The following is a 144179-nucleotide window of genomic DNA, read 5'->3' as shown; positions in this document are numbered from 1 at the left end:
ATAATATTTCTCTTCTTGTATATGCAATAATCATTTGTCATTTTTTTCTAGAAATCCTGTTATATATTAACAAAAGTCTATTAGGCATACAAATAGTCAAAAATATAGAGAAAACTTGTAAGCATATCCATGTTGTACAGAAATAATATCAAAAGTCTCTGAGAGAATATTGCTTAATGCTCAGTGAAAATTTTAAATGAGTTTATGAGACAAATAAAGTAACTACAGGATATAAAGCAGCCTCTATAATCTAAAAAATATATAACCACATGATATGTTTTCTTTGGCACTTCAGCTTCATCTATCAGATATTTAATCAGGGCTAACTGTATTATTGTGGTGGATGACTATGCATTTGTTGTAGTTATCTCCTGTCTCCAACTCACCTCATTTCTATGTTCTGTGTCCAAGTTCCCTTACCTTTATGCTTGGAACATTTGAATAAATATTACCTTTATAATAAGGTTAGGTTAACAACAGATCTTTTTGCTAGGTCAATCAAAGGTAATAATACCTGTGAAATGAAACATCAGCTCACTACCACAAGACATAATCAACTAAAGGATAAAAAAATTGGATTTATACTTAAAAATGGTTTTATGTATAGTCTTGTCTAAGTAAACGCCCTATGTGATAAAATTCTGTATACACTTTGCATTGAAATTTTTAAATCTGAGCTTTCAGTAATAAAAGTACTTCATAAATGAAAATATTTCTTACTCTATGATTTAGTCTTCCAGTGGGATAAGACTCTAGTCACCATGAATGTGCTTGAAAGGTAAATAAAAAAAGCACATAAATTTTCCTGAGTAATCTACTTCCAGTTTCAACAGCAAGTAAGGTGGAGGAAGTCATTTCTTCTGGCCACATACCCTGGGTTTATCCTGGTGCTGCTGCTTACTATCTGTGTGATCTAAAACAAATTATTATTACTTAGTTTTCTTATATCCAAAATAGAAACATTCCCTCTGAAATATCCTATCTAATAATAGACAAACAGGGTAATTGACCATACCTTCGCTACACCTCCCATTGGCTAATCAGTGTGATATGCAAATTAACCACCAACGAAGATGGCAGTTAATTTGCATACATAGGCTCCAAGCGGTGGAGTGAAGACTGAAGGCGAGCTGGAGCAGTGAAGACGGAGGACGGAAAGCAGCTCCAGCCGGGCCGCCAAGATGGAAGACGGAAGGCGGCTCTGGCCAGAGCGAAGGCCTGGGTCCCGGGTGCCGGAGGATAACAGGTGCCCACAGCCAAGAGAAGGGAAGGCCTATTGCATGAATCTCTTCATGCAACAGGCCTCTAGTCTATATAAATAAAGAGGTATTATGCAAATTAGGCTGGGACGTTGTAACAGGTCATGACCAGACAGGAGGAGGTTGCGCATGCAGGTGAGGCCTGAAGCAGAGACGGAGATGGAGACAGACACAGGGGGGCCTGCTTGAACCGGCACAGTGGCTCCAGCGGCCTGGAGTGGACACAGGCAGGGGTGGAGGGGGGGGCCTGGGGCGGAAGTCAGACGCGGTTCCTGGTCACCCGTGGTGCGGGTCTGGCTTGACTCCTTCGGTGACTCGCAGGGTGCCTCCTTGCATGGCGGGAGGCAGGGCACCTCCTCACGTGATTTCAATTGTGCGCTGGGCCTCTAGTTATCTAATATTTACCTCACCATCTGAAGAGCTAAGAAAAAACAGAACCCAAGCAAAAGAATTAGAAAGAGATTGGCACATAGAAACTTTTCTATAAATTCTAGGTGTTATTATTTTGTCATTATTGTTATCATTACCAATTATTTTTCAAGTAATACATTTTGGTTGTTGATAATTAGCTAACCAGCATTTTGTGAGTTTTCCTATCTGAAGTTAATGGATCCTTTCTACCTACTCTTGGAAATTAGAATTAGTAAGTAGTATTTGACCAATGCTCCTTAGACTGGCACTCAAGAGAGGGAGTTGAAAGCACAGGATGAAAGACAAAAGAAAATAGGGCACAATCTAGTTGGATTTGAGTATCAAACCCCAATCTTAGGGATAATGTAGATATGGACTAGAGCACTGGACTAAATAGGGGATTTAAGGAACTTCTCTCCCTTTTCAGCCTTGAACTAAACTTTTGAAATTTACCAGGATCTTGTTAGTAACTCTGAAGAAGAGAGTAGAAGGTAAGTAAGATGGCCAAGGATTGTCCTATGTGGAAACAGCCTGGACACTTTATCACAAAAGAAAGCTCCACACCTTTGAGCATGACCTAGTTGAGCAGCTCCACCAACTTGCAATCACGGCCTAATCAGAGGCTTCTAATCTGAACAATTTGTAAAAACTTCTCGGTGGTTAGCAGAAGGGCTTTGAATTGGGTAGAGCAAATACACTCCCTCATCTGCTACAGAAGACTACATAGAAATAAAAGAATTGTAATACATTGCCCTTTCCCTTCACAGTGTATTATATAATTTAAAATTGTTCTAATTACTGGTGTTGTTTAACAAAGTACCTCAAAATTTAGTTATTTAAAAAAATTTTATTCTCATAGAGTCTATGGATGAGGAATTTGTACAGGGCACAGCAATTGTGGCTTGTTTCTGCTGGGAAGCCGGGGGCTGGAATCAACCGAAGGCTTATATACTCTTATGCCTAGTAGTTGATTCTGGCTCTCTGGAGGGACCTCAGCTGAGACATGCAAAGGGCTCTTTTAAAAAAATTGAATTTATTTGGGTTACATTGGTTAATAAAATTATATAGTTTTTAAGTGTACAATTCTATAATGCATTATCTATATACTGTGTGTTCATCATCCAACATCTAGTCTGTTTCCATCACCATTTATTCCCATTTACCTTCTTCTACCCGCCCACCCCCAACTCCTCTTTTCCTTTGGTAATCACCATACTGTTGTCTGTGTCTATGAGGTTTTCCCCCTATGCTTAATCCTTTCACCTACTTCTCTCAGCCCACAACCTCCCCCGCCTCCCCTCTGACAGCTGTCAGTCTATTCTCGGGATCCATGACTCTGTTTCTATTTCATTTGTTTATTTTGTTCATTGGATTCCACATAAAAGTGAAATTATATGTTATTTGTCTTTCTCTGTTTGGGTTATTTCACTTAGCATAATACCCTCTAGGTCCATCCATGCTGTCGCAAAAGGTAAGATTTCCTTTTTTATGGCTGAGTTGTATTTAATTGTGTGAATGTAACACAGCTTTTTTACCCATTAATCTACTGATAGGCACTTAGGCTGCTTCCAAATCTTGGTTATTGTAAATAATGCTAAAATAAACATAGTGGTGAATATATTCTTTTGAATTAGTGTTTCAGGTTTTTTTGTACATATTCCCAGAAGTGGAATCACTTGGTCATAGAGCAGTTTCATTTTTAATATTCTGAGGTGACTCCATACTGTTTTCCACAGTGGCTGTACCAGTCTGCATTCCCACCAACAGTGCACAAGGGTTCCCTTTTCTCCACATCCTTGCTAGCACTTGTTTGTGGATTTAATGATAGACATTCTGACAGTTGTGAAGTGCTATCTCATTTGGCTTTTAATTTGCAGCTCTCTGATGATTAGTGCTGTTGACCATGTTTTCATATATCTATTGGCCATCAGTATATCCTCTCTGCAGAAGTGTCTACTCAGGTTCTTTGCCCATTTTTTTTTACTACGATTGTTTGTTTTTTGTTGTTGAGTTTTATAAGTTCTTTATAAATTTTGGATATTAACCCCTTACCAGATATATTGGCAAATAAGTTCTCTCATTCAGTGGGTTGTCTTTTCATTTTGTTGATGGTTTCCTTTGATGTGCAGAAGCTTTTTAGTTTGATGTAGTCCAATTTGTTTATTTTTCCTGTTGTTTCCCTTGCCTCAGGAGGTATATCAGAATAAAATATGGCATCTTCATGAGGCCTCAACATCCTCACAAGTTGGCTGCCTCAGAATGATCAAACTTCTTAAATATTATTTCAGTGCTCCAAAAGCAAGTGTCCCAGTGTTGAGTTCACCACCTCTTCTGATGTAGACTTTGTAGTCATGCAGCATTACTTCCACTGCATTCTATTGGTTGGAATTGACGCATAAGCCTACCCGGAATGCAAGAGGAGGAAATAAGTAGAGTACCAAAGACACATTGTCATAAAACATATGGAACAAAAAATATTACTGTAGCCATCATGGTAAAATATAATCTGCCACAAACATATGACATTAAAATCTACATATATAAAAGCCAAGCAACCTGAACAGCAGAACAACCAGAATGACTGGAATGACCGGTCACTATGATGTGCACTGCAGTGCCCAACCAGCCCGATGGGGTCCCTGATTGACACTCCCCAACCACCCAGGGCCCCTCCCCCAGGATGGCCAAATGTCTGAAGCCCCTCCCCCAACTGACCCCAACCCCAATTGACCTTCCCACCCTGATGGAGGGTTGGGCCGACCGGCCAACCTCCCACGTTCCCTCAGCCCCGCCGGCTCACCTGATCGGCCCCCATCAGGGCAGCCTACTGGACCTCACCCATGCACAATTTTGTGCACCGGGCCTCTAGTGTAACAATAATAGGGATCATATTAAAAAACAAACAAATTAATTGTCAAATTTTGGTGAATATACTCTGTGCATAAATAAATGTCAGGAATTAAAGATATCAGTGAAAGCTACTCTAGCAATAAATAACCTTATGGAAGAGACTGGACATGAATTGACCCTTAAAATATATGTAATATTCTTTAACAATCCCTATATCCTTAAGAAAAAAATCATATTGATGCCTAGCTAATCTCCATTTCCCATTTAGAACCAATTATGGTCTGCCAATTTCTTATTAGAGTTAATGTTTAAAAGCAGAAGAAACTTTGATAATATTGGCAGTGACAAATATAAAAGTAAAAACTTTTAAAATAGGCTGGGACATAGCTATTAAATTAATAGCCATTTTTCCTAATATAGCTAATGAAAATTAATGATGAAAAGAAAGAAAATTATAGGTAGTTACAAAATTCTAGGTTAAAAAAAAGATGGAAATTATAAAGATGCCTCATTGAAAAAATCAATGAATGAATTTTTATATTTTTATATTAAATACATTTTGAACAATACCTTTGAGCATCTTTAAATTTCTTGGAAAGTAAGAGAAAACTATCCTGCCTACCTAGCATGATTTTTTAAAAAATTCACTTAAAAAGGTATTTTCTGGATATTAGTTGCTAGAAATAGCATTCTTTCTCTGAAAAACTAATTTTACTTTCAAAGATTATGTTACTTTTAAAAACCAATTTATAATAAACTACTGTGAAAAATTATGCATATACTTAGTTCAGTGGCTAAATGTATTATTAATTAGTAGATTAGTAGCAATATACATATAAAAATTGAAATTATAGCCCTAGCCGGTTTGGATGAGGGGATAGAACATTGGCCTGTGGACTGAAGGGTCCCAGGCTCGATTCTAGTCAAGGGCACATACCCAGGTTGCAGGCTCGATCCTCAATAGGGAGCATGCAGGAGGCAGCCAATCAATGATTATCTCTCCCTTTCTCTTCCTCTCTGAAATCAATAAAAATATATTTTTTAAAAATTGAAGTTATATATAATATAAAATTGAAGTTATATTAAACCTTTTACAAATAAGAATGCCTTGCATTAAAAATTGATATTTGTGTACTGAATAGTTTTGTTGCTTGCTGGACATATCTAGGCCACAGATATGATAATTTTGGCAATAGGTCATTTTTGAAACATTGAATCTTCAACAGTGGGGCTTCATCCATCAAGATCTAATATAATTTTCTCTTAACCATTACAGCCTTTTTTATATGGTCAGTCTTGATTTGCTTCTAACCTTCTTGCTTCCTTGTGCAATTATATCTTGCATTCTTCTACCTGGCATAGTCTTGTCAAAATGTTACCCAAATAATAGAACCCCATTTATTACCTCTGGACTACCCACATCTGCAAACTCTCCTTATATTTCTCACTAAGCAACCATTTCTTATTTCCTTCCTTGCCTGGCAAATACAACAAAGTGTTAAAACACACAGTGACTTTTCAATTTCCATTCCAACATTCTATATAAACTTTCTGGAAGCTATTTCTTGATTTTTAATAATCCTATATGAAATGTAGTCTATTCCAGTTTCACTTAATCATTTAAAGCATGACAATATTATTTTGAATAGATAATAAAATACTTCAATGTTGATAGTTTGCATTCCTTTAAAGACATTACATAGAGAGAATCATTATTTTGACAGCACACAAAAATATGGAAGAAATATACAAAATGTACATTCTAAAAATTCATTAGAAAGCTTCTAGTTTTAGCTCTGACATATAAAGATCTTAAAAGTCTTATTCCTATCTTTACAATGGAAAAAAAGTTGGACAAACTGAAAATCCATGACTTTGGTTAGACTCATCATAGAATTGAGGTCAGAGGGAAATTGCCACCCCAAAATCTGAAGAGAGAGGCACATCTAGAGAGACACAACAACCAAGATTTGTTTACCTAGAGTAGAAGCCTATCCTAATATATAAAAACCCTGGGTCCATCACATCCACAACAACCACAGCAGGCTCTGGTGGGTGGGGACTTGTGGCAGTGGAGACAGGCACTGGGGAGGCGAGGCAGGCACTCACACTCACTCACAACCACACACACGCACAGACACACACAGCGCCCACCAGCTCACAGCCTTTTCTCTCTTTTTTTCGCTTCCTTCCTGCTCACTCTTGGAGCCTCTCTCAGAATGAGGAAACAAAACAGACTGGGCCTGAAGAGGCCTGGATGGAAGGGAGGGTGGGCAGAGGGTGGAGAGACCCCCACTGTCCCCAACCCCTCCCAGCCGGGAAAGAGGAAGAGGGAGACAGGGAGGCAGGGAGGCCTGGAAGACTGCTGAGAAAAAAACAAAGAAAGACAGAGCCTGGGCAAGATCAGGCAGCAGGGGAGGGCATTTGGGGGCAACCAGGCCAGCAGGGAAGGACAATTAGGGGTGATCAGACAGGCAGAGACAATTGGGGGTGAGATCAGTCTGGCAGGGGAGAGCAGTTAGGGGCAATCAGGCAGGTAGGCAGAGGCAGTTAGGGGTGATCAGGAAGGGGGGCAGGTGAGTGGTTAGGAGCCACAGGTCCCAGATTGCAAGAGGAAAATGTCAAACATTTCCCAAGGGGTCCCTGATTGGAGAGGGTGCAGGCTGAGCTGAGGGAACCTCTCCCTCCCCCCATGCACAAATTTTGTGCGCTGAGCCACTAGTAGAACCACAAAGTTGAAAAGAACTATATAGTAGTTTTGATGAATTTTTAGAAACTGGGGATGGACGAGCATGAGAGTAGGTGTATAGTCTTACAGGAACTTATATATTCATGGGCTTCCTCTCCGAAGAATCCTATCAGGAATTTGTTATGAGGACCCAGGAAAGATCCCCTTGTGGCTCTGTCTGGGTGAGAGGAAGAGTAACCACTGTGAAATACCACTCCTAAACCTTTTTCCATACAAAAGCCAGCTAATGGTGGGGGGTGGAGGGGCGGGAGAACTCTGGCTGAGCACAATTCTGAAACCTGTCTCATCTGGGAGAAAGGGATTCCTGCCCACTCCAGCCTCTTCTACCTTCCTGTCTCACCTACAGAGGAAAACTGCAGCATTCAGGACTTTAAGTATACAAGTTAGAAATACTTCAGACAGAGAAGTGAGTGGGGGACAAGGAAAAAACAAAACAAAACAAAGGTTATAAACTGAAAGAAGGTTGTGAAGGCCACAGCCTGAGGCAAAATCCCACTAAAAGACTGAGATTTAATCAAAACATAATAGAAGTTTTTCCCTCTCCTACAGTTTACCACCACAGCAAATGGGCTCCAGTATAATAATAGTGTTACAATTGAAAGAGCTGCAAGGCACAGAAACAATACCTGGAGATGCCTTTAGGACCAGAAAAAAAAGACATAAACAAGGGCAATAAGCAATTTGAAGCCTCTAGTACTTACAGGTACAATAAACACTAAAGACAGTCCAACTTCAAGGCAAGAGAACATAAATCCTCACACTAAAGGCTGATTAATTTCCTATTACCTAATATATCATGCACAGCTTTCAACAACCAACCACAGGTATTCAAAAAGGCAAAAAAACAAACAAACAAAAAAAACAGTTGACAAAGACAACATAATTATCTGAACTAGATTCAAATGTGACACCCATGTTGGAGTTATCAGAAAGGGAATATCAAATAATTATGATTAATAGGTTAAGGGCATGTGACAGTGTCCCCTTGACCATCCACAGGCTCAATGATTCACCAGGACTCACAGACCTCAGAAAAAGCTGTTGTACTCATGATGAAGGTTTACTACAGTGAAAGAACACAGGCTAAATCAGCAAGAAGAAGTACATGAGGTAAGTTCAGGGAAAATACAAACATGCTTCTAGGTGTACGTCCCAAGGGAGTCACACAGAAATGATACGTGAGAGCACATGACTGTATTGCCAACCAGGAATCTCACCTGAGCCTTAATGTCTAGAGTTTTAATTGGAGATCAATCACATACCCACATGACCTACCTACTCAGACTTCAGATCCCCCTTCCCCAAAACGAACCACTATATATAGATTGGATAGGAATGTAAAATGGTACAGCCATTTTGAGAGACAGTTTAGCAATTTCTTACAAAGCTAAACAAAGTAATACCATGATCCACCAATGACATTCCTAGGTACTTACATAACTGATTTGAAAACTCATGGTCACATAAAACCAGCACATAGAGATTTATAGCAGCTTTATTCATAATCACCAAATACTAGAAGCAACCAAGATGCCTTTTTATAAGAAAATGAATAAGCAAGTTGTAAAACATTCATACAACTGAATAATATCCATAATAATAAAAGTGTAATATGCTTATTAGACCAGACAGCCAAATGACCTTCAGATGTCCTTCTGGACAAAGCCACCACGGCAGGGGCTGAGACAGAGGAAGTTAGGGGTGATCAGGCAGGCAGGGTAATTAGGGGTGATCACGCAGGCAGGTGAGTGGTTAAGGGGACCAGTCAGGCAGACAGAGTGGTTAGAGGCAATGAGGCAGGCAAGCGAGTGGTTGGGGCGATCAGACAGATAGGTGAGCAGTTATGGGCAATCAGGCAGGCATGGAGAGTGGTTAGGGCTAATCAGGAAGGCAGGCAAGTGGTTAAGGGAGATGAGGCAGGCAGGCAGAGGTAGTTAGGGGGGATCAGGCAGGCAGGCAGGCGAGCAGTTAGGAGCCAGCGGTCCTGGATTGCGAGAAGGATTACTGACTGCTGGTTTAGGCTTGATCCGGCAGTCAGACATCCCCTGAGGGGTCCCAGATTATGAGAGGGTGAAGGCTGGGCTGAGGGACCACCCCCCACACACACACACGAATTTTGTGCACCGGGCCTCTAGTTCAATGATAAAAAGGAATAAGCTATAAAGCCCTACAAAATCATGAATGAGTGTAAATGCATATTGCTTAATGAAAAAGTCAGTCAGAAACTGTCCTGGATTTCAATTGCTGTGATATTCTGGAAAAAGTAAATTATAGAGGTGGTAAAAAGATCAAGGGTTGCTAGGGTTTTGTGGAAGGGGGATATTTTTATAGTGGTTAAGCTCTTACATATGATACATAAAGCTGAACCTATGGCACTTTGCATTTGTCAAAACCTGTGATAATTTACAGCCTTAGTGTACATAAGATTAAATTTAAAAATCATTTACAAGGTTGGGAGGATCCCAGAATGGAATACAGGCTGTGACAAAAAGAAATCTAACTATATTAAAAATATATTAAATAGCCTCATTTATGAGGGTAGAAGAGAACATTCCGAGCCACGTAACTTTGGAAATGATTGGTGATTGTACGTTTAAAAGCAAAAGGAACTACATGTAAGCACTGTACTCTAATTGGTACATTTTATCATGGCTAAAATCTCATGTATAATGGAATCAAACAGTTGAGTAAATTTGTGGCAGATGGTGAGATCCTGTTTTATCACAGTTGGAATGGAACATTATAAATGAGCAAAGAGAAAGCTAGAAAGACCTATGTAGTATTAGAGTTAAAGACATGAATATTAACACATGCTAAGCCTAATAGAGAGTAAGGTGGCTACACATAAAAATATTTGCAAATGTGGGTATTTACACAGGCTAGAATATACATATGCTTTCTTGTTCTTTTCTTTGAGAGGTTCTAGAAGCAAGAAGAGCTCAATAGCAATGAGAATACTTAGAGTCCAGATTTTGGGTTCTAATACCACTCTCCAATAAAAGACAACAAGGCTCCTTGGATAAATGTCCGATTCTTGAGCTGGCGCAGGAAATACATTAGATGAAGATGAGGCTAGAGTATCTTATAGTGCTAGAAAGTGCCGGGAGCCGGTCCATCCTTGCTGTTTCAAGGGACCTGGCGTATATGGCATACTGTTCCTAATATGTTTGCTCACCTTCTTGGCACTATGTGTTTTAACCAAGGTCACCTCTCAGAGAAAGGTTGTTTCCCCAGGTAAGGATTTCCCCCCAAAGTTAGGGAGGGAATAAAACTCCTTAACTGCCAGGCGGGTAATTAATCACTTTAACTATGAACAATCATGCTTAAGCTACATAATCTTTACTCCCTGGAATGGAGATAAGAAACGCCCTAACCTTTGGAATAGAGATTGATAGGATTGGAATCAACTGGTATAAATACAGATGTAACAAGACAACAGGAGACAGAACTTAGAAGACAGAACCAAGAGAGACAGAACCTACACAGAACCTACACAGAACCTAGAGACAGAAGAACTTCACTGGAGAGAACATGGCAAAAGATCCTGGACAGAAACTGGCCACAGAACCTAGAGACAGAACCTAGCGAGAGAACATGGCAAAAGATCCTGGACAGAAACTGGCCACAGAACCTAGAGACAGAATCTAGCGAGAGAACCTGGCTGAAGAACCTGGATAGAACATGGCAAGAGAACCTGACTAGAACCTGGTGACTGAACCTGGCAAAAGATCCCGGACAGAACCTGGCTACAGAACCTGAATGGAGAACCTACAGAACCTGGCAATAGAACCAGGCAAGAGAACCCAACCATACTGATCAACTGAACGCTGCCTCCGAGTCTTTCCCTCTTTGCCGACTCCATCCATACCTTTGGGGACCCCTGGACCTGCTGGGGTTGGACCCCAGCAAGAAAGTAAAAAACAAAAACAAAACAAAATGTTAAAAATAACTCAACACTGGAAAGTTGTCAAAGGGACACAGAAGCCAACTGGAAGAACTCCCAAGGGCTGATGCTGGAATAATTTGAGTAAGAAGAAAAGAATAAAGTAGTATTTATTATATAAAAAACCTGTGGTCATCACGACAACATGCCATAACGACCGATCAGCAGGAGGCTGTGTGTGCGGGGTGGGCGGGGCTGCGTGTGTGGCAAGGCACTCACGGGTGGGTGGGAACTTGACTCTGGAGGACTTGACCAGAAGCGTGGGTGGGTTTCTGGGTCCTGCCTCCTGTGGTGGCGGTGGCAGCAATGGCAGCAGCGGTGGCCACTGGGCTCTTTCTGGGTCCTGCCTAGCCACGGGACTCTGGGTCCTGGGTCTTGCATGATTTCACACGTTGGGCCCCTAGTTTATATATATAAAAACCTAAGTGACCATTATGATAGACTGACTGAACAATCAGTCGACCGGTCGCGATGACATGCACTGACCATCACGGGCAGATGCTCAATGCAGGATCTGCCCTCTGGTGGTCAGTGTGCCTCCCACAGCTAACCTCCCATGGCTGGCCAGCCCTGATCAGCCCTGAATGGGACTGGGCAAGATGGCCCCGATTGGCCCTGATCACCAGCTAGGCCGAGGTACCCCACCTGTGCACAAATTCATGCACCGGGCCTCTAGTTAAATTATAACTCAAAGTACAAAATAAATATCCCTGAGTCTATACTGATATAAATAAATGAGTAACTTTAAAGATTTTAAATTTGACAAACAGTTCCTTAATCAAATGATCAAGGCCAACATCAACAGTGTTAAGTCATATTGATAGCTTGTACCTTGAGATTATGTGATGAGAAAAGCACTTCATTTCTGTGGTCTTTTCCCCCAAAATACATAACTTCAGTGTAACCATAACAGAAGTATCCAATAAACCCTATTGGATACATCCAATATGGGAAGTATGCAGTAGGGTTTATTGCATTTATAAATGCTATTTTATAAAAAAAAAAACCTGATCAGTAGCTCTCAAAACCATAAAGGGGTCATTAAAATAAATAAATAAATAAATAAAAAAGCAAAGTCTGAAAACCTGTTACAGCCTAGAGAAGCCTAAATAATATAATTAAATGTATTATGGTAGCCTGGATGGCATTCTGGAACAGGAAAATGACATTAGGTAAAAACTAAGGAGACAAATAAAATATATACTTTAGTTTATAATAATGTGTCAATACTGCTTGATTAGTTTTGATAAATGTATCATTCTTACGTAAGATTCTAACAGGAGGAAAAGTGGTTACGAAATACATGTGAAAACTCTATATTATCTTTACAAATTTCCACCTAATTTAAAACTATTCTAGAAAAAAATATTATTTTTAAATCATTACAATCATAAATTGATTACACTCATATGGAAAACTAGGTAAATTATTAAATTTTGAACAAAGATATTTTTCTAGAGAATGTCCTAAGAATAATCAGTATTTACATTGATTACCAATATAGTTATTGCCAACTGTATTTATTGCCAAATGTACATTCTTCATATCTTCCTATGCTTACCTATAGATGTAGATAAATTTAGGTACTAAAACTTCATCTTTCTACAGAGGCAGAGCTGCCTCAAACAGATTGTCAAACTGCAGCGGGAAGGCCGGGGAGGGTTGGGGGGCAGGAGGTAGGGGGGTAAGAGATCAACTAAAGGACTTGTATGCATGCATATAAGCATAACCAATGGACATAAGACACTGGGGGATAGGGGAGGCTAGGGGACTGTCTAGGGCGGGGGGATAAAATGGATACATATGTAATACCCTTTGTAATACTTTAAGCAATAAAAAAAAATAAATAAAACTTCATCTTTCTTTCAATAATTCGGTGCATGTCATTGATCCCATTATTAATTCACTAGAGGCCTGGTGCATGAAATTTGGGCGGGGGGGGGGGGTGTCCCTCAGCCCAGCCTGCACCCTCTCTAATCTGGGACACCTAAACTGGCAGTCGGACATCCCTCTTGCATTCCAAAACCCCTGGCTCCTAACTGCTCATCTGCCTGCCTGATCACCCCTAACTGCCTCTGATTGCTGGCCTGGCCGCCCCTTAACTGCCCCCTTGCTGGCCTGGCCACCCCCTAACTGTCTAGAGGAAGTCAGATGTCTGGTTGACCTGGTCTAATTAGCATGTTACCCTTTTATTAGTATAGATTTTACCTCTGTTCATGATGAGTGGTAGAGTATTTATATACAAGGGGCCCAGTGCATGAAATCGTGCACCTTGAAAGGAACTGTGGGCCACAAGGCTGTGGTGGACACAGGGGCAGGTCTCAGCCCATCCTGCACCCCCGCCCCATCTGGCCCATCCTGCCTCCCCCTGCCTGGCCCCTCCTGCTGTGGCCCCCAGCCCCCTGACTGCCTGCAGCCCCGCTCTCACCACTGCCGCCACTCCCATACACTGACAGTGCCCACCCCACAGGCACCCTCTGATGGAGCAGAGCAATTGGGGCCAGCACCAGTAGCAGGTGCAAGCGGGACTGGCGCTGGCACCGTTAGCAGGTGTGAGTGGCGGCTGCTGCCCGATTGCCCCTCAGGAGCAGGGGGAGGTGGAGAAGCCTTGAGGGGCGATTGGGGCCAGTGGCCACTGCTCGCACCCGCTGATGACGCCGAGAGATTGGGACCGGTGCTGGGCACCAGCAGCAGGTGCGAGTGGCAGCTCTGGCTCTGGCAGTGGGTGCGAGCAGGGCCGGTGCCAGCAGCAGCTGTGAGAGCTGGGTGGGACTGTAGTGCTCAGGAGCAAAGAATTTTCAATAACCACCAGAGGCTTGCCCCGATGACAGCAACCAGTGCCCCGCCTTTGTCTGGCGACCCCACTCACCAGCTCCACTATACCGTCGCAGCCAATTCCTGCCATGTTCTGTGCTCTGCTGCCTACTGCTGACACCCACCATGTTTTATGCACGCCCCTTGGTGGTCAGTGCACATCATAGCAACTGGTTGTCCAGTTGTTCAGCCATTAGTTCTATTTGCATATTAGCCTTTTATTATATAGGATTACTCAGACTATCTATATTTAAAACTAAAACAAATGATATTACAGCATGCAACATCACTTAAAGTTACATACATATGAATAAAATTACATCAAATTAAAATTGCATAAACTTATACTTAATTTGGTTAGGAACACATTTCTGTTCTATAAAAATATAGTACTAATCCTTACAAATTTGGGTTTCATATAAACTGATAGTGGTATCAGCATTAATAGAATGTATCTTCTGCATTTGCAATTTCTAATGTTTTTGAGCCAATCACTAGATTGTAACAAGAAAGTGAAAGAGAAGTCATAGAAATTTATGAGAGGAAAATAGAATAGGTGAACAGGTAGCAACCAATTGTTGAAAAATAAAATGTACCTAAACCTAAGATTCAGTCTACAGCAGATTATTTTTTAAATCCATTTTCCACTCTTTCTCATCTTTTATACCTATATTAAGTGAAGACTATATAATATTGAGTCCTAAATATATGTCCAACATGATATTTATGTGATATAAATATAGTATCACCTCTAACCCAACAATCCTAAAGAGTAGGTAATAGTAATAGCTCCTTTATACAAATTAAGAAATTTAAGCAAAAAGAGATGGAGTGATTTACCCAGAGGTATACAACTAATAAATAAGAATATCAAAATATAACTGAGGAAGATTATATTGAAGACTTTGCATCTCTAAACAACTGTGGGAAAATTTCTACTGCTTGTTATCTCTGTCTTCTTCAAAGTTTTTTTTTTTTTAATCTGTTCCCTACACCCTGTCTCCAACACTCTCTAACCACTGCCATTTACTGAATTCAGTGTCCAACACCTTGTATCCAGATTCATAGGAGGTTGTCATCAGCCCTTCCCCACTTATCTCAGCCTTATTAAAATGATTTATTTATAAATATGATTAAAAATTGCATGAATTATTTCTTTTTAACTATTAAATATAATATCCCTCAAAATGTATTTTATTGCAACAATAATTATTTAAAAAATAAACTATAGCTTTCAATCTTTTAATAACTTAATGCTCAGTTAACTTGGTTACTGGCTCACTTATTAAAAATTTTAGTGAGTTAACATAGCACAAAAAGGACTTAAAGTTAATTGACATATTACTTAAATAAAAATAATGATTTTTTCTATAAAATGTCTAAACTCTAAACTATATTTCTGCTTCATAAATTGTAGCTCTATCTGAGGCTCCTTCCTTTTGAAATAAATAAGTGCAATATAAGCGAATATCACTGTCATTTCATTAGGCAATTTGACAATAATCATTCTGTGGGTTTTTTGTTTGTTTGTTTGTTTGTTATTGAGGTTGAATGTAGCTATTGTCCTGGTTTACCACAGCTTTCCACAAAAGCCGAATAGTCATTAAATAACACCTCTCTCAAATCAAGTAGCTCATAAAGAATCAATTATAGCCGGAACCGGTTTGGCTCAGTGGATAGAGCGTTGGCTTGCGGACTGAAGGGTCCCAGGTTCGATTCCGGTCAAGGGTATGTGCCTGGGTTGCGGGCACATCCCCAGTAGGAGATGTACAGGAGGCAGCTGATCGGTGTTCTCTCTCATCGATGTTTCTAGCTCTCTATCTCTCTCCCTTCCTCTCTGTAAAAAATCAATAAAATATATTAAAAAAAAAGAATCAATTATATGATAAAGTAAATAGAAAATGCCCTGAATATAAGACATTATTATTGTTGTTGTTTTCATTTATCTTTACTGTTGAAAGCAGCTCTCATATTATTCATTTCTAAGTCTTGGTCTCAAGCTTTTCTATTAATGTTGTGAACCCAATAGGCTTCTAAAATAAACATATAAAGCAAAGCAAAACAAAACAACAAACCTTGCTTAAGTTAGCAAGAATTGATTTTGTTGTAACAAAAGAATCTAAATCAATTTGATAAAAAACCAAGTACTCATGCAAGGGGATCTACCTGGGAAACGGAAGCTTTCCCCACAATGTTACCTGCCCTGTCCCATACTAGTTCCACAGACAGTTTCAAACTGCTTCACCTGCCAAAGCATTTAAAAAAGTAATTACACTTAAGTCAAGATAAATATTCTCACCACAGAATAATCCTGGAAGATGTATCTGAATTAATCAGAATAAAAGGCCACCTTAAATAAGACATGATGAATAGTATCATTTTATAGGGGAAAACAAGCCCGAAGCCATTTTGTCTATTTAAAAAATATTAATTAATGAAGGTTATGCATCACTGAGAATATGTTTATAATTTTTCAGTTTACTCTTTAAAGCAAAATGTGAGCCGTGTATTGTTTAATTGCAGTGGGTAAAATAGAAATTACCTTACAAAGACGTACTTTTAATCCTGAAAAAAGCAGAGCGGGGTTAACTTTAATGTATAGATAACTGATTACACTTTAAAACTAATTGCTTCATCAATTGTTACAGTTAAAAGGATTTGGTGTTGAATCGGCTAAAGAATTGTACTCAATTCAAAGGTGTCAACCTGTAACTGAGATTTTTAAAGTAAATAAGTGGATTGAGCAGCCGTCTTGCTCAGGCTTAAAAAAAAAAAAAATTCCCTAGTTGCTCAGATGCTTTTCTGTTGTCCTAGTCACGCATGTTATTTCCTCCATCATAAATTTCTTGCTCCAAAATAACAACAGACCCCACAGAAATACAAAGGATTGTAAAATAAATAAAAAATAAAAATTCTGAAAACAACTCTATTCCAACAAACTGGTCAACATAGAAAAAACGGACATATTCCTAAAAAAAAAATATGACCTTCCAAAACTCAATCAAGAAGAATAAAAAAATCTGAATAGGATGATAACTGTGGAGAAAATAGAAACAGTAATAAAAAAAACTTCCAGCAAACAAAAGCCCTGGGCCAGATGGCTTCACAGGGGAGCTTTGCCAAACATTCAAAGAAGAACTAAAACCTATTCTCCTGAGACTATTCCAAAGAATTCAAGAGGAAGGCACACTTCCAAACTCTTTCTATGAAACCAGCATAACCCTGATCCCAAAACTAGATAAAGACACTACAAAGAAAGGTAATTACAGGCCAATATCTCTGATGAACACAGATGCTAAAATCTTCGACAAAATTCTAGCAAATTGGATCCAGCATTACATTAGAAGATCATACACCATGACCAAGTGGGATTTATGCTGGGGATGCAAGGATGGTACAATATTTGCAAATCAATAAATGTGATACATCACATAAACAAATTAAGAGATGAAAATCACATTCTCATATCAATTGATACAGAAAAAGCATTTAACAAAATCCAACAACCTTTCCTGATAAAAACTCTCAGCAAAGTGGGAATAGAGGGATTATACCTCAACATAATAAAAGCCTTATATGACAAACCTACAACCAACATCATACTCAATGGGAAAAAACTAAAATCATTTCACCTAAGAACAGAAACAAGGCAGGGATGCCCACTATTACCACTCCTATTTGACATAGTACTGGAAATGCTAGCCATTGCGATCAAACAAAAAGAAGAAATAAAAGGCATCCAAATTGGAAAAGAAGAAGTAAAACTGCCATTATTCACAGATGACATGATATTGTACATAGAAAACTCTAAAAACTCCATAAAATAACTACTAGATTTAATAAATGAATTAGGCAATGTAGCAGGATATAAAATTAACACCCAGAAATCTATGGCTTTTTTATACACTAATAATGAACTCACAGAAAGAGAAACAACAAAAACAAACTCATTTACCGTTGCACCAAAAAAAGTAAGATACCTAGAAATAAACTTAACTTAAGGTGGTAAAAGACCTGTACTAGGAAAAGTACAGGACATTGAAGAAAGCAATAGAGGAAGACATAAACAAATGAAGGCATATACCATGTTCATGGATTGGTAGAATCAATATCATTAAACTGTCCATACTACTCAAAGCAATATATAGATTTAATGAAATCCCCATTAAAATACCAATGGCATATTTCAAAACATAGAACAAACTCTCCAAAAATTTATATGGAATAAAAAAAGACCCTGAATAGCTGCAGCAATCTTGAGAAAGAAGAACAAAGTTGGAGGGATCACAATGCCGGATATCAAGCTGTATTACAAAGCCACTGTTCTCAAAACCACCTGGTACTAGCACAAGAAAAGACATATAAACCAATGGAACAGAATAGAGAACCCAGAAATTGACTGAAGACATTATGCTCAGTTAATATTTGACAAAGGAGGCAAGAGCATACAATGGACTCAACACAGTCTCTTCAATAAATGGTGTTGGGAAATTTGGACAAATACATGCAAAAAAAAAAAAATGAAACTAGACCACCAACTTACACCATACACAAAATTAAACTCAAAATGGCTAAAGAACTGAAATGTAAGATGGGAAGCCATAAAAATCTTAGAAGAATCCATAGGCAGCAAAATATCAGACATATATCATAGCAATATCTTTACTGATACAGCTCCTAGGAGGCACTAGAAACTAAGGAGAAAATAAACAAATAGGACTACATCAAAATAAAAAGCTCCTACACAGCAAAAGAAATCATCAACAAAACAACAAGAAAGCCCACTGCATGGGAGAACATATTTGCCAATGTTATCTCCAATAAGGGCCTAATATCCAAAATTTCTAAGGAACTCATACATCTTAACAAAAGGAAGGTAAAAAATCCAATTAAAAAAAAAATGGGCAAAGGACTTAAATAGACTCTTTTTGTAAGTGGAAATACAGAAGACCAAGAGACATATGAAAACATGCTCAAAGTCACTAATTATCTTAGAGATGCAAATCAAAATGACAATGAGATACCATCTCACATCTGTCAGAATGGCTAACATCAATAAATCGACAAACAAGTGTTGGTAAGGATGTAGAGAAAAAAGGAACCCTCTTGCACTGCTAGTGAGAATGCAGACTGGTGCAGCCATTGTGAAAAACAGTATGGAGTTTCCTGAAAAAATTAAAAATGAAACTCCCATTTGACCCAGTGATCTCACTTCTAGGAATATATCTCATGAAATCAGAAACACCAATCAAAAAGGATATATGTACCCCTATATTCATAGCAGCACAGTTTATAATAGCTAAGGTTTGGAAACAACCTAAGTGCCCATCAGCAGATGAGTGAATTTAAAAACCATGGTACATCTATACAATGGAATACTATGCTGCTGTAAAAAAGAAAGAACTCTTACCATTCGGACATGGAGATGCACATGGAGATCATTATGCTAAGTGAAATAAGCCAGTCAGAGAAAGATAAATATCACATGATCTCACTCATTTGTGGAATATAATGAACAACATAAACTTATGAACAAAAATAGATCCAGAGATAGAGAAGCATCGAACAGACTGTCAGACTTCAGAGGGAAGTCAGGGGACGGGGTGGGAGGTGGATAAGAGATTAACCAAACTTGTATGCATTCATATAAGCATAATCAATGGACACAGACACTGGGGAGGTGAGAGCATGTGCTGGGGGTGGGGGTGGCTGGAGAGAGGTCAATGGGGGGGAAAGGAGACATATTTAATACTATATGTAATACTTCAAATAATAACAAATTAAAAAAATTATTTCTCCCAATGTCCAAAGTTAAATGTATGGTTGCTGAAGCCAGACTGCTGAGTTTGGATTCTTCTTCATCCACTTAAATAGCTATGGGTTATGTCACTGTCACCTAACCTCTTTTATCCTGAATTTCTCATCCTATCTAATAAAAGAGAAACATGGTAACTAACGTACGACTGCTACCCTTCCCATTGGCTAATCAGGGCGATATGCAAATTAGCTGCCAGCCAAGATGGTGGCTGGCAGCCAGGCAGCTTGAAACTAACATGAGGCTTGCTTGCTTCAGTGATGGAGGAAACCAATGTTCCCCGCCTGCCTTGGCGGCCTCTGAGCCTGCAGTTTGAAACATTGTAATAAATATAGAAGCTAAACAAAACCCCAGAAACCTGCTTTTAGCAAGCCAGGATCTTAGAGCTGGAGTTATACATTGTTTTGATTATAGAACCCAAACAAACAGATACCTGCTTTCAGCAGCAGAGAGAGGCCTCAGAGCTGGAGCCAGAGCTAAAGCAGGCCCAGAATAAAAAAAGAAAAAAGAAAAAAAGGAGCAGTTGGGAGCTTCAGTAACCCGTGAGCCTGAAAACAGCCCTCAGCCCCTCACCCAGACTGGCCAGGCACCCCAGTGGGGACCCCCACCCTGAAGGGTGTGTGACCAGCTGCAAACAGCCATCATCCACTCACCCAGACTGGCCAGGCACCCCAGTGGGGACCCCCACCCTGGTCCAGGATACCCTTCAGGGCAAACCAGCCAGCCCCACCCATGCACCAGGCCTCTATTCTATATAGTAAAAGGGTAATATGCCTCCCAGCACCGGGATCAGCGTGACAGGGGGCAGCGTCCAAACCCCCTGATCGCCCTGCAGCTCTATGTGTGACAGGTGGTGGGGCCACAACCTCCCTATCCGCCCTGCTCTGTTCATGACAGGGGAAGGCGCCCCAACCCCCTGATCGCCCTGCGGCTCTGTGTGTGACAGGGTGCGGCACCCCAACACTCCCCCCCCCCCACGGTCCCTGCTCTGTGTGTGACGGGGTAGAGCCATAACCTCCCCATCGGCCCTGCCCTGAGTATGAGAGTGGCGGCGCCCCAACCCACTGATTGGCCCTGTCCTGAGTGTGACAGGGGGCGGTGCCCCAACTCCGCTGATGGGCCCTGCTCTGTGCGTGACAGGGGGGAGCGCCCCAACCCCCTGATTGGCCCTGCTCTGTGTGTGACAGGGGGTGGTGAGCAACCTCCCCATCGACCCTGCCTTGAGTGTGACAGGGGGCGGTGCCCCAACCCCCCAATCGGCCCTACCCTGAGCGTGACTGAGGGTGGCATCACAACCTCCCGATCCGCCCTGCTCTGTGCATGACAGGGGGTGGCGCCCCAACTCCCCAATTGGCCCTGCTCTGAGCCTGACCAGGGGCTGCACCTAGGAATTGGGCCTGCTCTCTGCCACCTGGGAGCAGGCCTAAGCCAGCAGGTCGTTATCTCCTGAGGGGTCCCAGACTGCGAGAGGGCACAGGCCGGGCTGAGGGACTCCCCCCCCCCCCCCCCGAGTGCACAAATATTTGTGCACCGGGCCTCTAGTTTTAAAATAATGATAACAGACATACCTAACTCATAAGGTTGTTATGATGATAATTAGTAAATAAATGTAAAGCCTTGGAATAGTATTTGACATACAGTAACTACTTCATGAATGCCACAATGTGTAATAAACCAAAATGCACCCTAACCGGTTTGGCTCAGTGGATAGAGTGTCGGCCTGCGGACTCAAGAGTCCCAGGTTCGATTCCGATCAAGGGCATGTACCTTGGTTGTGGGCATATACCCAGTAGGGGTTGTGCAGGAGGCAGCTGATCGATGTTTCTCTCTCATCAATGTTTCTAACTCTCTATCCCTCTCCCTTCCTATCAGTGGAAAATCAATAAAAAATATATATTTAAAAAAACAAAATGCTCATGAGTTTCCACTTCCCTGACTCCTATTGAGATCTCTCTTGGCATATAATATATTTGGCCTTTTAATATTATACTAAAGGCCCAGTGTTTGTGCACGGCTGGTCCCTCAGCCTGGCCTCTGGCTCTCTGACATCCCCAGAGGGGTCCCGGATTGCGAGGATGCAGGCCAGGCTGAGAGATTCCACTGGTGCATGATCCGGGCTGGGGAGGGACCACGGGAGGACTCCAGGGCATGTCCCAATCAGCCGGACCCCAGCAGCAAGGTAATCTATTGGTTGGAGCATCTGCTCCCTTGTGGACAGTGCGCATTGTAGCTACCAGTAGAACTGTCGAACAGTTGAACACTCGCTTAGGCTTTTATATATATAGATTTCTAACACAGTGCCACACAGTGCAGATGGTCAAAAATATATATATCATAAAAATGAATTCATTGTGTATTTGTTGATACAGTATTTAATTTTTACTTTCTTTAAGGAAAGAGTCTGTGTAATATGCATAATTATTTTCAATAATACTGTTAAATTTAATATTATTCATTTTATACAGTGCTGTATATTGCTCTGGTGTTAGCCATTAATATTTTGTATCCTTGTAAACAGAAAGGATTTTGTCATTTTTACAAAAATCTGGGAGTAGATTGCTTATATCATTTAGTCCATTCTAGGCCTGAAAATTTTGGCTCTCATAATCAGGTAGAGTTCACTCAGTTCAATATCTGAAAGATGTCTTTTATGGAGAGGATTAAAATTAGCATAATATTTGTTGAAAATGTTTGTTGAAAGTGTTTGAGTTATACAGTTTCTTATGTGTGTATAAAAAATTATTATGAGCCCTAACCGGTTTGGCTCAGTGGATAGAGCATCGGCCTGCGGACTGAAGGGGCCCAGGTTCGTTTCCAGTCAAGGGCACGTATCTTGGGTGCGGGCACATCCCCAGTAAGGGGTGTGCAGGAGGCAGCTGATCGATGTTTCTCTCTCATTGACGTTTCTAACTTTCTATCCCTCTCCCTTCCTCTCTTTAAAAAATCAACAAAATATATTTTAAAAAATTATTATGAGTGGATTCTTACATATCCTTTTTCTAGTCCCACAAACAGATAGTAATCCATTGCCAACATGTCCTATTGTTTCTATATGTAATCAATATAAAATTAGCAAGGAGATATTTTTATTTACTCTCTCATAGTAAGTGTTTGAAGTCTGGTGTGTATTTTGCACTTACTGCACATTTCAAGGACTCACCAGCCACGTGTGAGTAGTGGTTACTATGTTGAACAATGCAGATTTGTGTCCTAATATTTGCTTAACCTCTTGCTCAAAATTAAGCAAGTACTGTTTTCATTTGTTTGCTTGTTCTACCCATTTATATCTACTGAATTTTGCTTTAAGCTAAGAAACTCTTTAATTCAAGATGGCAATTAATGAAATGAAGTTCTCTGCCTATCTATATCTGAGAGTTCCGTCTTATATACGCCCTACTCTTCAGTGGATGTGGTATTCTATGTAATTTGTGTGTGTGTGTTTTACCTACATGTTTTGGAAAGAAATGACAATTTTTAGTGGGAAAAACAATGGCCCAATCCTACAATGATCCCAAGAAGCACTTCTAAATAACAATATTTATTCTCCTAGAAGAAAGAGTTAATTAGTATCATCTTGTAATAATTTCCTAGGATGAATAATGTAATCCGGTTTGAGCTCATGTAACTTCAACTTTATAATTTAGCTTTGTAGTGTATTCAGACCAATTAATGTGTACTTCTGACCCGTGGGTTTTGTTATTTACTCAACACAATCAGTACAGTCTCTTACTGGAATTGCTCATCATGACTTCTCTCATTTGAGACTACCAGGTCCTCTTGAGCAGTTGTTTTTAAACTTTTTAATGATGATTTTTCTTTAAATAAAATCTCTAAACATTAAATATGATTTTATTGAAGAGAGAAAATAAAACCTCAATTGAGTTTCTCCTACTTTTGTCCCCTGAGACTTCAAAGAAGTTCTCTATGGCATCCCTATGGTGGTTGGAAATCACACTGAGAAAACAAATGGAGCAATTAAGAATGTAATTACAGTCAAATTATGAGTTAAGTTTCTCTCTTCATCAACTGTAGACATTCATGTACACAAAGGGAGAATATCCATCTTATCCCAAATCCCCCAACAGAAAGGTAACTTACATAAGGTACCCAAACTCAGAACCTAGCCAATTAAACATAAGTATAATCTGTAATGCTATACTTATAGTTTATCATGTAAGATAGCCACAAATATTCACACTGAAAATCCTGAGTCTTTACAGGAATAGAGGAAGTCCACATGGCATTACCACAAGTTTCTTTCTCCTTGCTATCTTGCTTTTTGTGGTATAGCCCTGGTTATATTTCTTTTCTGTGGTGTGCTTCTGAAAACTAATGAGAAAATGCCTCTCCACTATAAACAAGCTATGTTCAGACTCTTTGGTGGCTACTAACTACAATGGGAGCCATCATACACAAATGGTTTGTAAAATACTGTACAAAATGGGGAGATAAAGTTGACTATAACTAATGCCAAGGAAAACATGCATTCTGAGATTGTAGACTCTAGTTCCAAGGACATTGATTACTATTTCTTTCCTCCACTATTTGACAGATGACTCTCTTCAGCACAGCTATTGTAGCAAGTTAGCAGAAATATGACTTTGTTCAAAATATTATTTCCAATTCCATGGATCAAAAGTATCTTTACAGAATTATCAGATTTTTAAAAAGTCATTGGAATTAGTAAAATATTTTAAATATCCAGTTCATTTTCCTAAGAAAATATAGAAGACTATTTCTTTTTATTCACATTACTAGAGGCCCAATGCACGAATTCGTGCAAGGGTGGGTTCCCTCGGCCTGGTAGACAATCAAGGCCTATTGGGGCCGATCAGGGAGGGTGGCCAGATGAGGTGGGGAGGGTCCGAGGGCTGGCTGGTTGGGGGAAAGGGTCGCGTGAGGTTGGCTGTGGGAGCGCACTGACCACCAGGGGGCAGCTGCTGTGTTTAACTTCTGCCTCCTGGTGGTCAGTGCACATCATAGTGACTGGTCGACCAATTGTTCTGGTCATTCCAGTTGTTTGGTCATAATGGTCACTTAGGCTTTTATATATATACTAGGGGCCTGGTGCACGAAATTCGTGCACTGGGTGTGTGTGTGGGGGGTAGTGTCCCTCAGCCCAGTCTGCCCCCTCTCACATACTGGGAGCCCTCAGGCGTTGACCCCCATCACCCTCCAATCGCAGGATCGGCCCCGTGCCCAGGCCTGACACCTCTGACAGAGGCGTCAGGCCTGGGCAGGGGACCCTCATTTCCCCCCATCACTGGTTCTGCCCCCAGCCCAGGCCTGATGCCTCTGGCCCAGGCGTCAGGCCTGGGCAGGGGACCCCCAGACCCCTCCGATTGCTGGCTCAGCCCCTTGCCCAGGCCTGACGCCTCCGCCAGAGGTGTCAGGCTTGGACAGGGGACCCCCATCTCCCCCTGATCACTGGCTCTGGCCCCCGCCCAGGCCTGAGGCCTCTGGCCCAGGAATCATGCCTGGGCAGGGGACCCCCATCTCCCTCTGATCGCTTGCTCCACCCCCCGCCCAAGCCTGCCGCCTCTGACCCAGGCTTCAGGCCTGGGCAAGGGGACCATCATATCTCCCCAATCCCCGGCTCCGCCCCCCACCCAGGCCTGATGCCTCCGCCAGAGGAGTTGACCCTCATCACCCTCCGATCACCAATCACCGGATCGGCCCCTTGACCAGGCCTGAGGCCTCCGGCAGAGGTGTCAGGCCTGGGCAGGGGACCCCCAGCTCCCCGCGGTTGCAGGCTCCGCCCCTGCCCAGGCCTAACGCCTCTGGCTGAGGCGTCCGGCCCGGGCAGCGGGGACCCGCAGCTGCAGCGGCCCTGCGATCGTGGGCTTCGCTTTAGGCCCAGGCAAGGGACCCCTAGCTCCTGGGACTGCCAGCTTCAACCGTGTCCAGCTCCCATTGCTGGCTCCACCCCTACTTCCTGCTATCACTGGCCAGGGCGGAAAAGGCGCCTGATTCTCCGATCATGGCTGGGGGGCAGGGCAAAGGCGGCCCCAGGGCCGCCTTTGCCCTGCCCCCCAGCTCTTAGCTCCCCCCTGGGTTTCCGATCACTGTCAGTGGCAGGGGGCTTCTTCCTGCTTTCCCTTTCGCCTCCCTGCATTGTGCCTACATATGCAAATTAGCCGCCATCTTGTTGGCAGTTAACTGCCAATCTTAGTTGGCAGTTAATTTGCATATAGCCCTGATTAGCCAATGAAAAGGGTATCGTCGTACGCCAATTACCATTTTTCTCTTTTATTAGATAGGATAGAACATAGGTGGTATGAATTTAAACATACAAAATACATTTTAAATACATTTTTTCATGTACTGTTTGTTGTGCTTTGGAAAAAAATTAGACTACAAGTTCTCTATGTATAAATAGTTGTTTATATGTACAAGTTTCTTTGAAATTGTTAATCTCTCATAAAAAAGAAAAGCAAAATTAAAGGGATATACATTATATGAGAACAAAATTTATATGGGGTAGCAGAGGCTTAACAAACAAGTTTTTAAATGATAAAACATAGAATGATGTTTTGATATGCTGGTCTCTGCAATTAATTGAATGTTTAGCTCTTACATTGTACACTGTATATTGCGCACATTCCCTGCTGAAGAGGCTTAAAAATAGTACAAAGCTTAGTCTCTGCCCTCTAGAATATTATCAGCATATTCTCAATTTTATATTTTACATTTCATAATAATCATACAAGTTTATAAATAGAAATAGGTCTTATCCAACAAAAAATCAACTTTATATTAGAATTCATCATTTATAATACTGGCAGCTAAAAACAATACAACAGTATCTACACACATTTATTCAGTAGTACAGCCATCTTTTTAATTCCTATCACTTCTCAATATAGTAAGTGGCTGTTTCCATTGCCCATTCCAAATTTTAATTTTACACTATTTTGGGGGGGGGGGGGTTAGATGTGTGTTTTTCAGGGCATTGTTTCATTGCACCTGACATAAAATAGGTTCCTTGATCAAATGCTATGTAAGCAAAAGGTCCAAACTGAGCTATTTTCTGCTTTAGGCATTAAACAGTGTTAGAGGTATTTTTTCAGTTACTGGGTAAATAAATCCAAATATAGAATAAGTGTCTAACCTGATCAAGGCTTTTGGTATCCATCCAAAGACATGGGTAATAAGCCAATGTGATCTATAAGCTATGGGTCTGCCCGTATCTGCTCAATATTCAGCCCATGGGTTCTTTCAGCTTCTGATGTTCCTGTTGACAAATAAGCAAATGCTGTAAGATTCACACTGTTCCTCATGTTGCATGTTCTTGAATATGCCATTTCCACTCACTGGGGAAAGTCTCTTAGTGAAAGGAGTTTTTAGGGATAAAATAGGCAGGTTTAGGGAGTTTTAGGAATTAGGGGGCTCATAGGGGAGAAAGGCATACTTGGTTGGGGCCTTGGAGCTGCCAAAAGGCATACATTCACAGAGAACAAAAGGTGCCACAGGATAAGGGGAGAGGAAGACATCCGTTCACAGAAGATAGGGAAAAGCCGCAGGGTATGGGGAGAAAGAGGAAACAAATTTCCACAGGGAATAGAGAAATGCTGACAAATGGGAGAAAGGAAAAACAGATTTTCATAGGAGATAGAGAGTTCTACCATTGAAAGGGGAGAAAGAGATGGGGCACCATGTGGGTTCTGAGCTTTGAAGTTAATATTCTACCAATTGAAAGGCAGCATCAAGGAACAAAGAACTGCAGCTTTTATAAACCTTAGGAAAAAAAGGAGCTTAGTAGGCTAGCCCCTGTGGGACCCCCTCCCTACGTGGGAGTCTGTACTTGTTTCCAATAAATTTCTATCTTTTCATCTACCACTTTTTGTCCATGGCTTCATTCTTTGAATCCACCTGGACAAGGACCCGGGAAAGAAATCACCCTTGCATCCTGCTCAGGGAAAAACCATCGGACTCATTAGGACTTCCTTCCCTGTCCCAATGATGAGCTGATATAACACAGACCATAACAGGTATTTAATTGTATGACATTCAACAGTAAAAGTTTCAATTAAAGCCCAATAACTAGTCAGCAATTGTTAACTAAATATGAAAGTACATTCAGTACCGGTGCCCAGAAATACTAATAAAGTTTCTTCACAACTCCCAAGCCATTTTACCTACTCAACCATAAATGACTTGTAACTCCTGGTGACTTAATTGCTCCATGTCTAAGGAATTTAGATTAAGTGATCTCTACCGTCCCTCAAAATAAGAGACTTCTGAATATCTTAAGATAGTTTTTTCCTCCTTTAATTTTATTTCCTTAGCCATCCAAGGGAATTATTTATGTAGATGAAGCAATCAACCAGTTTCTTTCTAAGACCATGGAGAACAATCAGTTCTACAAAAATTTGTCTGAAGAGTTAGTTCTACAAATGAATTGCATTGTTTTATGTTTACTTTATGAGATTTCAGAAACACAGTTTTAGTGACAGTTGAGCAGATACAATTTTTTTTCTTTTTAAAAAATTTATTTATTGATTTGAGAAAAAGATCTATTTGTTGTTCCACTCATCCATGCACTCATTGGTTGATTCTTTTTTTTAAGTTGTTTTATTGCTTAAAGTATTACAAAGAGTATTACATATGTCACCATTTTTTCCCACCCTTGACAATCCCCTGGCCTCCCCTATCCCCCAGAGCAGATACATTTTTATTGCCAAATAACAAATCATGTAATCAAAAAGAGCAGTGGTAAATCATCGCAAAGGCTAGGATAAGAACTTTTCCATTTTAAGAATGATTTACTCAGGTCGCCACCCTCCCCCAAAATATTAGTCCTGGTCTCGCTAACACAATAAGACAGAAAAATATCAATAAGTCTATTAATCTAGTATTTCCAGAAAAATAAGTTTAAATCTCTGGATAAAGATTAATATCTGCTGAGTAGAATGCAAGACCTCAGGTTGAATTAAAATCTGCCATGTAGAGTGGAAATTATAAGCACAATCTCCTAAGGTTAGAAAAAAAAATCCGTAGCCCCACTTTTCACACCTCTACTGGGATTCAGGAGGAAGGCAAAAACAGAGAGTAAATATGGTCTTCTGCTACCCCAGCATTTTCATAGTCCTGCCAGTTTCCAACAATGGGTGTGTGTTGGGGGGGGGGGGGGTAGAGAGGAAGAGAGAGAGAGAGAGAGATATCAATTGGCTGCATCCTGCGTGGCCCCTACTGGGATCAAGCTCCCTACCAGGGCATGTGCCCCGCCTGGGAATCAAACTGGTGACCTCTGGGTGCATGGGAATAGCAATCAACCAACTGAGCCACAAAGGCCTAGAAAAAATTTTCCATTTTTTAAGAAAAGTTGACAGAATCCAGTGAGTACAGCATCCTTCCACTCAGTCACACACTCCATTTTTCTCTTTTCTTCCCTATTTTACTATTCATACTTGCTTGAACGTCAAAAATGCTAATAGACTGTGGCTGTAGGACAGTGACGGCGAACCTATGACACACGTGTCAGAGGTGACAAGTGAACTCATTTTTTTTGGTTGATTTTTCTTTGTTAAATGGCATTTAAATATATAAAATAAATATCAAAAATACAAGTCTTTGTTTTACTATGGTTGCAAATATCAAAAAATTTCTATATGTGACACGGCACCAGAGTTAAGTTAGGGTTTTTCAAAATGCTGACACGCCGAGCTCAAAAGGTTCGTCATCACTGCTCTAGGAGAACAGGATTCATATCGGACTGTTTCATTGCCACATTCTTAGTACTTGGTACAGCTCCTGGAAAGAAGTATACTCAAGTCATACCTGAGGAATGACTGAAACAATGCATGAACAATGACTACCCTCACTACTACCCTGGAATACAGAGAGAAAGGCAGATCTAGAAGGAAAAGCATGACCTGCGTTCCTCTTTTCTTCTGAAAGAAAAGATCTCTTTAAGCCCCTTGCATTGTAACCACTTCAATTTCATAATTACCATTTATTTTTTGTCATATCATCTCCACCCACATGTAAATCCAAGGAAAACAGAATCACAGACTTATGATACTCTCTATGGATAAGTAAAGCAACAGTGTAAACTGAATGAATTTCTACACAACCAAGTAATTTTACAACTTAAAACATTTGATCAAAATATACATAATTACCAAACCACCACAATGATCCATTTTATAATATTTTTATTTATTTTAATGTATTTTTTAAATTGATTTCAGGGGGGAGGGAGAGGGATAGAGAGATAGAAACATTAATGATATAAGAAAATCATTGATAGATTCACTGCCTCCTGCACACCCCACACTGGGGATTGAGTCCACAACCCAGAAATGTGCCCTGACTGGGAATTGAACCATGACCTCCTGGTTCATAGGTTGACACTCAACTACTGAGCCATGCCAGTTGGGCAATCCATTTTATAATTTTAACTAGTGGCCCGGTGCACAAAATTCATGCACATTAAAAGGTGATTAATTAGAGGAAAATTTTAATATTGCTATTTGCCTTTTCTCTATAATAGAAGTGTCAGAGATAAAAGAAAATTAGTAAAATATATATGAAAATCTTCCTCCTATCAGAGTCTGGAGCACGCCATAGGACCCAGAGTCAATTCCTCACCCACCCACAGTGCCTCAAAATCACCCGAGACCCAGACCCAGACAGACCCACCCCCATTGGGTGAGATCCAGACCCAGCCGGCCCCATCCTTGTCAAACCCCACTGGGTGCGCTGCACAGCCTCAGGTCCCCTGTCAAGCCCCGTCAGGCAGGGGGCAAAGCCTCAGGTCCCCCAGTGCACCCTCAGGTCCCCCGGCCTGGCGCTGGGGCAGGGGGGCATGACCTGAGGTCCCCTGTTAAGCCCCATTGGGAGAGAGACACAGCCTCTGGTCCCCCAGCCCTGCACGGAGGGGGAGGGCACAGCCTCAGGGCCTCCATCAAGCCTCGCCTGGTGGGGGAGCACCGCCTCAGGTCCCCTGTCAAGCCCTGCTGGGCAAGGGACACAGCCTCAGGTCCCCTGGCCAGGCACCAGGCGGGGGTCATGGCCTGAGGTCCCCTGTCAAGGCCCCCTGGGCAGGGGGTGCAGCCTCAGGTCCCCTGCCCAGGCCCAGAGCCACGCAGCCTCAGGTCCCTGCTGATTGTTCATTAAGGCTGGTTACGGGAACTCGGCCTCTGCGGTGGGTGCAGTCAACTTATGTTACAAAAACCCCGCCTCTTCTCTGGATACAGTCATCTTTGTGATGATGTGACAGTCAATTTGCATATTCCATCTATTAGATAAGATAAATGCTGTACCATACAAAGAAATTTTTAAAAATTCATGATTTGATTAGGGAAGAAAGAGGCTTTCATTTGTAACTCAAGTAATTTCTAGATGATAAATTGGCAGAAAGAAGTAATTTGCCTTTAAAATTTGTTTAATTTAGAATTAGTAAGCAGGAAATATGAAATCTCTGTTAAAATCTCTTATCATTTATCATATATTTTCACAGGCCTCTTTGGGCAATAATAACCTTTGATAATTATCACTTTCAGCATGCATTTACCTTGAAGCAGGGTTTTGTCAATGTAATTATCAGGTTGCCTCAAACTTATTTCTATACACTACTGTTTTCATCATAAAAAATACAAAATGGAAAACATTAGTCATGACCAGTCACCCTATGTCCATTTGTGCCATATCATTGCAGGATTTTTAAAGAACATGTTCTGAACTGGGAAATTAAACAATACAGAATAGTCACAAATTAGAAGGCACCTCTGTTTGAAGTAAAGCAAACTCCCTCAGATTCATTTTACCTGAAAACATTTAGATGAAAACACAACACAATAACAAGAGGGAAACAGCTAATACTCACTCAGGTCTCCATCTCGCCTAGTGTTGTTGAAGGAATCTGTTGGAACCACTCATCCTTATAATTACTCTGTAAAATATATATATATATATATATTTTCATTTTCATTTTCAAATGAGAAAACTGAGGTTGAAAGATTCCAAGTGTTTTCAGGAGATTGCTAAATGATGTTTAACAGAAATCCCTGCACACATACCCCAAGAAACTAGTAAAAGAGAGCATAGCCTCTGGAACACACGGATACATTGTCTATAAAATCTATCTAATCACAGACTATTTTCTCCAGCTCGCATTCCACAGTGCACTCCAGCTCACCGGCTCCAGCCAAAGCTCAGAAGTCAGGCCTGCCCACCTGCCCAGGAAACTAAGGATATTGCTGTTCATCTTCATCACTGTGTCCTCACCGTCAGGCCTTGAAAACCCAAGGGCCAGATGTGCAAACCTGTATAACCAAGTGCATGCATTTAGATTGCTTACAGGATACGTTTATACCAGAGAAATAAAGAAATCCAATTGTTGTTGCTTTTTTTCCAAGAAAATACAGCTGGGGGGTTTCTGGTATACCCCCCTGTGCGTCATGGCATGCCACCCAGGGCAGAATCCTCCAGGGTAAACCGTCGTCTGTCCTGGAGATGGAGATTAGAGGAAGAGGGCGACTGGATTTGAAAGTGGGAGCTAGAGGAAAAGGGATCTGAGAAGTGCTAACATAAGCACACGTGCAGAAAGTTGAGTGACATTCCAAAAGCCAGTAACACAACACACCGGGCATGGCTAGCTGGGCCCACAGCCCTCAGCAAGCTACCCGCCTGCGCCTCCCGCTCCCCCAGCCCCGAAAAAATCCCCTGGGGTGTGCTTTTGATTTACCGGTGAACGGTTTAATTGGTTTAGAAAAGGAACAGTAAACGCCTGAGAGCAGGGACCTCAGCAAAACATCTTGAAGTTAAAAGTGGAAATACAATCTTGGAGAGATTTTAATTACATCTGAGACAGTGCAGCCCCTCCCAGAGCACGACCTCCCGCCAAGCCCCAGCTGCTGGGCGGCGGGTAGCGAATGAATGAACTCGGAAGGGCGGGTGGAGGAAAGGAGCGCATGGAAGCGGTTGGTTAGCTCCACAGCCCCCCACGACGTCACCAAAGCGGGGGACTAGGAGACTATAAAGAGCGCCAGGCGCCGGGACCTCAGCGCTCCAGCAGGTGCACGGAGCTCCCGCCAGGGCGGACCCCGAGATCCCGGCGGGTGACAGCCCTAACATCGCCCCAACCATCTCAATCCTGCCAAAGTCTCAAACTCCTTGGACGAAGTGGCGCCAGTCCTCCCCATCACTTGCTGGCTCATCGCATCCCTTCACCGGCCAGGGGAGCCGCTCGCACCTTCCCTGCGGCGCTTCCAGGGACCAGGAGGCGAAGAACTTCAGGAGGCTCGGCTCGGGCTGGCCGCGGGTGAGTGGGCAGATCCAGGGCTCCAGACCCGCGGCGATGGCCTCTCTCCCCGCAGCCTGGAACTGGACGGCGGGCGCGGGAGGAGCTGGCGCTGGCGCCCGGAACCTGAGCGAGGCGCTCGCGGCGGGGGTGGCCGAGGCTGCGTGGCTGCAGCTGCTGGCCCAGGACGGCAACCTGTCCGCCTCGTCCTCCGCGCCGGGACTGCCCGCGACCTCCCCCGAGCCCTTGCAGCCCCGGGCCAACCTCACCAACCAGTTCGTGCAGCCGTCCTGGCGAATCGCGCTCTGGTCCCTCGCCTACAGCGTGGTGGTGGCCGTGGCGGTCTTCGGGAATCTCATCGTCATCTGGATCATCCTGGCCCACAAGCGCATGAGGACCGTCACCAACTACTTCCTCGTGAACCTGGCTTTCTCCGACGCCTCCATGGCCGCCTTCAACACCTTGGTCAACTTCATCTACGCGCTTCACAGTGAGTGGTACTTCGGAGCCAACTACTGTCGCTTCCAGAATTTCTTTCCCATCACGGCGGTGTTCGCCAGCATCTACTCTATGACGGCCATTGCGGTGGACAGGTGAGGAGGTAACAGGAAGGAAGGAGGGAGAAGGGAGAGGGGAGAGCGGGGCTGGGGGGATAAAGTTACAAAGGAAAACGGTGACAAGATGGGTTTGGTGATAAAAGGAACCAGACTGGGAAGGAGTTCTTGGAGAAGGGAGGTCAGGGACCCATGTATAGTCAGTCCTGCAGGGGTGAACCAGTGTCTGTTTCTAAGGCTTCCCCCACTCACCCAACCCCTTGATCCGCATTGAGGGCATCTAGAGGGACTGAGGGAGGCCGATGAGGGAGATGAGAAAATCTGCCATTCCAGGTAGGACAAAGTCAGCTAGAAACAATACTAGCGAGTTTATCAAATGGCTTCAAACTACTGCCGCAGAACTTACATCCCTGTGAAATGAACTTTTGGGGCCTTCCGTCTCTCTGTTAGAGGAATGGACAGAGTCAACCTCTTCTCTAACTTCTGCTCTCTGGTTTGCGGGTCCACATCCCCACCCATCCATTCCCTATCTTTATGTCAAGGCCAACACCGGTTTGGCCTCCCAGTCATGGAGCATCCATCCATCCGAGGCAAGAAACCCCTTCCCAAAGATTGCCACCAGCCAGTGTCTCTGGCACAGGTTACTTCCAGTAGTCTGCGGAGACTGGGAGCGGGGTACACCCTGTGCCTCAAACATTACATCCAATCTTTCAGATAATGAGTAGCAAAAAGTTCAAGGAATAAATGGTTAGAGAACAGAGGCAGCTGTCAGAGGGAAGGGGAGTTGGGTTGGGTAAAAAGGTGAAGGGATTCAGCAAAGGAAAAAACAAAGCAAAACTCAAAGACACAGACAGCCGAATGGTGACTAAGAGGGATTAAGGGAGGTAGAAGAAGGTGAAGGGGGTAGAAATGGTGATGGAAGGAGACTTGACTTGAGGTGGTGAACACAATACAATATACAGATGATGTGTTATACAACCGTCACCTGAAACCTATATAATTTTATTAAACAATGTCACCCCAATAAATTCAATAAAACTTTTTAAAAGAAATGAGACATACTAATTTATAGCTGTTTAAGGTAACTTTTACGTTGTTCCCTCTTCTACAGAGGAGATTCTGAGATGCTCAAACACATTTAAAGAGCTGGATGGGCCTCCAACTCTTGTTCTCATGTTTCAGTTTTAAATGTTTCTGTGTGCATTTGCTTTCTTATATTGGACATCATGAAATATGCATGCCTGTGTTAGAACAAGGGTAAACTCCCACCTGTTATTGAAGCTGGTTACACTTTAATTCAACATTATGCTAAAAAATGGACCAGGCCAGTTGATTTCAGTCTCAGTTTTGTGATTGACAGCTGCATGGAATATACAGGGGATGATTTCACTTTAACTGCAAGTCTCAATATTCTCACCTCTGGAAAGGAGCATTTTGTTTTTTACATTAACAAGACTGTTTCAAAATAAAATGAGGTTGTAATATTAATTCTTACTGCATTAAGCCACCAATTTACCACAAGTTATTTCCATAAGTGTATCCTTTGTGTCTACTATTTTGAAATAGTGAGCACAAAGGTATTGATAACATCTTTAGACAGTTTCGAATGCCAGACCCAGAGAGTTAAACTGAAGGAACAGTGGTTACTTGCCACTAAATAGGAGAAATAAGCACAAAATCACATTTTTTTTTTACTACCTCTGAAACTATCAATCATCCCTTTCCCCTTTACCTCTGATTTTCTACATGTGTCTCAACCCTTCATTTCAGGAGGGACAGAAATAAGAAGCAGCGATATCCGCCCCAAATTGGGGAACAGGCAAAATTGCTTCAAGATAGAAATGAATGTTGCTTTGGTTTGAGCACCTTTCTTTTTGATTTTGTCTTTGTTTCTTCTTTTTTTTTTGTCTTTTATATTTCTTGCAAGCACATAATTTTTTAAAACAATATTTTTATTGATTTCAGAGAGGAAGGTAGAAGGAGAGAGAGATAGAAACATCAATGATTAGAGAAAGTCATTGATTAGCTGCATCCTGAACACCCCAAACTGGGGATCAAGCCCGCAACCCCAGCATATGCCCTGCCTGGGAATCGAACCCTGACCTCCTGGTTCATAGGTCAACGCTCAACCACTGAGCCACGCCAGCTGGGCACAAGCACATAATTTTTAATGTGATCAGGAGGAGAGGCATTAGCATATCATGTTAAGAGATTCTCAGTATATTCTTTTTATTATTTGTAAATCAATGTACTTTATTTTTTCAATTCTTTATTGTTTAAAGTATTACATGAGTCCCCTTTGTCCCCCATTGACCTCTCCCCAGCCGCCCCCACCCCCCAGCACATGCCTTCAACCCCCTACTATCTGTGTTCATTGGTTATGCTCATATGCAAGCATACAAGTCCTTTGATTGATCTCTTACCCCCTCACCCCCCAATCCTCTGCCTTCCCTCATAGGTTGGACAGTCTGTTCAATGCTTCTATGACTCTGGTCCTATTTTTGTTTCTCACTATATTCTTGAAATTTTATTAGTGCATCATGAAATTTGATGAAAATTTAGTGTGTGTGAAATTGGTATTGAATGGCACATGTCATAAATGAATAAAAATGACAATGTTTTTATTATATTATTATCTGTTCTATTAATACTTTTCTAACATCTACATTCTCAATTAAGATATACGTAATATATAGGAAAGATGTGTTATACATACATGTAAGATATATAGCATAAACAAGTCTTAAATTCTCATTTAATTGAAGGAAGAACTTTGTCTAATTAAACCAGAGGTTCTCAACCTGTGGGTCGCGACCCCTTTGGCCGTCGAACGACCCTTTCACAGGGGTCGCCTAAGACCATCCTGCATATCAGATATTTACATTACAATTCATAACAGTAGCAACATTACAGTTATGAAGTAGCAACAAAAATAATTTTATGATTGGGTCACAACATGAGGAACTGTATTTAAAGGGCCAGAAGGGTGAGAACCACTGAATGAAACCCTGCAGTCATCACAACTTCTTAGGAGCCATAATAATGTAGAAGCACAGGAGAGCATTGGCCTGGGAATAGACTGCCTGCAGTGATTTGGATCTTGGCTCTACTGCATAATCCTGGGAAAGCTTAGCATCTTTTAGATGTTATATTTAATTGTTACATTTCAAAATGGCAAATTTAGGGATGGTGGTAGGAAAAGTGATTCTTCATTGTGAAATAATTCCTGTGTGTGTGTGTGTGTGTGTGTGTGTGTGTGTGTGTGTGTGTGTGAATGTGCCATTCAATATACGGAGATATTAGAAAATAGGAAATATTTTCTTATATTTTCTAAGTACATTTTTAGTTTAAGTTAGAAAATCTAAGTAAACATAGAGTAAAGGATAATTTCTGGGCACATGGTCTAGTATTGATTGGAATATTTAATTACAGAATTTTGAAGATGACATTCACTATTTCTTACCTGAAAACCTTAAGTTTATTTTATAGTTCAAAAACATTAACAAAGATAGTAAAAAAAAATCTACATTATTTAAACATAGGAACATACCTGACATGAATAATTATTTAAAACATTTAATCTAACTGAACTAAATTATATTTTTAGTTATTTATTTATCTATTTATTTATTTATTTTAAAATATATTTTTATTGAGTCCAGAGAGGAAGGGAGAGGGAGAGACTGAATTATCAATGATGGGAGCGAATCATTGGTCGGCTGCCTCCTGCACATCCCCTACTGGGGATCAAGCCCAAAACCCAGGCATGTGCCCTTGACCGGAATCGAACTTGGTACCCTTTAGACAACAGGCTGATGCTCTAGCCCAGCGGTTCTCAACCTGTGGGTCGTGACCCTTTCACAGGGGTCGCCTAAGACCATCGGGAAACACATGTATAATTACATATTGTTTTTGTGATTAATCACTTTGCTTTAATTATGTTCAATTTGTAACAATGAAAATACATCCTGTATATCAGATATTTATATTACGATTCATAACAGTAGCAAAATTACAGTTATGAAGTAACAATGAAAATAATTTTATGGCTGAGGGTCACCACAACATGAGGAACTGTATTAAAGGGTCGCGGCATTAGGAAGGTTGAGAACCACTGCTCTAGCCACTGAGCCAAACCAGCTAGGCCTAAGTTATATTTTTAGCCAAATAGATAAAAATCTATGTTATATACTACTCATTGTTTTCTTAATTTCTTCAGGAATATTATTTTTCATAAAGCTGTTATGCAACATATTCATAGGACCTCTATTTCTTTGAAATTTATTATGGGCAATTAAAAAATAGTTATAAAAATCATGAAGCCTGAATCTCACTCCAAGTGATCTCTTACACTTTCATGTGTTTGTTTTTCAGTTTTGAATAGAGACCTTCAATTTATTCTCTTATCTAATTGGTTTTCTTCTGGATTATATGACAACAATTTACACAACAAAATAGATGTTATAAATGAATGAAATTAGTTCAATGTATTGTGGTAAATGTTACAATGCTATACATATTATGGATATAAAAACTTTGGTCAATTTTTCCTATGTTTTAGGAAAGGTTACTTTTAGGAAATTTATGAATCACTGGTGCTTTCTACAATTTGTACTTCTTATTCAAAGATAGAAAAAATCATGTTTGAATATAAGATCAATTTTCCCAAATCTCCAGACACATGTGTATAAATGTAGTAACATTAATATGAATATTTTTTATTCCATAACCTTTACTTATAAACCATTTCTTGCTATTCTCCCAATTATTTCAAAGACTCCCTAGGGAGGTGTGATAAGAGTGTATCAATAGTCAATTTAGCACTTCCATTCTCCTCACCACACTCTGGCCAGAGAGAAGAGAAGAGAACAGAGGAGAAGAGGAAAGGAGAAGAGAGTAGGGGAGGGAAGCGGTAGGGAGGGGAAGAGAGGGGAGCAATGCCAACACTCTGGTACAGAACATGACAGTTTCTTGGGAGGAAGAAGCCATGTCTGCCCAGCCTGAGTTGCTCAGTGGTTAAGTGTCAACCTATGAACCAGGAGGTCACGGTTCGATTCCTGATCAGGGCACATGCCCGGGTTGCAGGCTTGATTCCTGGTGTGGGACATGCAGGAGGAAGCCAAGCAATAATTCTCTCTCATCATTGATGTTTCTATCTCTCCCTCTCCCTTCCTCTCAGATATCAATTGAAAAAAAAACCAAAAAACAAAAAACAAAACCATGCCCTTCTCCAGATAGCTGTTTTGGCACATTGTTACACCCAAATCTGCAAAATTTCTAAGTTACAAACTTTGCCCTATGCCTGAAATATTGGTAATGTCTATCTGTGTTCCAAATAGAATTTGGGGAAAAAAGAGTCTTGTCCCTTACCTTCGCTCCATTAACAATTTCTTAATGACCAAGTGTTCTTTCATCTTCTACTTGCAACTCTCACTTGCTGGGTCTCAGCTACGGACCATTTTTCCAGAACGGTGAACTGCCCGTACCTCTTTTTCCCTGTGCCTCATCGCTCTAAGTATAAATCATTTTTATTGAAGCTTGATCACTGGTACATTAAATATATGCTGTAAAACAGACAACTGGGGTGTGCAGCCTCACTACTTCATTAGACACAGGTGGAGCCATGCTAGACTCAGCGGGATCTCTAACACATGAGGAATTTTGGGACCAGGGGTTTAATAGTCTGATATAATTCTATATGTGCAATAAGGTTGATGTAGACTTGATTTGCTCTGAATCATGAGACTTTGGGCAATTTTATTTTCTTTTATATTTTTTCCTTTTATAACTATCTTCAATGAAATGCACATTTTTACATAAAACCAAATAAAGTTTTAATTAAAGTTCTGAAGATGGATGGTGCTGATGATTGCACAGTACAAATGTCCCTACAATGGTCTTTAAGAATTTATAGTAACTAGTCATATGCTATTTTCTGACCTTACTGCCTACTCACCACTCCACCACTTTGCTCCACTATAATGGGTCCCCTCTATTTCATCAACATATTAGGCATGTTTCCACCTCAGGATCTTACTCTGTGTGAAACACTCATCCTCCAGATGACCATGTTACTCATTCCCTGAACTATCTCTAGACTCTGAATACTCTGTTTTAAATTGCTTTATTTTTCTTTATCATATGTATCACCTTCTAAGATACTAAATAACTAGTTCATAGTTAATGTTTATTGGTTGGTTTTTTTTTGTGTATTTTATTTTGGTCTGTCTACCCATGTAAAGTCCATGAGAACAAAGAAGAAATACTATTATTTTTCATCTGTATTTGTTCAAAGTATTACACATGTCCCCTTTTTTCCTCTATTGACCCCTCTCTCCCAGCCCCACCCTCCACCCCAGACACCATTACCTTATTGTCTATGACCATGGGTTATGCATATATGCATACAAGTCCTTTGGTTGATCTCTTCCCATGCACCTCCCCACCCTTCCTTCCCTCTGAGATTCATCACCCCTGTCTTCCCTCTGAGATTCGTCAGTCTGGTCCATGCTTCTGTATCTCTAGATCGACCTTGTTCATCAATTTATTTTGCTCATTAGAATCCATATATGAATGAGATCATGTGATACACATCTTTCACTGACTGGCTTATTTTGCGTAGCATAATACTCTCCAAGTCCCTCCATGCTGTCTCAAAGGGTAAGAGATCCTTCTTTTTTACTGTTAGAATAAAAGTATATTACATTTGTAGGTTTGTTATAAGAGGACAGAGAAGTTATTCATACAAAGGAATGAATAGTTATCTTTTCATTTCTCAGAGTAGCTCATGTGTCCTGATTACTATCTAAAACAGTAGCCTCATATCATTTCCTATCTACTTATTCTGCTTTATTTTTCTTCTATTTGCTATTATTTGTTTTGTTTACTACTAAATTCATAGCATCTAGGATAATGACTGCATATATTTGACACTCAATACAAATTGTTTTCCTATCATTTTCTATCATTGAATAATTTATATTCAAATTACCTTATTGAGATATCATGAAAATATAATTTAAAATTTTGAATTAGATATGAAAATAGCCTCTATTTTCCATCTTTATTTTCCAAGTGTAGAGGTTATCTACTATCTAATTTCTTCCATTAATAGTTAAATAAGCATTTATTCCATCACAACTTAAATACTCAAATATTTAGACATCCTCTGCTTGATGTACACCATCATCTCTATGAGTTTAAGGATAATACAATGGAACTGCTACCTGCCACTATTTACTTCAGGAAAAAGTTTTACCTGATGTAGATCCACATTAGACAAAATTGAAAGCAATTAACTCCTACTTTCCCCAAAGAACTTACAGTCTCCAACTGTAACATTAAATATTTTTATTTAATCACTGACTCACTCAGAACAAGTTGTCCTAATTAAAGTTGCATAGATCTCATTACTCATTGCTTTCATACAGGAATTTGTTTTAAAAAGGAGAGAATTAGAAGAGAAATAACCTATACTATAACTCTAGTGCCCCAATGAACTAGGTTTCTGTTGAAGAGCTAGAGACAATATCAAAAGAAGCTTTTTAAATTCTTACATCAGAATTTTGGCATAAGCTTATTTCTCTTTCCATGCCAATCACAAATACCAAAGAACGCCTTAAAATAAGTTATTTTTTGTTTGCTTTTGTTTCAAGCTTATCACTATAGCTGGGTTTTTGTTGTTGTTTGTTTGTTGTTGTTTTTGTCATAAGTGTTAATTTCATGTTATTTGGCATAGTTTAGGATAATTTAGATTGTCTACTGTGCTTGACATTGTCTATCTCTTTGTATACATTGTGTCATTTAATGTCATTTTTACCTTCTAATCATACTCTATGTTTTGTTCATTATTTCCATTTAGCAATTTAAAAATTAATATACTAGTATGTGTTGAAATTCTCATTCGTAAACAAACATTCAATAACCATTTGTAATCACTATTCAGCAATCATTTGACGACTACAGATACTTTTTACGTGCCAAAGAACATAGAGAAAAATAAAGTCAGTATCTCCAACAAGCTAAAATCAAAGTAAGTGCAGAATGTGCTGGAGCTCTGAGGAGATAAAAATTAACTGGATGTAGAGAAGGGGAAGCATTCGCAGTGAACATTTTGGAATCTGCGTAGAGCTCAGTTGTGGAACTTTAGAATAAGGTGTGAGCAAGGGGAAAGTCATTTCAGTCAGGAAACTAGCATGTGAAAAACATGAAATTGTGAAAGGGTATTTGATCTGGGTGCTTTCCCTCTTTTCAGTTGGGATCCATTCTCTACCTATTGCACTCTTTTTTCCTCCCCCTCCCCCCTGGCTATTTCTATGGACTAACTGCATGGATGGGGTCCCTTGCTGTCTGGCCTCTTCTTGGCTTTGCCTAATGGGAGACACCTGGAAGCTGTGGGAGGCAGAGAGAATAACTTTAGGATATATGAACCACACCCTCTTTTCAGAATTGCTGCAAATTTGCTAAAGCCCAATTGTAGCCATATCTTGTGTCAAGAGCTTCTCTCCTAAGGTTTCACCTCCTCACTTCTGACTATAGGATTCTTTCATCCTTCAGGCCCGGGGTGGGGGACACCCACTCTTTGCTATTGCTAATCCTAGGAACGTTCATTTCAACTTGGTGTCCTTTCATCATTTGAAAATGGGGCTTTCAAATGGCTTCTTTATTGAATTTTACAAATGACCTATTTATTAAACTCTCTTCAGTTTCTCGTTTGAGTGTTCCTTGTTCTCCCTGGAGCTCTGACTTACGCATTATAGTCAGTTTGAGGAAAGGGTAAGATATTTAGTGTCACTATAGTAAAGGGTGTGCAGAATTGCAGTTAATCCTGTTGGAAGTGAAGAAACAGTAAAATATTTTAGAATGAGAATTTTGAAGACTATGTGAAGAAAGTTGGAAAAGAGTAGCATCAAAGAACCCACAATGATGGTTGGTGTTCTAGTAGTCCTGGCATTGATAGTTGGAAGGGAAGTAAAGAACGTAACGGGTAATGTCAGAAATTAGGCTGATATTATTGATGACTGTACAAAGGAAATGAAAAGGGAAGAGGTTCAGAAAAACTCATATGTACATATGAATAATATTTACAATGAGCATACTCAAGTAGTATTAGTTTTCCAAGAGTAAAAGAACTTATTTATGAAATATACATATTCTTATATACGTTAGTAATAGTCATGTTTCTTCTGAAGTAATTCATACTGAAGGAGCGTAGATATAAAATTGTTTCCACTCACTTTCATAGAACTCAGTGCTGCTATTGGTTAAGAAAAATATCTGGCCCTAACCAGTTTGGCTCAGTGGATAGAGCGTTGGCCTGCAGACTGAAGGGTCCCAGGTTCGGTTCCGGTCAAGGGCATGTACTTTGTTTGCGGGCACATCCCCAGTAGGGGGTGTGCAGGAGGCTGCTGATCGATGTTTCTCATCAATATTTCTAACTTTCTATCCCTCTCCCTTCCCTTCTGTAAAAAATCAATAAAATATATTTAAAATATATAAATATATATAAAATATATATATAAAAAAGAAAAATTTTTGCCAGAATTTGACTATTTGACTTGTAGTGCCAAATATAATATGTAGCTTTATTTAATCACATGCATAGAAGGCGTATAAATAGGGAAGCCAAATCATGAAGTTGATGGAAGGAAATTTGGTCTCATACTATTTTCTATGTGAGTCACATTTGTAGTAATCTGCAAATTATACAGTTAAAATTACTTCAAACATATATAATTTTCAATACACTAGCTTGTCTTCATCAATCTGATTCCTGTCATAATTCTGATTATACTAGTAATTAGCTTTCAGACAACCTTTCTCTGATTAAGTTTGGAATCTCAAAGTCGTGATGGAGTCTACTTTTTTCTATTTCAACAGTTCATTTGGAAGTTTATAGTCTTTTAATTCATAAAAAAAAATTGCCACTCATTCTATTCCTGAGTACCTTTAACAACGGAGCCAAAAAAAAAAAAAAATCTTAATACCACTGAAGACAATCCATATACCCTTGGAGCCTTGGAGAGTATATGTGATTCATCTTTCTCCAGAAACTGAGCTCTACACTGTATAGTGATAGCGAACTGCTCTAATATTTGATCTATATTATAGCACTCCATATATTTGACTAAAACTAGCAAGTGGCCTGAGATTCTTCTGTTTAAAATTTTCACTTCCTTTACCCATTTATTATTATATAACATTTCCATCGATCTTACCTGAGGGTTTCTTTAGCTGTTATTCTCTCTAAATCCACTTTGGGCGACATCTTGAATTCTTTCTTCATCTAAAAACTGTTCCCCTTATAAAATAAAGTAAAATTGATGTACCTTTATTTTCTATTGCCCTGAAAAAGGGCTTTGTATGCATATTACCTTATATACAAATAGAATATCATGTACAGTTATGCATACTGCACACTGTTATTTATAGTAATTTGTTTTATCTTGACAAAACATTGAATACTGGAAACACTTATAGTGAATGTGAACTTTAAATACATTTTTATGAAGGTATTACTTCCACAAAGATAATCTGCCAAGCATTTTAAAAGATTTCCATTGGAAATTAATATCTTAACAAAATTAAGTATTCAATATATGATTGACTTTGTGAAAGCAGGGCTTTGGAAATGGTATATACAAGGCTATATAACATATCATATCATTAATTTCCTGACACAGTATAGAGATGATACAGGTAGTAAATTATGCTACAAAAAAAGTAACTTAAAATTTTATAATACTGGTATACCTGAATAAAATAACCTATTATATTCTGATTTTTAAATTATTTATCATCAGAGATAGTACAGGAAGCAGAAAATAATCTTTAGCAGTAAGTTTTATATTGTCAACATAGAAAACCATTTATAAATCTGTGTCTGAAATTTTGTGGAGAAACTGTTTTATGTAATGTTTATCAATAAGATATAATTTTTTATATAAATAGTTTTAAGGTTGCTATAAATAATTAGAATTTAAAGTTTAAATGGTTTCTATATAAGGCTCTTAGAACAGTGTCTAATACATAGTAAACATTTAATGTGCTAGCAGGTATTGCTTTTGTTGTTAAAAAAGAAAATCTAAGTTGATATTGACTATATTATATTGATGAAGTCATCCTTAATACCTACATCTCCAGCTCATTTGATTCTTCTGCTTTTCTCTTCCTCTGGGTTATAGAAAAGCTGGCCTTATTTTTTTCTTCAAATACCTCAAGCTTTCTCTAACTTCAGGGCTTGCTGTTCCAGTTTCTCTTCTAATCCCACCTTCATTCTAATTAATTCTGGGAGGTCACAGAATGTCTCTCCCATCATTTCAACCTATACCCCAGATTAGGTCAAATTCTCTATTTTAAGCTTTATAATTACTAATATATGTCTTTATAACATCACAGTGTACACAATGGGAACAATTTTATTCAGGAGAATTCCTAAAGTATTGAGCTAGACAGAGTTGCCTGATGATGAGATGGGTAACTGGGCTAAATTTCTCAAAGGTTATAGGTGACAGGATTACTGATGGTGAATGTACTGTTTTAGAAAATGACAGAATAACAGGTTAGTATAACAAAACAAGAAAGCCAGGTTTGGGACCATCAGGATGAAAAAAAATGGTGATCTAGTTTTTCCTCCCCTGAACATGTAAATCCAACAAAATTGTGAAATCTGAAATGCTTTCTATAATTGGCTTTTTTGTGGAAATCACATGACAGTACAATTATCTATCAAGGTTTATACTGGGTGAGATGAATGTATGTTATATATATTCAAAAATGAAAACAGAGGGCACCAAATAGGTCAGGGAGCAGGTTTTAGAAATCAGAGGGGCATGTGCTGAACTCACACAGGCATTACACTAAAACTCGAAGGAAGTTTACCTAATATTCAAGAGGTAATGTTGTCCCAATCCTATCTAATAAAGAGGTAATATGCAAATTGACCATCACTCCAACACAGAAGATGGCCACCCCATGTGGTAAGAGATGGCTTCCACAAGATGGCCAGCAGGGGAGGGCAGTTGTGGGTGATTAGGCCTGCAGGGGAGGGCAGTTGGAAGGGACCAGGCCTGAAAGGGAGGGCAGTTGGGGGTGATCAGGCTGGCAGGGGAGCAGTTAGGCGTTGATCAGGCTGGCAGGCAGAAGTGGTTAGGGGAAATCAGGCAGGCAGGCTGGTGAGCGGTTGGGAGCCAGCAGTCCTGGATTGTGAGAGGGATGTCCGACTGCCCATTTAGGCCTGATCCCAGTGGGCAGTAGGACATCCCTTGAGGGGTCTCAGATTAGAGAGGGTGCAGGCTGGGCTGAGGGACACACACACCCCCTGCGCATGAATTTTGTGCACCAAGCCTCTAGTTAGATAATTTCTTACCTATGTTCTGTCTATTTTAATAATATATTTCTTCTACATTAGACTCTGACTCCACAAGATTAGGAACAACATCTATTTTGTTTATCAACATAGCCAAAGTATGTCACACAATCCTGAAAAAGTTGTTGGCATTTAAGAAATAGTTGAAAATAAATGCTTGCTATTTAATAAATAAATATATAAATAGTTTAATAGATAAAATTAATTGCTAAATTTAAATTGAAAGCATATGAAATGAAAGTCTAATACTTTCACTATTTTGATAATTTATTCTTTAAATGTAATTTTCCTCAAATGCCAGTGTATACATTTTATTTATTCAAATAAAAAAAATTTTGAATAAATAAACAAGTGACTTCTTTTTTGCTGGATAATATTTTGAAGTCCCTGTTATATATGTACATTCATATGAATGTTTATATATAGGTTTATTTTCATAAATACTCATTCACTTCAAAATTCACTGACAATAATAATTCATTCATTCTTAAGTTCATTTAGAACAGTTATAGAAAAGTGCACAATAAAATTTGTCTAAAAATTGCAGGTTCAAGAAAGGTTGTATTTCTAGTGATTTGTCCAAGCAAAAAATGTTCTAGTACCATAGGCCAAAAGTTGAAATTTTATAGGTCATGAGCAACTGTTGCAACTAATCTTTATTTTGCATGGAAGTCAAACAGCAACTTATGTTGGTCATTTACAAGCTAAAACATTGCTGTGGCCAGAATCAAACTAGAAAACAGTAAAATCCATATCACTTCAGACAAATGTTCTTTGCATGGTTAATATAATCAAGTAATCATCTGAAGATAGCACTCTGTCTTTATTTTGAAATGTGTAGAAACAAGTAAAGATCCAGAGAGTTTAATAAAAATATTGTCCAAAAAAAAAAAAAGAATTATACAAGATACCAAGAACAATTACAAAATGGAAAATGATCATTTACTGAGTAAGTAAAGTTATATCAAAAATAGTATTCTGCAATATACCTCAAAGTAAAGAGTAAAGAACCCCTCAATTATATCAGAAGAATAGTAAGTGGTAAAGCAAAGTGGTCTAATAAAGTGGAAAGGAAAACTGATTTTTTAAAATGTCAATAAAAATATGAGCTTCCACTCTGCCCAGTGTTGGTCAGTGGTTAGCCCACACACCAAAGGGTCACAGATTTGATTCCTGGTCAAGGGCACGTACCTGGGCTGCTGGTTCGATCTGCAGTCCTGATCAGGGTAATGCAGGAGCCAACCAATCCATGTGTCTCTCTCACATCAATGTTTCTCTCCCCCCCCCCCCATCCCTCCTTCCTACTCTCTCTAAAAATCAATGGAAAAAAATATCCTCGATGAGGATTAACAAAACAAAACAAAGCAAAACAAAACAAAACAAAAAAACAAGCTTCCAATGGATGCATCCAAGAATTTCAGTTTCTATAAAAAGTGACTTTAAAACTATTTTAGATGATGTCCTAATTGGTACAATAAGAACCCAATCTTAGTTATTATACATGAAATAATCATACTCAGGAGACTAACTTATTTGGGAGTCTGTTTGGTGAGGGAAGAATGGTAGTGAGAAGCTCAGAAAAACACCTAGGAAAAGCTAATGTGACCACTTCAAAGATATATATTTCTTTAAAGGAAGAAAAAAGTACTGAGTGAGTATTTGAGTGAGTTTATATCTGAGATTCGATCATTTCTTCTCAAGGTCCAGAGAATGTTTATCTGGATGAGCTTAAGCAGCCATCTTCTTCATGCCTGCTGTTGAGCAAGTTATTATTACCGGAGAGAGCCACAAAATAGGGAATAATGCCACAATGAATTCCAACTCACTAATTTCAAATTGGTCTTCAGCAGTGCCTGGCAATTCTACCCACTACTTTGGCCAACTGACTCTTTCTGCAATATTTCAACATTTTTTTTTTTTTTTACTTTCCTCAGACTATTACCATGTAGCAACACTCTATTTCAAGCATCAATCATCTCTCACCCAAAGCAAAACAACATTCAGGTAACTCATTTCCCTACTTCCATTCTTTCCATCCTTCAGTCCATTCCCCAGACTAAAATCTGATTACTCTCCTTCCCTAATTGAATTGCATCAATTACTTTCCATGAGACAAAAAAAAAAAATCTATAACCTGTATTACAAGTTTGTCTCAAACCATTTCCCCCCTTCACTTTCTGTGTTTCAATTACCCTTTCATTACTCAAGTGTATAATGCTTCTCTCACCCTGACTCATCATGTGGATTCCTAGGGCTGCTGTAACAAAGTACATAAACAGTGCCTCAGAACAACAGAAATCTATTGTCTCACGGTTCTGGAATGATGGTGTTGTCAGGGCCATGCTCCCTCTGAAAGCTGTAGGAAAACCCTTTCTTTCCTCTTCCAAGCCTCTGGGGATTTGCCGGCAGTCTTTGGAATTCCTTGGTTTGTAATGCATCACGCAGTCCTCCATCTTCACATGGCCTTCTCCATGTAGTTCTGTTTCCAAATTTCTTCTTTGTACCAGTCACTGGATTAAGACTCACCCTCATGACTCATTTTAACTTCATTCCCTATATAACGACTCTCTTTCCCAGTAAGGTCACCTTCTCTGATACTGAGAGTTAGGATTTCAATGTATCTTTTTTAAGGGGACACCATTCAAAACTTAAAAGCCAACCATTAGCATAGGATTTTTTCACATAGTGCTTCTTCTCCAAGAAGTCTTCTTTGCAACTCCACCCTTCTGCCACCTTGCATAGCCACCTGTCCAACTTTCAACCCAGAATGACTATTCCTAGGGAAGATTGATTCACAATCCTAATATATAAAAACCCAGGGTCCATAATGTCCAAAATGACTGAAGGCTCGACCGAATGCCAGGTTGTGCACGCAGCAGGCTCCAGTGGGCAGGGACTGGAGAGTGAGCTGAACTGCTGACCTCTCTGGGAGAGAGAGAGGCAGGGCTGGTCAGTGGCTACCACGGCTGCTGGCGAGGCCCGGAGAGAATGAGAAGCAGGCTGCAGATCAGACCCTGCTTCTTTCTCTTTCTGGGCCTCGCCAGCAGCCGTGCCTCTCTCTCTCTCTGACAGATCAGCAGTTCAGCCCCCTCACCAGCAGCCTGGGGTGGCTGTTGATCAGCCCCACATCTCTGATCAGTCCCAGAGATAGGCCCAGAGACGCTGACTGGCATAGAAACTGACCAATCAGAACCTAATCTAGGTGAACTGCGAAGGGAGAACCTAAGGTGGGGCCTGAGGAGGGGTTTTAAGGGCAACAGATGTTTGGTATAAGGTGTAAGAAAGCCGTTCAATTTTTTAATGACCAGTTTGGCAATATAGTGCATATGGCTGGCTATACAGGGATTACATATAGGGATTATGTAATTTTCTCTGCCAAGAGCATCTCCTCCTGCTGAAAAAGGCTTTCCCTCCCCATTTAAGCAAACCTATCCTATATAATCTATCCTATCTAATAAAAGAGAAACATGGTCATTAGTGTACGACCGCTACCCTTCCCATTGGATAATCAGGGCGATATGCAAATTAACTGCCAGCCAAGATGGCAGCCGGCAGCCAGGCAGCTTGAAACTAACATGAGGCTTGCTTGCTTCAGTGATGTAGGACTCCAACATTCCCCGCCTGCCGCTGCCAGCCTCTGAGCTGCAACTCTAAGCAACTATGTAACAAATATAGAAGCTAAACAAAATCTCAGAAACCTGCTTTAGTCTGCCGGGCTTCAGCCAGCAGGATTGCAACATTGTAAGCAAAGGCCAGAAACCTACTTTCAGCAGCGGAGGCCTAAAAGCTGGAGCCAAGCCTCAAAGCTAAAGCTGGCCCAGAATAAAAAAAAAAAAAAAAAAAAGAAAAAAGGAGCGGTTGGTAGCTTCAGTCACCCCTAGCCAGAAAACAGCCCTCAGCCCCTCAACCAGACTGGCCAGGCACCCCAGTGGGGACCTCCACCCTGAAGGGTGTGTGACCAGCTGCAAACAGCCATCATCCCCTCATCCAGGCTGGCCAGGCACCCCAGTGGGGACCCCCACCTTGATCCAGGACACCCTTCAGGGCGAACCAGCTGGCCCCCACCCATGTACCAGGCCCAACCCCTGATTGGCCCTGCTCTGTGCGTGACAGGGTACAGAGCCCCAACCCCCCTGATGGGCCCTGCTCTGTGAGTGACAGGGGGCAGTGCCCCAACCCCCCTGATTGGCCCTGCTCTGTGCGTGACAAGGGGTGGCGCCGCAACCTCCCCATCGACCCTGCCTTGAGTGTGACAGGGGGCGGTGCCCCAACCCCCCAATCGGCCCTACCCTGAGCGTGACTGTTGGTGGTATCACAACCTCCCGATTGCCCTGCTCTGTGCATGACAGGGGGCAGCGCCCCAACTCCCCAATCGGCCCTGCTCTGAGCCCAACCAGGGGCTGCACCTAGGGATTGGGCCTGCCCTCTGCCACCCGGGAGCAGGCCTAAGCCCCAGGTCGTTATCTCCCGAGGGGTCCCAGACTGTGAGAGGGCACAGGCCGGTCTGAGGGACCCCCCCTCCCCCCCTAGTACACAAATTTTTGTTCACCAGGCCTCTAGTCTATACTAATAAAAGGGTAATATGCTAATTAGACTGGATCAACCGGCCATCTTCCAGATGTCCAATTTCCTTCTGAACAAAGCCAAGGTGGTGGGGGCCAAGGCAATCAGGCTGGCAGCGGAGGGCAGTTGGGGGCGAGATCAGGCCAGCAGGGGTTTAGGGGCAATCAGGCCAGTAGGGGAGGGTAGTTGGGGGCAACCAGGCCTGCAGGGGAGAGTAGTTGGGGGTGAGATCAGGCCAGCAGGGGAGGGCGGTTGGGGGCAAGATCAGGCTGGCAGGGGAGGGCAGTTGGGGGCAAGATCAGGCCAGCAGGGGAGGGCAGTTAGGAGTGATCAGGCAGGCAGGCAGGTGAGCGGTTAGGAGCCAGCAGTACAAGATTGTGAGAGTGATGTCTGACTGCCTGTTTAGGCCCGATCCCTGTGGGACATCCCCCATTTTACATTCTTTCTATGATTTACTTTATCTTCTTAAACCAAGATACTGTTTTGATAATTGCTTATATATTCAACATGCACTTTTACCTATTGACTGTCATATATAATAAATTAAGAATATTTACTTTAATTATAACAAAAGTTAATATTACGAATAATATACAGATAAGTTCCAATATTCTACTGCAGATCAAATGCCTAATAATTACAAAAGCACAAAACAAACACAAATTAATTAATTATCCTTATTTTTATTCTTATTTTGAGGTATTTATTCTTAAAGTTAAAATGTTTTTGCTTAAGTAATACTAACTATCTGATGAAAGTGTTGCCTTTTAAAATTTGCATAAATCAGTATATGTTTGAGACATACAAAATGGCCAACAGTAAAAATAAAACCATTTAAATAATGTGATTTATAACTAGAAATGCAAAAATGTCATTAGTTTGTTGTACATTATTTTTTCTCTATTAGCCAAAATTTGGCAATTAGCCATATTATGCAATTTAAAACCAGATTTTGATCCTTCCAGACATATTGTCACTATTTTACTAGGTGAATAAAACTTGAATTTGGTTACCATATTCAGAGATTTGACAACTTCTAAAAAACTACACTCTAAAAATTATATGTAATGTGTAATTTTTAGAGCCTCACAGATATTTTTTTAAATATATTTCTTTATTGATTTCAGAGAAGAAGGGAGAGGGGGAGAGATAGAAGCATCAATGATGAGAGAGAATCATTGATCGGCTGCCTCCTGCACACCCCTTACTGGGGATCGAGCCCGCAACCCAAGCATGTGCCCTTGGCTGGAATCGAACCAGGGACCCTTCAGTCCACAGGCTGATGCTCTATCCACTGAGCCAAGCTGGCTAGGGCATCAAAGATATTTTTATAAAAATTATATATATTTATGTTGATAGATACTATGAAAATTTTCATGATGCAGTATGAATTCAATTTTGGAGGTAGCAGGAAGGCATAGCCTCAATCACACTTGATTTATTCATCTTTATTTGAATCCTGAACTTGTCTCTTCATGCTTTTAGATGGAAATGTTGATGATATCCTTTATAGGGGTTCTTCATCTTGATCAATCATGTAGGTATTACCCATATTGTCACTAGAATATCTTTTAAAAACTTAAACATATCAAAGAAAAAATGGAGGTCTTGAGGTACTGAATTCATTTTTTAAGCACTTATTACTCACATTTCCTATTCCATTCAGCAGACCTTTATGAATGCTGATAATGTGAGAGGCACAGCACCAAATAATCAAAGTCTTTAACTTACATTATTTTTATTGATCTTGTCTTCACCCATAAGAGGCGGATGTTCTTATTTCTATTTTTAAAATAATGAAGTTGAGGTTCAAAAAGGTTTAAAAAAATGACAAAATAGGATTTGAACCAAATTTGTCTGATTCCAAAGACTATGTTGTAGTTATTACTCTATGCTGCTGCTACCCAAGCAAAATCCTTATCAACTTGTTTACTAGAAGAGAAAGAACCCTGGCCACTGAAACTCCTTTGAAACTACTTTTTAAACTTCACTAACAAGAGACTGACAAAATGGTTTATTTGTTTTCATATAGGTATATGGCCATTATTGATCCCTTGAAACCCAGACTGTCTGCCACAGCAACCAAGATTGTCATTGGCAGCATTTGGATTCTAGCGTTTCTACTAGCCTTTCCTCAGTGTCTTTACTCCAAAACCAAAGTCATGCCGGGCCGTACTCTTTGCTATGTGCAATGGCCAGAAGGTCCCAAACAACATTTCACGTAAGTTAAGTTAGTTCTCTATTGTAATTTTCAATTCAATTTATTGAACAATTAAGGAACTGTAGGTTGGGAGCAACAATTAAACAGATAAGACATAGGCGTTTGCCTCAATGTCTCACATATTACTTGTGAAGACGGACACCTACAAATATTAAAATACATTATGACATGGTCACTAAGTTGGTGTAAATTATGAAGATTTATAACTGAAAAAATGTAATGACTTCTGTATGAGACAGCTCTGGAGAATTTCCTAGAGGAGGTAATAAGCTCAATGGAGATGAAAGCAATACCCAGAGGAGGGGAGGGTTGTTATTGACTGAGAAATGAGTGAGAAGGGAGAAACTAGAGGCCAAAGGTGTTGATTGCTCTTTTAAGAAGCCTGGTTGAAAGGAAGGGGAGTCCTGGTAGGCTCTTGGTTGTGAACCTTTGTTTTAACATTAAAGAAATTTAAACACTAGGTTGAAAAGAAAATAGGAATGTTGTATGATAGAATTTGACATTTCATATTTTGGACCCACCTTAAAAAAGATGAAATACTGATATTTGTGACAACATGGATGGGTCTTGAGAATATCGTTCTAAGTGAAATAAGTCATAAGGGAAAAAGTCAAGAACAATAGGATTTAACTCATATGTGGGATATAAAACTGAAAGCAACAAATGAACAATCAAGACAAAGAAATAAACAAAACCTCATAGACACAGACAATAGTATGGTGCTGATCAGAGGGAAGGGAGGGTGGGGAAGTAGTAAAGGGTAAAGGGAGTAAAAAAAAAACAAACACCAAAGTATTGAGAATATTAGCATACCAAACTCTGTAATTACTTTAAAGCCTCTTAAGAAAGAGGAAGCCAAACAAAAGTTTATACAAATTCTAATTTGACTGTTATATTATTGTTTACCTTCTATTCCTCCCTAATTGCCTCTTTATAATTTTGATTGAAGGCAATGAAATCCTAGAATTTTGTTTGATAATGTATAACATCATGACTAGGTTGTGACTGATACGTCTATGTATTATTTACCAAATTAACAATGCAATGAAATGTTCCATGACTTTGGAAAAATACATGTAAATGTCTTTACCTGATTTTTAAAATCACTGTCAAATAGCTTGTGAATTCAATGTGGCTCACAGTATCATGTAACATTTTTTTTCATTTGGATGAAAAATAATTTATTTCAAGTATGAATGATGTCACTGAACATATAGAATAGTTTTACATAGGAGAAAATATCGTCAGTTGATTACTTTATTCTGCCCCATCTCTTTTCTTCTGACGATACGTTTAATTAGGTTAACCCACTACTTACCAAGCAGAGGAAAGGCATTTATCCTGACCTTCTAGGCAAGGAGGTGGGGATGGGGGGAGGTGTGGTTTAAATGAACACTGCAGCTCAGCTATGTTTTTCATGTATAAAGTAAAGATGGATTGAAATCAACTGGTAGCATTTGGACAACTGTAGGCGACAATAGCTTGGTATGTTACTGAGTGTGAAATGAAGACTTAGAGAAAATGTGGAAATATTCTTTAGCATTTTAAATTATGATTTAAAATGACATGAATTCAAAATCCCACTATTTCATCCCAGCATGTGAGTTTTGTTGTTGTTTTTTTAATTTCAGGTACCATATTATTGTCATTATATTGGTGTACTGTTTCCCATTGCTTGTCATGGGCATCACATACACCATTGTTGGAATCACTCTCTGGGGAGGAGAGATCCCGGGAGACACCTGTGACAAGTATCATGAGCAGCTAAAGGCTAAAAGAAAGGTACTGTTACATATGATTTACCTAGCATTTGTGTAAGTTGTGGCATATCAGAGATCGAGAATACCTACCTATGGTATTTTAATACTGTATAATATCATTTGATGCTTTGCTTCTACTTTTATTTGTCTCATGTTTTCTTTCTTTTTATCCAATTTTTCTTTTGCTTTTTTTTTTTATCTTCTATAAGCCACTGATCATGTGCAATTTCAGTCTGTGGTAGAATAGTCACTTCCCTACAGAAAGACTTTTTAATTACCTTGTTCAGAGTATCCTCAATTACTCCACAAGAAACTTCTGAAATCTTACTTTAAGTGGAGTCCCATTTACTATATTTCTGAAGTTCTAGCTATGTTTCTCCTTTATGTAACAGAATCCTCTGATGCACTTTATAATTTTCCAGAAGCTTCTTTGATCCTAATAATGGCATCTCTTTTATATGTTATAATTTCCTAATATCCATTTACCTATCTCTCCTTCCCTACTTTCCTGACACCGTTCCTCACCCTTTCCCTCACCCCACATTTGATTTCTACATAGCCATCATGTATAGCTGATTAAAAGATGAGAGTTGCATTAATACTCTTCTACAACTTATTGGGTAACATTACAAAGCCAACTTCTGAATATTCACAAGATTATTCAACAAATATTCAAAGATTAAACAAGAAATGCTCTAAAATTATAATATTGACATTTACCAGGATTTTTAATTAAGATTTTATTCAGACTACCATTATGTGACTCAGTGAGTGAGATTTTTGATAAATTTGTAGAGTTAAAAAGAACACAGTCATGTATTCCATCTCCCTCTCTCCAACTGATGTGTACCTAATGCAAATCTGAGAGATTTTTCCAAGGATAAGAGAGTCATGCTAATTATGCCAATTATTATTTATTCAATTTATGATTCACTTACTTATGTAGAACTACCTACTACATGGATACTTCCCTTAAAAAACTCTGAACATCTTAAAAATCCCTTACCTACAAACACTCACTTAACAACAATAAAATTAGGTTTTAAAAATTTAATGTAGAAAATGGATTCCATTTTAGTACTAATATGTTTTTCTTCTGTTATTGACAAATAATGGTAGATAAGACTTACTTTCAGTTAATTTATTATGATCTCTAGTATTTGAAAACAAAAAGTATACATGATCTTTTCTACCTAATTTCAGCCTATAACACTTATTTTTTATTTTATTTCTCTTTTTTAAAAAAATCTTGAAAATGAAGTGCACAAACCACCACATTATGCTTTTAGCATCTAAAAAAGAATCTTAAACTAGGAGAATTTCAATAACTTGGTTGTCTTAAGTGAACAGTTTCTCTTTTGCAATTTCAACCTTCATTTCATAACATCCTACTCATATTGAAAGGTGATCTTTGGAGGGATATTTTCTTATAGCTGTGTTTTAGGCAACATCACATAAAATAACTGATGTGATGTTCTACATATTTCAGAATAATTTCTGCCTTGCTATTACTCACTTAGTCTCCTGTCTTTTGTTAATTATTGGTTTAGGCATCTTTTTTCTTTTTCCTTAACAGTTTTCCCCTGTTCACTCCTAGAAAATTTTAAATAAGTCCAATAATTGTATATGATAGCTCCTTTTTCTTCATATACATGTAATATTTTTCTAGCAAGAAATTAAAATTTAATGAATGTTACTTTTTATTTTTGCACTGAGTCCCAGAAGGAACAAAAACAAGAGAGGATACTCTGCCTTTGCCTCTGTATAACTTACAAAAGTAAGACATAAATATTTCCTTATGATTTCATTCTCTAATTTTAAAGTATAAATGTCAACTTAAATGGAGAGTGTAATCCTTTTGGAATGTTTAAAAAATATAACACATTTAAATTTTTCAGTCCATATGTCTTTCTCTCAGATTGTGTTCTAGGTTGAAATAATACAAAATGACATTTATGTTATGGACTTCCTATAATAAATTACCTTGTTCTTAGAATGCTTTCACAGTCACTTATTGGTATTACTGTGAGTATCTCAAAAGTAACACTGTTTTCCAAAAATTTAAAATTTCAAAATATAGCTAGCTCTCCTCTAAATTGCTTTTTTTAAAATCCGAAATTAAATATTGTCTGGTATGTTTGAAAGAGTTATTTCTAGTAATTGTGCTATATTTATACTTTAATATGTCTACTTAGGTCTAAGATATAGTAAGTCCTTCTCTGAATGGGCCAGGTAATTATATACTGTCTCGTAGAAAATACATCTTTGAAGTTACAGATTTGACTTCAGAGATAAAATAAGAGTTATTGATTAAAATAGTGCAAATTCATTCTGACTGTTGGAAAAAACAACAATTCCATGAACAACACTGAGCCAACCTCCTAGCAATAAAAAATAGTGAATGTTGATTGAGCTCCCAAATACATATTAACTGAAATAAATAAAAATTTGTCAAATCACTGAGAAAATCTTTGCAACTATTGAGAAGCATTGCTTCCATTATTCTTTCTCCTACAATCTTTAGGAATTAGGCTTAATTTCAAACCTTATAGATTAAATTCTTTAAAGAACAGCCAGTAGAAATAAATTACATATCTATTATACAGAACCTTGCATGTCTAAAAAGTTTCAGAATAACAATCCCCACTTGATCTTTGCATAAGTTCTGCCAAAATATGTATTCCGTTTGAAAATAATACTAGTAGATCTAGCTAGCACTAAATATTAAAAAGATGGAATATTAGTCTTAAAAAATAAATTAATATCTCTAGAAATATTTCCTTATTATAAAAATTAGTTTTTTGAAGAACCTAAAAGTCAATATTAAAATTCTATGGCTCCAAACAACTTACTAAGGTCTAGAAGGTAATCTATAGAATTGACTAACATTTGAGTCACATGTATAGTATACTTTCAAAAATGTTAGCAAGCACATTAATAAATTTTCTAATATAAAGTATTTTATAATTTAAAAAGACTTTGAATACCTCATAACACAGCCAAAGATATTCTCAATTTATAGCAAATATTCTAGGTCTTAAAATTCTGCATGTTATACATCCATTGGCTTTAAGTATGTCTATTTAAATATGTATATTGACTTAATAGTCTCTTTAATGTAACAAAGTAGTTAACATAAGAATGCCTGCACTTGAAATAGAAATACCTTCAGACAATTGCAAAATATAAAATATCACACAAAACTCAAGTTCTTGTCTAAGTTAGTGCTTTTTTTTGTGGTAATTATTATTTTTGCCAACATCTTCCTTCAGGAAATGTGTACAGACTATTGTAGGATTGATATAAAATGTTTTTGCAGTTCAAAAAATCTCTTCTAGAATGATAGATCTTATCAGAACCTAAAATTTCATGAGTCTCTTTTGCCTTATTGCTATTTTGAATTAAAATCAAATGCAGTATAAGGAAAAATAACTAAAGGGGGCTAACAGATCTCATATTTAGGATGTTTTGTTAAAGTAAATCAAATACACTTTTTAATTTTTTTTTCAGTTTTGGCAGTAGCATCTGTTTCCTAAATAATCTAGATGTAAAACATAGATGTTGACTCATAAGCCATTGAATATTTATTTGAGTTAAATCTTATGTATAACTAGAGGCCCGGTGCATGAAATCCGTGCACTGGAGAGGGGTGTCCCTCAATCTAGCCTGCACCCTCTCCAATCTGGGACCTAAACCAGCAGGGATCGGGCCTAAACTGGCAGTCGGACATCCCTCTCACAATCTGGGACTGCTGGCTCCCAACCACTTGCCTGCCTGATTGCCCATAACCACTTCTGCCTACCAGCCTGATCACCCCCTAACCACTCCCCTGCCAGCCTGATCAATACTTAACTGCTCCCCTGCTGGCCCAATTGCCCCCAGCTTCCCACCCCTGCTGGCCATCTTGTGTTGGCCATCTTGTGACCAATGGGGGAGGCCATCTTGTGTGAGGGCTTGACGGTCAATTTGCATATTACCGCTTTATTATATAGGATTAGTATATCCATATGACTCCAATTTTAACTCATACACTTAGGAAACAAAAGATTTGAAATCCATCTCTCCTAGTATTATCCCAAACTAAGACTACATTCTTGGCAATTTGGGTGGAAAAAAAAAAGTAATGGAATTAAAATTATTCATAATGACAAAACTTATCCCAAAATATATCTGAGTTTGCCAGCATCTTGGAATAACTATTTAGAAGATAAATGCTAGAAGCCTAGTGATTAGCAAGATGGGAAGAAAATAAATTATACTAATTAATAGATATATAAGTTGGACATAAAACATACATAATATATAAATGATTAAGTTATTAAATTTATCTATATGAAAAAATAAATTGTGGCTAGATAGGGAATGAAAATAGTTATATCAATTTCAATTCATTCATCAAAGGCTATTCATTAAATTTTTCTATTGTGGAAGTACCATGGATGAAATTTTTCTCATATCAGGAAAAACATTTGCAGTCTTGTGCTATCCTTATAAATCAGGTAAAGAAAAATGGACTGTTGTAAACTGTATTACTATTGGCTGAATGTGGACGCTTCAGGTGTGCTGATGAAGAGAATGATGTCGATCTGGATGGAGGGTTTGAGGGACATGCTACAAGCTCATACCTCAGTATTAACTTGTTCAAACTGATCAATAACAAGGATATCAGTTCTGTGACCATGATAAATAAATCAACAGGTAAAGACAGAATATTAAATGACTGAATTAGGAACTGAGCATCGTGCCATGTGACTGGTAGGTTGCATATGCTATAGGGTCTAGATTTCTTTCTTTTTTTTTTTTTTTTTTTTTTTTTTGCTCCTCTTTCATGTTTATTCAGATCTGACCATGTACCTTTCAGCATCTCCACAAAATTAAACCCTTCTAGAGAAAAGACCCAGTATTTTCTGCTCAAAGATTTCATCTGATTAAAGAATCTTAGCTATGTGACCTTCATTGGACAGCTTCCTTTCAAAAATTAAATCCACAGATTAGCACGTTTTGCTTAATTTAAAACCACATACTTTGAAGGTACCTTTCTTCCTACTAATCATCTGGTTACAATAAATGAAAGAAGTATTTCCTAGTGGAAGGCTGGTATGTTGCTTGTCAGACTTGAGAACAGAAGCCCAAGCAGCAGGTGTGAACTTTGAGTCAATACACAAGGTATCTTTTTCTAGAAAAAACTATACTTGTTTCTTGAGGAAATATACTGCCAATTTCAGGGTATTTCCTACAGTTTCATTAACAAGAGCTCAACACAGAAATAGCTGTTTGCCTAATAAGTTTATTGTCTCTCTTCTGGAAAATCTTCATAGAAAATTATGATTTGGTTTATTAGCTCTCAGCAGCCCGTTCCTGAGCTCTGAGGAAGCTTGCTTTCTTCTGAGCTACCCGATCTTTCTTCTGGGCAAGAGACATTTTGGGACGGTTCCACCTCTTCTTTTTAACTTCTTTCTTAGGCTTCTTCTCATAGACTGGATTCTCTCGTATAGCGGCATGAGCTTTCTTATACATCTCCTCCATCATGTCTGGAGTTACGTTGTTCTTTATATATTGAGAGAACTGTTTCTTGTAAGCATCTTCATCTTCTTCCATTAGATAACGCATATAATCTGCAACGTTCTGACCCATGATGTGCTTCCAATGTACTTCTGCATTGAATTCCTTGCTTTCTGAATCATAACCAGGGAATCGTTTGGTACTGTGAGGGATAGAGAGGCCTCCATCCACAGCTCCCTTCAGGGCCCCAAAAACTTTATTTCCAGTAGTAGTTCTGGCAAGCCCTGCATCCAAGTAGCAGGTGAAGGCACCAGGTTGACCATCAATGCTTTCCACATTGTATTCATCTCCAGTCACCTCCACCTGGCCTTCATAGATCTTGTCCATGCCAAACCTATTGAGAAGCCTGCGGGCCAGCAGCAGGCCAGTACAATATGCTGCAGCATAATTTGTCAGGCCAACCTTCACACCATACTTGGGGAGTTCATGAGCATAAGCTGCACAAACTATCATATCTCCTTCTATACGGGCATAAGCGATCTGACAGATGATGTCTCGGTTGGTGACGCGGACGATCATCCGGTACTTCGGTGTGTTGTACTTGTTTTTATCCTGGATGACCAAGCGTTTCCGGGCATAGTAATCGGTTTTACCCTCTCGCCGTCTTCTGAATTTCACTTGGTATCGCTTGAAGTAGGCCTTATTCTTGACAACTTTCACAAACCCCATCCTGCGGAAGAGAGACCCACGGCCGCGGCTCGCCACAGACCTGCAGGCCTAGCCTAACTCTGGTGGAGAAAAAGCGGGTCTAGATTTCTTGGCTGACTAGAAAGAATGAGGTCTTGGATGTCAAGGATCCGCTTTCTAGTTCTTGCCCTGTCTATGTGTGATCTTAGACACATCTCTTTAATTTTCTTAGGCTCTGTTGACTGAAAATTGTGGAAGTTGTAGGAAGGACCTTTTGGAATTAAAATCTGTAGTTCTAATGCTCAGCATGATGCCTTTTATATAGCAGACACTTAATTCGTATTGATATTTCCTCTTTCTTCTTCCATTTTCTACTTTTTTCAATATAGAGAGCCTAAAATTACACGTAGAATTCATGTCCAGACATTTATATCTGATTCTCATTTTACGCTTTTTAGTTAATCAAGAATTTGTATTTTAGACCATTGTAGATTTTATCAAGATTTATAGTCAAGATAAATTACATTAAGGCTAAAATAAATTTCCAAGGGGCCTAAAGTAGCTTGGTTTTTTTCTAATTATTAGTTTAACAAGAAATATAAAGGGTAAATTTTCTGTAACTATATTTAACCAAGAAACAACAGCAGGTCAACAAAAAAGAAAAAAAGTTATTTTCAATTGTTCAGGTTTAACCTATAAACCTCTTACTCTTGGAGAAATATTCATTAAAACAAGGTGACTCAAGAACTTGGTAGCACATTTCCTTCTCTGTGTTTTCATATTTACATTATAGTTTATTCTATAAATCTGAATTTTTGCTTCACCATTATCTTTTTGTTAGCTACCTAGATATAGCAAATAAAATAATACAATATGAATATATTTTTCTAAAAGAGAGCTTATTGTGCAATATCAGTATTGGTAAATGTTCAGAGTAATTGAGAAACCGCTGAACTATTGGCTCTGTGAAGGAACTAGAATTTTTCTGTCTGGCATATTACCCATAACCAATTTTTTATCTTTATGTACTTCATTTGTTTTTTGTAATAAAAAACTTTGCTAATATCCACATGTCTTAGATTTTAAATATTAATACATTATATAGATGTACAAGCTTGTATATAATGCAGTGTGATTTACTTATCTTTCTGTCCCTCCTCATTTCCATGCCTATAGGACACATTTTCACTTATTTTCATGCATCTTTCCCCAATCATTTGTCATAATAATATTATATTATTAATCATAAAGCCACATATTCCTTTAAAATATTTTTATATTTTTAAAAAATACATACCTCATGTATCTTACTTTCTTTTGAAAATATGTATTATTATCCAGGCATAAAACCAACATTTCAGTAGTAGATTTCCTAGGGAAATGAAAATCAAGAACCATAAAATATGTTTGTAAATTTCTCTCATGTATCACAACCTCTCTCCTCAATGAAGAAAAATATTGTAAACAATTTTATATAGAAGTTTTAAATTATTTACCAACTATTATTCATGCACATAGTTTGGAAAACGTGTGTGTTTTTATAGATAAATCAATAAACACCAATAGGACATATTTGTTTTTTATATTACTAAAATTATCTATCTAGTTTAACCCATTGGAATATGATAAAAATGTATCCAGTTGGGTCTTTAAAGGTCTCATTTTTATAAAAGAAAAGAAGTAAATCAAAACAAAGTTAAAAAGGCAAAAACACCTGAAATTTATGATAAGAAAGAATAATATTACCATGAAATACTTCTAATTAAAACATTGGAATTTAAAGAAAACTAACAGCTATTTGTTCCCATTGGCTAACATGGGCCCTCCTTGGGGCTGTACCTGCAATCAGGAGTGTCTTCTACACCTGAGCTTTCCATTGATTGCAATTGCCATTTTCTTTAAACACCTCGATTAAATCTTTTCCAAGCTCTGTAAGTGTGACAATGGATGGGAAACATTCTGAAAAGCCTAAAAAGGCTTCTGTGTGTTTCTTAACAGTAGTACTTGGAAACTAGGAATGTTATTCCTTTTCAAAAGATAAAAGATGGCACTTTAGAAGGAATTACCTGCTGTCTCTGAGAGCTTGCAATCACTTGAGATGGTTTCTATATGGATTACCCGTTAACATTTCTCATCCCACAATTACTGGGGCCAGAAAATTAGAACTAGATTCAAGCATCATGGATTTCTGAAAGAAAAATGGAACTTAGCATATAAAAATCTATAACAAGTGGGATAATTCACAGTATTCAGGATACATATACACACGCACAAACAAAGAGTATGTCATTGTAGATATTAGAAAATTTCTAAATAGATTAGATTGAGTCACACTCTTCTAGTGATTTCATAATGTGTTTGTTATTTAAAACTTAGATCCATCTGAAGTTTATTTATTTAAGCTGTGGATGAGACTTCCGTTTTATTTTTTAGATGCTTCCTGTTTTACCTACTACCATGTATTGAGTAACCCATTTTTTCCAACACTAATTTAAAATCTCACAATTGTCATTCTAATGTCTCAAATGTGTTTGAAATTCAGTCAGTATTTTCTCTTCTGTATCTATAGCCTCTCTGGCTGTTCATGCATTATCAACACACTGATTAAATTAATCAAGCTTTATAATGTATTTTAATAGCCCTAGTTATCAGGGCAGCTCTCTACCCCTATTTACTCTTCTTTATTTTTCCAGAATTTTCTTAGCTATTCTTGCTTGTTTATTTTTACATATAAAATTTATAAATATCAGTTTGTCTAGTTTAAAATTATTTTTATTTATGAAATTGAATTATTTATTAACTTTGATGTGTGGATAAAAAAATGGCATTCCTTTATGTAACTCAGGCAATTGAATGTAGTGACTAGAAGTAGTTTCTTAGTAGGTGTGCCAGGTTCAAAGGCTCACTCTGGCACATATCTTGAGCAATATAAAATATTGCTCTTTGGAGAGGTTACAATCCCTATAAAATGAAATGAAATAATAATACATACTCATGTAGTTGCATAGAGATTAAATAAGGCAATACATATCAAGCATTTTAAAAAGTGCCTGGCTTATAGAACTGATCTCAGTAAATAGTACCTATTACTTCAGGCAATATATTGTGAATATATGTGCCAGTATTGTGAACATCAGAAAGCATCATATGGTAGAAAGTAAAAAGTTATCAAACTGGTCATTTATTTTTTTAAACATCATAGTGACCTATATTTTATAGTGAGTCATAGTTTGCAAATAACTTCCACATATATATTATTTATTTCTCATATTTTTTCTTTTTTTACAGAAAAATAAAACTGAGTCTCAAATGTACAAAATTAATAAGTGCCAGAACTTGGACATGAATCCTGGACAAAAGATTTTAGGGTTGTGTTGTTTTAAAGAATTCAAAGGACCAGGTTTCAGAATGACATTTTATCTCTGAACTAGAGGCCCCATGCACAAAATTTGTGCACTGGCAGGGAGAGGGGTGGCTTGGGGATCTCTCAGCCCAGCCTGCATCCTCTCGCAGTCCAGGAGCCCTTTGGAGAGCGGGCCTAAGCCAGCAGTCAGACATCATTAGTACTGCTGCAGAGGCAGGAGAGGCTCCCACCACTGCCACTGCGCTCGCCAGCTGTGCGCCCTGCTCAAGGCTTCTGGCTGAGTGGCGCTCCCACAGGGGGAGCGCACTGACCACCACGGGGCAGTTCTTGCATTGAGCATCTGTTCTCTTGTGGTCAGTGGGTGTCATAGTGACAGGTCGTTTGCCATTCGGTTGATTTGCATATTAGTCTTTTATTATATAAGATATTTGTTGTATTAAACAAGGTGCTTTTTCATCCATTATCTATACTAATCTTCACAATATCCCTGTGTGGTAGGCCTGGGACAAATTTAACAAATAAGGAACTGAAGTTCTGGATAGGTGAAAGTTGCCCAAATTCATATGGCTGGTAATTGTGCAAATCCATTCAGTCCTGTGGAATGCAAGACAACCATTCATTCCATTACAATGAACTGCAAAGAACTGGTGGCTACCCTTAGCCACTCTCTTACCCATTAAATTTTCCTGCCCATTATTCCATTATACTTCCTGACTTTAGAACAGTGGTTCTTACCCTTCCTAATGACACAACCCTTTAATACAGTTCCTCATGTTGTGGTGACCCCCAACCATAAAATTATTTTCGTTGCTGCTTCATAACTGTAATTTTGCTACTGTTATGAATTGTAATGTAAATATCTGATATGCAGGATGTATTTTCATTGTTACAAATTGAACATAATTAAAGCATATTGATTAATCACAAAACAATATGTAATTATGTATGTGTTTTCCGATGGCCTTAGGTGACCCCTGTGAAAGGGTCGTTTGACCCCCAAAGGGGTCGCGACCCACAGGTTGAGAACCACTGCTCTAGAATATAGTCTGTCTAATAGAAATTACTGCAATAATGGAAATGGCCCATATCTGTACTATTTAATGTAGTAGCTATTAGCCACATTTAGCTGAATACTAAAATACTACAATACTACTTTTCTTAAAAATTTTTGATGAGGGTTAATCAAGTTAATGTATGTGTTGAAGCATCTGGTACCTAATGCTCATAAATATGCAATCCCAATCTGCATTTACTTTTGTCTTTTCATAAGACAAAAATAAACCTACTTACGATCACTAATAGCAAGAATAGTGCTTGTGATAGCTCTATTAAAGCAACTAGCATTTATTGTGCCTATTACTAAGCCAGATGCTTGATTTACATGTGTTGAGTAGATAGTTGAATTCTGACAAGTGCACAAGGTAGGCGGTATTGTTATTTTCATTTTACAGATGAAGAAAGACTAACCAAATAGATTAAGTAATTACCTAGCCTATTGAATGACAGTCAGAATTTGAATCCAGAATTTCTGACTCTAGAGAATGTGTTCTTAACCTCTATATTATACTGATCACTTCTGAACTTTGTTCAAGGGTGAGGATAGGGAAGTAAATAAGATAAAGTAATTTCTTAGTTATTTTTACATTTATTTAACAGTAGTACATTTTTGTATTATTTGTTGACATGGTCTGCCTTTAAAGGCTTTTGTATATTAAACTAATATATTAAAAATAAATAATATTTAAGGGAAAAAAATATTTTCCAGTACCAGCAGTCAACTTAAAAATTAATTCTTGCCCTAGCTGGTTTGGCTCAGTCGCTAGAGCAGTGGTCGGCAAACTCATTAGTCAACAGAGCCAAATATCAACAGTACAACGATTGAAATTTCTTTTGAGAGCCAAATTTTTAAAACTTAAACTATATAGGTAGGTACATTGTTATTAACTTAATTAGGGTACTCTTAAGCTGGCATTTGCTAAAAACGTCCTCAATCTGATTGAGGTACGTTCGCTGAGGTCGACCCCTTCCAATTCTCCCATCTACACTCATCTTGTATACTTGTTTCGTCTATCTCCTTTCGTTCATCCTCTCTATATGTCCAAACAATGTCAACATTCCTTTCTCAATCCTCGACACTACATCTTCTTTCACTCCACAACGTTCCCTGTAAGTGTGCGCCCGCATGTGGTATTTTGTGGAAGAGCCACACTCAAGGGGCCAAAGAGCCTCATGTGGCTCATGAACCGCAGTTTGCCGACCACTGGGCTAGAGCATCAACATGCAGACTGAAGGGTTCTGGGTTTGATTCTGGTCAAGGGCACATGCTCAAGTTCACAGGCTCAATCCCCAGAAGGGGGTGAGCAGTAGGCAGCCAATCAATGATTCTCTCTCATCATTGATGTTTCTATCTCTCTCTCCCTCTCTCATCCTCTCTGAAATCAATAAAAATATATATTTTTTAAAAATTAATTCATGCCTGGTTGGGTAGGGCTCAGTAGTTGAGCATCAACCTATGAACTAGGAGGTCATGGTTCAATTCCTAGTCAGGCTATATGACCAGGTTGCAGGCTCAATCCCAAGTATAAGGTATGTAGGAGACAGACAATAATGATTCTCTATCATCGTTGATCTTTCTATCTCTCTTTCTCTCCCTTCCTCTCTGAAATCACTAAAAATATATTTTTAAAAAGCTTAAAAATTATTCATCAGGAAACTAGGATTGCATGCAATTACCAAAGTGAGGAAATATCTAATTTAGATATATAAAAATGTCCATTAGTATAAAATCTGTTTTTTATTATTAAAAATTGTGTCACTTAATTGTTTATTTTGTTTTAGTTTAAATGAGTTGGGGGTGTTTTTTTTTTTGTGTGTGTGTGTGTGTTTTTTAATGGGGTAGAGGTGTTAAAGTTTTTATTGTCCCAGTATTTACATGGATAGCAGGAGCTCAGGGTCATTTAGAGTCTTGTCCTTCTTTGTTATTCCTTCTTTGGAGTTCTGTTGGAAAGGACAGCCAGGGTTTGTGACTCTCCATCCTTCTAGGCAGCCAGCTGATGATTGACACATCAGGATACTCACAATCAAAACTAGCTGTGTGGTGGTAAACAAGGACCTTGTTGTCACTGGGCCCATTTGCTGGGGTCCAACCCCAGCAGGTCCAGGGGTCCCCAAAGGTGTGGACAGAGTTGGCAAAGAAGGAATGACACGGAGACAGTGTTCAGTTGATCAGCAGCCTAGCCAGGATCTCCAGCCAAGTTCTGGTTCAGTTCTATCACTAGGTTCTTCAGCCAGGTTCTGTCTAGGTTCTCCAGCCAAACTCTGGTTTAGGATCTCCAGCCAGGTTCTGTCCAGGATCTTTTGCCATGCTCTCTCGCTAGGTTCTGTCTCTAGGTTCTGTCTCTAAATGAGTTTTTAACATAATAAAGCTCACTTTAATACATACTGAATAAAAACACTACACAAAAATCTTAACAAATTCACCTTAGTTAGTATAATACCCTAAAGTGTCGTGTAAGACTCCCTCCACATTTTACATGGAGTAGGGTTCGGTATCTGAAAGAGGAGCCGCACAACAAATGAGAGAAAAAGACATGAGATAATTTTGCAATATTGGGGGACCAGGCGGCAAGTCCCGAAGGACTTCCTCCGTGCTCAGGCCTCACCAAGCTTTTATTGATCTGGGATGCCCCCATAGCATAGCCCTTAGGCAGGTGACCCCTAGTAACAAGCAGACTAGCCCATCAGCAAGGATTTACATAATAATAAATGGGGGAGTAGTTTCAGCTACCACTGTCTGGACAAACAGAGATGGCGCCTAGCTCCGACATTTGCTAGGGCTTCAAAGGCACCCCGCCTTCGGGGGGGTTCTCTGTCTACGCTTATCAGATAGTGAAGGGAATAAACAGTTTCCCACACTAAAGCATATGGATATTAATTCATGGTTTTGAAACATCTAAAACAATTCCACAATAACTATGTTGTCATTGCCAAATATCAGTAGACAAATATAAATATAACTAGAGGCCCAGTGCACAAAAATCTGTGCACTCAGGAGGGAGAGAGGGTCCTTCAGCCAGGCCTGTGCCCTCTCGCAGTCTGGGACCCCTCGGGAGGTAATGACCTGCTGGCTTAGGCCTGCTTCCGGTTGGCAGAGGGCAGGCCCAATCCCTGGTGCAGCCCCTGGTTGAGCTTAGAGCAGGGCCGATTGGGGAGTTGGGGCACCACCTCCTAACACACACAGAGCAGGGCCGATGGGGAGGTTGCGGCGCCACCCCCTGTCACACACAGAGCAGGGCCCATCAGGGGGGTTGGGGCTCTGTACCCTGTCACACACAGAGCAGGAAGATCAGGGGGTTGAGGCACCGCCACTGTCACACTCAGGGCAGGGCCAATGGGGAGGTTATGGCTCTACCCCGTCACACACAGAGCAGGGTCCTTGTGGGGGTGGTTGGGGTGCCGCACCCTGTCACACACAGAGCCGCAGGGCAATCAGGGGTTTGGGGAGCTCCCCCCTATCAGGCACAGAGCAGGGTTGATCAGGGGGTTGGGGCACCTTCCCCTGTCACGAACAGAGCAGGGCGGATAGGGAGGTTGTGGCCCAGCCCCCTGTCACACACAGAGACGCAGGGTGATCAGGGGGTTTGGTCGCTGCCCCCTGTCACGCTGATCCCAGTGCCAGGAGGCCTCGCGGCTCTACTGATCCCGGTGTTGGGAGGCATATTACCCTTTTACTATATAGGATAGAGGCCTGGTGCACGGGTGGGGACTGGCTGGTTTGCCCTGGATCAGGGTGGGGGTCCCCACTGGGGTGCTTGGCCAGCCTGGATGAGAGGATGATGGCTGTTTGCATCTGGTCACACCCCCTTCAGGGTGGGGGTCCCCACTGGGGTGCCTGGCCAGTCTGGGTGAGGGGCGGAGGGCCGTTTTCAGGCTGGCAGGTGACTGAAGCTCCCAACAGCTCCTTTTTCTTTTTTTTTTATTCTGGGCCAGCTTTAGCTCTGAGGCTTGGCTCCAGCACTGAGGCCTCAGCTGCTGAAAGCAGGCATCTGGTTTGTTTGGGTTCTATAATTGTAACACTGTTGCGGTCCTGCTCACTCCAGCTCTGAGATCTCGGCTTGCTAAAAGCAGGGATCTGCGTTTGTTCTATAATTGAAACGCTGTTGCGGTCCTGCTGGCTGAAGCCTGGCTGGCCGGTTTCTGGGGTTTTCTTTAGCTTCTATATTTGTAACAATGTTTCAAACTGCAAGCTCAGCGGCCGGCAAGGCAGGCGGGGAACGTTAGCTTCCTCTGTCACTGAAGCAAGCAAGCCTCCTGTTCGCTTCAAGCTGCCTGGGTGCCAGCCGCCATCTTGGTTGGCAGTTAATTTGCATATCCTGCTGATTAGCCATTGGGAAGGGTAGCGGAGGTATGACTAACTACCATGTTTCTCTATTATTAGATAGGATTGTTTTTGTATTTAGAGAAAAATCTAAAATCCAAATAAGCCCAATATTTTGTCTGTACCTGAGAGAGAGAGAGAGAGCATTATCTTGTTTGAATCACCACTTTTCTATGGGTTTAGTCTTATTTATAAAACTAGAGTCCCAGTGCATACATTTGTGCACCAGTGGGTTCCCTCAGCATGGCCTGCACCCTCTCACAATCCAGGACCCTCCAGGGATGTCAGACTGCTGGTTTCAGCCCAATCCCCGCAGGCCAGGTCGAGGGACCCCACCGGTGCACAAATCTGTGCATCGGGCCTCTAGTATGCATATAAGACCTTTGTTTAATCTCTTCCCACCCTCCCCTCTTCCCTCTGAAACTCATCAGTCTGTTCCATATTTCCATGCCTGGGCATTGAGCATCTGCCCCCTAGTGGTCAGTGTGGGTCATAGCTACATGTAGAACAGTCGCTTAGGCTTTTATATATATAGACTACAGGCCCGGTGCACAAAAATTTGTGCACTCGGGGGGGAAAGGGAGTCCCTCAGCCCGGCCAGTGCCCTCTCGCAATCTGGGACCCCTTGGGTGATAACGACCTGCTGGCTTAGGCCCAATCCCAGGTGGCAGAGGGCAGGCCCAATCCCTAGGTTCAGCCCCTGGTCAGGCTCAGAGCAGGGCTGACTGGGGAGTTGGGGTGCCGCCCCCTGTCATGCACAAAGCAGGGCAGATCGGGAGCTTGAGATGCCACCCTCAGTCATGTTCAAGGTAGGGCCGTTTGGGGGGTTGGGACATCGCCCCCTGTCACACTCAAGGCATGGCCGATGGGGAGGTTATGGCTCTACCCCGTCACACACAGAGCAGGGCCCATGGGGGGTGGTTGGGGCACCGCCTTCTATCACCCACAGACCAGGGCCAATCAGGGGGTTGGGGCGCCGCCACTGTCACACTCAGGGCAGGGCCCATCAGGGGGGTTGGGGCTCCATACCCTGTCACGCATAGAGCAGGGCTGATCAGGGGGTTGTGGAGCTCCCCCCTGTCACTCACAGAGTAGGGCCTATCAGAGTGTTGGGGAGCTCCCCCCTGTCATGCACAGAGCAGGGCCTATCAGGGGGTTGAGGACCTCCCCCCGTCATTCACAGAGTAGGGCCGATAGGGAAGTTGGGGCACTGCCCCCTGTCACACACAGAGCAGGGCGGATCAGGGGGTTGGGGTGCCACACCCTGTCACACTCAGGGCAGGTCTGATGGGGAGGTTATGGCTCTACCCCGTCACACACAGAGCATGGCCTGTGGCGGGGTGGGGGGGAGGGTTGGGCACCGCACCCTGTCACACACAGAGCTGCAGGGCGATCAGGGGTTTGGGGAGCTCCCCCCTATCAGACACAGGGCAGGGCTGATCAGGGGGTTGGGGCGCCTTCCCCTGTCACGAATAGAGCAGGGCGGATAGGGAGGTTGTGGCCCCGCCCCTGTCACACACAGAGCCTCAGGGCGATCAGGGGATTTGGGCGCTGCCCCCTGTCACGCTGATCCCTGTGCTGGGAGGCCTTGTGGCTCCGCTGATCCCGGTGCTGGGAGGCATATTACCCTTTTACTATATAGGATAGAGGCCTGGTACATGGGTGGGGGCCGGCTGGTTCGCCCTGAAGGGTGTCCTGGATCAAGGTGGGGGTCCTCACTGGGGTGCCTGGCCATCCTGGATGAGGGGATGATGGCTGTTTGCAGCTGGCCACACCCCCTTCAGGGTGGGGGTTCCCACTGGGGTGCCTGGCCAGTCTGGGTGAGGGGCTGAGGGCTGTTTGCAGGCTGGTGGGTGACTGAAGCTCCCAACTGCTCCTTTTTTTCTTTTTTTTCTTTTTTATTCTGGGCCAGCTTTAGCTCTGAGGCTTGGCTCTAGCTCTTAGGCCTATGCTGCTGAAAGCAGGTACCTGGTTTGTTTGGGTTCTATAATGGAAACACTGTTTCAACTCCAGCTCTGAGATCTCAGCTGGCTGAAAGCAGGTTTCTGGGGTTTTGTTTAGCTTCCATATTTGTAACAATGTTTCAAACTGCAAGCTCAGAGGCCGGCAGCGGCAGGCGGAGAACGTTGGAGTCCTCCATCACTGAAGCAAGCAAGCCTCATTTTAGTTTCAAGCTGCCTGGCTGCCAGCCGTCATCTTGGCTGGCAGTTAATTTGCATATCGCCCTGATTTGCCAATGGGAAGGGTAGCGGACGTACGGCTAATTACCATGTTTCTCTTTTATTATATTGGATGAGAAGATTGAACTAGAGTAGCTCTAAGTTTCCTTCTAGCTATAAACATCCATAATAGTGATTCATCAAATATTCAACATCTAACATATATCAGGCATTTGTGCACAATGATTTTACTTAAACCTTATAAAATCCTATAAAAGAGGGTATATTTCAGGTCAGGAATATTAGTAGGCCAAACTCATAGGACCTTTTCTACTGGGTTTTGTTGAGAGCCCAAGTTTTCCCTTGTACCTTTGTTCCCACACATGTAACCAGTCACCCATATTACACTGTTGTACACAAGTGGTGGATTGTGCAGAGGGGTAGGGATAGAAAGACCCACATTTAAGGTCAGTTCAGCATGAAACTTCCTCCTCTCAAAAATAAATTTTATTTTTCTAGCCCTAACTGGTTTGGCTCAATGGATAGAGCATCGACCTGAGGACTCAAGGGTCCCAGGTTCGATTCCGTCAAGGGCATGTACATTGGTTGCAGGCACATTCCCAGTAAGGGGTGTGCAGGAGGCAGCTGATCGATGTTTCTCTCGCATCGATGTTTCTAACTCTCTATCCCTCTCCCTTCCTCTCTGTAAAAAATCAATAAAATATATTTTAAAAAATTATTTTTCTACTAATGTATGACTTCAATGTCTATATTTCTGTCTCTTCAGTCTCGGATACCCCTCCATCTCCTTCTTCTCCTACCCCTAGCCCTATCTAGTTGGGGTATCAGGAGAAGGAATTTTCCCTCTTACCCCTCTTAAGTTCTTATGGCTAGACTAATAATAAAAGTGATACAGGACAGACTAGCAGATGACAAAACATTTAATTTCATGTTTATGGGAGATGATAAGTTGATACTAAGAGAGTGACCAAAAAGTGGACAGATCTTTATATCTCTTTACACAAAGAAACAAAAATTTGTGAGGCTTTGACAAGACAAAGAAACTTAGGTTGGAGTGATCATTAGTGAGGAATCTAAGCCAAGTTTGGGCACGGGTAATAAATTAGTAAAAACAAAACAAAACAAAAAACCAACAAGATTTATATACACAGGCTTCTTGGAGTTCAAAATTAGTTCAGAATCTGTGTTGAGAGAGTGTCACAATTCTATAACCTTTTATAGCACAAATTCTATATATTATTTTATTTTATACTCATAATAGTGCTCTGGAATAAAGAAGAACGGTGTTATCTTATTTTAGAGATAGGTAGGCAAGAAAGTTGAAGCAAAAAGGTGAAGGTGAAAACAAGGGATCAATGTGAAAAACTTTTAAACTAATCATCAGTGTGTGATAACTGATCAGATATAAACACTGAGGGAGAATAAATGAAAGTTCTATTTAAAGATTCAATTGCTTCGAAAATTAGGACACTATTGACAGGAAATAGGCAGCCTGTAAGAAAATAAAGCAGTTTTGATGAAGAAGATGAATGCACTTTAAGAGAACACAGCAAGGTGGAGATGGTGTGTACACAGCTGACAGTATCTACCAGCAGAGGGAAGACTTCCTTTATGCTGACGGAGATAACAACTAACGTTATTAGTGCAGGACACAGTTCACACTCAGTAATCTATGACCACAGCTTTATGCCAACCCATTCTGTATTCTGATTAGAAATTTTCATAAGAACATTCTGTCACACCCTCCGAATGAGATAATAGTGAACACAGACACACCAGCTACAGGGGTCATTAGCCCAAATTCCTCTGCTCAGTTCTCAATGTTCCCTCCACACCCCCAACTTCCTGGAACCCAAGTCAGAGGAGCAGAGACAAATCCCTTTGCCAGAACTGCCAGTTTCTATTTCTATTTTTTATTATTTCTATCTTTGTTATTTTTTTATTTTGTAATAGAATTTTCAACCAATACAGAAAAATTCATTGATAGCATTGTTCCTCTCTAGTAGGGATTACCAGTTTACAACAGATTAATAAAATCTCCTTTGTAAAAAGATGAGTTGCTAACTTACAATTCATGCAGCTAGAGAGTAGATACCACCTGTTTTCTATTCCTATTTTATTTTGTGTCTTATTTATGGCCTGTGTTAATAATGATGTTTAGTCTTTTACCTTCTGACCATTTGTCAGTGGGAGATGCATTTGTAGCTGTTTATTCAGCGTTGGGATTAATTAGTGCTGACTCATATTCATATACTTCCTTCAGCTTCTTTCCCTCTCCTCCCTCCGCCCCCTCCTCCCAGCTTTCTGGTGTTTTAATGTCTAAATTTTTTAAAATTTATCTTTGTTGTTGAAAGTATTACAGATGTTCCCTGTTTTTCCTATTGACTCCCTCCATCCCATACCCCCAACCCCTACCCTAGGCCTTCACCACACTATTGTCTGTGTCCATGGGTTATACATATATGCATACAAGTTCTTTGGTTGATCTCTTCCCATGCACCCACCCAATTGGATTGTTTGTCATCCTTTTGTTAAGTTGTATGCATTCATTATATATTTTGGATGCATCAGACGTATCATTGGCAAATATGTCCCCCTATACAGTGGGCTCCTTTTTCATTTATTTCATTTTATTTTATTTTATTTTATTTTTTGCTGTACAGAAGCATTTTATTTTTATGCAATCCCACTTGTTTATTTTCTCCTTTGTTTCCCTTGAGCTAAGAGATGTATCAGTAAACATATTGCTATGAGAGATATCTGAGATTTTGCTGCCTACATTTTCTTCTAGTATTTTTAATGTTTCAAGACTTACATTTAAGTATTTTATCCATCTTGAGAAAGACCCGATTTGTTTTTTTAAAAAAAAGCCAATTTAGGGAAATCTATGATAAAAAAAAAAATAAAGCAAATACAATTAATTAAACTAAAACCCAAGACGATGAACTTAAAAAAAAAAAAAGCAGGCTTTTTTTATTTTTATTGATTCAATTAAAGAAAAAAAATTATCTCATTTAAATCCAAGGTAAATAAGCTACCTTGGATCTCTGTTACATTATACACCTAGAAATAAGTGACTAGTAAGATTATAAAATCCGGATGTATATGCCTTCAGATGCTCAATTTTTATTTTAATTTTTTATCTTTAATTATAAGACCATACGCCTAAGCATTGTTAGTCCATATGTTATCTCATTTAGTAACCTCATTAACACTCTGAGATATTATTATACTTATCTAACTAGTGATGTAATAAAGGCTTAGGGAGTTTAACTTGCTTAACATTATGTTTTCAAATAAGTAGAGGAATCTGGTGTAGATCCCAAGCTAACATTTAAGTACAAGAAATAATCCATGGCCTTTTTATATCTTTTTATACAGTTAAAGTGCATTATAGATAATGTCAGTAAAAGAGGTAAAAAAAGGGGGGGGATAATTCATAATATCAGCATTCTAACACTTTTTTGCCTTTATATAATGTATACTCAATGCATAATTTTTTAAGAAAACAAGTTCCTTTTAGCCCTAACCGGTTTGGCTCAGTGGATAGAGCATCAGCCTGCGGACTCAAGGGTCCCAGGTTCGATTCCGGTCAAGGGCATGTACCTTGGTTGCGGGCACATCCCAGTAGGGGGTGTGCAGGAGGCAGCTGGTCGATGTTTCTCTCTCATTGATGTTTCTAACTCTCTATCTCTCTCCCTTCCTCTCTGTAAAAAATCAATAAAATATATTTTTTTTAAAAGAAAATAAGTTCCTTTTATAAACTAAATTTCTCTAATTCTATTGTCCATGTAAATCACAGTATATCTCACCCCCTTTACTTATCTATGAATAATCCATTCATAATCGAATAATCCATTTGTATATTTTTATTTAATGCTAAAATTATTCTATATGCAATCCCTTATCTGGAAATGGATTGACCTTTGTTCTCATATGTATTATGTTTTTTGTCCATGAGCTTTCAGTGCAGCTTTTAGATAAGATTTTTATCAGAATTTATTTCAATGCTTCCCACTTCTTGTCTGACAAATTGCCACAAACTTGTGTTTCTTTCCTGTTCTAAGACTAATGCCCATTTCTACATGTTATCCATATTCTCCTGTTCTGCTTTGCTTGAGTAGTTTTTAATGTAAATTTAAGTAGTTTTAACTAGGTTATGTGTGAATACATGAAGTACTTATATTCACAATGATATATTGTCTAATAACCCTTTACAAGTCTTCAGTTTAAGTTCCAATGCTGTTAGAGTATACAAAAAAAAAGAAAAGAAAAGGAAAAAATAAGGTGGTTTAAATTAGGTTAAAGTAAATGTCTGTAAAAAATGTGGACATTTTATCACAGGTAAATTCTCAACCCTGTTGTAGAATACTGAGCAAGAAATGTGCTTTACTCTCCATTGTGTCCTCGGTGCCTAGCATAATGCCTTCTGGGTTGAATGGATAGATAGATAAATGGATGGATGGGCAGATGAATGGAAAAATGAAGGAAAGAATAAGGTTTTATGAATCAATGACCTTCTCATTTTATACATAAGAAAATGTGCTGTTAAGTATGTGATTTGCTAAAGGTCAAAAATCATTAAAAGGGAGAGCCAGTTTTGGAATTTAAGCTTCCTGAGTACTCTGCTCTTCATCCCAGTACAAACAGGAAGACTGACTCTTCAGGTCAAAGGGAATGTCTTCAAGAGTATATTAATAATCTCAGGACTGAACATGAGGTTTAATTTTCTACTACAGAATGAATTAAACTGTTCTTGAAATTTTTCCTTATTTCATTGAATAAAAAATATTTCTTCACTTTGTCACAAGAAAAATATATGAGTATTCCTAATGTATAGATTATTGATATAGCATTCAGGTAAACAAATAATTCTAGTAAGTAAAAAGTTTGTATTATACATATGCTACTCATTATAAAATTCCAAATTTCCTCAACATTAAATTATGCTGAAGGTGGGGGGGCACCTTCTTTATTTCATAGAGGAGAAAACTGTTTCAGTGTTGTGCAGGACTGACTGCATTAGCATTAAATATAAACTGCCTGGTCAAATAATGCTGATCACCGGATGACAGATAGCATCAAGTACACTCCACAGTACACTCATAGGTGTAAGTGTTGCAAATCTCCATAGCATATTTACTAGTCTAACAAACATTTCCACGAGTCCCCCATTTTGCCCCAGACTCTCAACTGATAAAATCTGCTATAAATGTTTTTTTTTTCTGAAAACAAAATTTTTTTCCAGAAACCCAAAGAATACACAAAGGACAGGCTTTTCTTTCCCCATGTCCCTTTGGTTGACATCTAGGACACAGGGATTGACATAGTCAAGGGCTGTCTCTGCTGGAAGTAATGAATAATATATGCTCGATTAAGTTAGCTATTTCAGTTATAGAAGCAGCTATCTGAATTACAATGTATAAGTATATGGCTCGCCTTGGTTAAGTAACAGAATACAAATATAAGTTATATGTCATGATATCTGCCACATATGATTTAGAAGTGGATGAGGTGATGAGTGAGGGAAAGTGGAAAGAAGAGTCTATTGGTTTTGTTAGAGATGCTACTCAAGGTACCACAGACTAAATGCCTTAAAAAAAGAAATTTATCCTCCTGCAGTTCTTGACAATAGAAGATCAAGGTGTCATAAGGTTGGTTCCTTCAAGGTCTCGTTCCCTGTCTTGTAGATGGCCGTCTTCTTCTAGTGTCTTCATGTGGTCTTCCCTCTGTGTTGGTCTGCATCCTAATCTCCTCTTCTTATTAGGACACCAGTCTTATTAAATTAAGGTCCATCTATATCAGTGGTTCCCAATCTTTTTTTTTACTATGCCCCACCCAAGCATCTCTAAAATCTTGATGCCCACCCCCCCCCCCTGTGACATGTAATTCTTATTATTCAAAAAGTGCACTCCTGTTCATGTGGAGAAAGCCTAAAAGGCCATTAACTTGTTCTAAACAAGCTTCCAAAGAACATGGCATCCATAAAAGAGAAAAATGAAAGAACGAAAGGACAGTTGAAGTACTGAGGAAGAAATCACTAAGAAATTGTTTAAAAAATAATAATATGAAGTGATATGAAAAAATAGCTAATAAAATGTTCAGTTCTCTTAAAATATATAATAGAGAACTGAAATTCATAAATATGTCACAATATGTATTTATATACCATACATGAGGAACCTAGTACCAAAAGAATTCACTATTAGTAACTCATTCTTGAATTGCCCCCCTTAAAAATCAAATGGCCCCCCGTGGGGTGTGTGCTCCACACTGGGAACCACTGATCTATATGACCTCATTGAAACATAATTAGCTCCTTAAAGACCTATCTCTAGAGATAATCACATTCTGAAGTACTTGAGGGTTAGGGCTTTACCATATGAATTTTAGGGGGACACAATTTAATCTATAACAAAGTCATTACTTAAGATTTTTAGAAATGTGTCCCTCTGGTTAAGTCATTTCATAGTTTCTGGTAGCTTCCTGGAGCTAACGAAGATCTCTGCTCTGTTTTGAAGATGTGAGGTCTTGGCAAGTGTGTATTAATTGAGGAACTAGGGTGGTGCTTCTCTCCACTCCATTCTGTAACAGTTCACCCTTTAGCTGAAAGGAAATTGAGGAAACTAATTCTCTGTTTGTTTGACTTGGATGTTTTCCTTCTTTTTCTCATCCCTCGTTGGCAGTTAGCTACTGAGCCCTTTTCATTTTACTTTCTAGTCTAGCTCTTTCTTCATTCCTGCCTTAGGGGAAATAGTTTCTGTTAAAATTATTGCACCTTTCCATTTTTACATAATCTTTGCAGAAATGGACAATGCCATTTTTTAAAGTGCCTAGCAGGACAACTTCCTCCCTGCAACATAGTGCCTATAAGTAACTTTTACCCCTTCAGTTTTTTATGATAGCCTGTTCCCAATAATCTACAGTTTCTATTTACCATTATTTTTTGTGACCAAGATTTTAGCAAACGTCATATATCACTGTTTTTCATTTTTGTGTGTCCTGAATGAAAAATGAATTTCACTGAGGATTTTGTAAATTAGTTCAAAGGGGGTTTGCCTCTTAGAACTTCATACCCCTCAGGCAATTGTGTGTATGTCTTTTCCTCTTTATCTCTTTCTCCACCTTTCCCCTTTCCTGCTTGCAGTCACCTCCTAAATACATTTCTGTGCTCCAGAAAAACCTTTCACCCACAATTTTTCAAGACAAATTTAGCACTGTTCCTACTATTCAAACTGTAGCCCTGTTATTTAAATAATTCCAAACTTGCAAATTCCCATCTATATCTATTCCCTGTCTCAGCAAACAAAATATCCTTTATATACTCAATTTCACCTTCCATCAAGTCAGGAGAGCTTATAAATAGAAAAATAATGTTGTTGTTTTCTGTCATGCTATTTTGCACAAACCCTTTATGTGTGTGATTTTAATTACTTGTTCTAAGTCTTTTCAGATGTCTTTCTGTTACTGACTTCATATTTATTTCATTTCTGTAAAGATTTCAGAGACTTTTCTCTCCTACTTTGCTTGGATATTAGATCCCAAAAGGACTATGAGTGTCTGTACTTCCACATGCTTTATGCAGTGTATTTCCAAATGATTGGCTCTTTCTAATCCTTTGTAGTCCTCCAAACCCTGTCTCTAATCTGTTTTTATTTGGAAATACTTAGAACAGGTGAAATAATACATTGTGAATGCTTCTTACCTTTTTATTCTCAGGTATTAACCTCGGATTATTTCTGCTTCATTATTTCATCGTTCTTCAACATGATCTGGCAGCATTTTACAAATCTCTGAAATAGGAATTTCTAAATCCTTTTGCCACAGCCAACTAAACCTAGATGATAATGATTGTCCCTGACACTTTAAAGAAACACCAGGCATGCTTCACATACTAAATCTATAAAGGAAAAGAGCCCCCCAGAAGAACTGAGGATGATGGACAGAATAGTAGTTGCATACCAATGGGAATAGGGATGCCAATATTAATTAGAAGAAGGAAAAAGGTCCTTCAAATGCTACCATGCTGATTAAAAAGCAGAAAATCAGTTAGGAGATAATAATTCCCTTCATATACAGTGCCTTGCTGAAAATTGAAAACTGATCATTGTAAGAAAATAAATGTCTGTTATTTAAGCCACCACACTATATATGTTATTATAGCAGCCCAAGCTAAGACAGTTATTATATTTTAGCTATTAAAACATAATTATAATTTTGATAGTTTTCCTCAGATCCTTAAAAGCATCATTTTTAAAAAATCTTTATCTCAATGCTGTGAGATTCATCTCATTTTACATATGAAAAAACTGAGACTTAAAGAGGTTAAATAACTTCTGCAAGATCACACAGATAATTTGCTAGAAAAGTTGTGACTAAAACTTACAGCTCCTGGTTCTTCATCCATTCATTTATCACAGCACCATACTTCACTATATGAAGACTCTTATGACCAGCACTACCTATGACTGCTAAAAACGTGACCAGTGTTATAGACAATAATGCACAGTGAAAAATTATCAATATAATATTAATTTTTGCAATATAGAGAGAATCTGAAGAGAAACTTGATAATGGTCTCTCAGTAGCCTGTATGAGGTTGAAGGTGTATTTTTTTTTGTTTTTTTTTTAATTTTTTTTTTTTATTGCTTAAAGTATTACAAAGGGTATTACATATGTGTCTTTTTTTTTTCCCCACCCTTGACTATCCCCTGGCCTCCCCCACCCCCCAGCGTCCCATGTCCATTGGTTATGCATATATGCATGCATACAAGTCTGAAGGTGTATTTTATAGAAGCTATCATAGCCCTATACCCTATATGAGAATGTCAATCATTACTATATTATTCCTGTATTTATTTATTCATTTATTCAAAGGAGGGCCATCCTGTGCTGTATGTATTCTTCTATGCTATCGAGATATAGGGTAAACAAAACTGATGTGTCCAAGGCCCTCAAAGGATTTACATTCTGGCAGGACACAAAGACTCTCTAGAATCTCTTATATAAAACCTTAAGCTACTGATCGACGGCTTGACCGCTCAACCGGTAGCTACGACCCACACTAAAAACCAGGAGACAGATGCTCAACACAGGAGCTACCCTCTACTGGTCAGTGCACTCCCACAGCAGGAGCGATACTCAGCGGATGGGCATCAGATGCTGGACTCATGGCTGGCAAGACCAGCTGCAACGGCATGAGCCTTTCCTGCCCCTGCGGCAGCGCTACCCAGTGGTAGCAGCGGGCACAGTGGGGCCAGGATGAGCGGGAGCAGAGCGGCACTGGGCCCGGGTTCTGGCTCCTCCCCAGCCTCTTGCTGCTTTGCGCACTACTACATCCCTTGGGGGGATGTCAGACTGCCGGTTTTGGCCCGATCCCTGAAGGCCCAAAACCAGCAGTCCAACATCCGCTGAGGGGTCCCAGATTGCAAGAGGGCACAGGCCAGGCTGAGGGACCCCACCAGTGCACGAATCTGTACACCAGGCCTCTAGTAACAAAATAAGGACCAATTGTACTTGGAATGCTGAAGGAAATAGAGTAATATGGAAAAAAAATAACTGCAATGAAGGTCACCTTTAAACAACGTGATAGTATTAGGGTCACTATTAAACAAGGTGATACCTGCTGGAGAATATATCACTATAGCTGAGCTTTTATCAGTTAGAAGAAATAAGGTCAAAAAAAAAAAAGAAAGAAAAAAGACCTGGATGAAGAGCACCCCAGACAGGAAAGACTAGGTGAGCAATGTCTGGAAAGGGAATGTGACTGATACGTTGAAGGATCAGAAACAAGAGTGCTGGAGCAGAAAGAACCAAAGGGGTATGTGATGGGTGAGACTGGAGAATAAGGCAGGAGAAGCAAAACACAGCAGAAGTTTTGAGCAAGAGTAAGAAGATTTGGTTTTATTTTAGAAAGTCACTTTAACTGCTGTTTGGAAGCAAAGTCCAATTAGGTGGTTATTGCAGTTGCCCAGGAGAAAGATAATGATGCTTTCTCAGAGGTTATAGCAGTAGAGATGACAAGCCATGAAAAGGCTCAGGCATATTTTGGTGACTTGTCCATTAGCATTTTCCTAGGTATTCAGCGGTTCTCAACCTGTGGGTCGCGACCTCTTTGGCGGCCGAACGACCCTTTCACAGGGGTCGCCTAAGACCATCCTGCATATCAGATATTTACATTACGATTCATAACAGTATCAACATTCAGTTATGAAGTAGCAACGAAAATAATTTTATGGTTGGGTCACAACGTGAGGAACTGTATTTAAAGGGCCAGAAAGTTGAGAACCACTGTAGGGATTGAATGGGGCTGTGAAAATGGGGGAAAGCAAAGAAATAAGCATGCCTTCTAAGTATCTAACTTCAGGTATTGGAGAGGTGGTGGCGCCACTTACCGAGATTCCCTTCACAGGAAGAAAGCTTTGGGGTGGGGAGCTGGACAAGAGAAGGAGCTTGTTTTAAACATGACATTTTGAGATGTCTTTGAGACAGTCACCTATCTGAGGGGCAGCGGTGGCTTAAAGGGGTTCTTTTAAAGTTTTGCTTGTTCATCTGCCACTTGGCTAATTTTCTGGAGTGATGCAGCATCTGCAATAAGATAGTGGGCAGAGCTCAGAGGGATGTGTGAAGTGTGGAGGGTGCCGCAATACAGGAGAGAAAGACGCTGTTTTACTCATCTCACTATTCCTTTTAAAGACTATGAGAGTTTCAATGCTTTGCCATCCTGGAGGACACATAGCTGGCCAACAGGAGAGGAGCCTGCTCCTTCTTTATGATTTGCAGATTTGTAACCCTGAAAAGAACACTTTCAGTTTAAAGGTACATGCAGCCCTACCTAGTTTGGCTCAGTGGCTAGAGCGTCGGCCTGAGGACTGAAGGGTCCTGTGTTTGATTCTTAGTCAAGGGCACATGCCCAGGTTGTGGGCTCCATCCCTAGTGGGTGGCGTGCAGGAGGTAGCTGATCAATGATTCTCTCTCATCAATGATGTTTCTATCTCTCTCTCCCTCTTCCTTCCTCTCTGAAAATCAATAAAAAATAATAACAATTTAAAAAATAACAAATAAAAGATAAAAATACATGCAAGGATGAAGAGTTTAGAGTTGGAAAAAATAAAAACAAATCATAGGAAAATCAGTTGCTAGAAACAAGACAAAGAAGGAGAGGGCTAGAATAAGCTGTACTTTGTGAACTAAACACAAAAAACAAAATCACTGAGTTATGGCAAGAGGATTATGGGACTAAAGAAATGATATTTAAGTTTTAAAACTCCAATTGTTGAAAAAGAATTTGTCACTGTTGAGAAGTGAAGAAATATATCAAAACACAAACAAATATACAAAATACCTAAAGTTCATAAGGGAAAAAAATACACAAGGGTAGTGGAGAGGTCTAGATTAGGGATATAAATTCATGCACTTGAATACCCAAGGATTTAATGTACATAAGAATGGTTTTTTTTGTTTGTTTGTTTTTGTTTGTTTTTTAATTGTTTTATTGCTTAAAGTATTACAAAGAGTATTACATATGTCTCCTTTTCTTTTTCTCCCCTTGACCTTCATACCCCCCAGTGTCTTGTGTCCATTGGTTATGCTTATATGCATGCATACAAGTCCTTCGGTTGATCTCTTACCCACCCCCCCGAACCCTCCCCAGCCTTCCCGCTGTAGTTTGACAGTCTGTTCGATGTTGCTCTGCCTCTGTATCTATTTTTGTTTATTAGTTTATAATGGTCTTAATTATCCATAAATGAGTGAGATCATGTGGTATTTTTCTTTCATTCACTGGCTTATTTCACTTAGCATAATGCTCTAAGAATGTTTTATTTACATTTACTTCCAGAATCAGCCTCTTCCATGTCTTGACAACACTGTTAGAAGAGAAATACATATCTATTAGATTTTTAATTGTAATTGAGCATGCTAAATGAGGAAAGAAGCAAAGTCTATTTCTAAGGATCTTAAGAAGCAGAATGTATACAAAATGAACCTTGGCTAATTAAGAATTAAAGTACCCAGTAACTCTAGCTATGAACTTGCCTTTGGGATTTTGAGAAATCACTATACCATTTTGGTTTTAAGTCTCTCATCCATAAAATGGATAAATATTGTGGTCAAGGGTTTGTAATGAAGATTTAATAAGTTCATATATATTCATAAGATTTTTAAATGAATGTAAGAAGCACTAAGCCTTTTACTAAAATCTGGAAGCCAGCCCACAAGTCGCTGGGGACCTTAACTGCAGGCCCTCCAACTGCCCCGTTATGAAATGAACACACTCTGGAAATCCAGTGTACAGCATAATGACTATAATTAACAATATTGTACTATATACTTGAAAGTCACTAAAAGAGTAAATCTTAAATATAGTCACCACAAAAAAGAGAGATAATTATGTGAAGTGGTGGAAGTGTTTGTTAACTAATCCTACTATGATGATCACCTCATGATATACACATGTATCAAATCGTCATATTGTACACCTTAAATTTACATAATGTTACATGCCAATTATATCTCAATAGAGCTAGAACTAAACTTAAATAAATAAAAGGACTTTGTAAACTTAAAAAAGAATTTTGAGGGGACACAATCTATACTAATAAAAGCCTAGGTGGCCCTCTTGCCCTTGCAGGAGGCCCTCACATCATCACAAGATGGCCACCACAGATAGCCGCCACAAGATGGCCGGCAGGGGAGGGCAGTTGGGGGCTATCGTGGCAGGGAGCAGTTAGGTGTCAATCAGACTGGCAGGGTAGCGGTTAGTGGGCGATCAGGCTGGCAGGCAGAAGTGGTTAGGGGCAATCAGGCAGGCAAACGGGCGAGTGGTCAGGAGCCAGCAGTCCCGGATTGTGAGAGGGATGTCCAATTGCCGGTTTAGGCCTGATCCAGCAGTCAGACATCCCCTGAGAAGTCTCAGATTGGAGAAGGTGAAGGCTGGGCTGAGGGACCCCCCCCCCCCGGCACAAATTTTGTGCACCAGGCCTCTAGTTTAGCTTATAATAAGCCTAAGTTTTTATCTCTAACCATAATCCCATAACACCAGTTTTTATTCCCTTTGCCTTAATGTACTTCTTTTCTATTTCATCTTGTCTTGCTTTTGATGGCTGCACGCATTTCTTTTGCTATAGATCGTTGTAAATCTACACACCCAAACTCATGGTTTGGGCTTGACATAGTTACTTACAGGTATTGCTCTAAGCTAATGTTAATTAGATATACATCTTGGATTAGGCATCAGTGTCAAATTTCTCAGATAACACTAAAATAATATGCCTCTATGCTCATCTAATTTTGAAATTACTGGCAAAATTCAACTCTTCTGGAACATTGTGCACTTTTTTCCACAGGTGTTACTACTTAGTTCTTATTTTCTTGCTGGGAATGACATTTTTAACCACAGCCTTGAAACTGAAGCAGCAAAACCCAACCTAAATACCTCAGGAAGGAGTACGTTAGATTTTGATGCTTTCCATTAAAGTTTTTTTTCATATATTACTCGTAAAAATATTTTTTTAAAATATATTTTATTGATTCTTTACAGAGAGGAAGGGAGAGAGATAGACAGAAACATTGATGAGAGAGAAACATCGATCAGCTGCCTCCTGCACATCCCCCACTGGGGAAGTGCCCGCAACCCAGGTACATGCCCTCGACCGGAATCGAACCCGGGACCCCTTAGTCCACAGGCCGACGCTCTATCCACTGAGCCAAACCGGCTTCGGCTCGTAAAAATATTTTACTTTGCTAATATGCGGTTAAAATAAGCAGGCCTATAATTTTGACTTAAAAAGATATAATTACCACTTGAGAACATTTGGGCTGACAAAAGGTATAGAGAAGTGATAAGGTATGTGTGGTCCATGGGATGGTTCTTCCAATAATATACTCTGAGGAGGTTCTAATCAAAACAAGAAGTTCCTTGTCATGTAGAGTTGAATTTCCATTCAGACATTTTAAAAGAATAAATAATACCCTGAAGACTATAACTCCTAAACTTATTTTCTGGTTGGCAGTATTTTATTTCATTTCGTAGACTGATTTTTTTTCTTTATGTCCCAACCCTCAAAAATCATCTATCCTGCACTAACTTAACATGGCAGATAAGAACAGCTGCAGGCATGCCAGTCTAACCTACACAGGGTACAAAAATCAAAGGCCTTTTTTTCCTTTTAAGACATGAAGAAAAGGTGCCCAAAGCTGCTTCTCACTAAGGATGACATGCATTTCAACCCTGCCTATATAATTAGAATGGATTCTTAACTATGAGAAATAGACAATGTTACTGCAAGTGCTCCTTCATTTGTCCCACCTCCCTTATTCCTCCTACTGGTAAGTTTCTGTGCCAAGGACAATGGATGGCTGCAATGTCCACATTACCATGAAAAATAAATCCCATTGCCTCGGAAGCTGGATAAGTCCTTCAGCTTCATGAATACCCAAGATCAATCAACCTTAAAGAAAAACATTTAGAATTCTTTTTATTTGAGTAAAGGCCCTAGGGAGAGGAGAGAATGGAGAGGTGTTATTTAATGGGAATAGAGTTTCAATTTCACCAGATGTAAAGAGTTCTAGAGATGGATGGTGGAGATGGCTGCACAACAATATTAATTAGTATAACTGGCCCTAACCTGTTTGGCTCAGTGGATAGAATGTTGGCCTGTGGATTGAAAGGTCCCAGGTTCGATTCTGGTCAAGGGCATGTACCTTGGTTGCAGGCACATCCCCAGTAGGAGGTGTGTAGGAGGCAGCTGATCAATGTTTCTCTCTCATTGATGTTTCTAACTCTCTATCCCTCTGCCTTCCTCTCTGTAAAAAATCAATAAAATATATTTTAAAAATTTTAAAAAAAGTTAGTATAACTGAACTTAAAATGATTAAGATGATAAATTTCATATTATGTACTAGAGGCCCAATGCGTGAAGATTCATGCAAGAATGGGCCTTTCTTCCCTGGCTGCCGGCACTGCCTTCACTTTGGCCGGAGCTTCCTTTCCACCTTCCCATGCTGCCCAGAGGCTCTGAGCAGCTGGGGTGGTGCAGAACGCCTGCATCATCGCCATGGTGACACAAGTGTCCCGCCCCACCCCCGGCCGCTCAGCACCTGCGTATGCAAATTAACCTGCCATCTTTGTTGGGTTAATTTGCATACTACTGATTGGCTGGTGGGCATCATGAAGGTATGGTCAATTTGCATCTTTCTCTTTTATTAGTGTAGATGTTTATCACAATAAAATTTTGAAAAAAAAGTCAGGGCTGTTTTATCTTATCTCTAGATACAATAATTTGCACCTAATTAGATTCAAAAGGAAGTCCCAAAAGCTTACTTTATTTTACTGTATCTGAAACTATGAAAGATACTGGGAGCATACTGGATATGAACTACAAAAGCAGAAATCTAAAGTTACAAAAAAGGATCTGAATGCAGATCATTTATCAATCTGGCGATACCACACTTTGTCAACTGGTATTTCCTTTGTTTGCATCTTTTTGCTCAAAATGAATACACAGCCTTCTGAAACCCCTGTTTAGCCCCCAGAAAAGTAAGGTTTTTATATCTACCACTTAACCTGAATCTTGATTAAAACATTAACTGTTACCTCAGTGCATACAGAAATCAGTTGTGTCTTCTCTACCTCCTTTTCATTCAAAGGAGCCTATTTGAAATTTTAAAAAATTCACTTTTTCAACAAACTCTACTAAGTGAATAATAAAAATCAGAGCCTAGGATTTATAGATTAGTCTTTTTTTCTAAGATTTGCTTTTTTTTTATTTGGCTTATAAAGTTTTTTATTTTAATTATAGTTGGTATACAATATTATATTTAGTTATATTAGTTTCAGGTGTACACATTGTGATTCAACATTTTTATATATCATAATGTTATCGCCCCACTAATTCTAGTAATCATCTGTCATTGTCAATCAATCTTTATGTCAAGTTGTAATAAAATTTGTCAAGACATGGTGACAGATTTGCATCATCTCTATCCCACTCTCTTATCTTGCCTAAAAATCTCAGGAGTTTCAAGAACTCTGCCAACTTTCCTGCTTAGCATTTATACCCTGTCTGTGCTAATGCCACTGTCCAGCCATGATCCACACAGGGGAACTGCTCATAGCATTTTCACGTTTATCATTTCTCAAGGTTTGTGCTGCAAAGTACTCGTTTACTTGACATTTTGTGAGGGACAGGATTACAATTTCAATTTAATCATTTCAGCATTTCACAAAGCAAGGCAATTTTTGTTCACCCAAGAGCTTGCTTTTGCATTTACAGGAAACCTGAGGTCTAAGTTTGATATATCTAAAATCACTTCACAAGATTGTGTGAGGCCCTAACGGGTTTGGCTCAGTGGATAGAGCATCGGCCTGTGGACTGAAAGGTCCCAGGTTCGATTCCGGCCAAGGGCATGTACCTGGGCTGCGGGCACATCCCCAGTAGGAGATGTGCAGGAGGCGGCTGGTCGATGTTTCTCTCTCATTGATGTTTCTAATTCTCTTTCCCTCTCCCTTCCTCTCTGTGAAAAATCAATAAAATATATTTTTTTTAAAAAAAAAAGATTGTGTGAGCAGAGGCCTATGCCTAGGGTCTTTTAGATTTTCTTAAAAGAAACCTTCTAATAAGTTACTAAATGTTTTGCAACAAGATCCTTAAGACCATATATATGTGAATAATAAGTTTTTTGATACCTCCTGTTCCAGGTGCATTTTAACTTAATAAAATTCTGTACATTTACTTTAATTTCCCCATGTTCTAGACTTGGCGATTGGAAGCCACTTTAAAAGACTCTCATAGTCTATGTAGCTCTTCAGCTACTGGTATTGTTGGAAAGCAAGTTTACCCTTAGGGAGTTTGTGGTCAGTCTGTACAAAAACATTCATTTGCTGATACTATATGTAACATAGTAGCCTGCACTATTCACATTGGCATAGATAGTAATAAAATATGGCTCTTACTTCTATTCTACAAACATATGAATAAGAAAGAGGAGAGATAAAATGTGGAACTCTGAACACAGACCTTTAGGGGGAAAATACAATTCAAAGAATTCTGAGAAAATCCAAAGACTTTACATTGGAGAGTCAATGATGGCATTCTATGAGCTACTGACCTGGATTTTCAGCTCTGGTGATCAGTTTCTATCATCAGCTCAGTATAGTCACCTGATGGTACAGTGATTAGGCTCTTGGGAACGCTTTGCCTTCCACACTGATCCATTTCATGCTTTGTCTATTTCTAGAATCGTGTCTCTCATGATCTTCAGTCTTGCCAGCTTTCATTTGAATCTCCAGCTTGTAGTCAAATGACAAGTCCAGCCCTGGCCTGTGGGGCTCAGTTGGTTGGGTGTTGTTCTGTGCACCCACCAAAAGGTTGCTGGTTTGATTCCTGATCAGGGCACATGCCCAAGTTGTGGACTATCTCCCCTGTAGGGGAGATGTGCAGGAGGCAAGCAATCGATGTTTCCCTCACATAGATATTTTTCTCTCTCCCTCTCCCATCCTCTCTCTCTAAAAATCAGTTTTAAAAATATTTTTAAAAACTGACAAGCCCGGTACACAGATGATATATTTTCATAGTTCTAAGCTGCTGTATAGGCCATTTATGTCAAAACTCTCTAGTTTGTGTTCTGATCTATCTGTGGGTAAGCCTCAAAATTATTTTAAGATATTCTGAACATTATATTATTTCTAAACTCCCAAAAGAAGTATGAAAAAATTTAGTAGACAGACCTATTAAACCAAATTTGTTTCAGTTTAATTTAGTGCCACCCATTCACTCAGGTTAGGTAAAGATGGAATGGTGACCAAGCATGTTTTCTTGAGATTTATCATAGCAATGTCCCTTTATTTCCTCCCATTTAAAAACATATCTTGACTATTCCGTAGGCATGCTATGGATTTAACTGCACTGCCAGGAAAAATATGATTTTCAGGAAGCTATTGAAAGTAATATATTTCATGACTTTTAAATTTTCCAAATATGACCTTTTCCTTCTTTTCTTCTAGGTTGTAAAAATGATGATTATTGTTGTGGTGACATTTGCCATTTGCTGGCTGCCCTATCATATTTACTTCATCCTCACTGCAATCTATCAACAACTAAATCGGTGGAAATACATCCAGCAGGTCTACCTGGCGAGCTTTTGGCTGGCCATGAGCTCAACCATGTACAATCCGATCATCTACTGCTGTCTGAATAAAAGGTAAAAACAAAATTGCTCAATGCCAGTTTCTTGTCCCTCCTGGCATCACTGGAAGCATATAATGTTGTTCCAGCTCATTGGTGTGAATTTAAAATGGAAAAATTCACTGAGAGGAGCACAGAGCTGGATATTTTTCTAGACTCTCCCCTATTACATAAAATACCTCACCTCAAAACAATGCTCTCAGAGATTCTAACCGGGCAGTTTTTATAGGGGCCAAATCCTCCCTCCAAGCCTTTCATAGTTGTATATGCCAAGGAAAAAGGGATGCACTCATGATGAAGAGGGGGAGCTGAACATGTGCTCAGGTCCTCAAAGAAATGAAGATACTCCATAGGCCTGCACAGATGATGGCATATGTGAGTGTACTCTACTAAAAGGGGTGTTTTGTAAATAAACTTGTAAATGGAAGATGTTGCTGTGAGTGTGATAGAGGCAACAATACAGACAAGGGGAATTCCAATATACCTTCCTGCATAAGGAGCTCAGTGAATAAGAGAGGGTGCACCATGGGAATGGGTTGTGAAGAAGTTGAGGTGGTCAGGGAAAAGCTGTTTTTAAAGTGAAGTTAAAAAAAAAGAAGAAGAAGACGACGGAATATTTACAGTTAAATTTAAGGCTAGAAAAAAAAGGTAAAATGTGGTTTCCAGGTAAAAATCACCTAAGTTGTAAGGTCAGCACGTGGATGAGTGGGGTTAATTTCATAGGGCTGATAATTTCCTTAATAAACCAATGCGTTTTGAGCTACTTTGAGCACAAGGAGAAACGGAACTTCCTCTAAGTAACTGCCTGAGCTAAATTCTAAGCTCTCTTTCGAACTGGGCCTCCACCACACTGTACCTTACGTTTGTTACTTAACTCTTACTCTTTTTTAACTCATTGCATAAGCCATATATCAATTCAAGCCACCCCACAAGCAGTACATCTCTTTTTGATCAACTTCATTTAATAGTTTACAAAGCCGAGGATTTTACACTTTCACATGTGATTAGATAAAAGCCATCATGATTTGGGGGCATTTGAGATCTTGCTCCCTGGTACATGTTGTCAGTTTGGCTCAAATAAACTCTTCTAAAAATAAAAATAAAAAAAAAACACCCATCAAGTTTAGGAACTAATTCTAACACTAAATAAGACTTTAATTTATAAATGTGTAATTATGACTGAAAAAAGCTGTTTCCAAATATGTCATATTTCAGTGCCAAGACTAATTCAATTGCACTTATGCAAATGTATACAATTATTGAAGAAATGTACACTGTTTCTTTGTTATATTGATTACCTGACGCTCTCCTTTTACTCTTTGATGACTTGCTTCTCCTTGATGGTAAATTAAGGTTCAAAGCAAACAAGAAGAACTTAAAAGACTAGTACCAATGCTGGGGCCTAAATTCTAAGAGTGTGACTGGAAAATCAGATTAAAACACTGAGTTGGCTAAATGCCTTACCTGGGGCTTTCTGTGGCGGTGAAAGACATTTCCTCTTGAAAACATGACTTCCTCCCTGTGACCCACTTCTCAGGTTTCGAGCTGGTTTCAAGAGAGCCTTTCGCTGGTGTCCTTTCATCGAAGTGTCTAGCTATGATGAGCTGGAGCTCAAGGCCACCAGGTTCCACCCCACCAGGCAAAGCAGCCTGTACACGGTGACAAGGATGGAGTCCGTGTCAGTGGTGTTTGACCCCAGCGACTCTGTCAACGCCAAATCCAGCCAGAAGAAGAGAGCAACACCAAGAGACCCAAGCTCAAATAGCTGCTCCCGCAGGAATTCCAAGTCCGCCTCCACCACCTCCAGTTTCATAAGCTCACCCTATACCTCCGTGGACGAGTGTCCCTAAATCCATTCCCTGAGGTGAGAGGGTGAGGCCACCATGGTGGCAGCCTAGGCCCCTTTCTCCTCGCCATGTATCAGTCCTGTCCTACCTGCTCTCCCGAAAGAGAAGGGCGATTTTTAGGCAGGGCTGCTTCAGTAGGGAAAGGGAGCATATACATATCACAAAGACATTACTAGGATATTTGCCTCCCTCAAAAAGAAAACGGGCTTTAAATCCATCCTTTGAAAATTCTAAATTATTATATGTAACAAACTGAAAAATACTTGTAAAGTGCTTTGTTTTCCATTTAAAACTTATAATATACATTAGTGAAACTAAAATGACATATGATTTTTCCAAAAGATTAAAGAAGCTTTCAAATGCAATGTTGTGAGTGAATACAATCAAAAGCTACATAAAATAAAACAACTTCATCTATAGCTTTAACAGAAAAAAATGTTAAATGACTAATTTTTCCACTAGAATAATGGAAAAATAACCACAAAGAGTAGAAATTGATGAGCATATTTTTGCTCACTAGAACACATTTTATAGAATGATTTAAAATATTTAATTTAAAAATTTAAGATTTAAAAATTATCTCCTTGAAATGTAACTGAAAAGGAAATCTAGTCAAATCACTAAGCAACTACATGTCATTCTCTTTATTTTTTTCTGAGAAAGTTGCTTCAAAAGAAAAATAATAATCATTTACTCCTTGACCATTACATATTTTAAAGTGCCAAACTAAGAAGAGTCAAAGTTGAACCTTAAAATGACAAAGCAAATTACTATGATACTCTTTATTTTCTTTTTCATAAATACTTTAGATGAAAATTTTATTTAACATATTGGGGTGGCATTTGTTAATAAAATTATATAGGTTTCAGGTGTACAGTTCTATATTACATCATCTGTATATTGTATTGTGTTTACCACCCCAAGTCAAGTCTTCTTCCATCACCATTTATTCCCCTCTTTACCTTCTTGTACCTCCCACCCCCACTTTCCCTCAGCAATCACCATATTGTTGTCTCTGTCCATGTGTAGATTATAAAACACTAAACATGCCTTCTAATGAAGAAGGGAAGAATCTCATTTATCTTTGAAACTGCCTACCATTTTTTAGGCAAGAATTAAAAATACTAATTCATAGTTACAATGGCAGACAGGAGCATCTGTCTACTCCAAAGGAAAGTGTGTTTCTCCTCCATAACCCAAGGAAAAAGTTTAAGGTGAACATCAACTTTATAAATTGTACAGACCTTTACCTCTCCTCTCTCCCCATTGAAGAAAAGAGTAAGGGATGTAGGAAAATATCATAATATATGCTTAAAGGCAAACCCTTAAGAAATATACAAATATACATATCAGGAAATCAAGCAAAATGTAGAAAGGTGAATCATCTATTACAATAGAAAGCCAGACAATAGTTTGGATGCATATGAACTAATACCCAGCAAACAAGAGTATAATACATACCTTCCCACAGAGAGAGCTTTCCTTATGTTTGCTTAGATATTTCAGAAGTACCTCTCCCCTGAAAGAAATGAACTAATGGTCCTAAAGAAGCATCTATCCTATATAATAAAGAGCTAATGTGCAAATGGTTGTCACGTCCTCACACCCTCGGGCTAGGGCCGGGGGACATGAGTCCTTGCCCCCTACCTAGCGCCAGGCTGGGGAACCTGAGGCTGTGCCCCGCGCCCTGTGAGGCTTGACAGGGATGGGGCCGGCCGGGTCTGGGTCTCGGGCGATTGCAAGGCACATGTGGGTGGGCGGGGACTTGACTCTGGGTCCTGCAATGTGCCCCAGACTTGGACAGGAGAGAGATTTTCATATACATTTTACTAATTTTCTTTTATCTCTGACACTTCTATTATAGAGAAAGGGCAAATAGCAATATTAAAATATTTCCTCTAATTAATTTTCTTTTAATGTGCATGAATTTCATGCACCGGGCCACTAGTTTTACTATAAGAAAAATACTCTGACACATTTCTGAGAGCATAACAAAACAAGATACACCATTAAGAGTGAAATTTATCTTCTGGACATCAGTGCTTATAAATCATCTTTCCTTGAATTAGAGATATTCTCAATCCTGCTCAAGAAAGCAGAAACTTTCTAAGAACTTGAAAATAAACAGTTGTATTTTTAAAGCTATCCAGCTAAAATAATTACCTGTAACACTTTACAGAATTGTTATGCCTCCATCAATATAGAACCCACTATTTGCTTTTTGAAGAACAAGATTAAAGCAATTATTCAAGAGCAAATCGTGGTCTTTTGCTGCCAAGACATTAAATTTTTCAATCATCCTCTTTATTTTGGACCCCAAACTAGAAATATCTAATTGTTATAATATGTTAAAAGTCTAAACAACCCCACCATATGTGTTTAAGCTGAATTTGTTCTGATTACACCAATAAGCAGACACACATACATACACACACATTTGAGTGTGCAGACACATACATTTTAATGTATGAAACAAATTCAAAGAACTAAATTATAAATTGAATGCTGAAATAGTCAATGATCATTAGAGTTGCCACAATATTCAGTAAACTCTGAAGTGTGCATGCTTTAGATAAGCAAATGTATTACTATTTAGCATCTAATTGTTGAATGTAATGTTTTTAAATGTTCACTTCAAAAAAATGTAAATGCTTATGCTTATCATACAATGTGGGTGTCAAGAAAAAAGCCTGATATTTTAAAGTACACATTATCTTCTCAAATTTGTGAATGATTACGGCACTAGCGGTAATGAATCCTCTCTGATGCATGGGGCCATATTCAGCTATAGAATGCAAATGTGAAGTGTGGCCCTCAGAGTCAATGTGGTCAGCCACCAGCAAAATACATTTGAAACACAATTCTTGGCCTTCACGTATGCTAGGGAAATTCAGTATAATTTGTTAAGACATCTAAAGAAAAATTTGCTCCAGTCAGCCATATTGTTTCTTTTCTTTTCTTTCTTTCTTTTTTAGTAGATTTGTTGTTTTATTAACCAAGTGTCACCTTTCTAGAATGACAGAAATAACTAAGGTCTAGACCAGGGGTGGGCAAACTTTTTGACTCGAGGGCCACAATGGGTTCTTAAACTGGACCGGAGGGCCGGAACAAAAGCATGGATGGAGTGTTTGTGTGAACTAATATAAATTCAAAGTAAACATCATTACATAAAAGGGTATGGTCTTTTTTTTTTTTTTTTTTTTTTTTTTTAGTTTTATTCATTTCAAACGGGCCAGATCCGGCCCGCGGGCCGTAGTTTGCCCACGACTGGTCTAGACAGTATCTTTTTAAATATATTTTAGAAAAAGACTGACATCATTCACTCAATACTAAAATGACTCTTAAACCAAGACATATAAAATAATTTTTTAAGTTCAAAATTTGAAAAATAATAACAATAAAATAAGTGAATACAATACAAAACAGGTGAGATTTTATCCTTTTTGTATGAATTTTGTCACTGAGAATTATAGAATAATACAAATGGAAATCAGCTTCAGTAGGTGTCACTTTAAATAAGGCTATGCCAATATGTTTGTCAGGGTTTGGAAAAATTTGCCACCAAAATTCACCCTACCCTCTGATATTAATGTTCACTGTGAATCTTTTCTATTATTTATAGGCAAAGACTGGCTAGAAATACTAGGCAGATAGTTACAATGTTCTAAGATATTTTTTAATTTAGATCAGCTGAAGAAAAATGCACACTATTTTGAAAGAAATCTGAAAGAATAAAAAAGCTTTGCATTGCTTTAGATATACTCTTTTTGAAAGACAAAAATTAATAAATAGTAAACATTGTATTTTCAGTATTTTGGCCCTGGACAAAGTGTTTTTGAAATTACCTGCATGGGGAAAAATTAAAGTAAACATAAGTATTATAGAATCCAAACTAACATCACCTGGCTTTTAGTTAGCATTATTCATTCCATCTCCCAACTTTACACTGGTGACATTTCTGACCCAGCAGCCAAATTCATATTCTTTTCCAGATCCTTTCAATCTCTTCTAAACAGAGATCCTCCCAAGTTTACAGTGAACTTCACCCTTACAAAGCACACAGAAAAATGCAAAGAAACTTGGTATCATAACTCAGAAGCACAAAATGAATGTGAAAAGCAATGGTGGCCAGCTCATAATTTGATTTTTGTTAATTCAGGATTTTATCAGAAAACTTCTGATTAGTGTCTGATAAGCTATTTCATCAACTACAAAGGTGGGAGAGTTACAACAACTGCTCACCCTTTTCACAGTAACAATTTGAGTTCCCACTCGTTTTTGATAGTGTGCCAAAAATAAGGCAATCAAGTATAACACTGGCCATATAGAATAATAATGTAATAATTTCCCCCAGGGCCAAGAAGGGATGGAGAATAATGTCCAGTAGTTCTGTACAAGGTCATTAATTACGTGTTGTAAAATAGCTTGGCAAAAAATTTTTGAATATAAGAAATAAATGTACATAAAGTTTGTAGCTAGTGAATAAAGTATCTTTGAGTTGTGGTTATTCTACTGAAACGGTTTAATACATTCATACCCTTTGTATATGTGGTATATGTGACAGATACTATTTTTTTCTCTTTAAAAACATTAAAAAGGATATTAAAAGTGAAAGCATCCCTAATATTTTCTTACTGGCTAGCAAAACATGCTATAGAGGGTGCTATCTTGTCTAAACACAATCACTCAACCATCCCTCAGGACTATTGTGCTTTCATCCTTATTTTTTCTCACAAAAATGTCTAATTTTCCTAAGTTACCCTAATTTGAAAAAAAATTATGCAGAGTAAAGGCATCAAAATGTAGAGACACATTTTGTTCAGGTAGCAGGCAGGTGAATTGGCATGCAGAGTTGAAAGTGCACATAGTTGAACACAGAGTATAGCATTTTAGAGCTATGGCATCAGGGCTGTATCCACCCACAGACTTGAGTTACCATCTGAGTCCCACCGCCTGCCAGCTGAGAGACCTGGGCCAAGTGATTCTCTGCTCTGAGCCTCTTTTAACTCATCAAAGAAAGAGACAAAATATTAATTTCTTTAAGTGCTGGTGTGAGAATTGAATACTGTAATGCATAAATGGGTCAGAGACAAACAGTAAGTAAATGCCCTAGAACATCATTAGTATCATTGTGTGCATGGGGAGAACATTAGAGAAACCTTTATCATCTGTCCCCATCCAAAGCTCTCTGAGGGGCATATGCAGCATTGTAGCATCCTATCACTTAGCCTTGGGCTGCTTTCAGAACCCTAACAAGAGCTCATGGATTCTGTGTGATTGGTCTGGGAATTTGCTTCTTGGCCCTGGGCCCTGAGTAAGAAAAGCTGTATAGGTGAAAAGTTAAAAATGGCCAATTCAGCCCTAACCGGTTTGGCTCTGGATAGAGTGTTGGCCTGCACACTGAAGGTCCTGGGTTTGATTCCGGTCAAAAGCATATACCTTGGTTGCAGGCTCATGTGGGAGGCAACCAATCGATGCGTCTCTCTCTGTCTATCCCGTTCCCTACCACTCTCTCTAAAAATCATCGAAAAATATATCCTAGAGTGAGGATTAACAATAACAAAAGAAAAGGCCCATTCACAGGAGTGGCTGTGGAGATGTGAAACTAAGCTCACTTCTTAGGAAAGATACAGCCATCTTAGGTTAAAGAATAAGAAGATAATAGATGAAAGCAGAATTTTTTTCTTTTTGGGTTCCCTTGGCAGCATCACTGACTGATCTCTCAATGCCTCCCCCCCACCCCCAGCTCTGAGGAAGAATGAACAGGGACAATTACATGTCACAGGGCAGCAACGACCCTCACTGCCTATGCATTTCCACCAGTTACCACCCCCCTCAGAGATAAGCCACGCATCCCTTACCCTGTTATCCCAACTCATTCTAAAGGGGAAAAGAGAAAGAAGCAGCATATTTTTACCAGCCCACGAAACATCCAAAACATCAGGAAATCCTCTAGGCCAGTGGTAGGCAAACCGCGGCTCGCGAGCCACATGCGGCTCTTTGGCCCCTTGAGTGTGGCTCTTCCACAAAATACCACGTGCAGGCACGCACGTACAGTGCGATTGAAACTTCGTGGCCCGTGTGCAGAAGTCGGCTTTCGGCCTGGGAGAGTCTATTTTGAAGAAGTGGCGTTAGAAGAAGTGGGTTGGTCCAGTTGGGCGACGGGAGACGAGGCGCAGGTGGGCCGCGGGATATGCAGCGCGGGGGAGGCGCCAAATATCAACAGTACTTAAACCCTATAGGTAGGTTGATAACAATGTACCTACCTGTATAGTTTAAGTTCAAAAAATTTGGCTCTCAAAAGAAATTTCAATCATTGTACTGTTGATATTTGGCTCTGTTGACTAATGAGTTTGCCAACCACTGCTCTAGGCTCTTAAAAGATTCCCAATGTTCTGCTGATTCACACTATATTCCCTGATCCAAGCCACCATCATCCCCTGCCTGGATTGTTGCAATAGCCTCCATCCCATCCCTCCCCTAAAGTTGATTCTCAATAAAGCAACCAGAGTGATGCTTTTAAAACAGCATCGCCTCATATCTCTCATCGGCTCAAAACCCTCTCGTGGCTTCATGACGTGGCCCTTCTTACTGTTCCTGCTGTCCTCTCCCGTGATCACTGGGATCCAGGGACCCATCAACATTGCCTTCTCCCTTGGCATGCCACATGCAGCCAAGCAAGCTTCACCTTCTGGTACTGCCTGTTCCTTTTGTTTAGAATGTAGGCCACCAACATAGTTATATGAGAGTCCATTTTCTCCAAATCTTTTCCCCACGAGGCTAACCCTGATTATCTTATTTAATATCACCAATCCTCACTCCCACCCCAAACTATTCCTCCCGGTCCTCCATTCTGCTCTTTATTTTTCATAGCATTTCTCATTTTCTAAAATGTGGCGAGCCAGTACGGCCATGGCATACTCAGCCACAGGGCGCCTTATGTGCCACGCCAGCTCAGCCAGGTTCAGTGACCCTGAGAGGAGGCAGTGAAGGACGGAGAAAAGACAGACAAGAGAATGAGCTGGGTTTGGGTGGGGCACAGCTCCCGGATGGAGAGACAGCGCCATGGACTACAAGCCCTGTCTTTATTTTACAGCCAGATTCCACAAGGCAAAGGAAGGGCGTAGTCAAGATGTTTACAATATGCTTGTGGGTTTCAAATCTACTCAATTACATGCACCTTCTACTCAATTACATGCACCTGAACTCTATCAAGCCCACGTTATTCAGGCACGTGGGACCACAGGTTCGGACCATAGGTTCAAGCTTACAACTATAGCTGTTGGCTATAATTGTGCTGGGAGGGCTGTGCCCTCCAAGCTGGGACTTGCACGTGGCCATGAGAGGACTGTGCCCTCTCATTAGTCTGAAGCTTGAACCTGTCCAAACACTGTAGCCACTCTCCACACTAAAATAACATATAATTTATGATTCATCATATTTATTAATTATTCCCCTGAATTGATATATAAAATCTATTAGGGAATGGGGGTCATTCAATAGTTATTAAATAAATGGGAAAAAATGAGATTTTATGTAAGGTATCCTGGAGATCGAAGTTCTTCATATATCTATCATTCATTTCTCAATGTCAGAGTATGTCAGCTATTTTCCAGCTGTATCACCAAGCCCCCTTGTATACCACTCCTCTCCATAATATCAGCGATGGGACTTCATGAAAAACACTCTCCAGACTTCCTTGTTACCTGACTTTTCTGCTAGATTCTGTAATGGGAGTCACTAGAGGGAAATCAGAATGTAGATGGTGAAAAACTTTGGTAAGTGACATTCCAGCAACAGCAAACCATTGACACCTAACACTAGCTCTTTCAACAACCCCCCTCCCCCGCACTAGCTTTCCATGCCCTTCCAAGGTAATGGTAATAAACGTTCTGTGTCCCCTTAGCAATCAGATTACCACCACCCCACATTTCCTCACCTGAAGGCCTATGACACCTTCATAAAGATGCAAGCATCAGCCCTCTGAGGTCCCCCTCTCTGGATTCTCAGTCTAGCAATATCTTACCTTTCTTTTTTATATCCAAGCACTCCATACAATACCTGTTGTCTCCAAGTGCAAATCTTTGGGTTGCCTCAACACGCTTTTATTTTGCTCTTTGAGGCTTCTAAGATTTATGGGAACAAAAATCTCTGTTTGAAATACCTAAGATGATGGACATTTTTTTAACTCGATCACTGACTGATATAGTGTTTGATACCAGGAATGGTCACAGGGGATTCTAGTTCATTTTAACTCTTTGATCTTGAGCACTCTCTGAACTCCTAATCAACGGAAAATTAGGCATTGATCATCAATAGTACTTCTAAAATGGGAGGCTGAATCTGCTTCATAAGGTAGAAATTCCCCAAACATGGGTGTTGGGTGTTCAGAAAGAATGGCAGATGTCTGTTTTAGTTGCCTTGAGTAAAGAAAATATATCTAAATGTTACAAATTTTTTTTGTGTGTTTGTTAACCATATTTTTCATAATAAGCATGTACTGCATAAGTAACAAATTTTAAATAGCTTTATTCTGAGGAAAAGCAAGAAGCTTTCTGTTTTACCTGAATTCACAGGAAATATCTCCATATTTTTCAAGCTTACTATGGCAATGCTTTGCAAACATGAAAAACAATAGCTATGGGGTTGTTAAAGGTTAGAATATTTGGCTATTGTTAGGCAGATGATATCACAATTAGGAGAAATTAACATAATTACTCTCTAGATATAATGTCATAGTCATAAAGACACTGTATAAATTAAAAAACAAAAACTCCTGTGTCTGACAAGCCAAACAAGCAATGATGAATGGTCTAATCTACTGCTAAAGAACTTGAATCTCTGCCTGGTCTGAGATTTCAAGAAAAGGTGAAGACCTATTTTAATTAACTTACATTTTATTACTAATGAAAATTTTTTTCAGTGTATAACAAGATGCTCACAGTTCATTCTAAAATGTACAGAAAGGGCTAGAGAATAGGATCCTAGTTTATGAATGAAAGGCATCAGAATATTGTTCCATGTTCTAACTCAGAATTTTTACCGGTACCAGAGGTCTCAATTGTTGGATTCCCTCTTTCTCTAACCTCTAAGATCCCCTGTGGGCAGTCCTAGGTGGTCTAAGAGGACAAAACCATTGTAATGAATGCAAACCTTGAGCATGAGCTTATGCACCAGGCTAAGAAAAGCACTAAAATACGCAAAGCTTTCCCTTTGTGTTCCTAAAAGGCAAACCCAGAAAGTACATGACCCTTTATTTAGTAGCGCAACATTAAGACTTAGATAAGCAAAGACAGTTGGCAGGATGCATGGTTAAATGAAGCAATTTCAAAATATGCAATCATGATAGCAACAAATTCTGAGCACCCCAAAAGCCACTGTAAACCCGAACTAGGCAAGGAGAAGCCACGTGGAACAGACCTGGTGTGGGTCCAGTCGGGACCGAGAAACAGTGAAGAGGCATATGAGGATTTTAAGCAAGGTAAACTGACTCCAAAAATGTTGGGTAATAGGGAAAGAACCCAAGCATGTCAAAGACAATTTTGCATACTTAAAATATGTTTATATATTCAAAGAATTGAGGCTAAAATGCAAATCTTTGCAAATATGGCTAATTCCTAAAAAATGAAAGCATTTGGTGGAAATTAAACTTCCCCAGCTTACACAATGAAGGCAAAAGAGGAGCAGACATGTCCCAGCCAACACACTTTACTATTTTATTTCAAGGTCTTGGATGTACAGGTCAAAATAACACTGTTACTTTTCTTAAGAATAGTCACTCAGGCTAATGTGGCACAAAAATGTGAAATTTGCCTCCTAAATGTGAAATTATTGTAAAATAATCATTAATTACAACAATTTTTTTACCAATTATGCAGTAGATTTCTTTAATATTCACCAAGGTAGGCCCTGCAACTCCCCAGGAATTCTACCTCATCCCACTTAATCCCTTCATGCTGCTTCCTAACCATCCCATCCATCCAGCACCACCCCTGGCCAAGTCAGGGTCTGCTTTTGTCCTACCTTTACACTATCCCAAGGTGGGTCTGCAACACTAACAATGGGAATGGCACAGAGATAGTTGTCTGGAAATGCGGAAGCTTTAAGAACATAGGAGGGTTGGGGGGGGGGGGGGACGGGCAAATGATTCCTTCGTGCAACAACGTAAAGAACAAGGTGATAGTATGGCAAACACAGATCCACGATGAATTTACTAAAGTTGATAGCTTAACTACCTCAACAAAAAGAAACTGAGCAGTAGTTTTAAAAATCAGATGTGCTATTCATTTAAAGACAAAACTTGAAAATAGTCCTCACATGTTTGTCCTCACATGTAGTCAATTCAGTCACCAATAAATAAAATTTAAGTGATTTCTTTTGAACATTTGACTTTTAAGTACCAAACATATATTTGCATTAAGTAATGATCAACTAAATGTATGATGCCCAACATGTATAATATCTGAAAGCGTTTATTTCTCACATGAGACCCATAGATAGAATTCCTGCGTTAAGAGGATGCGGTCTCCAACTCTGAGTCAATGAACAGGGCTCGTGCCCCCTGTAAGTTCAGTATCTTCAAAATCTAGTTTCCAATATGAGTGTGCTTTCTTGAATCAAGGCATGAGGAGGGGAGGGGAAATCTTGGGCACACCTGATTTCTAACTCTATTCCACTCATAAAAGCTGGACACATGGTACAGTCTAGATGCAAAGGAGCCAGAGAAAGAGAGACTCTGGCTGGGTAGCTACTTCTCAGCACCAACTCCACACTATGGGAGGGCACCATGTACCCTCACACAGCCCATCGTAGGCATAGGACATAACATTCAGTTACCGCCTCCAGCTCTGAGATCACAGTGTCCAGGTGGTGTGCAGCCCTCTCCACCTAACCTGGTTGGGGCTGCTTACGGTTCTGCAAGCTTCAATCTAAAATGACAAGTCATCTGCTCTATTCCACAACCAATATGCAGTGCTGGAGAAGGTACTGAATAAATATAATTACAAACTCAAATTCAGAGAGGAGAAGAAGGGGAATCAAACAGCAGGCACTGGTCCTTAGCAATGATGAAATCCTAGGAAAAAACTATTATAGGTACCTCTCCCGGCAGTGGAGTATTTTAATATCTGATTCTATAACTGTTATTACTGCCAACACATGCATTACCAACATATGTCCACATTCAAATGGAAAAATGAGATATCACTAGCTTTCTTTACTCTTGACTATGAATATTAAAACATAAAATAAGTAAAAATACCCCTTATGAGTATAAGCATACAAAGTAATCATTACAATAATTTTTTACCAATTATGCAGAAGATTTCTTTAATATTCTGGCCTGTAATTCAATCACTTACTCTTACATACTGAAAGGTCCTATGTTTTGCTAGGTGATTAACCAATATTTTAATGTCTGATATAAATATTGAAGAATGGAACTTTTTTTTTTTTTAAATATATTTTATTGATTTTTTACAGAGAGGAAGGGAGAGAGATAGAGAGTTAGAAACGTCGATGAGAGAGAAACATCGATCAGCTGCCTCCTGCACATCTCCCACTGGGGATGTGCCCGCAACCCAGGTACATGCCCTTGACCGGAATCGAACCTGGGACCCTTCAGTCCGCAAGCCGACGCTCTATCCACTGAGCCAAAACGGTTTTGGCAAAGAAGAATGGAACTTTTAATATATAAAGATTTTATAGAAAGTATCCTTCTTTGTCCTTGATTATGGAAAACTTCTTTCAGATTTGGAGCTCCATATACATAGTGAACTTAAATCAAGCAGCAGCTTAGAAACTTCTTTTGACCCTGAGTATGACAACTGAAGTACACAAGCCAGATGTTCTCGGATTGAGAAACCTATCACCTCATCTTAAATTCAAAGAGATGCTGCTTGCTCTCAATGACCTAACCTCTCTTAGATTTCACCTTCTGATTTCTCTCAGGAATCAAAGGAACTTCTGCAAATCTGAATCAGCCATTTTCCTTTTGTGCTGTCAGAATCCATGAAAATTGTGGTAAAAAATAAAACATAGTTCACCTACCTCACATGATAACAGAACAGCCTATTAAGGACAGCGCTTTTTATTTTATTATTATTTATTTATATTTATTGTTGAAAGCATGTTCTCTTTTTGCTTTTTAGATAAAGGCAAGCAGCTAAAAATATCTAAGCACTATATAATTACATTGCTAGTACTCTTTAGTAATAACATGAAAGTTAATTGTTAAAATAGGTTTCAGACAATTGTAATGTTTCAAAATTTATTATTATGATCTTCCTCAGAGAATGTGAGTCTACAGACTCTCATGGCATAGAACATTCACATTAGTCCTCAATATTATTATGAGGACATAAGGCTTTCCTTCCCAAGTAGACTTAGAGTTTGCTCAATTTATTTCTCTTATTTTTTCTTTTCTTAACAGAAAACATTTTTGTGAAAACAAGAGAAAATCATTTTCAATTTAGTAAGAGCTTTTTAAAAAGTTAACACATTTATTTCGGCAAATAAAATTTATCACCATCTTGCCCTAACCAGTTTGGCTCAGTGGATAGAGTGCCGGCCTGCGGACTGAAAGGTCCCAGGTTCGATTCCAGCCAAGGGCATGTACCTTGGTTGCAGGCACATCCCCAGTGGAATCAATGCTTCTAACTCTCTATCCCTCTCCCTTCCTCTCTGTGAAAAATCAATAAAATATATTTTAAAAAATATTCATCACCATCTTGAATTAGCCACCTTCGTGCCCTACCAGGAATTGAACCGTGACCTCCTGGTTCATAGGTCAACACTCAACCACTGAGCCATACCGGCCAGGCATTTTTTAAGTTATATATGGCTTGTTAATTTTTTACACAACCCCATGAAGTAGAGTATTATTCCCATGTTTATTTACTATTCTTATAAAGAAATTAAATTAATAGAGAAATTAAAATACAGAGATTTTAAGCATCTTGCCCAAATCACACAGTTTGTTACTGGTGAAACTAATCTTGGAACCCAGGGAGTTTGACTCCAGAAACTCCCCATGCCTTTCACTAGTATTTGTGAGATTCAGCCACATAAACTTGGTGAAATAAAAGCTATATATGTTTATCTCTCTAATTCTGACAATAATCTTAGAAAACAAATGATCCTGACACTTCAGATATTTTAATCTTTAAAGTTTCACTATTGTACATTTAAGCTGATGGACTACTACCTTCACACATTTCAAAACATGTAGTGTTTTTACAGAAGGTTTTTACCAGTTAGATGCTAAGATGTTTTATTAGCTTAGTTATTCTTATGAATTCTTATTATTATTAGAATAAGTCCTGATTCTCATTCTAGGCCTGAGGCTGTCCCAGGATTGATTCCAAATTGGGTCAGTTAAGTAATGTTAGTGAAATTCACAGGAACTATACAGAAAATAATCTATACAGGAAAATGGAGAAAATTTCAGAATATTGGCAAACTAGCATATTAGCTTTCTACATGATAAAACAATTATTTGAGAAATTGATAAACATGTATTCAGAACAAGAATTATTATATAGTCACTTTCTTTTATTGGCTTTCTCTGTGTTTCCTTGGACAACAATCTTTATTTATGACTAAGACACTGTTGATTGATATAGTACCTATTTTTGTTGAATCCTCAAAATGCTAAGCCCCAGTTACATTTCTTTTTATTTTATTTTTTAAATATGGGTTTTTTAATTGATTTTTTGAAAGGAGAGGGTGAGAAAATAGAAACATTGATGATAATCATCGATCAGCTTGCCTCTGGCTCATCCCCTATTGGGGATTGAGCCTGCAACCGGGGCATATGCCCTCACTGGGAATCAAACCAGTGACCTCTTGGTGCATGGGACGATGCTCAATCCACTGAGTCACACTGGCCAGGCTACATTTTTAAAGAAATAATTTTGCTTCAATATAAACAAAAAATTAAAAAATGTTATGTAGAAGGTGTCATGGGAACAGAGTGGGGATAGCATCTGTCTATCTGGAAAAAAATTAGTAGGAAAGAAGAGATTGATAGAAAATAATTTTCACAGAAGAGATGAGGCTTGAGCTGAATCTTGAAGGATAAATAGAAACTTTCCAAAGAGAAGAAAAAGTCATGCATAGGGAAGAGATTGTACAGGAACAAGGAGACCTAAATAATCCATACATTTTTTTCACTAACTGCTACTTTCAAACGTAAGAGTAAAGAAAGTTAGTGGTACATCATTAATCAACACTAAAATTATCTTCAGGTTTGACAAAGCCAAATAATAAATTACTTCTGCCAGACAGAGCCAGTAACCTTTTATAATATCAATTTAGATTCACACAAACTAAGAATTGCTCACATCCACCTCACATTCTCTTAAGGTTCTTCCAGCCATGCATCAAAATTATATGAAAGGTCATAAATCTGATTACAAATGATCAAGACCTTTCCTGTCTGTAACATTTCAGATCAAATTCATCATGAAGTGTGTTTCCTGAATCATTATAAACATGAAAAAAAAATTTTATTATGTTATACTATTTGTACAACCTACTGGAGTGATTGGGTACATAACACTTTATTTTGATTAAGCACCATAAATGCAATCGTTTTTCTTTCAGGAAGACATTAATATGAAATATTCAACTTTGTTTTATTATCATTTAATGTTTAAAACAGATGTTTCTACTCTACGTCTGAGTTTTACCGCTTAAGGTCAGGGTTAAAATTAAGGAAAAGATAATGATCAAGTATGAGTGGACAGACAAAAGGCTTAAGGTGGAGGAAAGAAAGACATAGAGATTAATAATGGAATGGCATCAAGTTCAGAGTGCATTAAAGTTGGAATGAAGATTATGTTTGGGCCCCAGCTGGTTTGGCTCAGTGGATAGAGCATCTGCCTGAGGACAGAAAAGTCCTGGGTTCAATTCGGGTCAAGGGCACATACTGGGGTTGCTGGCTCAATCCCCAGTAGGGGGCGTGCAGGAGGTAGCCGATCAATGATACTCTCTCATCACTGATGTTTCTATCTCTCTCTCTCCCTCTTCCTTCTTCTCTGAAATAAATTAAAATATATTTTTAAAATAGATTATGTTTGAAATAAAGGTAATGGACACATGTCAAAATGCCCTTCCACAGAATCTTTTCTACTGTTCATGAGTAGATTACTAATACTTAAACCTATAGAATAACAAACAATAACTGAAATATTATTCAGTATTAATATTTAACAGATATCTGCAATATAAAAATAATAAAAATAGAGATGATAGATACATAGATAAATACATGATAGAATAACTGCTATATAATGGTATATTAATAGGAAAGTGCTTCTTGGAATTATTATTTTAAATTCAATATTACAGTTCAAATTTTGAATACAATTTTAAAGGGTGAAGTTGAACACAGCAGCCAAATATAAATTCAGCAATACTAGTATTTTGAACAAAATTTTCCATTAAGCTACCCTAGGAATAAGGTAAAATAAAAATAAAAAATTGAATGGGTTTTGTCCTTATCCTTATCCTATATAATAAAAGAGAAACATGCAAATTAACTTTCCCTCTGCTACACTCAAGGCACACCCATAAGCCACGCCCACAAGCCAATCAGGAGCGAGTATGCAAATTAACCCAACTAAGATGGCTGTGGTCATGGAGCTGGAGCAAGCAGGAGGCTTGGGTTGCCCCCGGCAATGGAGAAAGCCAAGCTTCCCACCTGACTTGGCTGGACCTGGGCTCCGTTCAAGGCTACAAAGTTTCAATTATAGAAGATAAATAAATCCCAGGAAAAAGAAAAAAAGTAAAGGAGAGGCTGGGAGCTTGGGTCACCAGGGGACGTGGCCAGGCACCCCAGCGGGACTCCCCCACCCTGAAGGGGGTGTGGCCAGCCTGAAAACGGCCCTCAGCCCCTCACCCAGGTTGGCCACATCCCCATGGGGTAAGGGTCCACGCTCGGGGGCTTGGCCAGCCTGCAAACAGCCATCAGCCCCTCACCCAGGCTGGCCAGGCACCTCAGTGGGGACCCCACCCTGAAGGGGGTATGGCCAGCCTGAAAACGGCCCTCAGCCCCTCACCCAGGCTGGCCAGGCACCCCAGCGGGACCCCAACCCTGATCTGGGACACCCTTCAGGGCAAACCAGTCAGCCCCACCCATGCACCAGGCCTCTATACTATATAATAAAAGGGTAATATGCAAATTGACCCTAACAGCAGAACGACTGGGGTCACTATGACACACACTGACCACCAGGGGGAAGACGCTCAATGCAGGAGCTGCCCTCTGGTGGTCAGTGTGCTCCCACAGGGAGAGCTCTGCTCAGCCACAAGCCAGGCAGATGGCTGCCAGTACAGCGGTGGTGGTGGGAGCCTCTCCCGCCTCCTCAGCAGCGCTAAGGATGTCCGACTGCAGCTTAGGTCTGCTCCCCGCTGGCAAGTGGGCATCCCCTGAGGGCTGCTGGGCTGCCAGAGGGATGTCTGATTGCCAGCTTAAGCCCAATCCCCCAGGGAGCAGGCCTAAGCCAGCAGGTGGATATCCCCTGAGGGGTCCCAGACTGCGAGAGGGCACAGGCCGGGCTGAGGGACTCCCCCCCCCAAGTGCACAAATTTTTGTACATCGGGCCTCTAGTTATAGAATAAATCTTCTCCATTTCTACTTATGACTGAGATGAAGATAACCAAAGTACTCACATTATACCAGGACTTGTGCCAAGCACTTGAAACATTGTTAAGAGCAAAATAGAAACCAGGACATCATAGAATTTATAGTAAGTGAAGAAGATAGTGCTCAAATAATTAAATAAATATGCATTTAATTATTACCATGGAAGAGATGTGAAGGAAAAGTTCATGATGAGAATGCATAGCAGGAAAACAAGCTAATTTGAGAAAATGGAGAGAATTTCATAAGAAAGACATTTAAACAGAAACCTAAAGTGGTCCTTATTGAGATTATCCAGAAAAAAATAGATTATTTTTTCAGGCAGAGATCAAAGTGAATGCAAATAAGGAAACCATCTTATGAAACTAAAAGGTTAACAAGGCTCCAGTGTAAGCACTGAGGGAGTGTGACAGGAGGGAAGCACAGGGCTATATGGTGGTTGCTATATTTCTGCCTGTTGTGACTTCTTAGATGATAAATACTTACCTCCCCACAAGTTCCTACATTCACCTCTGAAAGAGAGATAAGGCTAACTTCCTATGAAAGGTGAATCCATGCTTATTTACTGCATCCATGTGTCTTAGATTCCATAGGGGATATTTGTAATTATTGTTGTCATTATCATCACTAAACATAAACTAGAAGCTAGAGACCAGTAGACACCATGGATTTCATTGAACTATGAATGAGATCAACAAAGAATGTCCAATCCTCTCTATTCCCCACAACTCCACAGAGACTCTCTTGTCAAGATGATCATGTTTAAAATCCAATGACCACTTATCTTGCAAGATAACTCTGGGGCAATTGTCACAGATGATCACTTCCTTCTTGAAATGCTTCTCTTGGCTCATGGCACTTCACCCTTTCATTTTCTTTCTATCTCACCAGCTACTCTTCCTACTGTTCTCAATTATTTTTAGCTCAGTGGAAAGAGCATTGGCCTGTGGATTGAAGGGTTCCAGGTTCAATTCCGGCCAAGGGCACATGCCCATGTTTCGGGCTCAATCCCTAGTAGGGAGTGTGCAGGAGGCAGCCAATCAATGATTCTCTCTCATCACTGATGTTTCTATCTCTCTCTTCCTTCCTCTCTGAAATCAATAAAAATATATTAAAATAATAATAATAATAATATGGCCAAAGGGAATTTGATACACTGCATATGATACTTGACATAATACAGGGATTTCCTACCTGTATAAAAGATCTAAAAGTTCAAGAGCTTTCTTGACATATTTGAGCCTCACAGGATCTCAGAAATCTGGCTGTGAGTTCCACTGCTCTTGCAAGAAATTCTCCTACCCAGTGGGAAGGATTCTCAATCTGACATATTTTTCTATCAGGACTACCTGGTCCTCAACCTAACCGATTCACCTCCCTGGCAATCCATGAAGTTGTTCGAACAAGCTACTCATATCCTCCTGCAGAAACCATGGGCACCTCACCCTGCTGTTACTACAAGGCCTGCCTAGCACAGCCCCTTTTTGTTTACTTTGCTCCCGAATGCAACATTTGTATTCACTTCTCCTGGGCTGTGAGAATAGATGACTGATAAACGGTTGCCCATTTCATCTGTTTAGTATCAGGTGTTGTGTTTCATATCTTCTCCTATGATTTAGGGCCTAGGATCCCTCCTCTACCAATGGGAGGAGTAGGCGTTGGTCATAACACCCCCAAAATAACTCTTCCTTTGATCCACATCTAAATATATAGTGCTACCATCCAACAAGTTGCTTAAGCCAATAAGCGATCTTTGATTATTTTCTTTCCCTCTAATCTCTTCTAATCAGTTTGAAAGTCCTGTCAATTCTGCCTCAAAAACATAACCCAAAACTATCTGCTTCTTTCCATCTGTATTACCTCCTATGTTTAGCTAACATTTCTCACCTATATTGCACCTTAGCTGGACTCATAGCTTAAACAGTTCATAACTTACCCAACAGCCAATTTTTAAAAACTACAGTAGTTTTCCATCACATTTAAACCAAAATATAAATTCATTTCCTAGATTATAAAGTCATAAATTATTTGATTCTGCCTCTCTCTTTAATTCATCTTTCCTTATGTTTCACATCATCCACTCTGTTTCAACCACAGTAACTTTATTCTAGTTGCATCAATACCATTTATTGAAAAGACTGTCATTTCAATAAAATTGAAATGGCATTTTTGTTATAAATCACATAGCAGTATGAATATGAGTAGGTGTTTTTCTGGTCTCTATTTTATTTCATTGGTCTATTTGTTTGTTTTCCAATAATACACTGTCTTAATCACTGTAGCTTTATAGTAAGTAAGTCGATATATAGTGAAACCCCTCCAATCTTTTTCTTCTTCGACTGTCTTGTCTATTTAGGTTTTTGAAGTTTTGAATTAGGTTGTTGTTTTCAACAAGAAAATATGTTTAAATGAGATTTTATTGAATATAAGAATACATTTTAGGAATATTGATATCTAAATAACATTGAGGTTTTAATTATTCATAAATTATGTTTTCAGATGTATTGATGGTATCAAGTTTTTATTTTATCTTATAATTACCAGTTTCTAGTATATAGTAGTAAAATTGATATTTTTATGTTGGATTATTTTGTTAATTCACTCATGTTCTAAAAATATGTAGATTTTTTGGATAGTCTACAAGTAGAACCATATTTGCAAAAAACTGACAGTTTTATCTCTTTTTTCCCAATTCTTTAACATTTCATTCTTTTCCTTACCTTTCTGTACTTGCTAAGAACTATAGTAAAATATTGAATAGAAGCAATAATAGTGGTCATATTTGTTTGGTTCCCATCTTAGGGGGAATGCTATAGTCACCGTTGAATATATTGTGTGTGTTTTTTATAATACTCATGTGATTACATTGGGTCAATGAGTTATTTATGAATGGATGAATAGATGGATGGTAGATGGATTGACTAACATACTAATAAATAGGATTTTATAAATTCTAGAAACAACTCAAAAAGGTTTTTAACTATAGAGAAATGTTGGCACAAACAATTTCATCCAGCAAAACTTTTTTTACTTATTTTTTAAGACACGGCCAATTTGAGAAAGCAAATGATTAATTTTACAATTTTGGTTAGCAGCTGATCACAGGATTATAAAAAATCCTTGCCTTTGTAGTAGGAGTAGGGACAGTTGTAAGAAAGAAAGAAAAGGAAACAGCTGTTGAAATATTTATTTCTACTTTATTCAAACATATACTACAACAGTTTTGAAAGATGTTGACTTTCAACTAAACCTGTAATTTAACATCTCAAGAATTCATAAAGAAAATAAATAATGTATAACATATATCATAGAAAGATTTCTATATTACAAAATCATTATATATACTTGTGTCCTAGAAGAAAATGCAATTCAGGAGGCACATCTTTGACTTATTTTTGATGGGTTAGCCTACACCAACTTTCAAAAGAAAGAACTTTTGACCAAACTTCGCAAAAAAATAAGTTGTAGATGATTGCTCAGGGTGCGCATGTGAATGTATTTATTTTAATAGCAGCCCCTCCACAAGTCTCCTGACTTAACCATATATATATATATATATATATATATATATATATATATATATATATATATATACACTGCTTATTGCTAGGCATTGTCTTAGTTAAGGTCGCTGTAAAAAAGTTCCATAGACTAAGTGCTTTATAAACAACAGAAATGTATTTCTTTCAGTTCTCTAGAGGCTCAAAGTCTGAAATCAGAACGCCAGCTGATCAAGTTCTAATAAGAGCTCTCTTCTGGGTTGCAGACAGCTGAATTCTTATTGTAGCTTCACCTGGTGGACAGTAGAGAGCAGCTCCCTTGTGTCTTTTATAAGGGAGTTATTCCCATTCATTGTGGATCCACACTCATGACCTCATCTAATCCTAACTGCCTCCGAAAGGTCCCACCTCCTAATACCTTCATACAGTCCATAAAAGGCATACACTCTATTATTAGTACTTTGATAATTAAGCTTTGAGCATATAGCTTTATAAATATTTGGAGGGTGATTATATTTCCAAATAGGTTTTAATGATATTGAGTCAGACGGCATAGATGGCCACTAATAATTCCCCTCCCATCAAAGGGAGAGTCATGTAACTGACTTCACCAAATACAACATTAGCAAGCATTATGTAAGTTTCACAAAGACTTGGTCTGTTTCTAATGCTTAGAACAAGAGCAGGGCTTGCGCCCTAACTGGTTTGGTTCAGTGGGTAGAGCGTCAGCCTGCGGACTGAAAGGTCACAGGTTCGATTCCAGTCAAGGGCATGTACCTTAGTTGCAGGCACATCCCCAGTGGGAGGTGTGCAGGAAGCGGCTGATCAATGTTTCTAACTCTCTATCCCTCTCTCTTCCTCTCTGTAAAAAATCAATAAAATATGCTTTAAAAAAAAAGAGTAGGGCTTGCCATATACAGTGGGGCCTTGACTTACGAGTGTCCCGACTAATGAGTTTTTTGAGATACCAGCTGTCTCTTGGCTGATTTTTTGCATTGAGTTGATAGAGTAATTTGAGTTAACGAGCTCGGTCTCGGAACGAATTAAACTCGTAAGTCAAGACCCCACTGTAGTTGCATTTAGGACCCATGTCGAAAGATATGTGGCCTAGTTGCTCCTCAATCATTGTAAGTATTAGCCAGACTGTGACTGAGGCCATCTAAACCAGGTAACCATACCACCACACCAGCTGATCCCAGCAAACCGAACCCAGAACAGAACTGCCCAGTAGCAATGGAAGTTAAATTTTTATATTAGGATACTATTAAAGCTATTGGAGGGTGTGTGTGGAGGGGGGAGGGGTTGAGGGGGAGTTAGCAGAAAAGTTTACTAGTGGAGATAGTAGTGGTTGTTCATCTTTGTCTTATTGATTTTTTAAAGAAACATATCATTGCAATTAAAGGAATGTATCTGGTCTCTTTCATGTAGAGTTTCTGTGGCCCTTGAATACTGCCTAAGTGAAAGAATATTCAAAATCCTTTTAAAGTATTTTTCCAAAGAAACTCGTAACTTAACCAGATAAGGGTTTTGAGTCAGTTTGTGAATAAGTATGTGATTAAATGTTCTAACAGGGAGTCAATACACTAACATTTTTATCCAAAGTTGGTTCTTGAGGCTTGTATATTTTCTGTTAGAGTGAACACAGATAATGATGCTGTATATAGCTGTACCTACGTTAGAAAAAAAAAAGAAAAATGTTTGAAAATCAGATAAAAAGATATTCATTTCACTATGCAATTTTTGAATCAAAGAAAAACTATTATCAGTTGTATTCACTGCTTATTAGAGTTACTCAGAAAGGCCTTTGAAGTGCTTATAGCAGGCAAATTATTTGCTTATGTTCTTCAGTAAGGGACTTGAACACTGGCTTTATAACTTCATCACAAAATGTAAAACTAATAAGGATCTTAAAGGAACCACACAAATAGGTTTAGATACTTCTTGGGCCATAAAAAAAATCCTTAAAACCTCACACCACGAAAGTGCTAATTAACGTGTCAGAAACACAAGGAAAAATTTCAGATAAGTCCAAATCAATGACTTTAACAATTCAGCATAAAACATCTAAAGTCAGAGAAAGACAATTACCATATTATTTCACTTATATGTGGAAACAGAAGAACAAACAAAACAGAAATAGACTCATAGATACAGAGAACAAACTAATGGGTACCAGACGAGAGGGGGACTAGAGGTCTGGGTGAAAAAGGTGAAGGAATTAAAAAGTACAGATTGGCAGTCACAAAATAGTCACGGGAATGTAAAATATAGCACAGGGAATATAGTCAATAATGTTGTAATAACTACATATGGTGCCAGGTGGGTACTAGGCTTACCAAGGGATCACTTCATAAGTTATATGAATGTCTAACCATTATGCTGCACACCTGAAACTAATATTGAATGTCAGCCAAAATTAAAAATTGAAAAAAGAAAATGTTTAAATGATCAGAGAACAAATGAAAAATATTTTAAAAACTTGAAGTATTCATATAATTTCCTCAGCTTTTCACTTAGCTGAATGGGGTGGCACTTAACCTACCATTGCACCATTTAGAAAAAAATCCTGCTGCAACATAATGCTTTCACTGTTATGTTTTTTGGAGTAAGCATACAACAATAATTGAAACTATAGCAGAGTTGTAAACTAAATTTTCTTTTAGATTAGCAAATATTTGTCAGCCTTTCCATAAGGCTAATGCATGTGCCTTTGTGTTTGTTTCTGAGGTTAATTACGTGATCTCAGAAACAGAACCTGCTATGGCTTCACTAAAAAAACAAATGCTTACGATTTGATGATAAAACAAATAAGTTTTAGTGTCTAATATTTACATAGCGCTTTATATTTGTCAAAGCATTTTACAAAAACTATTATTTTGTTCCTTCACAACTATGTAGAATAGGTATTACTATCTTTTAAGCAAGTTGGATATCATTAAGGTTGAATTATTTGAAATGTACAATCAAATAATAACATATTTTTGAAATACACTTTAAGAAGTGTAGGTGTGATGTCTACCTTATGTGTACCTTAGGTGAAGACAGCTACCCAAGACTAGGAGCAGACAGTTATCAGGAGTATGATTTCTTAAAAAGTCATGTGGACAGATAGAAGTATGGTGATTAGCAGAGGGAAAGAGCTGTTGGGGGAGGTAGAAGAAGGTAAAGGGAGAATAAATGGTGATGGAAGAAAACTTGACTTGGGATGGTGAACACACTACAATATACAGATGATGTTTTATAGAATTGTACACCTGAAGCCCAAATAATTTTATTAACCAATGTCATCCCAATAAATTCAATGAAAATAATTTTAAAAAATTGTTTTAAAAAATAATATAACCTACTATGTCGGTCAGAGTTCTACTACAAAAGTAAAAACCTACCCTGCCTAGTGTAAGCAGTAAGCAATTTAATTCCTTTCACTTTTGAAATCATTGGAACACCTGCAGAACTAGGCCCTGGCCAAGCCTCCAGGAATGAGTCCAAGGAAGAGAACCACAGGCCCCGCCTGGAAGGATGCTGCCTGCTCTGCCTCTCAAAGGGCACAGAAGCCAGACCACTCTTCCACTATCCAGCAGAGTTCAAGATTAGCTGGAATACTCTTCCCCTGGGAAGATTTTGCAGACTGCCCTACCCCCATCCCCCACAAGATTTATGACTCTTTTGTAATCTGTATGATATTAACACAAGGCGAAGTTCATTTGCATTTCATTCCATTAATTTGTTTCAATGTGCACCTCTCCTTCTAACTCAGATCTTCGGATCTTAACAGTGTATTCTCTTTATAGCTATATCCCTAAATGTCTACCAGAGGCTCCAAACTACAGTAGGCCCTCAATAAATTTTATGAAAACGTATTTCACATCAGTCGTAATTCTAAGAATTTTACATGAGTTAGCTTACTTCATGTTCATAACTTTCCTGCTAAGAAGGTCTAATTGTTATCCTCATTTAGACCTTAGCAGTGCTCACATCCTAACCACTATGCTACTTTTCCTCATTGGCAAGGTAATGTCTCCCAAAGGAAGCAGCTTCAGGAAGTTAGAGAAAAAGCATAAAGAAACCAATGGAATAGGACTAAATAAAAGAAAAACTGAACTCCAAAGATTTAATCAAGCTATGGAGACTTTAGACTCATTTAATGGAACTTTAAGGAAAAGTTTTTTAAGGGTCATGTATATTTAAACAATAATCATCTATCACAGTCGACCACTTTTTACAATTAAAACTTTTAAAAGCTGTCCAATCATCTTCTGAAGGACACTTTGGTTGTTTCCATGTCTTGGCCACCGTGAATAATGCTGCAATGAACATAGGAGTGCATATATGTTTGCAAATACATTTTTTAGATAGATATCCCAAAGCCAGGTTGCCCAGTCATATTGTAACTCTTAAAACTGAAACTCACAAACACAGACAACAGTATGATGGTTACCAGTGGGAAGGGGGTTGGGGGAGGGTAGTAAAGGGTAAAGAGGACCAAATATATAGAGACCGAAGATGTTTGACTTTAGATGGTGGACACACAATACAATACACAGATCATGTATCATAGAAATGTATACTTGAAACCTATATAATCTTATTAATCAATGTCACCCTAATAAATTTAATTTAATAGATTAAAAGCTAAAATAAAAAGGTAGAGCCTCTTTATGCATGCTTTAAACGTGATATTCTGTGAAAGAACTTAGATATAATAAAACATGATTTAACCAACCTCTTGCTCATCAATTCCTAATCCAAAGCCTAACAAGAACAAGTTCTGAGAGATCAGTCAGGAGCCGAAAACCAGGATTACAGGCTTTATTAGGGGAAAGAGACCTGCCGGGCTGTCTGTCTCGCAAGGGGAGGACAGCAACTCCTGCAGGGTGGGCACTCCTTTTGAGGGGCAGAATGGGAAGGAATGGGGGCTTAGTGTACTCGGCGCACGCTGATTGGTGGCTTAATGTATGGTCCATATAGGAACAAGGGCTTAGGGTATTTGGCAGGTGTTGATTGGTGGTTCAATGTATAGTCCATGTAAGGTACATGGTTAGTCAATCAGGCATTTCCCGGCTGCAGGTTACGTTATACTCCGCCCACCAGTTGGAAGGGAGGATCTATCAAGTTCAATACAGGTGGAAAGCTCTGTAAGTGGAACTTTGGAGGAACAACAGAAAACACAGTCTTTCAAGAGTATGGAAAGAAAAGGCTACTCTATTTTAAAAAAAAACTGAAATATTTTTATAGTAAATGTGGATATTAAGTGTACTGACTAAAGAAAAAAGCAACAATAGCGTAGCGTTTGCTCTCTCTCCATATAAAGTATTATTTCAGGAAGAAATGTCTGAAAAGATATGCAGCTAAGAAAGAGCCAACATGAAGAGCCTGTGCAGCCTGGAGATTGGTTAATCGGGCGCAGGGAGAGCTAGCAAACAGAGACTACTGCTCTGCAATAATTTATGCTAATTATAAATTTTAATGGCTTTGTGGGATAATTCAATATCCCTGTGTTCCATTCTTTATCAGCTGAAGGACAGTGAATTAGATGGCTCAAAACTACCCAGAACAAGATAGTCAGTTTTGAGACCATTTCTTCGTGCCATTTGTTAGACCTCTGCATGTCTGGTGAGGATTCCTTCTGTCTTAGAAACAACAAACACCACACATAACCATCACTCTGCATGCCAGAACCCAAATGGAAGTACTGTGAAGAGAATATCTACTTTCCAAAGATTTTTCTAAACCAATCCTTTCTACTCAATTTCTCATAAATATTTTATTCTGTGTTTCTGTTCAAGATAATCACACTGATTTTCAGCCGCTAGTAGTAAAAAGGAGATAAGAAATATGAAATCTTTTCAGTTGAACATCTCTGCCAACAAATATATCTCTGTAAAAATACAGTCTTAAGTATTTTTTCATAATATAAGTCTATCAACATTATTTGTATTCAATACAACACATGTATATATAACCAAAATAATAATAATATAATAACATCAATAATTGTAAGTTATGGGCTAAAAAGTCATTCTCATATTTGAGCTTTTGTTTTCATAAAAGAATGTGCTTATTCTGCATGATAACAATAGTTGTGAAATCTATGGAGAGTCAGGAGAATATAGCAATAGTAACCACATATAATTTATAGTAACCACATATAATTTAGGAATAGATAATGCTTTTAAATTCCATTGCGTATAAAATAGATTTAATTATGTCCATACTGATGTATGGAAGTAACTTACCTTAGTTACCAAGTGAGGCAACCAAAATGTCAGCATTCAAAGCTCATTATTGCTTAATCATCACGATTTACCAAAGTAAATTCAGTACTCTCAGGAATTTAAATTCTACCGAGTCTGAGGTGAGAAGTGTATAAGTTACCAGAGTATTCACAAATTTAGAAATCTACCAACCTCTCAGAACATATTTTTCAAAGATACAAGATGAACTTATATCCCAGTTTCCCACTCACACTCCCTTCACTCCTGATAGGCTCTGTTTTGGTGATAGATTAAATGGCTTCCCTGCTCATTGATGATGCAATTCTATAAGCTAATATTGATTAATCACAATTATCTTACTGAGAATGCCCTAAACCTGAATTAAGACTTTATAATCTTTGCAGATTAATTTATGTCATTTCACCAGGATCAGTATTACAATAAATTTGCATTAAAACAATTTCTACTAAAAGAATTATATGACAACCTGTTAAGCATATCTGATCAATCATAGGCATACTACATGGAAATTAACATCTAAAATTTTAGTAAATACAAACACACATTTGTATTTAATCAAATGAACTCATTATTTTCTTCATATAAAGTTGAAAGTTACTATTTTAATTTAGGAAATCAAAACTTTTAGGAAAGTATATGGGCCTGCATCTTAATTTTAGCTGAATATATATATATATATATATATATATATATATATATATATATATTACTATGTGCTTCCCTAAATAAGTTTATTCTGCAAAAGATAAAATTTTGAGATGAAAAGGTGATTACTAGGGAAAAGAGTTTTGGGGTATGTTTTTTGTTGTTGTTGTTGTAATTTTAAATTAGTATATATCTAAAGGGATTGTAAAAGTATAGTTTATCAACAGCCTTTGGGAGAGAGAAAAACAAGAGAAATGGGAAGGGAATTAGACAGCCTAGCTAGAAAACCTGGAGTTATAATAAGTTCCAAATACTATCTATTCCATTTCCAGTCAGTACCTTTCTAGAATCATCATGGATTTTCAAGGATAAAATAGGGGTATTTATGAAGTATAAAGAGTGAAGTTATGGAATGTCATTAAACTTAGATATCCATATCATGACCTAAAAAGTAAAAGTATCCTATATAATAAAGAGGTAATATGCAAATTAACCCTCACACCCTCACAAGATGGCTGCCTACAACCAGGCCAGCAGGGGGGTTAGTGAGGGACAACCAAATTACTGAACAATCAGGCTGCATGGGGCAACCAGGCTGGTGGGGGGTGGGCAGTTGGGAGTGACCAGGCCAGCGGGGGTGGGGGGCAGTTAGGGGCAACCAGGCCAGCAAAGGGGGGCAGTTGGGGGTGAACAGGCTGACGGGGGGGGCAGTTGGGGGCGATTAGACTGGCAGGGGGGCAGTTAGGGGCTGCCAGGCAGGCAGGCAGGTGAGCGATTAGGAGCCAGTGGTCCAGGATTGTGAGAGGGATGTCCAAGGTGTCCCGGATTGGAAAGGGTTCAGGCTGGGCTGAGGGGACCACCCCCATGCACAAATTTCATGTACCGGGCCTCTAGTGATATACATAAGCCCTATCCCCAGCAGTTTTTTTTTTTTTTTTGTCAAATTCAAGTTACTATTATTTTAAAAAGGAGAAAGGGCTGAAATTGTCTTGGAAGTGAGTCTGTTTTTCTTCAGTTTTACATGAACGTAATGGCTAGCTTTTATGTACTCAATATATATAACATCTTGGCATCCTAATAATAGTATCTTAGTAATCTCATTAAGTAGATATAAAAGTTAGATCACATGGTCAGTTTGCAAAATAATTTCTAATATTATTTAGAGGAGATAATAGGAGCTTCATTGTGAAGCTTAACTTGGACTGTGCCCTCCAACATGGTAAATGAGGAATTAGCCAGAGAGAAGAGGGGAAGGCAGCCTTGTAGCAAGAGCAAGGTGATTTGAATCCATAAAAGACAAATGGGAGATATCTGTAATACTATCAACAATAAAACATATGTTAAAAAAATAAATCTAAGACCAAATCTAAATAAATAAATAATAAGGAGAATTTGGAAGAAACTGCAATAAAAACTTGCTTTCTTTGAGTAAAGTGTTTAAGCAGGGTGATAGTCTTAAGTTTATCATTTAAACTTTAATCTGTGGTCTTACATGGGTGACCTTGGTTGGATCTAGCAGAAATTATCATCTTTTCTTCCTTAAAGATCAAGTGAGAGCACAATTGAAACAGTTGGCACTTTAGTTCTCATCTTCTATAGAACTTGTTTTGGCCCTCCTAACATTTCTGGAACTAAAGGCTTCTTGAGTGAAAATTTTTCTTCTACAACAAGAGAAAATAACAAAATAGCTACCCCAAGAGTAAAACTTTTTAGCATTATATAGATGTTTACTAATTCAACTTAAAGGAGCCCCATGCAATGAACACTAGTATAGATAAAGCATATTTACATAATTATGAATTTAAAAACAGGTTCAATGGGGGGATAAGGACACATACATAATACCTTTATCAATAAAAAAAAGTGTAAAAAAAAAAACAAACAAAACAGGTTCATATCACTAAAATGGTAAATATCCACAAGTTCACAATATCTAATGATTATATTATTTTAATTAATGTCTAGTAGATACACACATTATCTGAATGAAAAAAATACATATTTGCGAAGGAAATTAATGCCTATTGATTAAGATTGTCTTAGTAGCAGTTACAAGTTAAAAAAGAAAACAAAACAAAAAAAACAAAAGCACACACACAAAAAAAAACTAAACCACACATTAAAACATGTTCTAAGATGAGAATTCCAAGCAGAAGCTTCCTAGTGACCATCTCCAGTCTCACCGAGCACACTATTTTTTTAGAGACAGAGTGGAAGGGAGAGGAAGAGAGATAGAGAGGGGACAGGACGGGGGTGGGGGGCAAGGGGAAAGAAACATTGGCTGCGTCCTGCAAGCCCCCTCCTGGGGATCAAGCCCCAAGCCTGAGCATCAGGAATCCAATGAGCAACCTTTCCGCACACTAGACGTGCCCAACCAACTGAGCCACACCAGCCAGGGCGAGCACACGTTCCGTAAGTTTTATAACATATATTACTCCAACATTTGCTTCTATAAACAAGGCAAAGGCTGTTACAGTCAAGCATTGGCTACATGCCTGATTTATCATTTACGACAAAGCATAAAGGTGAGAGTCACTCGCTGAGGGCATAAGGCATCCTCAGTGAGGCCCTCTGGCAAGTACAACAGAAGTCCTCTGAGGCCAGATGGGGGAACGCTTAATCATCCCAGTGGATGATTCATTGAAAGGTGGGAGATCAATACTGGTAACCCAAAGGCAAACTTCTATCTCTTTTTAATAAATATTCTGTGGCATTATAATATGGCCAGGAAAAATGTAATACTTGAATACATACTTCCCCCGTTCTTCTTTGAAAATAGCTTCCAGAAATTTTAGCAGGTTTGGCAACTATTCTCTGAATGATCAAATCTCCAATGATATTTAAGTTTCCCCTTGCCTTTAGTTAGGAAACAGTTTATTTTTTGAAAAGTCAGTCAAAAGGGAAATAACAGAAAAGACTTATAAGCTACTGTAAACGCAAAAATTACAACAGACAAATATAAACAGGTAAGGAAGACTTTATTCAAGAATATTGCAATAGGAAAGAGAATCCAGAATCCTGACTGTGCTCAACTTCCTAAAACAAAGAATGGGACCATTTTCAGCATTTGGGTGAGGGGGGGACACTGACCATCTGTGTCTATTAATTGGCCTTACCCCAAGGAAAAGCAAACTTTCTCTTGTCTTCATGACCAGAGATAGAAATTAGGCTCCGGCCTTCCTACAGAGGCTGAGCAACTGTCTTCTGTGATGATTAAAATTAAAAAAAAAAAAAAAAATGGCTTCTAGGTACTTGAAAAAGATAGTCTGGAAACCACTAAAACTGGCAAGAGACATTTAAAAATATTTACATCTCAAAAGATCAAAGAGAATTTATAATTACAAGTGTTCTAAATTACATGCTCTAAGAAAAGGGAGGGAAAGGGCCTCTGGGACTAGGCCATGTGCATTCTGCAAGGGCCAGGATGAGAGGGAGACGCTGGGGACAAGAAGAAGCCTGTCTTAAGTTTAGTCAAGCTGAGGAGAATATGGAGGTCATCTTAATCACGACAGTCAGTGAGTTACACAAAAATCACATTTATAAAATAAAGAGGTCGTATTATTTTTCTCATTTTCCCTTCAAAATTATCATCCTTTTTAACACGTATTCCACTTATACTTTAATTTGTTTTTTTATCCAAGTTTCTTCTCACTCCAGTAGTCCTTAATATTATTTTGCTTCGATCTGAATTTGCAGCAGCAACAAAACAATTTGTCATCAAAGCCCCAGCTGGAACCCTGAGCCTGTTAGTTATTTTCAAGTACATCCCTTCCTCCTCCGTATTGCTTGCCTTTCTAGTGCCCTTGATCTATAACCTACATTGCAAACCTTCCATCAAATATATATCTTCTTCCCAGAGAGAGGAGAATTTTTTTTTACTCTACATCTACCTATTTTTACTGGAATTATGTAGAATCCCATTTTATTTTTAAGAAACTTTTCTGATGCACAACATCTTAGCTATGCCCTCGGCCTGAACCTAACTATAACCTGGCTATCCTCTAATGGTAACATTGTGCTCAGTAAGTCCTCAGAAGGAGCTGTTAATTCTCTCTGTATTTTATAGTGAGGAGATGTGTTTATATTTCCCTCACTGTTTATTCTCACTACATTTCATTCTCATTACATTTGCTACTCATCCAAAAACCGTTCCTCATTTGAGCCCCTAAAAATTCACCTGTACCCTCTGCTCCTCATTTTCATCACTGTCATCAACTGACCTCCACTTCCTTTGTCACATTTATTAAGGACTTCAGCATCTGAATTATAGTCTTCCTTTTCACTGATTCCATCATTATTCTGAAAGACTATGTCCTTATCGGCAGTCATCTAACAAACTTCACCGACATTTTCCTCTGACAAAACATTCTTAAGGTCTATATGCTGGATCTTATCATCTTGCAAAACTTATTTTCTTTTTTTTAATTTAAATTTTTTATTGTTTAAAATATTACATATGTCTCCTTCTTCCCCCACTGACCTCACTCCAGCCACTTTCACACCCCAGCATATGCCCTCATCCCCCTACTGTCTGTATCTATTGGTTATACTTATTGCATACATACAAGTCCTTTGGTTGATCTCTTACCCGCCCCTCCCACCGCCAGCCTCCCCTGCCTTCCCTCTGAGGTTTGACGGTCTGTTCGATGCTTCTATGTTTATTTTTGCTCATCAGTTTATGTTGTTCAGTATATTCCACAAATGAGTGAGATCGTGTGATATTTATCTGTCTCTGACTGGCTTATTTTGCTTAGCATAATGCTTTCTAGTTCCATCCATGCTGTTGTGAATGGTAAAAGTTCTTTCCTTTTTACAGCAGCATAGTATTCCATTGTGTAGATGTACCACAGTTTTCTAATCCACTCATCTGCTGATGGGCACTTAGGCTGTTTCTAAATCTTAGTTATTATAAATTGTGCTGCTATGAACATAGGGATGTATATATCCTTTCTGATTGGTGTTTCTGATTTCTGAGATATATTCTTAGAAGTGGGATTGCTGGTTCAAGTGGGAGTTCCATTTTAAATTTTTTGAGGAAACTCCATACTGTTTTCCACAGTGGCTATACCAGTCTGCATTCCCACCAGCAGTGCACAAGGGTTCCTTTTGTCTGAATCCTCACCAGCACTTGTCATTTGTTGATTTGTTGATGATAGCCATTCTGACAGGTATGAGATGGTACTTCATTGTCATTTTGATTTGCATCTCTCAGATGTTTAGTGATTTTGAGCATGTTTTCATATGTCTCTTGGCCTTTTGTATGCCCACTTTCGAAAAGTGTGTATTTAGGTCCTTCGCCCATTTTTTTTTTTATTGACTTGTTTATCTTCCTTTTGTTAAGTTATATGAGTTCCCTATACATTTTGGAGATTAAACCCTTATCGGAGATAACATTGGTAAATATGTTCTCCCATGCAGTGGGCTTTCTTGTTGTTTTGTTGATGGTTTCTTTTGCTGTGAAGAAGCTTTTTATTTTGATGTAGTCCGATTTGTTTTTTTTCTCCTTAGTTTCCATTGTCCTAGGAGCCAAAAATTTATTTTCTGATCTGCATTTTGAAAATTAATTCACATGCCTATTTTTATAAATCTACCACTATCTCTTCCCACTAAACATCCATGAGACCTTATACCTCCTTTACGCAAACTGACCCTGAGGACCAGCACTTCAAGGACACTTTCATGTACCATTAGCTTCTTGTCAAAGTCACATATCTGGCAGCCTACTTTGTAAATCTCTATCCTGGAAGTATAAGAGGCTTGGGTACAAATCAAAGTTCCTCATAATTGTATGTTCTTAAGCCATTTATTTACATTTTCTGATCTTTGGTTTTCTCATCTATAAAGTAAGAAAGGGGTTGAAAATATTATACAAAAAAATTACATGAAAAGTGCTATGCTCATACCTAAATTAATACATTGTAGCCATTAGTAACCATTATCATCTCGAAATGCATTTTCTCTGAAACTAAATAATGCTGAAGAAAATCATAATAGTTAGTCATCACTACAGAGCTGTGGTGTTCAACAATTTAAAATTCAACATTGTTAGATATCACTTTTCCTTTACCATTAATCTCTCTTCATAACTATTCTTTGTAGCTACCAAAAGTTATACAAATCATCTCAGTTTTTTTCTGTAACCCCTTACCCTGCTTTTGCAGATATTATCCACAGAGAAAACCAAAGGACACTATAGATATATTAGCTTATTTTTCATTTATCTGTAAATTTACCCATATTTGCACTCATTCCATCCATTTATCTATCCATGTATGCATTCAAGAAACATTTACTAAGCATCTACCAAATGCCAGATACTGGGGATTTCATGGCAAACAAGACTGAGAATTCCCTTACTCCTGAATCTTACACTCATGACAGTCATTGAACAAGTTATTACAAGTTTTCCTAGAGTTACAAAGGAGACAACAACTTTCCCAGGAACATAAAATGTTCTAGTTCTGAATAATAATATTTAGCTAGTGAAGAAAAGGATGAAAAGCATATGAAGCAGAGAGAGTGTCATATACAAAACCCTCAAAGAAGAAAACAACAGTCAATGAACTAAACCTCAATGTTTCTAGACAACAGAGAACAAAGAAGGAAAGAACAAGAAATAGGACTGAGACTGCCAGTGATACATCAAAGCTCTTCCCATTACTTTCTTAGTCACAGGATATACAAGTGCCCAACTATTATAATTCCCACTCTCTCTTGCAATAAAGTGTGGTGCAGTAGTTCCCCTTATTGGCAGAGGATATGTTCCAAAACCCCAGTGATGCCTGAAACTGTGTGTTATACCAAATCCTATATATTTTATTTTTTTCTATACTTGCATACCTTGAATACTGGTATACTTGTAGACTTGAATTTATAAATTAGGCACACAATAAACTTGAATTTATAAATTAGGCACAACAATAACTAATAAAATAGAACTATTTTAACAATATACTTCGACACTTATGTGAATCTGGTCTCTCTCTCAAAATATCTTACTATATTCACCCTTCTTATGATGTGAAATGATACAGTGCCTACGTGATGAGACAAAGTGAGGTTAGGTGAGTATGTAGGTTCTGTGAAGTAGCATTAGGCTATGCTATAAGGGTTACTTGAACAAACGCACTCTGATACACAACCGTCGATCAGATAACCTAGAGGACTACTAAGTGACAGACTAATCAGAGGGGAGTGTGTACAGTGTGGATATGCTGAACAAAGGGATGATTCACGTCCAGGGTGGGATGACAGGAGATTTCATTACCCTACTCACAGTGATGTGCCATTTAAAACATGAACTGATAATTTCTGGATTCTTTCATTTAATATTTCAGACCAGTATTGACTGCAGGTAACTGAAATCATAGAAAGCAAAACCTCCAATAAGGGAGGACTACTATATGTGGCTGAACTTTCTGGACTTTTGCCTACACCCAATCAAACATGTAAATAATTCTTTCTTGTGGATTGTGCACCCATCCTGGAACTCACTCACTTCACAATTCTTCCCCCCACCCCCCCCCAATCTATAGTCAAAGTAAATTCTTTCAAAACAACTTACATCTTTAAAGAGCCCCCCATCAGCTCCAGGACGGTGGACATGTTCATGCTTTTCACCTAGCCCTGTGGGCCGGCGTTTGGACTGTATGTCCCAGGACTGGCTAGCACATGGCTCAATAAACCCTTTCAGAAAAGCTTTCGTCCATGAAGGTTTTTGGTTAACTAAGAAAGTAATGTTCAACTGCCCTTTCTACATGTCTTCCATTTTAGAGGTCCTTCCCTCATAAATTCATAGTATTCTTTTGCTATGAAAGAAGTCAGCGACCTGCTAAAAGTAATATAAAGATATTGGTGACAATATGTTTATTTTGAAAGAGTGCCAGGAGAGGGAAAGCCTTCACTGCAAAACCAGTACACAATAATGAGATTCTCAGATCTGGGGGTTGGAGATATTTTGGAGAGGACTCTTGCACCCTCTCATTGCCTTCCAAATAGAGCAAAGCCAGCTGTAAGCACATGTCCCCAAAGACACAACAGAGAATTAACCTGCCATGTATTACTGAAACATGTAGTTAAGTTAATTCTCCTCCTTATCATTAATTGCTCCTAAGTGGATGATAAATTTGGACTCTCACTTATCTATATATTTGTGGGTTTGATACTTTACATATAGGTAACACACTATTCACTCCTATAGGTCAAGATTTTTTCTTCTATTTTTAACCAAGTTCTATATTTCTCCTTAAGTCTTGCTGAGTGCATTGGTGGAAAATGTTTCCCCACTCTGCCTTTCATATCTTCTGCTCTGTAGTTTAGTACATATTGGAACTTACTTTTAATGAGAATAGCAAACTTTCACATCTCTTCCTAAATTGCATTCTCTTCTCCAGAGTGTGTGAAAAAAGGATATTGTTCCTTGATATTGCCTCACCTGAAGATGTTTTCTGTAGTGGATGCTTTTAGTTGGATAATTGTATGACTCAGAAACTGAGAGAAAATGTTCCTTAAATCATAAAATGGCACCGATATTAAATATAATAGGTATGTAATTTTCATATTATATATTTCAAGACCCAGGCCTAATAATGTCCTCTGCAAGTGTTCCTTTCTATAACTGGATATAATGCAATGAAATGTTCACATGTAATAAAATTCACACATCCCAGAGTATTCAGTGGACTATAAACTGGTAACCCACCTAACGAAATGTTCAACTGGACATTTCTCATAATCTAGAATTTCCTCTGTGGAAGGTATAGTATAGTAATGGCTCCCACAAAGAAATCCACAACCTAATTCCTAAAGCCTGTGAATACATTACTTTACATGGCAACGGATACTTTAAGATGCAATTAAGGTTAAGGATCTTGAGATAGAGAAATGCCCTGGATTTTCTTGTTGGATCCGATTCAATCACATGAGTCCTAAAAACAGTAGACCTTTCTTTCCTATAGTTAGAGAAAAGGCTATGTCTATAAATAACGAACTGATTGTGCCTCCTCAAAATTCATATGTTGAAGCTCTAATCCCCAATGTGTTGATAGGGCTTTGAGAGAGGTAATTAAGGTTAATGGGGGCTTAAGGATAGGGCCCTAATCTGATAGAAGAGAAAGACACACTAGACATCTCTCTCTCTCTCTCTCTCTCTCTCTCTCTCTCTCTCTCTCTCTCTCTCTCCTTTTGTGTGCAAATAGAGAAGAAATCATGTGAGGACACACAAAGAAGTTGGATGTCTTTAAGCCAGGAAAAGAGGCCCTAAACCTGAGGGCACTTTGACCTTGAACTTCTAGCCTCCAAAACTGGAAAAATACATTTCTAACGTTTAAGCTACCCAATCTGCAATGTTTTGTTATGCCAGCCTGAACAGACTAATATATTGCGGGAAAAGGAGAGAGAGATGCAACATTGCTGTTTTTGAAGATGAAGGAATGGGTATGTGCCAAGGAATGTAAGGCAAGTCTAGAAACTAGAAAATGCAAGAAAGTGGATTCTCCCCTCCAGCCTGGAGCAAAGAACACAACTGTATCCACCCTTGATCTTATCTAACCACTAAGATATGTGTCAGTCTTCTGACTTAAAGAACAATAAGGCAATATGTTTGTGTTGTTTGAAGTCCCAAGGTGTGTGATGATTTGTAACAGTCACACTAGAAAGTGAATATATCTTCTAAGACTGAAAGAAAGACTATAAATGCTGGAATTGCTTTAAAAAAAATGGACCCCACTAGGTGTGTGACCTACCCCATCATCCCCTCCAACTTCTACTTATATATGAGGACTATCATTTGGAGGCCTTTTTGGAAGAGAGTTGTAGGCCTAGTAGAAATAAAGTGCTAAGGTGGTGGTTCCCCTCCCTTCCCTCCTTCTAAGGAAGAGCTGTTTGTTTTACTGGGAAGATCGAATGACCCTACGCCATCTGAACATTTTGCTCCTGCCATAGTTAGCATTTTCTAATTACTTGAGCACACATAGTTTACAACCCAGGCCTTTAACCATGCTGCTCCTTTCACCTCCTAAACCTCTACCCCTTCATGACATTTAAAGAGTTACCTCTGTGACAGCTTTCCTGACTTCCTCAGAAAGAGTCAGCCAGCCAGCCCGCCCCTCCTCTCTGCTCCCACCGCATTTTCTCCATGCCTTGCTTTAATAGCTGACCTTTAAATGGGAAGTTTCTTTTTCCTACCCCTGAAGACTCCAAGCTTTTGAATCTTTAGCACCTGAATAACATCTTACACACAATAGGCAAACGATAAATTAAATTGAATAAAATGCATAATAATAAATATCAAATAATCAAGAAAAAATTTACATAATATAGTCAATACCTTGTATTTTACACAGCATGGAAAAATTGACAAAATTATGTAAATTCTTCACAAAATTCTAAATATAAAAAAATGTAGTGTTTAAAGAGAATATAATTAATTTCATGGAAGACTTAAGTGGAATATGGATATTGAAAAAATTAAGTATCATTGCAATATAATTTATTCACTTGTTTTATTTATTTTCATAGTTTTAATTAATTCTAAAGCATTTTTAAAATATAGTCCTACTAAAACTTTTAAATACAGTACATCATTTTTTAGTGCAATTACTACTGTTAACACATTTCAAAAAAATAAAACACATTTGTTTTAGTATATTTGCTAGTATATTTTTTGTGCAGTTAGTCAAAAAGTTCTTTGAAGACAAGTGGAAAAAATACAGGATAATGAATGAAAACTGAAAATTGTGAATTTGCTGTCTTTTATAATTATCAAAAGTACACTGATAATGGGGGGATGAGGACACATTTGTAATACCTTAACCAATAAAGAAATTTTTTTAAAAGCACACTGCTAAAATTTTTTAGAGTTTATATTTAATGATCTCTTGATTCCTTGAATAGAATAAGCCTATTTCTGTAGATATGACTACCAAAAATGTATCTTTACTATTCATTAAAGTATTTGTGCTTACTCCATGAATATTGGCTCTATTTATCTATGACATTTTAATTTATTCTGTCAGTTTGTCAAGAAACAATTTCAATGAACATCTATTATTTGAAAGGTATAATGTCACATGTTGAAATACAAAGAAGAATTACCCATGGTCATTGATTTCAAGAAGCTCACGGTCTATTGAAAAGGCACTTAATCAAGCAAAGAAGTTACTTTAAGTGCCATAAAGTGAGCTGAATATTATGCCAAAAGAACCTAAAGGATTTGAAACTTTTTTTAATCTATGGGGATAGTAAGAAAATGCTAACCTAAATGAGTGATAAGTGAACTGAGTCTTAAAAGGTAAGAAGCAGTTTGATATATAAGAAGGAATTTTCCTCCTCTTCCCTCAGTTTTCAAATCTAATCCATCAACAAGTCTTGATTTTTACCTCCTAAATATTTTTGGAATATTCCACTTCTCACCATCTCCAATCTGATCACAATCATTTAGGTAATCAATATCTTTCACCCAGACCACTGCAGTGGCATACCACTGTATCTCATTGCGTTCATTTGCTTCTCCCTCTCCAATCTCTTCTCCACAACACAGACAAATCTGATCATGTCACATGTACTCCTGTCATGGTTAATTCCCCTTAATGGTTTCCATTGACGTAAGAATTAAGGCAAATGTTCTTAACCTAGACACCTGGACCTGGTGCAGCCTGGTCCCTGTCTACCAATACAAGTTCAACGTCTACTACTTGCCCCGCCTCGCCCCCGCCCCTTCTCTCTGTGTTCCAACCACACAGATCTCTGTTTCTCAAACAGATCATGTTCATTCCCAACACAAGATCTTCACTCATTTTATTTCCTTTTTCAGAAATGCCTATTCCTCAAAATTTTTTTAACCTAGTAAATTTTCATTTACTTTTATATTTAACCTTCCTGACCACCTTCTCCTCTCAGGATGGATCAGAAATCTTTCAGACACTCTGATGGTACCATATCCCTTTCCTTCAGAGTATTTATCTGGTTTTTCTAATCTGTATTGTTGAAAGTATTACAGATGTCCCCCCTCACGCACACACACACACACACACACACACACACACACTGATCCTTCTAGCCCACCCCAACTGCCCACCCCAGGCCTTCACCACACTATTGTCTATGTCCATGGGTTATGCATATATGCATACAAGTTATTTGGTTGATCTCTTCCCACCCACCCACCACTGCTTTCCCTCTGAGATTCAATAGTCTGTTCAATGCTTCCATATCTCTGGATCTATTTTGTTTATCAGTTTGTTTTGTTCATTAGATTCCACATATAAGTGAGATCATGTGATACTTGCCCTTCTCTGACCGGCTCATTTTGCTGAGTATAATACTCTCCAGGTCCCTCCATGATGTTTCAAAAGGTCCTTCCTTCTTTTATACTGCTGCATAGTATTCCATGGCATAAATGTACCACAGCTTTTTTTTAATCCACTCATCTATTGATGGGCACTTGGACTGTTTGCAGATCTTAGCTATTGTAAATTGTGCTGCTATGAACATAGGGGGGCATACATTCTTTCTAATTGGTGCTTCGGGTTTCTTAGGACATAGTCCTAGAAATGGAATCACTGGGTCAAATGGCAGTTCCATATTTAGCTTTTTGAGGAAACTCCATGCTGTTTTCCACAGTGGCTGCACCAGGCTGCATTCCCATCAGCAGTGCACGAAGGTTCCTTTTTCTCCACATCCTCGCCAGCACCTGTCATTTGTTGATTTGTTGATGATAGCCATTCTGACAGGTGTAAGGTTACATCTCATAGCCATTTTAAGTTACATCTCTCTGATAATTAGTGACTATGAGCATTTTTTCATATGCCTCTTGGCCATCTGTATGTCCACTTTGGAGAATTGTCCTTTAGGTCCTTGACCCATTTTTTAATTTGATTGTTTGTCTTCCTTTTGTTAAGTTGTATGAGTTCCTTACATATTTTGGAAATTAACCCTTTTTATCAGATGTATCATTGGCAAATACGTTTTCCCATATAGTGGGCTCCCTTTTCATTTTGTTGATGCTTTCTTTTGCTGTGCAGAAGCTTTTTATTTTTGTGCTGTCCCATTTGTTTCTCTTCTCCTTTGTTTCCCTTGTCCTACTAGGAGATGTATTGGTAAACATATTGCTCCAAGAGATGTCTGAGATTTTGCTGCCTATGGTTTAAGATTTTTATGGTTTCAAGACTTACATTTAAGTCTTTTATTCATTTTTAGTTTATTCTTGTGTATGGTGTAATTTGGTGGTCTGGTTTCATTTTTTTGTTGTTGTTGCATGTGTCTATCCAATTTTCCCAACACCATTTATTGAAGAGACTGTCTTGACTCCATTGTATGTTCTTGCCTCTTTGTCAAATATTAATTGAACATAATGGCTTGGGTTGATTTCTGGGTTCTCTGTTCTGTTCCATTGACCTATATGCCTGTTTCAATCTCTGAGTGTTTGGACTCACTGTGCCTTTTTCCCTTAACACTCTTAGCCTATATATTCACATGACATTTTCTTGTAATTCATCTCAGAAAGAATTTTTCTTGTTAACTTTTCTGAAATAGCATCTTCCATCACTCACTGTACTCTCACTTTATTTTCTTTTATAGCATTTATTGTTACCCATCATATTTATATAATTATTTATTTCCTGCCTCACCTTAGGATATATGGTCCATGGGGACAGAGATTTTTGTCTCTCCTAACATTATGTGTTATATAACTAACAATTAATATTTGTTGAATAAATAAATTATTTTTAAAATATCTATTTTGTGGGACTATTCAGATATTATCTGATCATAACATTAATATTAGTTAATATTGCTTTTTGTACTATGTACTAGAAATGATATTAGAATTTTTATTAAAAGAGAAAATAGGAATATTAATGGAAGCTTATGCTAATAACAACAGAAATTTCAAATGAGAAAATCTACATAGAGTCATTAAACCAGTGTCTAGAAAATAATGATCATTCAATATATTCTAATTATCATCATTTATAATTAATAGAAATAATTCTAGGAAACTTAGAAGTGCTCAAAGTATAATTTGGGTTTTAAATGTCCTAATATTTTGACTATTAACAAAGATAAAAAGAATTTAAAATGACCACTTACTCTTTTTCTCTTTTGATTATCCTATTTTATTTCTGCAATTCTGTTTAAACATTATAAAGGGCTTAGAAACAAGGGGACTAGACTCAATGATCTGTACATCTTTTATATTATAAAGTATAAGTATATCGTACCACTAACTCCATCCAGTTATGTATATTTTCTCAAATCACTGCCTTAAATTTTCTCTTTATCTCAGAAGCTGTGAATTATATGCTTTCAAATAGATATAGAGCAATAAAAACCCCTATGAAAATAAAAAATGTAATTATTTTCTGAGATATATATGTATAGGAAGAAAATATACCTAAAACTGACTATATAATTATGGTCTCCTTAGTTTGAGGATGTGGTATTACATAATGTTCAGTCTGGACTACTTTAGGTCTGAATAATGAGACCATCAAATTGCCTGATCTCCTGTCACTATGCTGTTCAAAAATGCCAAAGTTATCATTTTGGACTTTCCCATATTAAGAAATCCTGTATAAAATAAAAAATAAGTAAAACTTTTAATTTATTTTATTTAATCTTTGAATAGTTATGTGGAATATTATAAATTGGAAATAGTTTATATTCTAAAACAATATCTATTCCAGTATATTTTGTTTTTGTAGTTGAACATCAAACACAGGACTTTCTTGTTAACTATATAATTGTCTCACTAAAAATATTGCACTTTATTTAGAGAAAAATCTGATAGCACACTGAATTATGCAAAAAAATAGAATACTTCCATTTCTTCAGATAAAATATTTTATTATGAAGTTTTTAATATAGGGAAGCCCAAATATTTGGTATTGCTCATTGTTTTCAGAGGTATCTAGATTATCAACAGACCCTTAGAATGCAATTTCTAATATTTTCTCTTTTAATAAAAATTCTAATATCATTTCTAGTACATAGTACAAAAAGCAACAGGAAATCTAATAATAAATAACATTAAAATGACTTAGACCTTAGAAATAATTTTATATTGAGTTTTTCATAAAAGGTAAACTTGAATCAAATAATCAGAGTATAGAATCCTTGTGACAGATAAGACCATAGTAATGACATGAATAAATCTTATAGACATAATCTTTAGTGAAAGTAGCCAAAAAGAAAATAGTTCATATGGCATAATTTCACTCATTTTAATTTCAAAGTGTTTTGGGGGGTCGGGGAGGTGATACTCCTAGTGATTTGATGGTGGCATGAGGAAGCTAGTGGCTTCTCTTCTAAAAGGCATAGAAAGAATTGCCAGAAATCTTTCATATCTTGATCTGGTTAGAGATTTCCTGATATATACACATTTTTAAAATGTATTGAACTATATTCTTAGGATATACGCACTTTATATCTTTTAAAAAATACAATGAACTGTACCCTATGATATGTGCATTTTACTGTATGTGTCTATATCACAATAAAAATATGTAAATTTTCTAAACTACCAACTCATTATTAGTCCATTACTGGCTCTGAGGAATTTTACTACTAGTCCTGATAAATGTATACTGATTCAACCTTTTATTATTATAAAACAACATATATTTAGTAAATCGTGCCAAGACACATAAAAACAAATATTGCCATGTATAATTAGCAGACTTAATTAACAGCTAGTATTTGTGCTTTGCTCATAAGACTGTGAATCTGGACCACTTTCAGAAAGACATAGCAACTTTTCAAATCTACCATATTCTATATAATAAACAGCTAATATGCAAATCGACCAAATGGTGGAATGACAGGTCGCTATAATGTGCACTGACCACCAGGAGGCAGATGCTCAGTGCAGGAGCTGCTCCCTAGTGGTCAGTGCGCTCCCACAGGGGGAGTGCTGCTCAACCAGAAGCCGGGCTCACAGCTGGCAAGCGCAGCAGCGGTGGTGGGAGCTTGTTCCACCTACAGGGCAGCACTAAGCATGTCCAATTGCTGGCTTAGGCCACAGGGAGTGGGCCTACACCATCAGTCAGACATCTCCCAAAAGCTCCCAGACTGCAAAAGGGTGCCGGCTGGGCTGAAGGACCACCCCCACCCAGTGTGTGAATTTTGTGTACCGGGCCTCTAGTCTTCTAATAGAAACCTTCAAGCTTCCTGGTTTCTTTCTAAGTAATTAGGGTAAAAGATAATGTTTTGTTGTTGTTAAAACAATCATGCATCATGTTGAAAATCAGTTCAGAAAACTTGAGAATTTTCTCTGAACAAATGTGTTATAAATGTCACCTAAGAATGTCTTTCCTTCTAGGTTCATTTTCTATCTTGTTATTACAGATATTGTCTGCAAATGAGGAAAAGCATAACTTTTTTAGTAGCGATACTATATGTTTCATTAAGTGGCTATTTAGGGTGAAAAGCTGACAATGGCAGTTTACAAGTTCACCCACAATCCTCTCACCAGCCATGTGCATAACCTAAGAGCAAGTCTCAGAGCTAGCAGTAGAAGCAGAAGAACATCAGAAGAGTTTAAGGACAAAGGGACCTGGGATTTCATCCAGGGGTCAAAGAGTAATGGCAAGGAAGCTCATAAGAAAGACCTGGAAGATTCTGAACCAAGTGAAAAACTGTTTTATATCCTACGTGTTTTAGGAACCTCCTGATGTAATAGTAATGACAGCACTCCTCGAGTTCAGAGCCCACAAGTTCGTCAGCACACCGTGTCAGCAGCAAATCTAAGAGCAGAGTGGAATATATGAGGTACGAAAATAGACCAAAGTGCTAAGAAAGCTTGAATCTTTCAGAAAAAAAAGAAAAAAGAAATCTTAGAAACAAGAGTCATAAAATAATTTAAAACATTGTCAGGGAGTAATTTGGTACCATGCTTAGCTAAATGAAATTTTATTATCAAATTCCATGGATGTGTAATCTTTAAGAATATCATTTTCTGATAACTATACCTCCTTAAGAAGGTAAAGTTATATAGTGACATCTTTTCTGGAAGACATAGAATTGTCTGTGAAAATTCTACTGAGGAAAATATCTGAAAGACAGAAAACACATTTTATTGAAAAAATGTGGATCATATGACAGGTCATCTTAAAAGGGGGACAAAAACAAGTTGTGCATTTTCTTATAGGGGCAAGGGAGACAGCAGAGAACAGTGGGTGTAGCAATCCATCCAACAGGAGCTGCGGTGGGGAGAGGCAGCCACATATAAGTGAGATCATGTGATACTTGTCTTTTTCTGATTGGCTTATTTCACTCAGGATAATACTCTCCAAGTCCCTCCATGCTATCTTAAAGGTTAAGAAATCCTTCTTTTTTATTGCTATATATTATTCCATTGTGTAAATATACCACAGCCTTTTTAGCCACTTGTCTGATGGGCACTTGAGCTGTTTCCAGATCTTAGCTATTATAAATAATGTTGCTACGAACAAAGGCATGCATATATTCTTTCTGATTGGTGTTTTGAGCTTCTTAGAATGTATTCCTAAAAGTGTATAGGAGTGCTGTGTCAAATGGTAGTTACATTTTTAACTTTTTGAGTAAATTCCATGCAGTTTTCCATAGTGTCTGCACTAATCTGCATTCCCACCAGCAGTGCACTAGGGTTCCCTTTTCTCCACATCCTCCTTAGCACTTGTTTGTTGACCTATTGAAGGTAACTTTTCTTGCAGGTGTGAGGTGATATCTCATTAATTTGCATCTCTCTGATGATTAGTGTTATTGAGTATTTTTTCATATGTCTCTTGGCCATCTGTATATCCTCTTTGGAGAAGTGCCTACTGCTAAAACTACGCTTCTTCCCATTTTTTCAAATTCCTTTTTAAAATCATCTTCCACTAAGGAATTGCAGAAGAGTTCATGGCTGATCTGAGATTTTTCTCACTGGACTCCAAGGGACTTATGGGGGAATGAGTCTGAGATTGCAGCACTGAGTCCAGCCATGTGCTTGGAATCAGGTTCTACTAGCCTGGAAAGTCTATTATGGATGAGGATATATTTGAGTTCTGAATATACTAGTACTCTACCCCATAAGTATACTGTTGTGTATAACCCATGATCATTAAGCTGCACCATGAGGTGGTCTCTGGCATGTATCAAACTAATTTACATGCAGGACTGTTTCATCATGTGCATCTAGAAAGACAGTAATGCTTCCAGTCACTCTGATCTTGCATGCATCTCCTGGTGCGGTTTGGGACCAGGGATGCTGTACCTCCTCTGCCCAAGAGAATGCTACTGATCCATCCTTCTGCCATGGTTTGGATGAGCTTCTTAAAAATTCTTTAGATAAGTGGACCTTGGTTGTAATACTAAGTGATGTATGCACCTGATTTTTGCCTTTTATTGATAAACTAGGGGCCCAGTGCACAAATTCGTGAACCTTGAAAGGAACTGTGGGCCGCAAGACTGCAGTAGGCACAGGTGCGGGTCTCAGCCCATCCTCCACACCCCTGCCCGGCCCCTCCCACCATGGCCCCCGGTCCCCTGTCTGCCAGCAGGCCCGCTCCTGCCATCACCACACCCACACGCTGACAGTGCCGGTCCCACTCGTATATACACTGACGGCGAGAAGCAATTGGGGCCAGTGCCAGCAGTGGGTGCGAGCGGGGCCAGTGCTGTCAGTGGATGTGAGCAGTGGCTGCTGCCCCGATTGCCCCACAGGAGCAGGGGGAGGTGGAGAAGCTTTCACGGGTAATCAGGGCCGGCAGCTGCTGCTCACATCCATTGATGGTGCTGAGTATCAGGACTGGTTCTGGACACAGACAGTGGGTGCAAGCAGCAGCTTTGGCTCTGGCTGCAGATGTGAGCAGGGCTGATGCTGGCAGTGGGTGTGAGCGGGGCCAGCAATGGCAGCAGGTGCGAGCGCCAGGTGGGACCGTGGTGTGCAGGAGCAAAGGATTTTCAGTAACCACCAGAGGTTAGCCCGGATGACAGCGACCGGCCCCCTAACTTGGTCTGGCGCCCCTGCTCACCTGCTCCACCAACCCCCCTGTGGCCAACACCCACCATGTTCTGCACACGCCCCCTGGTGGTCAGCACATGTCACAGTGATCGATTGTTCTGTTGTTCCGCCATTTGGTCTATTATTAGCCTTTTATTATATAGGTTTACTCCACAACAGTAACCTTAAATAATTGTAGAATGATCTTTTTTAAAAATATATTTTTTTATTGATTTCAGAGAGGAAGAGAGATAGAAACATCAGCAATGACAGAGAATTATTGATCTGTTGCCTTTTGCACAGCCCCTACTAGGAATAGAGCCCACAACCCAGTCATGTGCCCTGACTGTGACCTCCTGGTTCATAGGTCAATGCTCACCACTGAGCAACGCCAGCCAGGCTCCGTTTTCACTCTTAATGTTTCCGTCCTAAACGTAAGGATCCAGCCATACCTTCCCCTGTTATCCTGCCCTCCCCAGGCTTCTATTTGTGCTTAGCTCATTCTAGAAAATAAAGGGAAATCACTCAGTTTTTTCTACAGCTCTTCCTCAAAACTCTCTTCTCTCTCAAAACTGTTCCAATATTCACTTTCCTCCTCTCCCCAAATGACTTCTTCCAAACATTGTGAGATGTCTATTGTGAAAGAAATCCATGCATTTTATCATTATGAAGCAGTATCTTTTCATTTTCTGAGCTCACCTTTCTAGAATCATGAAATTTAATCAATGATAAGGATATGATTAAAGTAAAGGTCCAGTTATAAACACTCTGATAATTTTATCAGTGCCTATATGAGTCCCTTGTTTTGTAACATGTAACTATGCCAACCATCTTCTCTGCATTTGAATATGGCCCAAAATTCATGAATCTCACAGACAAAATCCCTTTGTTTTACTGAAGCCTTTTTCTGCAGGCTTAGATGCAGTTGGCATATGGGGAAGGAGGGAACATAGCATGTTCAAAGCAAAGCAAGAGTTGAGTGTGGGAATGGGGCAGAGAGTAGGTAGGCAGAAGGAACCTGAAATGGGAGATTCATTCATTCATTCATCAAAAACACCCTGAGCAACTTAAATGCACTAATGTGCTGAAGACACATCAGCAATGAAAATTGGGGAGATTATTAAAGGCTCTTTTCTACATAGAGCTAGGTAGTTTAAACTTTTTCTTCTAGCTATTAGAAACCATATAATGGTATTAAAGAAAGAATTGCTGTGATCTCATTTTTTAAAATGACTGATTATATTGTGGAGCAGGGTTTGAAGCAGAAAAGATTACATAAAGAGATAATAGTCAAGTTACAATTTAAATTATCAAAATAAAGGACCAATGAGATGACCAATCACAGTGGCAACGTGATTGATTGGGATATGTCTAAAAGGCACCATAAGTAAAACTGCATGGTTAAATGATAGGAAATTATAATACCAGCAACTGTTTAAAGAAGTTCCTATATGAAGCTAAGAAAATGACTTAATCCCATTGAATTAAAAATTTTATAACCATAAACTAATAACTATTACAATTTTACAAATATTTTAAATTAAAATGATATGAAAATTATATTATGAAATTTTTGGAGGCATTTAGTAATATTTACTCTATTTTCATAATTAATAGTTTATAACAATAAAGTCAAGAGTAAAATAAAGGTTCATTAAGAAAAAACATTTTTTGGGGGAGAATTGACAATGTAATCACTGATACTATTATATCCTCATTTAATTATCCTATCAAATAATAGACAAACATGGTAATTAACTGTACCTCCAACATGCTTCCCATTGGCTAATCAGGGCGATATGCAAATTAACTGCCAACCAAGATGGCGGCCAGCAGCCAGGCAGCTGAAGCGAACAGGAGGCTTGCTTGCTCCAGTGATGGAGGAAGCCAAGGTTCCCCGCCTGCCGCTGCCAGCCTCTGAGCTGCAACTCTAAGCAACTATGTTGCAATTATAGAAGCTAAACCATCCCCAGAAACCTGCTTTCAGTGGGCAGAGCTGGAGCAAGCAGGGCTGCAACAGTGTTACAATTATAGAACCCAAACAAACCTAGATACCTGCTTTCAGCAGCCAAGGTCTCAGAGCTGCAGCCGGGCCTCAGAGCTAAAGCCTGCTCTCAGCTCTAGTGATAGCCATAGATGGTAAATAAATCCCAGAATAAAAAAAAAGAAAAAAAGGAGAGGTTGGGAGCTTCAGTTGCCCGCCAGCCTGAAAACGGCCCTCAGCCCCTCACCCAGACTGGCCAGGCACCCCAGTGCGGACCCCCACCCTGAAGCAACAAGATGGTGGCTAATTTGCATACTGAAGGCGGGTGGCAGTGGTCAAGGCTGTCCGCGGTCTGGGACCCGGATCTGTGACCCTGCCAGGCGGGGGGCAGTGCTTGAGGCTGTCCGCAGTCCGGGACCCGGATCTGTGACCCTGCCGGGTGGGGAGCAATGCTTGAGGCTGTCAGCGGTCTGGGACCCAGATCCATGTCCTAGCAGGCGGGGGGCAGTGCTTGAGGCTGTCTGTGGTCCCGGGACCCAGATCTGTGACCCTGCCAGGCAGGGGGCACTGCTTGAGGCTGTCCACGGGACCAAGACACAAATCTGTGACCTTGCCGGGCAGGGGTCAGCGCTTGAAGCTGTCCACGGTCCCGGGACCCGGATCCGTGACCCTTCCTGGCGGGGCGGCAGATCGCACAGGGACGGATTGGCCGGGGTTGAGCAGGGCAGGACGCCTGGCTTCCACCCAGCCCCAGTCACTCTGGGCAGGTGAGCAGCGCAGTGAGCCTCTGGACAGGTGAGGCAGGACGGAGGAGGGCGGCCTGTACTCCCCACATGGCAGTGGTGACAGCTGTGAGGGCACCAAGCAGAACCTGTAGGCTGAGCTGAAGTAGCGCCTACAGGCCATCCACGCCCAGGAGTGGCTGCGCAAGATCCGCCTCCTGGCCCAGAAGGTGCAGGATTGCAGGGAGAGCCACCCTGGCGGGCCAGACTGACGTCCTCCTGGCTGCACCACGGGGGTTTGCGGATCTGCAAAGCCAGAGGCCTCCGGTGTGCACATCCCCCTCTGGCATTCGAACATCCCCCAGCACACTGTCACCCTCCTGCACCTGCAACAGTTGCAAACCAAGGCGTGCACAAGTTCCCCCCACCTCTCCACCGCACTTCCATCAACCCAGCATGCCTAACACCCCCACAGGATGTGCACACATCCCCTCTGATGCGCTCACATCCTTTGGAGAGTGTCTGGGTGTTCTGGGTGCTGAGGGTGGGCGCCTGTGAGATGACAGTGAGAGGGCGGAGTGGTGATGCCCTGTTCCCAGAGAGGCCAGTGCAGGTACGAGATCACCTCTGGGGGGTTAATGCAGGTGCTGAGGCAGGAGCAGGTGCAGACAGACACACCTGGTGGGCACAGGCGGCCCTTGCTGAGGTGCCTTTGGTCAGCATTCAAGATCAAGAACCCAGAGGTAGAGAGGAATTCCGTCCTCTCAGTGAAACAGTGGGATAGTCGGGGCGACTCTAGAGGAGGAATGTGCACTTTCGGTGCCAGCACACATGAGCGAAGGCTGCCCTGACTGAGCCTCACTTGCTAGGGGCCTAGCGCACTCCTGCTGGGCAGCGGGTGACAAGATGTGCTTTTCCAAATTAATGAGAGAAAACGTTGATACTCCTGCTGCCCACGAAGGTGGAAAGTGAAGTGGGGAGACACGTGGGGAGTGAGCGAGGTTCCCTGTCTGGGGGTTCCAAATCTGCTTTTGGTTTCTTTCACCGCTGACTAGAGATATACAGGGTGTCCCCCCAAAATGTATACACACATTGAATACCTACTAATTCCAATGGTTTTAAGCATAAGAAATAAACAACAATGGAGCTGTTATCTGTTAAAAGTGTGGGCACAAACAGGTAGTTGGACATTCCCTGAGGGGTCTCAGATTGGAGAGGGGTGAAGGCCAGACTGAGGGGCCCCTTCCCCCCCCCCATCCCAGTGCATGAATTTTGTGCACTGGGCTACTAGTTTTATATAATCAGATAAGCCTCTTTCCTCCTATTTTTTTTTTTTTTACAAATAATTCATTAGCAAGAAAAACAGTCACTGAGACAAAGTATCTCTAAATATCTTCAATAAATGTAACACTAGATAAACTTACCCATATTAGTTTAAGAACATCTAAAATATAATTTTCTTGTTTTAACTAATTTAAGTAAACTTGGGTTTTTTTTAATTTAAAATATTGCTTAAAACATATAAGCATCTCTAATCAAAAAGTTTCACTCTTTGACTTCTAAATATCAAATAATTCAAGAATATATCAGGCAGCTGTGAATACAAATGTTCTACATACTCAGGGATTCTTGAAACCTGACATTGCCTTTCTGAGTCCACACTGATTTGATGCTTTGTGCCAGATACTTTCACACACGTTGTCTTGTGTAATCTTCACAACTACCCTGAGAAGAGGATTTTATAAATGAAGAAATTGACATTTTGAAAAATAAGCTAGTCTCAGATCACATGACTCAAAATGGTAGAAATAACCATTTCAAAACTGGCACTGTTCTATATTGCTAAGATATCATTGCACGTACTCATATTGCCATGCACAGTGATACAATTACAGCAAAAATTAGGGGGGGGGGAAGTTGTGTCAGATGAAAAATTTAATAAATGGTTCAGAAGGCAGAATGTTCCTTTGTGAGTGTGTGAAATACTGCACTTCCCTCATATCTAACATACAGTCACTATGAGGGCCTAAACTGGGTCATTTGTCTTGCAAGTTTACAATCCTCTAACTTATTGCCATAGCCCTCCAGAAGCACTTAGAGCAGGAGCTCCTAGACTATCTATCAGCAAGATAATAGAAATGTCTCAGAAAACATTTCTTTCTATGCTGTAGAGATATCTCAGAGGATATGGCCGCTCTCTAGCTCAGTTCCAGGTATACTTCTTTGCAGTTTAAACCACCCTTTATAGAATTAATCATCAATATTGCTAAAACTGCAGATGGGGCCCTGTAGGATAGAGAAAGCTGAGTTGAGCAGACAAGTTAATAAGCTGGAAAAATACAGGCTGATATTGGCATACTCACAGGCATGATTTCTTTGAGTAATATGTCTTGGGAAACAAATTACCAAAAGGTTACCAGCTTATATATTTTACAAATAAAAGAACAAAAAATAAAGGGAAAATTTAAATACCTTCTCTTTCCATAATGGAAATAAGGTTGAAAAGGAAAAATAGAAATAATTTCCCACTAGAATCTGTATAAAAAAGTAAAATATTTTATTTTTCAAATTATATTTTACATTTAATATTATTTGTATTATTTTAAAAAATATTATATATATTTCTGGTAACATACATTAAGTGGCACTAATTACACAGGAACTATAAGGTAACAAACATGAAACCACAAAACTATAACTTTGCCACAGCTGCATGAACTAGGGCCTCTCTGGCTGAGCACATTTTGAAAAAAACTGGATGCCCACTCCAGAGGTACCACAATGAAATCTGCTCAGGAGTAAAGCTCTGAAGTGGTAGCTTACCAGAGTACCTTGCAGCTGACAGATGACAGGCAAGCATGTTTGTTATGAAGTAGTTATAGCCTGACTCACAAAAGTTACTATTTCTCTTTCTAGAAAGAAGCAAGAAGTTAAGGAATTCCTTGCATTAGCGCCTGGTGTGTCAGGTGGGAGCGCAGAGGCGGGCTGTTAGAGCCGTGTCAGAGGGCCCGGCGGGCCAGGTGGGCTGGATCATGGATAATCATGGTTGGCTTCTAAATACTGGTAGCAAGATGGCTTCTGATTTGTAATCTTAGGTAAATTAGAGATAAATGAAAAAGGTCAGGAATCATACACTCAGATTAATAAACAGCACTTCAAAGTGAACCGCGTGAGGGCTGGGCTTGCAGCAGAGTTCACAAAACAAAGCATCCCGATTTTTTCTTCCCGCGTCTGGCTTGCAGAGCAGCTCTCGTGGCCTTTGCGAAAACCTCCCTCACTCCACCTTTGGTCTTTGCTGAGCACACCATGTCCCCAAAAGCGCCAATCCAGTTTGCCACATCTCTGCCTTCTTCCGGTTTTATTGGCTCCTGCTTCATCTTGGCTACTCCCGCCTTGTGTGCTCATCATTTCAAAGATCCTTCTTGTTCCCAACCAGGATGACGGGCACATTGGGACAGAAACGCTTACCTTCTGGAGTCCATTTTTCTGGGATGTTTTCTACACTATCAGGGCTGCCAATGGAGAAACACATCAGGATAACATCAGTGTCCGGGTAGGAGAGGGGCCTCAAGCGATCCTAATCCTCCTGCCCAGCTGTGTCCCACAAAGCCAACTCTGCCCAGTTTCCCTCCACTTCAGTGTCTGCCACGTAGTTCTCACACACCATGGGTGCATACACCTCTGGGAACTGGTCCTTGCTAAAAACGATGCGCAAGCCAGGCTTGCCACAGGCTCTATCACCAAAATCACCAATTTCTTCTGGATGGCAGCCATTGCTTACGAATGTGC

The 144179-nt window shown here is 39.1% G+C and overlaps 2 protein-coding genes and 1 pseudogene across 2 annotated transcripts; 1 reads left to right on the top strand and 2 right to left on the bottom strand.

Moving 5' to 3' along the window:
- The first annotated feature begins 32873 nt into the window (after positions 1–32873).
- TACR3 (tachykinin receptor 3) lies at positions 32874–92211 on the top strand. Its single transcript, XM_059661460.1, has 5 exons — positions 32874–33680; positions 52604–52792; positions 54424–54574; positions 89667–89863; positions 91385–92211. Exons 1-5 carry the CDS (start codon positions 33145–33147, stop codon positions 91695–91697), a joined length of 1386 nt encoding a protein of 461 aa, XP_059517443.1. The 5' UTR covers positions 32874–33144; the 3' UTR covers positions 91698–92211.
- LOC132214350 (large ribosomal subunit protein uL18-like) lies at positions 59820–60855 on the bottom strand. Its single transcript, XM_059661475.1, has one exon. The coding sequence runs from the start codon at positions 60781–60783 to the stop codon at positions 59890–59892; it is 894 nt and encodes a 297-aa protein (XP_059517458.1). The 5' UTR covers positions 60784–60855; the 3' UTR covers positions 59820–59889.
- A 51154-nt stretch (positions 92212–143365) lies between the features above and the next one.
- LOC132226876 (transforming protein RhoA-like) lies at positions 143366–144164 on the bottom strand (annotated as a pseudogene).
- Positions 144165–144179: the final 15 nt, after the last annotated feature.

This window comes from Myotis daubentonii, chromosome 1 (assembly GCF_963259705.1).
Source record: "Myotis daubentonii chromosome 1, mMyoDau2.1, whole genome shotgun sequence".
Taxonomy (NCBI): Eukaryota; Metazoa; Chordata; class Mammalia; order Chiroptera; family Vespertilionidae; genus Myotis; species Myotis daubentonii.
This window is presented reverse-complemented; position numbering and strand designations above follow the sequence as displayed.

Excerpts from the sequence above, each read along its gene's own strand:
- TACR3 (XM_059661460.1), top strand. The coding sequence starts at position 33,145 with ATGGCCTCTCTCCCCGCAGCCTGGAACTGGACGGCGGGCGCGGGAGGA. Across the intron at positions 52,793-54,423 it reads GGTCCCAAACAACATTTCAC|GTACCATATTATTGTCATTA; the intron begins GTAAGTTAAGTT and ends TTTTAATTTCAG. Across the intron at positions 54,575-89,666 it reads AGCTAAAGGCTAAAAGAAAG|GTTGTAAAAATGATGATTAT; the intron begins GTACTGTTACAT and ends CTTTTCTTCTAG.
- LOC132214350 (XM_059661475.1), bottom strand. The coding sequence starts at position 60,783 with ATGGGGTTTGTGAAAGTTGTCAAGAATAAGGCCTACTTCAAGCGATAC.